We start from the raw sequence: 144,179 nt of genomic DNA on the forward strand, positions 1-144,179 counted from the left end.
CAACACCTTATATCCAAACAATGCCAGATAAACTAGGAGTCCCTTAACACACAGATAGGCAGCCAGTGAGGTGGTCCAAGGAAGGATGGAGTTCCAAATTTGGAATCAGCAAGGTCTCAATTCAAATCCAGACTCAGTTTCCTTAGGCATCTTTTGTATTAAATGGAGATTATAATAGCACCTACCTCCCAGGGTGGGTGTCCAGGATATAAAGTGAGCAATTTGTAAACGCTCTGTAAATGCTATTATCCCATACACAGACAAGGACAGTAATGTGAAAATGCCCTGAGCCCCAGGAGCTGGTTCCCATTTTGGTGAATATGGAGGCAGAAACTAGCGAGTAAGCCATAGCTTCTCACCACGCACTCCAAAGTTAACCTGCAGGTGTGTATGAGAGTGAGAGGTGGAGGTGGTGGAGAATCATCATCTCAAGTCCGAGCCCTTTTGGAATCACAGGATGTCAAGAGCTGGAAGGGAGCTTAGACAATCTGGGCTAATCCCCACATTTTCCACATGAAGCTGTGCCCAAGACAAGCCCAATGGTTTCATCAGTGCCCGACTCATAACTAGGCAAGTGCTAGTGAGTGCGTCTGGTCTGACCCAGCGGCTTTCTGCCCTCACTAATGCATCATTAAGAGCAAAACAAGGCTGGATCAATCACACAATTAAGCAACCATCAACTGTCAGGTAAACATTTTGAACCTTATCATCACAAAAAAAAGCCCGACTACTTCAGCATACTTGGCTTATTCAAACAAGCTAAACAAAACCAAAATGCAACCCTCGTCCACTAGAATCAGAAGGCATCTAGTCAGAGCTGGCCAGAGTGTGAAAATGGCAGAAATGCACCTAACCAGTGCTCTGACACAATGCATTTTCATTTTTACTAGTGAACCAAAGAACAACAGTCTCCAGTGTTAGCAACTCTTAATTAAGGTAATAATGTTTAAGTGATGGGTTTTTAAAGTGATATATTTTTTTTAAAAAATCGACTCCTTTAAGGACTGGTGATATTAACACTTTCCAGCTTTTCTGTCCGAGGCCATTTACATTTATTTCATTTTGTATGAACACTATCAAAGTTGCAAAACTATACCCTTTCCTTATTTCACAAAGCTGCTTTTAAGAGATTCTGTCGCTGAAAGTGCAAAACCATTTATTTTTGCTGGTTCTTCCATTAAGTGAGTACAGCTTGTACTAGGAATACATTTTAAATTGGGTTTGTACTGCACAAAAGGGTTCATGATCCTGGCTTCCAATTGCCCCCTGGTTCTCCTATTCTCTGGCTGGCAAGTTACATACCACATATGATAAGAGTCCAATTTTATCCTACTCCACCTTCAGAAATATTGTGGGGAAATCACTTTATAAATCTTAAAGTGTTCTAGAAATGGGAGCTCTCATTATTCCCTCCTGGCTAGCTGCATTAGTCTTCCTATTAGAAGGTAGGAGGCCATTCAGGCGGGTCGGCAATGTAGTAGACTGTGGTTTTAAATCCCAATTGGCATCACTTATAGGTAGTCTATTGACTTAAAGCTGAAATGGCCCTTAGAAGCCTTCTAGCCAGGGCCCTTCACTTTGCAGAGGAAACAAGGACCCAGAGATTGCAGCAGCATTTTCAATTATGGGAAATGATTAGTGCACATAAACCTAATCCTCTAAGAACGTGAGAGAGGTAGAAACCTAAGTACAAGTTCCAGGAGAACAGGGAAAAGGGGAGTTTTTAAAAGGGCTAGGGGAGGAATGGCTATGACCCTGAGCGGTCACACCCCCAACCACCACTTTGGTTGGCTTGGCAAACCTTTAGCCTGAAAGGAGGGTTGTCGTTTCCTTTTGAGGACTGCGTCTTACCGAGAAAAGCTGATACACTATGCTTGAAGCTTGGCTTAATTTGGTCAAATGCTGAAGCTTTCTCGGGGATCAGGTTATTCCTTTCCTCTGCCCAAAAAGGCTAACTGACTATATTGTGTTTGATAATGCAACCATTTCCTATATTTGTACCAGGGCTGCATTATGTGGGCTTTGTAATATGCTCAGAGCTGAAAGCATGATACATTTCTCTTAGAAACACTCATGTGCACGACTAACAATAGCGAAGCTAAAAATTACCATAATTTTCATACCCCCTGCAGCTACCGGTTCAACATACACTTTTGGATGTTGTTTTCACTTGCTGAATTTATGGGATTATTGGTCTGTCAGAAAGACACCAATATATAAATATGAAAACTGTAATCAGACATGAGAGAGGGTCCAACTGCCATGCATGCTTATTGTAGGCTTGAATAGGAAAGTGCAACTAAAAACGGCACACTTCCATTTTCTAAGAATTTAATGTACGAGAATCTAAGTTATGAAACTTGGTGATGGCTTTCATAGCCACCAGCCCAAATCAAGTGCTGGAAAATCAGGTGATTTCCTGAGGACACCTAACGTTTATAACGACGATGTTTACCACCATTCCTTCCAATTACTATTGCCATAATCAATCAGATCATCCCCTACTGCCCAGTGATTCTCACTGCAGTACTGGACTAAATTCAACAGCATCCTTTTTGTGACACTGGAAACCACCTGGTGTGGGTGTAATTATGTAGAAAGTCTTTTAGGACAAATTCAGGGGGGACATTTTGACCTGGCCTAAAATATAGTCTGGTCTCTAACCCTAGTCACTCTGTCAATAGAAGCCAGACCATGAGAAAAATAGCAGGGAAAAACAAATTTTCCTTGTGGGCTACCACCTCTACCTACAGATGGGTTACTTGCTCCAAGCAATTCTGTAAGGTTCCTAAATATGATCAGTGCATTGATAATGTCTCATTATTCTTTCTGATATACAGAATTATTGTTTATAATAGCTAAGAACCTCTTAATTTGTGATTAAATCATAAGATTCAACGAGTTCAAATAAATCCACATAAATCCTCAGGATTTTTATACATTACCAACACAATCCAACAGCAAGAGATACAAAGAGAAATTCCATTCAAAATAACAGTCGATAGTATAAAATATTTGGGAATATATCTACCAAAGGAGAGTCAGGAATTATATGAGCAAAATTACAAAACACTTTCCACAAAAATAAAGTCAGATTTAAATAATTGGAAAGACATTCAGTGTTCTTGGATAGGCCGAGCTAATATAATAAAGATGACAATACTCCCCAAACTAATCTATTTATTTAGTGCTATACCAATCAGACTCCCAAGAAACTATTTTAATGACCTAGAAAAAATAACAACAAAATTCATATGGAAGAATAAAAGGTCGAGAATTGCAAGGGAACTAATGAAAAAAAAGTCAGAGGAAGGTGGTCTAAGTGTACCTGATTTAAAGCTATATTATAAAGCAACAGTCACCAAAACCATTTGGTATTGGCTAAGAAATAGACTAGTTGGTCAGTGGCATAGGTTAGGTTCACAGGGCAAGATAGTGAATAAAAATAGCAATCTAATCTTTGACAAACCCAAAGATCCCAAATTTTGGGATAAGAATTCATTATTTGACAAAAACTGCTGGGAAAACTGGAAATTAGTATGGCAGAAACTAGGCATGGACCCACATTTAACACCACATACTAAGATTAGATCAAAATGGGTCCAAGATTTAGGCATAAAGAATGAAATCATAAATAAATTGGAGGAACATGGGATGGTTTACCTCTCAGACTTGTGGAGGAGGAAGGAGTTTGTGTCCAAGGGAGAACTAGAGACCATTATTGATCACAAAATAGAACATTTTGATTACACCAAATTAAAAAGTTTCTGCACAAACAAAACTAATGCAAACAAGATTAGAAGGGAAGTAACAAATTGGGAAAAAATTTTTACAATTAAAGGTTCTGATAAAGGCCTCATCTCCAAAATATACAGAGAATTGACTTTAATTTATAAGAAATCAAGCCATTCTCCAATTGATAAATGGTCAAAGGATATGAACAGACAATTTTCAGATGATGAAATTAAAACTATTTCCACTCATATGAAAGAGTGTTCCAAATCACTATTGATCAGAGAAATGCAAATTAAGACAACTCTGAGGTATCATTACACACCTGTCAGATTGGCTAAGATGACAGGAACAAATAATGATGAATGTTGGAGGGGCTGTGGGAAAACTGGGACACTGATGCATTGTTGGTGGAGCTATGAAAGAATCCAACCATTCTGGAGAGCAATCTGGAATTATGCCCAAAAAGTTATCAAAATGTGCATACCCTTTGACCCAGCCATACTAATACTGGGCTTATACCCCAAGGAACTACTAAAGAAGGGAAAGGGTCCTGTATGTGCCAAAATGTTTGTGGCAGCCCTTTTCATAGTGGCTAGAAGCTGGAAGATGAATGGATGTCCATCAATTGGAGAATGGTTGGGTAAACTATGGTATATGAATGTTATGGAATATTATGGTTCTATAAGAAATGACCAACAGGAGAAATACAGAGAGGCTTGGAGAGACTTACATCAACTGATGCTGAGTGAAACGAGCAGAACCAGAAGATCATTATACACTTCAACAATGATACTGTACGAGGATGTATGCTGATGGAAGTGGATTTCTTCAACATAGAGAAGAGCTAATCCAATTCCAATTGATTAATGATGGACAGAACCAGCTACATCCAGAAAAGGAACACTGGGGAAATGAGTGTAAACTGTTATTTTTACCTTCTGAATCCAATTCTTCCTGTGCAACAAAAAATTCGGTTCTACACACATATATTGTATCTAGAATATACTGTAATATATTTAACATATATAAGACTGCTTGCCATCTGGGGGAGGGGGTTGGGGGAGGAAGGGAAAAAATCTGAATAGAAGTGCAAGGGATAATGTTGTAAAAAATTACCCATGCATATGTACTGTCAAAAAAAATGTTATAATTATAAAATAAAATAAAAATAAAAAAATAAAAAAATAAAAAAATAATTTAAAAAAAAAAGGTGTAAGGAAAAAAAAAAAAAAAAAAAGATTCAACGAGTTCATCGTCTCCATCTTAATATAACCTGGGGAATTTTTGCTTCCTCCTCTCAAAAGAGAAGAGCAGCTGAATGCTCTGAAAGCATTTTGGTGTCCTTAAAATATAATATTTCCCTATTTGCCTCAAAATCAGCAGAAAATGAAACAAGTAGACAATACCAGTTCTTAGTGATTGTTCCAAAGAAAGCTCAGATTCTTTTGTTGATACATAAAAGGGCTCTTAGCAAATACTTCCCCCCATAATAGGTAAAAATAAAAATAAAGCTGCTCCTTGGTTTTTGATACACACTATACACAATATGAACAGTGGGAAATTTCCCTTAAGTTCCAGTATAAGAATCTGCAATTACTTTGAATGTACTCTCCTAACTGAAGCTTATTCTGACACAATGAATGCTTTCCCTAAAACTCACCTCAAAAATTCACTCTAAGATATGTTCTGTGAAGGTATTTTATATTTTTCTGGAAGCTTAAATTTCAAATATATTTCAATTGGTGAATTTATAAACTTATTATTTCTTATGACATAAAAATATTACAAGTAATTCTTCCCCACCCCCCCACAAAAACTCCAAACCCAAATCTATATAATAGCTTTGTAAATAGCTACAAAATTGAAAGGACTGGACTCCAGGGAAATATGCATCAATCACATCATTGCCAGACATTGCCTCAGGGGTATAGTCCATCCCACTTTTTATGGCTACATCTCTCAAAAGAACAATGTGAGTTTTGAATAAAAATAACAAGAATCTACAAAGGAAGATCACCAAAAGGAGTAAGTTCAAAGAGAAAATATTTTCAGCTCTTTTGCAATTAGCTTCCTACAATATAGACAATGAATTGTTTTTTATTTTATTACTGATCAAGAAAGACCTTTAACATTAAAATCCAACTAATACATAGATAGTGCTTTCTTCCTCTAAGGGGAACTACTTGAAAAGCAGGGACTGGGCAGTCATAAAACATGACTACAAAGACTGCATAGAGTGACAGTGGAGACCTAGGATTGCGCAGGAAAAGCCCTGGATGTGAAGCTTTTTTCTGCCACTGGGTCTCAGCTTCCTTATATGGAAAAGAAAGCTCAATACCTGCAGATGCATCAAACATTGTAGTGTCCCTAGATCAAAGGAAACCACAGAGGAAAATAGGTGTTGAGCTGATCCTATAAAGTACAGTTAAGGTTATTTTCTTGGTTGGCTCTCAGAACTAAACTTCTTACTTCAGTCCCAAAGCAAGATATGGAACAATTATGAGAAATGGCTATTGTTCTGAAATAAAAACCAGGAGACATGCAACTTAGAGTCAGGAAGCTTAGGCTCCAGTCCTGCTTAGGATATCTCCCAGCCTTGAGAATTTTTCTCAATCTATCAAGGCCTAAGGCATCTTTCAAGACTCCAGCTTACAACTGAGCTAACATCTCTACCAGCAGAAAGTGTCTTTACACCAAGAATGTTCAATACACATAAAATCACAGGTCCAGACTCCAAAAATACTATAATAACCAAACAAACCAAAGAATGTAGTCAAATTCTATCTTTTGTGGATGAGGCATCATCTGAGAGAGAGCTGGGCCTCAGTCAGGAATACTCCGTTCAAATCCATCCCCCAACACTTACTAGATATGTGACTCTGAGCAAATCACTTAACTGGTCTGCCTTATTTCCTCAGCTGAAAAAATGGGGATGATAATAGCACTTAGGCCTTGCAGGATTATTTTAAGGATCAAATAAGGTAATATTTGTAAAAGCACTAAATAAATGTTTATTCCCTTTTCCTTTCCCTTCTTTCTTTGACATATTCATTCTTAAGAAAAAAGTGCCATAAGAAATCTCAAAATACAAATACAAAATTCCCAGGAAACTCAGTAGATGTCTATGAACAGCTGCAAAATGAACAGATAATATTAATGATAACAATCACAAAGAAAAACACAACTTTAAAAGAGATCTACATTGTTGGAGTCTAGATGATGAAAGGAACCACTTGTCTACTTCCAGAGAGGGGATGATCTCAAAATGCAATGAGATGACCTTTTGGGGGACACGGCCGATGGGATAATATGTTTTGCTGAATTACGCAGGCTTATGATGAAAGAATTGATTTTACTGTTCATCGGGGTTGATGGGGAAATAGAAGGAACTATTTATTTTAAAAAGGGAGAGTGCAAAAAGGAGCTCAGGAAGCAGGGAAAACTACAGATTTTTCAGTTTTAGAGAAGCCTCAAAAAATGTTGGAAAATAATCATTCACTGAAGTCAATAGACAACAAAGAAAAAAAATAGAGTTAAACATATTGAATTTATTAACAATACAATCAACACATATTGAACCCTTGGTAGATTCAGTAAACAAAAGTACATAAACAAAAATTAGTTTCCCCCCCCCATTTTTTTTCCCTGACAAACACATTTTAAAACAATGTTTCTGTCACAGAATCAATAAAAGTTAAGCAATGTGCAACTCCACCACTTCATGAAGAAACTTGTCCTTCTTTCTTCAATTGCTGTATGTAGAACTTGAAGCTTTCCTGTTTGGGGGTTGGGGGGTTTAGAAGAGAAGGAAAAGATCAACATATTAAAACACCTAAAGAAGATAAAAAGTTTAAAAAACCTAAGCTTGATATATGCCAATTCAGTTGTTAAGACTCTCAAGGACACAAGTTACTACCAACTTCTAAATTTCAATATGATTTTACTATGGTTACTTGCTCTTTCAAAATCTGAATAACTTCTGATATATATATATATATATATATATGCACACACACACACACACACACACACACCATATATCAGTCCTGCCCCAATAAGAGACAGCCAGGCTAGGTGAAGGGAGAAATTCATATATAAGTCTACCAATATTCATACCAGTCTTTTTTTTACTGGTACAGGACTAAGAGTAAGTAGGTAGAAGGTAGTAGGTAGGTATTTGAGAAAGAAAAAGGAGAGGGGGGGAAACAATAAAAGAATACTAATCTTATTTAATATGTTTTTAATTTTACTGTTTAAATTACATAAGGTATGTGCACAAGTAATATTTTGTGCATGTGGGCGAGTGTGTTCAGTTCTCCAAAGAAAAAGGAAAAAAACAAGTTTTTGGTCTTTGGTCCTTATATTAGCCCCTGCTACCTCATTCACAACTCCAAAGCTTTGTGCCAATTGGAGTTTGCCCTGTCAACTGGAGCTGTGTGGAGGAAATCAATAAACATAAGTTTTGTTTACTATGTCTGTTCTATCACTCTCTCCACCTAAAGAAATTATTTTAATTTTTTAAGTAATATTTATATTTATAACCAAACAACAATATAACCTATTTGGTTGGCTACTGAAATTACATGAAATTCTATTTAAGGCAGAAATAAAGAGATAACTGCCCCAAGGACATTTGATAAACTAACACCTATAGATGCCTAATTGATAAAAATCTTGTATTTTAAACACAATAAGCCCCAAAAGATTTTCTTCTCCCATAAGTCAAATCCAATCCAAGATTATATAGTGCCTGTAACACTCAATATCTTAAATACCAGTTCCACTGAGGGCTCTTCACAGAGATCTAATCCTTATGTAATTAAGTATTGGATTTTTTTTTATTAATACAGTACATTTACAAATCTGTAGAGGTATTTTTCCTTAATTAGGAAATACTCACAGGGGGTTCAGTGAAAGGGACAGGCTCGCCAGCTTTCTTCAACAAAACAGCATAATGTTTTAAAAATATATTGTCCATTTCTATGTTCTTTGCTTTCATTTCCTCATATAGGGCTTTCGCAGAAGGTACATCATTGTCCAATCCTAAAAAAAAAATATTACTTTTATTGAAAATCTTCACAATAAATGGGATGCTTAATATCTTTCAAAAGAGTCTGAATCAAAACTACCATTTAATATACACCACACACACATACATACACATTCTCTCTCACTTTTCTTCTTTCTACCCATTTCATTTAGCACAGATCAGTCTAAAGAAGGAAAAACAAATATACTAAGAGAAAAACAGGGCATAGAGATCCTGGTTTTGAAGGGCATATCTATTCTGTAAGCTATCACATCTGTGTCTATGTTCACCATGCTTCTCTCATTAGAATGTAATCATTTTGAAAGCAGGGCCTGCCTTTGCCTTTTCTCTTTAGTGTAGAGGTTGGTCCAACTTAATAAATGTTTATTGACAGAAGCTTTGTGGTCCTTGGTAACTTCTGAGTGACCTAGGGAAACCTATACAGTGACTTTTCTGTACTGGTAGAGGAGATGTTCTCACTAGTAATTCTGTAGTAGACAGGCCTCTCTGGTACTGCCTCATTCTTTGCTCCCTCAAGAAAAACATGCAGATGTTTAATTTTAAATAAAAGGTATTAATATGGGCTAGAAAAGAGTTTAAAAACCATTTATTCAACACCTACAACAAGCTAGGTGCACATGTAATACAAACCTTTATAGTGTACTACATACCATAGAATCACAGATCTAGCTCTAGAGAGAACCTCACAGGGTTATCTACTCTAAACCCAACATTTTATAAACATGAAAGTTTCCAGAGATAAGGAAATCATCAAAGCATGAATCCAAAATAAAAACTAAATTTTTTAAAATTTAAGACATTCTTTTTTTGAACATAGTTTTGTTTGTATTTTCCTCCCCCAAATATCATATGCAGTAGAAAAAGCAATTTCAGATCCAATTATGTACAAATTCATAAGGAACCTGGAAATACCAATTCAAATATCTTATGTGCCATAGAAAAACCATTCCAGCAGTGCTTGATCAAAGCTGGGAACTTAAATGAGAGACAGGTGTACCCGCAAAACAAGAGAAGGGAATTGTAAGGGCCCTTTAAATGGGCAGCCATAGCGCAACAGGAGACTGAGTCTACCAGACTTCTTACCTCTCTCGGCTATCCATCAGCTTGGCTTGGCTACCCCAGGCTAGGGAGCCAGATTAAAGAGAGCGACTGCTGTCTGCAGTGGGTTTATAAAGGGCCTGTGAGGTCACACACAGCCAACCAGCGAGAGAAAGTCGTCACCCATTACGAAGCTATCTCAATATGGACCCACAGGGAAGTCCTATATCCACAGAGATTACATCTGGGCCACTCAATCTCCTGTTGCGCTGTGGCCGCCCATTTAAAGGGCCCTTACAGACAAGTAGAAATAGTTTTTAGAAACCCAAATATTTAAAAAAAAATTTTTTTACTGAACTTTCCTCATCTCCAAATAAGTAAATTAACCTTGTGTTTAAATGTAAAAACAGTAACAATAACCTACACAATGATGACTTATAAGCTGTCATTCAAATAGTCAGAAAAGGACACCACAGATCCCTTATGTATCTGGAGTCTATCAGTGAAAATCAAGAGAACAGCCAAGTTCTCTGCTTTGCCTTGTCTTCACTTTGCCATTCATCTCCCTCTAGTTAGTGCAAAGAAACCTTTTGCCATATAAACAATTTACTCAATCTCCTCCCTGCAAAACCTCTGGCTCTTTGGAGGTATAACAGAGGGCCAATCTTGGATCAATCTGAGCTACCCAGAATTCAGATTACTAAGATTACAGTACCTCCTCTGACTACTTGCACTCACTCATATTTGCCTCATCTGAAAGAACCCTACATCCTAGATCCTAGCCATTCCCCTTCAAAGTTTAAAGGAAGCTTTCCCTAACTGCTAGCCTTCACTGGCCTCCAGGACCTTTGGATTGGTACAGTGTTAAGAGTATGTACCAAACAATTTAGAAATTTATCCTTTGTTACATTAGATTGTTTGATGTTTCTCCTTTATTGAGTCTTTTAAACTCCTTGTGGATAGGGGCCTTCTCTGCTCCTCCTGTCTCTCTGCAAGAACATGGTAATAACGGAAGTTAAACACAGAGTAGGTATTTCATTTTGCCTATTACTTATTACCTGTATGGCTTCTCTAAGCACTAGGTTTATTCTCATCTGCAAATGAGAGTACTGAACTAGAGCTTCTCCATGGTCTCTTCCAACACAGAGTCATGATCGTAATTGCTGTCCGTCTTACAGTAAACACACACACACACACACACACACACACACACACACACACACACACACACACACACACACACCACCACCACCACCACCACCACCACCACCACCACCCACCACCCACCACCAACAACAATGGGATCATCTGTTCTGAATCACTCATAATAGCAATCTATCACCTCTGCTGAAACCTTTCTGTCCTCACAAAAAGCAAATTATATGACACCATCATATAGGACCAACTGTATGACGGGAAGTTTCTTTTACCTCTAAATCCACAATCCTAGAGATTTAGTTACAAATAGTTCTAAAATTTCAGAAGCAGAAATATAACACATTGTTTCTATGACATTTGGACAAAATGTGAAAAAAGGAAAGTTAACAGCCAGTCATTCATCCTCCATTACTAGTGTATACTAATGTATATTCTGCAATATAAAGGTGCCTCCTTGATACCTGCAATCCCTGGTAAGCAGCTCCAGAGCCAATACATATTCAAAGGTTTGCCCAAGGTTGGACAATAAAAATATTTAATTGTTTTTAAAAAGAAAAAATATGCAACACTGAAATTGTATTTGATCTTCTGTTTTGCTGGGGTTTTTTTTTCCCCCCTGAGTTTATATGATAATTTCTCATTTACAGAAAACAATCAAGTAAGAGAGGGTCTCTACCTCAAACTAAAATTTGAAAGGAAATACATAAATGTATTCCATTAGATAGATTAGCTTTCCTTCAGGACTTGGAAGAAAGATAAAGGAGTTCTGAGTTTTAGAATAGCATTAACTGAGTGATATTCAAGGTAGTATCAGGAAAATGGGTTATCTGACATAAGAGCATAAAGGCAACAATTTACTTTGATTCAAGTTTGTCCCATTTTATGCCACATTTTAGTCTGAAGGATGATGGTGAAAATAGGATTGGTATTAGGTACTGAGAACAAAATTGGACTCAGATTTGGTGAAAGCTTAGGAACCAATGAGGTCTCCTATAAATCACAGGACTTTTGAATAGTGGAAACAAATCCAAATCACAAAATAAACATCTGAAAACCAAGTGAATAACTTTGCTGATGTTTGGGATTTGATATTGGAGTCATTAACTAAAAACATTAAGGAAGAATATTTAACAAACATTTTATATACCCCAATTTTGAATCGTTAATTTTGGTACATTACCATAGCTTCTCATGAGGAAACCATATACTTCTCGATTTGCAGTTAAGTCAGGAATAATTTCCAATAAGGACTTGAGAATATGTGTCTAGAAAATAAAATACATAATAACCCATTACTATAAACTCTAAATAAAGAACAATAAAATGACAACACTGGCATCTGCACCATTATTTAGAAAGTCTTTTTGATAATAAATACAACAGAAAACAATTTAAAGGCTACTTCCTCTTTCCTATTTCTTGGTATATCATGCAATAATGGAAGGAAAAAAAGAAACCATCATTTTAAAAAAATCTGAATGCCAACTAAGTTAATTCAGCTATTACACACACACACACACACACACACACACACACACACACAATAGCTGAATTAACTTAGTATACATACTAGAATTTCATTATTTTCTAAACATTAAAACTGTTTAATAATCAGTTCAATTTTTAAAAGTGAGCGCAGTGTGCTGTGTGAAAAAGGCCTTGGGAAGGGCAGAACGTGGATCTCAATCCTCCTTTATTTATTTGATATCTACACGTATGACTTTGGCCAACTTACTCAAACTCACTGGCCTTGGATCACACATCTACAAAGTAAGGAATTAGGTGATTCAACATTTTTTCACTCATCTTTTGCTGTGAGAAAATGAGGAATGTTGAACATGCAATTTTTACTGAGTTCTTCATAATAAGTTCAAGGTCTGACACACTGTGAGGTTAAGACATAAGTAGGATAGGAAATTATCACTGAACTAGATTATATAGCATCTACCATCATTCTAGTCCAGTATCTCTACACCTATCCTGAATTTGATTCAGTAGTTATAGGGCACAAAAGGTAATGCCTAAAACACTTAGATGAAATGTAAACACCTCAGTCATATACATTTCACTGAATTTTGTTTTATTTCTGGATTGTATTATTTTACAAATTTTCAACCAAGTTTTAGCAGATAATCAAAAAATACTTCCAACAAATCATAATAGATATGTGCTTTTTAAAGCTTTGTGCACTTTCCCCATCTCTACAACAGACAGCAATAATGGCTTAAATCACAGCAGAAAATATTTTCAAGCCACTTAAAAAGATTAACTTTTATTTGGCCTACCTCTTTCTGGCCCTGTCTCTCTCCATGATTTCTTCCTATCTACACACTACTCCCTAGAAGAGAGGTGGTGAGGGGTGCTGTGCTGGGAGGATATATTAAATCTTCTGTCCCCTATCTTAGAAACAGTATAGGAGGAGTATTTTTTTTAAAGCAGCATAATGGAGAAATAATACAAGTAACTCCCACTTCTCTAGAAAAGTAGTAACAAAGATGATCAAAGTCCTACACACACTAGTTTACATTTTCATACATAGGCCACAGATTCTTTTTAGGATAATATAAGGAACCTGCTTTGTGGTAACATGAAGTAGACTTTCTTCTTTATCATATAAACAAAATGCCAAAAATTGCCAAGTCAGTTTGAAGTCACACAGCGCACTCAATCTAAGTAGGAATGGATGATGGTTTCCAATGTTCATTATATAAAAACAGGACAAAAGCTGTTGTTCTGTGTAGTTACTTTATGGCATAAAAGTAGGTGCTAGTTCTTTGGCCTGATTGAAGTGTGGGCAATTATCTAAGGCTAGACTACCTAAGGCCCTGATGTGAAACCAAAATAAACTGATGGACATGATGGCTTCCTAGGATCACAGGTCTATAAGGAGAAAAGGCCCCTGGCTCCAAGCTCTCTTTTTATAACTCAAGAGGTAAAGAGATCTGCCCAAAATTGCCAAGGTAGTTGCCAAGACAGTCCTTGTTAAGTTAGCATTTGAACAAGGATGCTCTGATAATAATAGCCAATACCAAATTTCCTAACTTACTATTTTGTACTCTTTTTGGTTCTTGTCAATAACTTCACCACAATGATGACAATCTAACTGGTAACAGACTTTTAAATTCCCACTTTCTATAGCCATAAAAGCAAAAAAATTCAAGGGGCAGAACACAGCTTTTATTCAAACAGGAAAAAAAAAAAAAAAAAAAAAAAAAAAAAAAGAAAAGAAAAATCTTCATGAATTATTGACAAGTAACAGGCTACCTTGTCCTCCTCCAACATATTAGTAATATTGATCTTTTCCTCATACTTCTTATTTCAAAGAGTTTCTTAATGTCAATTAGAAATTTCAATTTGATAGAAGCAACCGTTTTAGGCTAAAAGTACTTTTAGAAAAGGTCCTTCATCTATAATCATTTGGAACTCAACATAAGCAAACTTAATTTTAACAATCAGAATAAACACATAGAGGTGGTAACCTGTAAAGCATATTACCTGTCCTTGGATCTTAGAGGTCCTAAGAAAAAATCCCAAAAGGAATGGAGTTTGTTCCGCTATTGCACCACACCTCTTAAAAAGAGAATAGAAAAATTAAAACAGGATACAGCAAGTGTATCATCTTCATCAACAAGAGACTAAGGTGAATATTTCCAATTAAGAAAGTTCAAAATAATACAGCAATATATTATTACTACCAGTAAGGCCTAATAGCTAATCATTTATTTTTTAAAAGAAAACAAGTACAACCCATGCCAAGGTTTGGTAAATGATGTCCTTGGCACTGCAAGTATAAAGTTTGTTTAAAAAAGAACAGAAAAAAAATTAAACTAATGCTTCAACATCCACAGAATAAGGTTTAGGACTGCAAAGAAAGAGAAAAAAAGAAACACTATTCCTCTCCAATTATACTGCCAAGCATTCACAAGTGAGCTAGGGATCATAAGGTTAATTATACATTTAATAAGGTGTCAGGGAGATAACTGCTCGTTTCTTTATAAAAATTAAAATGTACAAAGCAAGTTCTCTTTAAAGTATAATTACCTACACTTATGCATACAAAAGGACTGATTTCAATCTCTCTATTTTATAAAAGGCTTTCATTGCAACAGACAGCCAGTGCTTGAGAAAGAGACAAAAGTTAAACTACAAAAAAAAAAAAAAAAAAAAAAAGTTTATGTGACAGACCAGATAAATCAAGTGTCTATCCCCTCTCAGAAGCTATAGTAAAATCAAATATGGCAAGAAAATATTTTAGTTTACACTCATCATAGATGTCATTCTTATAAGTTTTTAAAAGCATCCTGCCTTTCCCAAGCTTTATACTGTCAGTGTGAAATGGAATATATAAATAACTTTGGGGGCAGACAAAATATGGACAATCTAAAGTGGCAATTTTCAGCATCTCTGAATAAGGGATTCTCCAGTCCATGCTTTAAGAATGATCTACTGTGGGTCACCTTTTGTTTGACAAAGTGGTAAAGGGGCTTGTTGAGAAGATTTATCATTTGAACCTTCACTCTCCTGAAGAGAGTCCCAATTTAGGGGGCAATGGTGCAAGATGGGGCGGGAGGAAAGAGAATGACATAACAGTGCCATCCCCTCCCTGAGGCTGCTGTGGGTTCACAGGAGCTGGCAATGAGCTGGGGCTTATCATCCCAGAGCACTTTTCCATATGGATGGCACTTGAGACAAACAATACTCCTCCAATATTCAGGGACATAAGAGGCTTGCACAGCCTCATTTTCACAAAAGAATATCATCCCAAAATAGTTCAGAGATTAAACGAGAGCAGACGGATAGTTATACAGGCACTCATATAATATTATCAGCAGAATTAAATATATAAATTATATATATATATATATTATATATATATATATATTTAATATATGGTATATATTAAATATACCATAAATATATTATACCACCTTATAATTTATGGAGCACTTAGCATAAAAAGTAATGAGATACTTTCACTTTAAAATATATTATTTATCGATTAATATGAAAAATATAAAATAAAAATAAATCATTTCTAAGATTACTAATTTAAATTTTAAATTCACTCTCAAGCATATAGTAATGGGCCTGCCTGTTCTATTACAAAAGGAATACTGCTTGTTAACATCTAGAAAATTGTCCCTTCCTACCTTTGCTTCCACTAAACAGCAAAATGGCGTTAAAGATTCAAAAAAAGCTCCAATGGTGGGCAAGGGTTGCCTTCCTTTTTCTCTACTTAAGACACTTAGCAGCTGGCAAAAGCCTAAGTGAACAGAGTTGTATTTACTATCAGAAATTGGTAACAGGCCTCACTTTGACACCGGGAGTCTACACAAACACAGCAATCCCCGGCATCCCCGTGACTGTTTGACTGCCACCTGCTGGGAAGAGAGTCCCCATCTGTGCCTGTTTGTGTACACTGCCGGTGGCAGCTCTTATCACCCACAGTTCATTCTGCACTTGGTGCCGCTTTATATTTAGCGCTGTTAAAATGGCATGAATGCGGTTGTCTCGTTCCCTGAAGATTGCTAATTTACTGAGACTCTGGGCCACAGAGACCTGCATTTGTCATTTAATGTGTCTGTGACACACAAGTGAATAGAAAGCAAATTCAACTCTTAATAAACCTTGAATAAAGCACAGAGAATGTTTGCGGATTCAACTGAGAGGCTTTCCATGAAAAGCAAACATTTCCTACTTTTTGTTTGCAAACTGTGTTGCTATAGTGATGCACAGTATTTAGAACATTAGGAAAATTAGGTAAGAAATGAAAAAGAATTGTGATCTCATGTGAAAGGATTTTTATCAAACTGAGCAAATGCCCAAAAGCATAGATCTCACATAGGAAAAATGCTGGTCATCTTCTCTCCTCTCGGGCCATTTCAAACTGCCCAAGAGCCAACCTCTGTCCTCTCTTCATCAGGGAAGTCCCTATGACCCTCACAGTGCAAGCCAGGATGACAGGAGGCAGACAGCTTCTGACATATCCCAGCCCTTAGACTTTCTCTGCAGCTCAGCTAACCACATTCTTTCATTTCCTGAGGATAAACTACAAGCAGTGCTGCCTCACATCTGGTATGTCATTACCTGCAGTAGAGCTCTTGCATCATTCAGCCTGCCTGAGTATATGTACTCAAGAAACAGATCCGTGACAGGTCTGTAAATTGCAAACTGATTGGCCAATCTCTCTGCCATGATACTCACTGTAAAGCAGGGAAGGAAAAGTTTTCATTAGAATCATAAAACAATCATTTTACAAATTTAGCATTACACAATGTAATTAACTCACATTTCTCAATAGCTGGTTCCAACTGCTCCTCTATGACTTTTCTGAATACGTAGGTAATGCTTGACATTTCAGAGTCCAGAGACCCAGAAGTATATAAAGGCTCAAGATATTCGACTGCAGCATCTAGGTTGTTGCTGTGAATGAAAGCTTTGCTAACTTAGCTTGTAATATATAAACAATTAAAAGAGAAATTTAAAAAACACTCTGTCTCTATATTGTAGATAGTAAAAAAAGGATAGAAATACACCAGTTCTTCTTTGTGGCTGAGTGGAAAAGTAAATACAATCAGATTTCTTTTGAAAGCAAATTCTGAAGTCTACCATATATTAGTAAGCAAATGTGATGTATGTCTTAATGTAATGATGTTTTGGAAGCAGAAACAGCTATGTGAATAGAAATGCTCAAGTACATAATGTTTGTAAGTCACACATTTTAATTTTTCATATACTGTAAACTACAAAGGGTCATGCTACAACATGAAAAGAATAATTCACAATGATTCAAAGATACCTTCAAGACACAAAACACGGCATATGTTCACAAGTCAATAAAAGGTTGACTCTAAATACCATCTGGGAGAAATGAAATTTCCTTTTATATGTAAATAAAAGTGCATTATTGTGAAAACTTTTAAAAAAATTTTAGTTGTTTAAAATTCAGTTAGATCAATATACATTTTGGCATAAAGGGATTTTAAAAAATGAAAACTAATGTTAAATTGCATAAAAAGATTTAACAAATTACAGTAAAGGGAAAAAAGTTACTTGTCTAATAGTCTATTTATAAAAAATTTTTTTACTAATACTGATGAATTTAAAAACATTTAAATGTGAACACACCAGAAATGGCAATTAACCCTAATTAATATTAGGATTAAACAGTTATCCAAGTATCATTTTAAAATGATGAAACTACAGCCCCATGTAATATTTAAATTGGCTTGCACAGGAATTAGACAACTCATCTTGTTTTTTCTGATCCTAGGAACTAAATTATTCATCCTTTCTTAAGTGACTCTACAGATTATATCAGAGTTGCTTTTTGGAGTCTGGAAGAGAATTTTTCCCCAAAGCCTCCAATATAAGAGGAAAAAATACCGGTTTGGGGTAGATGTGTAAGTGTAGGAGTTTGTGCATGTTCAATTATATGTCTATAAATTTTTCTTATTATACAAATCATATTCTGATACCATGTCACATAAAAGCTAAGTATGGTATTGGAGGTAAATTAAAATTTACTTAAAGGATATTATATCTTAATTTAAAAAAAAATCACTCTAACTTTAATGATTTAATTCCAAAATAAAAGATAATTTAAAAATAAAACAAATAAACAAAGACTTAAGTATGCTTGCTATAGTTTATGAAAATCCAAATACTCAATTCTCTTCAGAGTAACTTCAAGGACTATTTGATACAGCAAAGAACTGTGCACTCAGATTATTTAAATGTTTCCATGAATAAAGTGGCTCGATGTGCTTATACATGATATACATACATATAAACATGAATGAGAGGAGCTAGCAATTATGGTCTCCAAACTTGTACAAATGTTTGTCACTGTTGATAGTTGAAGTAAAAATAAGAAAAATATACCAATTCTCATGCTTACAAAACACTGATATTTCATGTAACTTGCAAGAAAAGCCATGATGACAATAATTTCCCTCATCAATTTCCAATAAAAGCTTAATTGATATTTGAAAATACTTACTTTTTTATTTCGGCTAAAGCATTATTATTGACAAAAAGCATGTTCGAAAGATGAAGTGAATCTTGAAAGTCATGTACCATCTTTTCAATTACTTGTATATTTTCTTTATCACCTTTTAAAGCAAAAGCCTGAACAAGGCGAGTAACTGAAAGCGAAGAAGGTACCTGATGAGAAGCTAAGGCTGATGCTAATGTAGCCAAAGCATCTAAAACGGGGAAAAAAAGAACAGAAGAGAGAAGTTCATAAAGACAAATGTTTTTAAGCATCCTGCTTTACTTACATTTTGAAACTTTTTTTTTAAATTGCAAACAACTATGGACTCCTTGAAGTTTGCCTATAATATGAAAACTTTTTTTTAAAGCTTTTGAAAAACAAGGTGATTTACTTGTATATGTTATTGACATATATTGACAAGGGGGAAATTTAAGGCAGATTTTTTTCCTTTAAACTTTTAACTCTAATTAATTAGACAAAATAAAATTCAAATTCAAAGGTAAAGATTATGAATTAAATTCCAACTCTACTGTCTAAAAGAGAAACACAAATAATGTAGAAAACCTAACAATCCTGTTTTTCTTCTATACTAACTGCCATGAACGTGATATTTCCCAAAGCACCTACAAATCACAGGTTTCAGAGTCAGAAGAGCCTTTGCATATCACCTTAATTTTATCCCCTCACTTTATTGGTGAGGAAAGAGGCCCTGAGTGGTATATAATACTGGATTTAACTATAATAATATAAGCTTCTCCAGGGCAAACAATTTTTCTGTGCAGAGTATCTGAACTAAGGACTTTTGACTCCACATTCAAATTCTTCCTATCCAAGTATTTTCCCATAAACTCTCATTTCATTGAAACAATTACAACTTATTACAAACTTCTTTACAAATTAGAAATTACAAACTTCTAATAGCTATTTTTAATCAAACTTCATTAACTGTGATACCATCATTGTTAATAATAATAGCAGAAGCTAAAGGAATATAATGAAACTGTTTTCTAAATTGTGCAGATTTCCACAGTGAGAAACACAGCAAGAAAGATATGTTCAATCCTATATTTGCTAATTAATAAAAAATACTTTATGTAGAAAAGAACAAAATTATGGACAACTTATCACTAACTTGGATGACTTAAATAAAGCCTTTTCCTTTGTTTTTTTGTAACTTTGTAGGCAGTAATCTCATTTTTATTAAAGATATTATGTAACTTTATCAAAGAGAACATAAATCAAGGAAGAGGCTCCATCATTCTTATTATACCACTGCTCATTATTAAATCCCATAAACATAAATTCTTTTTTTTCCTCATTAAAATTATCATTTTCATTTGAAGTTTTAGTTATTCTCACCAAATTCACAAAAATTGCAGTTAGAAAGAAACAAGAGAAATCACTGAAATCATGCTCTGGGCAATGGTGGGCCTTACATATGAATTGAAAGCAGAAAATTATACTTTTGAGAAAATGTTTCTTACAAATATTCATCTTTTCCCTACAAACTCTCACATTAATTATAGAAAATACTTGGTATTTCAAATGACACTAGTATCAGGCAATAAAAACTTCTCTAACTAGATGATCAAACTGGTTCACCAAATTAGTTATAAGGGCCTTAATTGAAGAAGACAAAAGTGCTTTTACTTTATTTTAGCAATTAGGGAATAGATACATGGAGGTTATAAAAAGTGTTAGAAAAGAACTGACTCAAAGATCCAAAAGACTATATGGGTAGCTGATAGCCAAGAACAACAAAAGAACAATATGGCACAAGGAGGCCGAGGCTGTTAATTAATGAGTGTAGGGGAAATGTAGTGGGGGGGAGGGGAAGGATGGATCCCTAATTTGAGTCAGCTTTATGCCAATGTTTCTCTTTATGTACATCCATTTCATGAATAGTGATATAATATAAAAATGGAACAAAAATAATGTATTGAGCACCAATTATCAGCTCAACACTGTGCCATAATATTAATCAGAGGGGAAGAGAAGAGGAAAATGAAGCATAAAAAAGTACTGAGGTGAAAGACATGGTCCTGACCTCAAGGAGCTTACAGTTGATAGAGAGGGAGCAGGAAATGATCCATGATACAAGATTAAACGTAAGATAGCATATAATTAATAGTTAACAATATACTAATTATGAAGACAGGAGGCAGCTAAAACAATGTATCTAAGTTCAATTCACCAAAGCTTAGTACTCTGCCTTTTCATTTTCATACCTGAAAGAAGTTACTGTCGAGTGTGTGCCAAAAAATGAACTCGCCTGCCTGGTCTCAATTTTAGCTTTTTTGATGCTTTTTAAATATCTGATATTCTAGGCAAATTATCAGCTTTGAACAAAGTTGTACTTTATGTCCTCTACCTCAATTTTTGAGAAATAAAAAATATTCCTAAACTTGTAACAAGCAAAAAAAAAAAAAAAAAAAAAAAAAAAATGAAAGCCAGTGCTGGCATGTCCTGACTAAGGAGTAAGACTAGAATTGAGGAAAACTTAAAAGATTTATCTTTCTCAAAAGATTTGGATTTAATTAAAAGTAAAAATGAAATTCAAGAACCACCTTATGTCATATTACAAATAAAATTCAAAATAGCTAGCATACTAGGTTCTCCCTTTCAGCACTGCAGTTGAGCTACATGTGCATTTCCTATAAGAGGATGAAGCTACCTTATTAAAAATTCACAGGTAAAACATTTTGATCCTAATAAAGAAGAATACAAAAATGTAATCTAGCAGTGAATGGGGGCTTTTTTTAACCTAATCTTGGAGATCTCTAGCCTAAGAAAGGAATCATAGCTTTGTCAAGAAGAGGGAAAAAAAAGGGAGATACTTGATTTGAAGAACCTTTAACCCTGAAAAATATCCTCATCAATTCTAAATCAAAGCTACATTGCAAAAACAGAAAATAACAGTACTATAGAAAAGGACACCACCTTGATTCAATACAAGTTCAATATCCCAAGCAACACTTATGAGATCCCTTAATATAACTGATTTAAAAATCCCAAACCCTGAGACAAGCACTCTACATTTTATTACTGTTGGTATTGTGAACTATTAAAAAAGTATTAGATTAAGTTTTTTAAATCAATATTATAATCATTTAGTGCACAATCATGCACATTTAACACTCAATTTAACTCATTTGATATCTCACACAACCAACACAATATGCAAGAAACAACTGCTGAGAATTGTTTCAGATGCTCTAAAGTATGTTAATTTCCAAAGCAAAATGACTTGTGCTGTGAATTTTAACGCACTTGAAAGCCTGTACTTTCTCGTTCTGGAGTACAAATTTTGCATGTCTGAAGAGCTGTGATTCATCTTAAGAAAACCCATCTTGTGTTAAATGGAATGGAAACTGGACTAAGTGGTCAAATGACAAGTACATTCATATTCAAGCTGTATTATAAATGCATGTACAGTAATTTACGTCTCTCAGCTACCACAAAAGGCTCTTGATAAGCAGGTAATTTGCTAAATGGACTCCTTTATCCAAGTATTCGAAGGGCGTTACAAGAAAAATCTGCAGAGGCATTAATGTGACGTAAAGGTCAAGCATTGTGACATACCTTTCAAATAATCCCGCCTAACTTGCGTTATGATGAGGAGGCTGTTGGCAGCATCGTTCAGTGTGAAGCCCTTGATGTGGGTCTCAGCACTAAAAGAAGCAGACATTTAGAAAGGAATTACTGACATGCTTCTGATACGATAATAAATGGTTGAGCACCAAGGTGAAATTATAAAAACTACTGTTCGTATGTTAAAAATATTGCTGCAAAATATCGACCTGGAGACAGCTTTTGTGTTATCCTGTCAATGGTTATAGAAGGATAATTTTTTTTTGCATTCTGACAGATGACAAAGTTGGAAATGAGCAACAAAAGAAACAAAGTACAAGATTTTTTTTAAACAATCGGTTCAGATTCTTGAATGCTGACATATTAGATGACTAAAATAACTGCATGCCCTGCATTGTTCTGCTGTATCCTAAGCTGGATACTTTTTCCTCTTTTTATTTTATGTTCACCATAATTATAAAATGTAAAACTATTCTTTCTGCAATAAAATTGAAACATTTATTTTCAGAACTGTATATTTTAAATATAAACTAAAGCATATTATGAACTAACACCATATCATTTAGTTGATTAATTTTCAAATTTCTGTCATGTAGATGCATACAATTTTTAAGCTGAATACACTGTAGTACTAATGCCTTTGCCACATCAAAATGGAAATGACATATCAATTTTGCGTTATCCTTAAGGTAAAAAAAAAAAAAAAAAAAAAAAAAACTTTTCTAACTCAGAAAGCAATGTTTGATCATTAAAATCTACTTACTTTTAAAAATAGTCTAATTTTATGCTTTTAGTATACTATTTCTAATGAAATTTAGACAGTCTTAATACCCAGGGATAACTTTACAAGGTTCATTTTCAGATTAAAAAAATCTCCACAGACCTCCCCCACCCAAAAAAGAGGCAGTTGTTGCCATTTGCCATATCAAAAATCAAGATAAAACTCACTGATGGATGTTCTTGTGACTAACAATTGAGCAGCCTGTGAATTTGAACTTCTAAGCTTGAGCGGATTGTAGGGAAAGCAAGGTCATTGCTAAATTATTCTCATCAATCCCAAGAAAATCCTCCAAAGACACCACAACAAGACTATCCTCTCAGTCACTTTCAGCCTCTGAGGTTCACCAATGCAGTCAATGAATGCAGGATTTTCTTAGTCCCCCAACCAATCCTCTTAATCTCTCCCAAAGCACCCATTGCTCAGTTTGACTTTTTTCCCTTTGTCCCATCTGTCAAAGCCTTTAAGTCAAGTCAACAACTCGAGCATGGAACCATAAATTGCAAATAGTACCGGATTTACTTTCCCCAATCTTTATAGTGATTAAATAAACAGTCACTACTATAAAAGCTTTTTTATCATTCCATTACTAAAAAACTTCTTATTCTGTGTACAGTATACTTACCTAAAAGGAAGTAAGATTATAAAGAATCAGGGATTTGGTTTAGATGAGATATCATTGAGATACAAGTTTTTTTCTAGTCTCATTTTCTAGTCTTAGTAATTTTTTTTAACCCATCTTGCTCTCCTTTCCCCACTTCTCCCCTAGATTTTAAAAGATGAATCTTTGACATAAAATTCATAGTAAAGATAACACAGAATGGTCTTTGAATCACTATATTGGTTATATAGCCTAAAGAAATGTCAAATAATAGCATCCAGAGTATTTTTAAATGACAATGTGAAAAGGCACTCATATCTGGGTTTATAAAGTATTGAAAATTATTTACTTATCTAAAATTTTGGTCTTGGGAGGGGCAAGAGAATCTATTATTATATTTCATTTTTAGCAGTTAGATCAAATAAATAATCTTTCTTTAATATTCACCTATCCACAAAAATGATGAAAATATAAGCTATTCTGAGAAAGGAATATATGAAAATTTTTTTCATATCCCTACATGGAAAGATAGCTAATCTATGCACTTCAAATGATGGAAATCGGCCTACCTGATGCACTTAGATAACATACCACACTCAATGGGAGGATGTGCATTATTCTAAATAATGAAAAGTGGCCCTATCCCCAGGAATCCTAATAATGGTCAGTTTGAAGAGCAGTATTTCCTCATCATACATTTAGATCTAAAAAGTCTTCCAGGCAACACCATGAAATATAAACCCCTCTCCCCCCTTGTGTATTCTGAACAAACAATACACTTGAGAGTTGTTTTTGTTTTTTTTCATATAACATGACTAAATATTAGGATTTCATGTATGTATGTATGTATGTATACATGCACATATATGCGTGCTTGGTCACATGAGTATTTCCTATTGGGAATTTCTCAGTATCAATTTAAAAGGATGAGTAACAAAATAATTCCCTTAAACATAAACATTTCAAAATACAAGAAAGCTTGTAAAAACAGAAACAGAATAAAGTATGCAGAATCAGGAGACCTATTTACAAAGTAACTATATAATGCTTAAACCTCCCTCCACTACCTTTGAAAGAATCAAGAACTCTAGATGATCTGAGGGACTGAAGCAAGCCTTCTATCTCTTGGTAAAAAGATACAGTAGTTGTAGGTTACAAAAAGGACAAGGTTAGTGATATATTAAATTTAAAAACAAGCTGTATTTAAGAGATTTATGATTTCGTATATAAGCCCCGTTTTGACTTTTATATATTGTAAATTTTCATGTTCATAGTTGGCTTTGTAGCCACTAAACTAAAGTTTTTTTAAATGTTAAATATTTCTAAAAGAACTGGATGTGGCCTAAAAAAGAAAAAATTCAACAATTAGTAACTTTTATTTAATAAAACAAAAAATAAGAAAATTCTTTATAAAATTGTCAGGAAAATTAAATGTTATTTTAAAAATAAAAACTACTAGACTATGGTCATCTACAACTGATACTGGTATCACCATACCACCACCACCATCACCACTACTGATGCTAATAATTCATATATTTAAAAATAAAAATTGAGAGGGCTGGGAGAGGCAAGAGAAAATGCAACACTCAAAGGAAAAGGTTATACTGAACAAATATTATCACATTACAGTAAAAACTCTAAACTACAATTAGAAGAATCTTAACTTTTACCAAACTTCTAATTATATCATTTTTATTGTTCATTGCTGCCTTAATTGTATTATTATTTTCCCATGTTTAAGTTAATTTAGTCTTAAGAATTCTTATTGTGAAGCATATTTGAATAACAACTGGAACTTTGGCAAAAAGCGAAACAAAACATTTCTCTATCCTACCCATTCAGAAAGATATAACTGAGTTATAACCAGCAATTCTAACAAGGAAAAACAAAAAACTGTCTTCATTTGCATTATTGAAAGGTAAATATTTTATTATTGCTGGGGCTCTATTACTAGGCTAGAAGGGTTAAATAACCCTTGTGGAAAAAAAATTTATAAGAACTATCATGAGAGGTCAACTGTAGTTATAGCATATAAAGGATAGCAAAGGTAGAATAAAACAAAAATTGAGTTTTAATTCATAAGAAAAAAATGATTGCTCTTAAAGTTGAACAATAGACATTAAGTAGGTAATTATAGCAACAGACTGCTATTTTATGGATTGTGGTAACTGTGCCATGGATGACATTCAGCCTATAGGACAGTGGTATCTTGTCACTAGCGTGCAATAGGCCATTTTGGTCAAACAATGTCAGAATAAAGTTACTTCATCATCAAACTTTTTATGGTCTGTGATTCCTTTTTACTGATCTAACCCAACTCTTTGATTTCAGACAGAAGTTGAAAGTAAAAACTATTTGTACAACGTTGCAGAGCTCAAAAACGAAATGAAGAAAGATCGTTGATTCCTAATTCAGTAGAGAATTTGATTAAACAGAGGTCTCAAAGACCTCTACTAATTCTACTTCATCCTATTATTTCCTTTTCTAGTTCTCTAGTACAATGAAAAAACTGCAAAAGAAAAGCATTTCCTATGTAAAAGAGGCTTGCCATTAGAAAGGTCATAGTACTGACATGATTATCTTGGTGAGAAATAGCATAGTGGTCAGTCCTGGAAGCTGAGATATACTCGATAAAAATGAAGAACACCAAGGTGTAAAGTAAGAAAAAAAAACTGAAACTCAATCCTATAGATTATAGGGGCAACTACACAGAATACCAAAGAAACCAACTACTCAAGCTGTTCCTCTGTCTATAACTAATCTAGTTATGATCTATTATGGGAAACAGGGACACAGGAGCCATCATGCTTTCAAGATTAAATTGGAAAAAGATGAAGAAAAAGCTTTAAAACTCTGGGTAAGGGAAGGGAATAGTGGAATCAGTATATATAATGCCAACTATATGTGGGCTATCGTGCTTTCAACACATTTGAAGATCACTGGATCCTCCTAGAAAATATGGGCAATAGGTGCTATTATATTCTTTAATCTTGTTATATATAGTGTTATATTTAAAGAAAATGAGGCAGAGATTAAGTGGCATGCTCACATCACACAGTGTGTGATGTGATGTGTGAGTAAGTGTGTGAGACAGGATTTGAACTCATCTTCAAGATACTAGGCCTATTTTTCTATCCATGGTACCACCAATTTCCATGGGATTCAACAGAATGTTGAGATGGCATTAAAATAAGCTGGAAAAAGGACTACTGAACATTTCTCACCTCTTTTCCTTACATGCTACATTTTCCTAAAGATATCCGGTCCCTATTCCTTTTTGTCCTTTCACCTCATCATCTCATTCCCATTTCTTAAGACAAATGCATCTTTCATTATCCTCAGACTTGCAGCACTATTTTGAAGAAGTCCCAAATGAAGAGAACAGGCAAAAGAGTTTTTATTTTAATTTATTTTGGAAAAAAATGTAACTTCCTTAAAAGTACTGAAATACAATGATTTATTAAAAATACTGACCCATTGATTTTGCTTCATTCACAATATACTTAAGGTAAACATTCCAAATTTAGCTTTAAAAATTTTATTTGTTTGTCTTGACCTCAAATTCTATATAGGAGTCCAAATTTTTATAAAATCCATACATAAAACCTCTCTAGGGTGTATATAAATACTGAGACAGCATGTTGCAGGGAAATGACTTCTGGGTTTGGATTAAGGAGCTCTGATTCTGGCTCAGCTACTTGCTGTGGACTAAGCATCACTGGATATTAGTAGCTCCCTAAACCGAGGGGGTTGAGCTAACAAACCTTCTAAGATATGTTTCAATTCAAAAGCTATTATCTGTGTTAACACAGAGACACCCTTTTATCCTATCTATAGAAATAGAAAATTTTAAATGAGACAAAATGTATCATAGGAGGAAACAAAGTTTTTTTTTTTTTTTTTTTTTAATATTTAGAGTAACAAGCTTTCATTTCTTCATTTCATGCCTATGTTGCATCAACCAAATAGCACAAGTTTTTTGAGAGACTGTTTTTTATCTATATTGTCAGAGCCTAACATGGTCTGGAACAGCAATGCTGGGGATTAATAAACACTTGTCAACTACTTTAGGACAAAATAAGTATCAATAAAAGCATAATTTCTGTAAGCAGAAAAAACAAACTTTCTCCCCTTTTTTCTAGCTCAGTTTCTGACATCACATCATTCCTGTTGTGTATTAAAAGAGGAATATGGCAAAGATGATTCCTTTTTTAAAAATCTAAATTTCTGGAAATAAGCAACAGAAAATATCAAAGGCCAATTACAGAAATTTCAATCACAATTAAAAGTACTCTATTTCATACTGATCTATTAGGATTGATCTATGAGTTATTTATCATTGCAGGTAGAAAGTTTTCATTAAAAAGGTCTTTAAAAAAGTCTTAAAAAAAATAACATAAGACAGAATTAATCAACAATGGAGAGTCTTTATAAAGATTAATGCCGATTGAACACTCTGGAATTATGTGAAAAGCCAAAAAACTGTTCATATTCTTTGAAGCAAAGATCCTATATATAAGTATTAATTTCTATGTGTTAAGACAGAAAGGACTCATAAGAAATTTTCCTGAGGGGCAGCTAGATGGCGCAGTGGATAGAGCATCAGCCCTGAAGTCAGGAGGACCTGAGTTCAAATGTGAACTTAAGACACTTAATACTTCCTAGCTGTGTGTCCCTAGGCAAGTCACTTAACCCCAATTGCCCCTTGCCCCAGCCAAAATAAATAAATAAATAAATAAATTCTGTTAGCATATGTTGTGGGTTTGCAAACAAAACAAAACAAAAACAAACGAAGAAGAAGAAGAAGAAGAAGAAGAAGAAGAAGAAGAAGAAGAAGAAGAAGAAGAAGAAGAAGAAGAAGAAGAAGAAGAAGAAGAAGAAGAAGAAGAAGAAGAAGAAGAAGAAGAAGAAGAAGAAGAAGAAGAAGAAGAAGAAGAAGAAGAAGAAGAAGAAGAAGAAGAAGAAGAAGAAGAAGAAGAAGAAGAAAGAAGAAGAGGAAGAGGAGGAGGAGGAGGAGAAGAGGAGGAGGAGGAGGAGGAGGAGGAGGAGGAGGAGAAGAAGAAGAAGAAAGAGAAGAAGAAGAAAGAAGAAAGAAGAAGAAGGAAGAAGAAGAAGAAGAAGGAAGAAGAAGAAGAAGAAGAAGAAGAAGAAGAAGAAGAAGAAGAAGAAGAAGAAGAAGAAGAAGAAGAAGAAGAAGAAGAAGAAGAAGAAGAAGAAGAAGAAGAAGAAGAAGAAGAAGAAGAAGAAGAAGAAGAAAATGAAAGAAAATTTGGTTCAAAGTTGATGTCCAAAGACTAGACTTGGCAATTTTTTTGGCTTGTAGATGTAACAAAATGCAATTCTATCACAAGAAGCAATAAATATAATGATTTTTGAGTAACATGTGAAGACTTGTAGGAACCTATCCAGCAGGGAAAAGTGGTCCTTAAGCAACAATATGTTGAATAACTCAATAACATAAACAAACATAACATGAAAAGGTAGACAAATTCGTTATTTGCAATGATCACTACACCCAGAATACATGATGAAATTTGTTTTTTTCTTATTTTCAATAAACTGCTGGATGGCTATGAGTATGGAATGGTGTCTGTGCTGTTAGCTGTCAGAAATGGTCTTTGGTCAACTTTGGCCACAAAATCAAGACTCCGACCAGGAAGTTATATAAGAAAGCAAATATGAAAAAAGAAATAAGAACTGTTCTAAAACCTTTTTTTAACCTGGAATTCTTCATGTACATAAGAATAATTGTGCAGTTATCCATTATTCAGTCTGCAAGATAATGTAGAAACTAGAGATATTCTTGGGAATCAAATGATGACACTTAAAAAGTAGAATATAACAAAACAAAGAACAATCACAAATATACTTACATGTTTTTCACATTCAAGGCTTCATTAAGATTACCAGAAGCCAACAACACCTTTATGAGTGTGGAATAAATAAATGCAGAAAATATAACATTCTTCTTTTGTGCCTCCAGAAATAGAGAATATGCATCTACAAAACAAAACAAACAAACAAAATCAACAAATGCAATTTCAAAAAACTGACAAAAAAAGGTTTTCAGTTTTCACCTAAAGAAAAAAAAATTAAAAATCATTTTCATTCTCCTAAATTTCTGGAATAAAAGAACATTTTAAATTTTAATTTAAGATATTATTCTCATTGGATTTTTATTACTTAGTAAATTATATATCCATACCAGTATAAAAATAGTCCATCACTAAGATGAGCCAATGTTTCAAAAACATCGCTAATATTTATTAAACCCCAATCACAGATATATGATTTAGTCTGACTGAAGGAAAGGAACCATTTTAAAGCTATCTTTAATCTATAGGTGGGTGGTTACAATAGTCGGAATTGCAGCACAACAGTATTAATGTGAATGTAGCCTACAATTCTAGAATTGGGAGATCAAATTATTTGGCTACGACAGGACTTATACAAAAACATACAATTTTCAAATATACTGATATCTAACAAGTAAACTAAGCAACATTTGTTTGACTGATTAACAGTTTTATTTCACTCGTTCACAATAACTGTCAGTGAATGAAAAGATGTTACCCAAAGAGAAGTAACTACACTTTTCAGTCACTTACTTTTCTCAAATAAAAATGCCTAGCTGTAAACATCCAATCGAGACTATAATCCACTCTCTACTGTATACAAACATATCACAATAAAGATCAGCTATCCACATAGCTGATCTTGTCACATAGGGCCTTCAACAGACAAACAGACTCTTGTTATCAAATATAGCAGCAAGCACACACAAACTCAGAACTAACCTTTAGAGCAATTCAAGCTGATTTGGAGGATTCCTAAGAGTGTACATTTGCAAGTTCAGAAAGAGTAATACCACTAAATACATTCAAAACTAGTCATATCAAGATGAAGTTTACATCTTTAACCAAAATAAGAAAATGGGGCACACCTCCTCAAAAGTTCTTTCAGAGTCATCCTTACTGGAAAGTATAGTATAGGAGGATAATGACATTTCTAAAAACAAATGAGCAATATTACAACTTGGAAAGAGTAACAACACTGCTACATATAACTAGTAAGTTTATGAACTGAGTTTGAACAATTTACTTAAACATCTGGAAATGAATGTTAATTATCTATCTATGACTCTTTGTTAGGTTAAAATGGGTATTCATATTTCCCATGTCATTAAATGCATTAATGATCAAGAACAAATATATTATTAAATTATTATACAAAAAATTGTACTTCTGAAAAAAAATTACACATTCTGCAGTTGGCTAGAAGTGGATTATGAGGACTTACCCCTTCAACCCCAAAAAGTGAAAAAGCTGTTGTTGAACTTCTCTTATGGCACTAAGAACCAATATACCTTATACATCATAGATGAAGACCACGTTTATAAAATAGGTTTTAAACAAAATGCTACAAAACCGTATATTATATTATTTATATCAGTGTATGGTATTCCTTGGTACTGGAAAGAATTTTAATATTTCAATATCTAAAGCATTTGCTAATTCCTATAAAAATTCTGGACAACGAAAATCTATATTTATAATGGATCACTTAAGAAAACTTATTTGCTATCTTAGAAAACTTGTACAGGAGACAAAAACTGAGCCAAAAGTAATTGCCTTGTGATGAAAAAATTATAACTTTGCTAAATGTTTTTTTCAAAAGATATAAATGATTTCAAAAAGTGAAAGTCATTAATTGCCCCCCCCACACACACACACACTTCACTTTGCAAAACAGCTACATTTGGTACAAAAATTTTTGATCCTTTTGCTATGTGTGCAAGGCTGCTACTTACTGGGGAAAAAAAAAAGTTTAGGTGAATGAGTTAAAAAAAAATTAATTAACCTTTATGATGTACCACTTTACCTGTTAAAAGGAGTTTCAAATAGCACATGATTATGAAATCAGGATGGAATAACAAGGACTTAAAATTTTTTGATGTAAAATAAATTTCTCAGAATACTATACTCTATTCCAGCCATATCAAACAAAAGTTATTTACATAAATCTGACAATTTTTTTAAATTTAGTTTTAAGAACACACATTTCACAAAAGTTAAAATAATTATTATAATGATCAAGCTAATTGGTCAAAAGATATGAAGGAATAATTCTCAAAAGAACTTCAAAGTATTAGCCATCATGCGACTGCTTCAAATCAACACTAAGACAACTACATCAAAACTGAGATTTAGTGTCCAAATTGGCAAGTGAGAAAAAGTGGGGGTCAAATGTGTAAAAAACAGAATTCTGCTGTAGAATAAGAATATCCATAAATTATAGGTCATTTGGAAATTGATTAGGAGTTAGGAGTTTGGGGGATAGAGGAGAGTGAGAGACAGAACAGGTAAGAGAGTGACACTAAGATGACAATAATTTCTTATCCTAGGATTCCACTGAAAGGAACTTAAATGAAGTTGATATAAAAGATATACAAAAATAAAAAAATAAAAAAAAAGTGGGGGGATGACTTTAAATGAGCTATACACAACCTATTTATCATTTCCATATCTAATCAATGAATACATCTTTTTCACTAAATTTTTTTGTTGGCTTTTTGCTAATTCATTTCATTCACACAGCCATCAATCTAGTATAACATTTGAACTTCATGGCTTACCTAGAACACTGTAATTGTCTCCTAACTGTTTCTCCTAAAAATAGATCCTCCAATCTACAATTCCTCCTTCCTACAGCTAGAGTTAATCCTTTGCTTATATCTCCCATCATATATTTTCTAACCCTTTCTATTTTGATGGAGGTTTCCATAAGACAAGGCCTCTGGCTTTGCCTCAAGTGACTACTCAGGGGATTTAACCTGCCTCAGCTAGATAGCAATCACTTTTACTAAAGACCTGGTGGATTCATACACATCCTGGCATCCAGTTACCTCTGTTTTTCAGTTCTCTGACTGAATACTGTAATGCAGAATGCTTTCTCTTCTTTCTTTGAAAACAAATTATATTTATTCTGCAAGATTTCATATGTTTTATCTGTCTACTCTTCTCTCTTTATGAGAATTCTATAGTTCTTATGACCTGATTAACCTAAAGGCCAATCTGTAGACTTTTCTGAAATTGAATTCTAAAGTGCCAAACTAACATAGTATATTTGCAATTACATATTTCAGAGCAGCTCAAATTCAGAATATCTAAAAGTGAACCATCATCATTTGGTGCCTACAAAACAAAGTGTCCTGAAAGCCATTTTTGTTTCACCTTAAGGTTTGCTCTTCTGGTCATTTCAAAGGTAATAATAATTCACTCTCACTCTCCATAATTGCAAGCCTTGTTGAATGTTCCTTCCCAGAGCCCCTAAAGATCTGAGGGTAGATTAGATGTCAAGATTTTTATCTTTTTGTGCAACAGTGTGCACAGAAAGATTAAGGAAGCTGTAAAATTGTGCCAATTGTAACATCAAAAGTAATAAGATTTGGGGACTAATTGTTGGTATTTTATGAGAAGGTTTAAAGCACTACTATGTAGATGAATAAAAATATTTCTTTACCTTCACTATTCCTCTTCTGGCAAGCACTCATTAGCTCACTCTTTAATATTTTTTCTGTGGGTGAGGGCAATGCACTTTGCGGAGGATCATCTTCAAGTGAGTCATCATACCACAACTTAAAAACAAAGTTACTGAGTTAATTTAAAAAAAAAAAAAAAAGAACACATCTATAATAATAATCCACAAATAAAAACTGCTCTCAAGTTACCGTGGGTATATCAAATGGAACATCCTGATTGTTATTTCTGAGGATTTCACCCAACAACTTCAATGTCTTCTGACGAGGAATAATATTTTCTTCTTGTATTTTAGTCCAAACAGCATCTGCTCTCTGCCAGTCATTATTTTCCTCTGCAAAACATCATTACGTTTTGATGTCAAAATAAGTGCAAAAGCACAAATGTTCAAGTTACGTAAATAGATATAATTTTTGATAAGGATGCAGTCCTTTTAGTCAAGACTCTCATAGATAAAAAAAAAGTAATGCTGAAAATGATAGATTTAGATAGAAATCTTCAAGATTTGTTTTTAGCTGTACCATTTAATCAGAAGTTTTCTAATTTGCATTTCAAAACAAGTGACTGAGAAACCACAAACCAGGTAAGCAAGGAGGCTATAATGCACATATTACTTTAACTATTATCATGTAATTATATATACAACACCCTTATGATTACAAAACTACAAAAACCTTTACAATTTTCCTGTAGAATATAGACATTACATTGGGTCATTTAGTCCTAACAAAGGAACAGTATCTAGAGAAATTTAATTACCTGCCCAAAGTTATACAGGTTGAAGTACTAACTGCAACAATATACTTCTCTTAATTCAAAAGCCAGTGTTCTTACCATTAAGCTAAATTGTTATCCTAAGACAAAAGAATTTCACATGTAGTTAAAGAAAGCAATTAAAAAAAAAATTTCCTCCTAAACAATCTAGGATTCCTAAAAAGATGACTAAATGTATATCCTTCTAACTCAAAATACATCTCTATAATTACATCTTTCTTGGTACTGGTATATAGAATCATGCAATTGTTACACTGGGAAGGAATTTAAAAATCAACCCTTTACAATCAACTGCTGATGAGATTTATAATTAGTTATGTTTAAAGGTTTTTGAGAGGGAGAAAATTTTGATTAGTAAAACAAGGGAAATGTCTATATGTTTCAAAATCTACAGCAATCTTATTGGATATTATAAAATGAAAAAGATTGTTTCAAGTTACTTATTTTACTGAGAATTGTTTACAAAGCCTTTTCTTGTTTATGTATTTATTTTAAAAATCTGTAATAGCAATTCTTCCAGAAGTGACCATTTCTCATGTAAAACTGCTAAATAATTTTTAGTATGTTACAGATCACTATATGAAGGATATCATCGAGGGTCTAAAATGGAAAGTAGGCAAGTTGTATATTGTGTTTAAAATGACATACAGCTGCAAACCTTTTCCACTTATTTAAGTAGCTAGAATTGGTTGTGTCTTTTCTTGTTGACTGATGATCTGTATGACAGAATTTAATAAATTCTCTCTTGTATTTCTCGTCTCAGCAGACATGGCTTGTCAAACTGAGCAACTCACTGGTGGGAACTATTTGCATTGGGAAGTAGGATTCCTTCCTGTTGAAATGACATTGTTTCTTAAGGACCAGTTGCTTTAGTATGATAAAACAATTATCTAAGAAAGCAGAAATAAATTACCAATTAAAACTTATGTAATCTGTAAATCTGACAAAAAATAAATGTCTAAAAATAGCTAACATTTACATAGCACTTTACTATGTGCCAGATATGTGTACTAAGGGCTTATAATCATCATTGTATTAGATGCTCACAACATCACCAGGGAGTAGGCACTATTATCTCCATTTTGCAAACAAAAAAACTGAGGCAAACAGAGATGACTTGCCCAGTTATAAGATGGTTCTGAACGGAGGTCTTCCTGACTCCAGGCTCACTGACACCTGCTGCCATTAATAAGAAATATTCCTCTGCTTAACAATATTTCTCTCATAACAAAAGTGAATATCTATACTGGTTTTCTCAGCAGACATTATCACTCATACCTGGAATATCAGCAGAAGCTGAGTGAACCAGGGATCTTAATATGAGGAGATAAAATATGAATTCCTAGGAACCACTAATACACACAGAGACATAACTGCTAGAGATATGACAATAGAATGCTATTTTCTGTTCAAAATGAACAAAAAGAATAAATCAGCATGCATATATTAACTGCTTATTATGTGCCAGGAACACTGCTCTGTCCTGGAGAGGGTACAAAGAATAAACAAAAGAACCCCCGCCCTAAAGAAACTTTCTTATGAGTATGACAAGAAGAATATAAGTGGGTAATATAAGATACAAAGTAGATGCAAGGCAATCTTACTCTAAATATATCCTTTATATACCTAGTTATTTGCATGCAATTTCTCCCATTAGAATGTGAGTTCCCTGAGGGTAGTACAAATTTTTGCTTTTCTTTCTTTCTCCAAAGCTAATCATAATGACAAGCACACACTAAAACACATAGGTCTGATGCAACCATAGTGAAACAGGAAAAAGTCTCCAATAGAAAGTACCATCTAAACTGAGTTTTGACAAAATATATATTCAATGAAGCAGAAGTTAGGAGTGAAATGCCAGCATGGAGATGGGATTGGTGTGTTATATATAATGAATACCCAATAGTCCAGTAGTACAAAGGGAAAAAAAAAAAAAAACCCATATTCAAAAGTATTAAATAAATTTGAAGTTGCTGTAACAGCTATCAATAATCTTTAAAGAATTAGAGAGATTATTCCTATCCTTGATGCAAAAGTTGATTTTTCAAGAGGAGGAAGGAATAAGGTCAGTGAAATTAAAGGCCAAATAATTTAATGTCAATTATTGGCATGTTAAGAGATAGTTTTGGAGTTTATATTATATATTATGTTAAATATTGTATAGGATTGTATAGTACTGATGGTTACTGAGACAGTATGGATCAACAAGCATTGGTTAATTATATATTTTTTCCTATGGAGTTATAAGATTGGAAATATAGATACTGTTAATCTAACAACCATTCATATCACCTGAGTAGACAAGACATATTACTCTCAAAGATTTTGAGATCTTGAAATGCAAGATGAGTGATTAATGTACCGACAGAAAAAAAAGCCTCGCAAACAGGGCTGAAGGCTCTGCCAACCATATATACATACATACATACATACATACACATATACACACACACACATACACACACACACATCCCAGTAATTTGGAACACAATAAAAAAAATAAATCTATGAATACGATACATATAGCTAAGGCCTTGGAAGCCAGAATCAGAACACAAAGAGATCTTGACAGATTAGAACAAAGATAGTAAGCTGAAATCCAATAAGGATTTATGCAAAAAGCAATAACAGGCTTAAACAAATGGACAATATGTCTATAAGCATCAAGAAATTCAGGAGAAAATCATAAGAATATCTTAACTGATTACATGATGAGAATGGTTAATAGTGGTCATGGCACCCCCCCAAAAAAAATTTGATATGATCTTTAAGTCTGTATTAATAAAAAGAAAATATGAACTAACATACATGACTATAGTCATAATGTAACCTGCTTGGATGAAGTCATGCCTTAATTATCATAATATTAATTTGTAATCTGCACCTCTGAAACTTTGATATATTGGTCTCAGTAGATCACATCTAATCCTACTTCCATAATCTCTCAAAGAATAATTTTAGACAGTAATAATAGAATATAATCAAGTAAAAAGACTCAATTAACTTTAGCCCAACTGTAGATAGCAGCTCCAGAATTCATGCAATTCACTATTCCCAGTAACAGATTATTCTATTATGTAGTCTATGTTATATTTAATTTTGAAATTTAATTATAATTAATTTTAATAAAAGACAATGACCTTTTTTTTTTTTTGCCTGAGGCAACTGGGGTTTAGTGACTTGCCCAGGATCACACAGGTAGGAAGTGCTTAGAGTCTGAGATCAGATTTGAACTCTGACTTCAGGGGTGGTGCTCTATCCACTGCACCACCTAGCTGCCCCTAGGCAATGACTTTTAAATATTACATGTCAGAAGACTCTACTCCAATGAAACTAATCTAAGGCTTTAAATACATAAATCACTATAAAAATAAGGATTTTCCAAAACATACTTAAGATCATTGAATTACTTACTGCAGAGTGTTAGAAGATTGTAGTACATTTGGTCTCTATCACATTCAAATAGTTTCTGTGTCATTTCAACCAATTTCTCCAGGGTTTCAACCTTAAAATTATAAAATAACAGATTATTTGACCAGATGGCTATATAAAATGTCCAAAAAAATCTGAAAAAGGAATACCTGACAAATCTTCAAAAACATGCAATCAATTCTCAGTTACTTTAAAAAAAAATAATTCTTCCTTACAGGCTTTACCCAGGACCCTACATTAGGTTGATATGGCATAGGAAATAGCAAATTCTATAGGAAAATGAATCCATACCAACTTCTGAGTTGGACCAGCAGATGGGTTATATTCAAGAATGTATGGATAATTCAACTAATTACACTGAAACCCCAAAAAAAACTTTGCTTCCCGGCATAAATGTCCTTAACCACTATGCCTATACCTAGGTCTACTGTTTTCCTTGATAAGAAAGTACTCTGTATCATAAGACAATTGTAAAGATTCTACCAGATAGGAAGAACTGTTCTATCCCATAGATATTGTCCCCATTTCATAAAGGAAGAAACTTAGGTTCAGAGTTGTTCCAGAGTTTGCCAACAGTCATGTAATTAACTGAAGTAAGTGTTCAAGTCGGGATTTGTATTGCCTTTCTTGACTTCAAAGCTGGACTCTTCTTCACTCCATCAGAGACTTCCAGCTCACAGTCACATATGTGCATTTTTAGGGAATGAGAGATCAGAAATAAATCATCAATAAACACAAACCTGATTGTCCGAAATGCATTTTTCACAAAACCACTGAAGTTTTCCAGTACGAGCCCTAATTCCAGGAGTCTGGGGGGGAAAGAAAAATTGAGCAATTCCATGAAGTCTTGTTTTTCAAAGATAAACATTTAACATTCTTTACTACATTTCTCTTACTATCTTCAACCACCAAAAAACCACCAAACCAAAGAAACCCTACCTACTATCCACATTAAAAAAAAAAAAAAAAAATCCCCCCCCATATATCTCAGTACTAGGCCTTAAAAGTTTTAAAGAGCAGAAAAAAAAACCTGAAAACCTAAAATTGAGTTTATTATATTTTACAGTACAAATTATTAATTATGACATAATTTATGACAATGAAAAACATTCTCTAAGTGCAAATAATCAGGAGTAAAGTTCTGCTATCTGGGAAGAAGAGGTATCATTTTGAAAAATGAGGATAATGAATGAATATTATTAAAAATATTAAGATTTAGCTAAACATATATATATATTTAGGAAAGAAAAATTTTTTAAATTCTCTCAAATAACTGATTTGTAAATTCTGAAACATTCTTAGAATCCATAAGAGACCACCTCTTATTTATCCTTCTATTTTGACAATGGATACCACATTATTACAAATAATCTTGTAAAGTACAATGGGATAGTTGAATCTGTATATAATTTATCTTAGAACATTACAAAAGTGCCACAGCAACTATCCCTATCACTGCTGGTGCAAATGCTCAAGAGGTAAACAGTTTTAATGTTGAACAAGTACATGTAACAAAACTTTTCCAGTTTAAGACTGACTTGATGTCAGATTACGTGAATTTTGTTTTGAAGCTAAAAAAATGTTTTCACTAAAAGTCTTAGTTGTCAAAAGAATATCTTATCAGATGAACAAAATCTCCTATTTTTCCGGGACAATCCAGTATCTCCTGGAATCTTAGTGAATTTTAAAATACTGTAAGTAGAGATGTAAAATGCAAATAGACTACAATAAAAGAAACATTAAAGCAAGTTTTGAGTGAAATTTTCAACATGAGTTATCACCTCCTAATTGAAATACTAAACTTGCTACTGATCTAATAATAGTAAGTAAAAATAATTATTATAAGAAAAAGAATGTCATATTTGGTTTTAGCTGGGCCAGTTTGTTTTAAAACATTCCACATTTTTATGGGGGTTGTATGTGTGTATTGGCAAGGGAAAAACCATAAGGGACTAAAATTGGTTGTAAAATGTATTCAATCTATAAGTAAAAAATCTAAACGTATCCAATTTTTAATAATTAAGGCCTTAAATTAAAACCCCCCAAAAACAAACAAACAAAAAAAAACAACAATTCACTTTAAAATACCAGGCTTTACCATGAAATAAAACTATAATCTTAATATCCTGAAATGATGCTCATCACCTCAATTAATGCTTCACAAAAAGCAAAATAAATACTAGGAAATATATACCCAATACTCTACATTAGTTACAGCATATGTAAAAGAGTGCCATTCTTTTAGCACTTGTGAAGGGGAGGATACAAGCTCCAAAAACAGACATAAACTGATTATAGAGAATGCTAATTTCTCTCAGAAAGACCAATAGTATACCCTAATTCATTCTCATTCATAAAAGGTTTGTATCCCTACTTAGCATTTACTAGTAAGAAGGCAATGGTGGGGGGGTGGGAGTGGAGTCTTCAGAAGAGATGATTTTCATTAAGAATTCAAAGTCCCCTAAGTTTATAAGTCTCCACCTCACATATTCAAGATAATAGAAAAATATATTTAGCCCAGCAGGCTTCACAACTTTCTGAACACTCAGGAAAAACTGTCCTCCTCTACCAATTTAAATCTGAACCTGATTCTAAATCTAAACCTGAATTTAATTCCAATCCCTTTTCTCTTCCAAAGAACTTTTACATACAAACAGGATAAGTTTACAGGGACCTAATTTCATGTCCATGTGTTAATCAATGGAATTCTTCTAAGTCAAACCATTTTACTACAGAAAGGAAGGCACCAAAGGGTTGCAGATACAAACTCTTGTACAAGGTGTACAACTCTGCTTCCATCCCAAGTAGAATATAAAAAATATAAAAGAGAATATAAAATGCGAAAGGAAGGGACAAAAACTGGTGAATGATCCATGATGACAACAAAGGATATATAAAATGAGAAATACTATAAGATAAAGCTAAAAGGTAGATTGCAGTCAGACAAGTGGAAGGCCTTAGCAATGAGAAAAAGCCAAAGGCTAAACTTTATTCTGAATAGAATGAGGACCCCTGAAACAACATAATCAGAGTTATACAACAGGAGTATTTGTACAGCAGCATAAAAGGATAAATGGGGATGAAAAGAGACTGACAGACAGGAAATCATTTAGAAACTTATTAAAATGGGAGAGTAGGTCCTTTATCATAGGACTTCTTATGGGACTAAAAAATATTGAAATTTCTACCACTATTTCTGTCTAAATTCTCACTTGAAACTTTCCTCCATACCTATGGACTCTTAGTTTTCATTGATGATTTCCTCCCTGAATCACCATTTTGGACACCTCCCACTCCAACTTTTTTTTTTTGGGGGGGGGGGGAAATCTCCTCCACTTTTAAGTTTTTTATTCTATTTTTACAGTTAAAGGCCTCAATTACAAAATATATATAGAGAGAGAACTGACTCAAATTTATAAGAAATCAAGCCATTCTCCAATTGATAAGGGGCCAAAGAATATGAACAATTTTCAAATGATGAAATTGAAACTATGTCTACTCATATGAAAAAGTGCTCCAAATCACTGTTGATCAGAGAATACAAATGAAGACAACTCTAAGATACCACTACACACCTCTCTGATTGGCTAAGATGATAGGAAAAGATAATGACAAATGTTGGAGGAGATGCCAGAAAACTGGGACACTGATGCATTGTTAGTGAAACTGTGAACGGTTCCAACCATTCTGGAGACCAATTTGAAACTATGCTCAAAAAGTTATCGAACTATGCATACCCTTTGATCCAGCAGTGTTACTATAGGGCTTATATCCCAAACAGATTTTAAAGAAGGGAAAGGGACCTGTATGTGCCAAAATGTTTGTGGCAGCTCTTTTTGTAGTAGCTAGAAACTTGAAATTGAAGGGATGCCCATCAACTGGAGAACGGAAATTATGGTATATGAATGTTATGGAATATTATTGTTCTGTAAGAAATGACCAGCAGGATGATTTCAGAAAGGCTTGGAGAGATTTACATGGACTGATGCTGAGTGAAATGAGCAGAAGCAGGAGATCATTATACACTTCAACAACAATACTGTATGAGGATCAATTCTGATGGAAGTGGCTATCTTCAGCAATGAGAGGATCCAATTCAGTTCCAATTGATCAGTGATGAACAGAACCAGCTACACCCAATGAAAAAACACTGAGAAACAAGTGTGGACTGATTGCATTTCTTATTTTTCTTCCCAGATTATTTTCACTTTTCTGAATCCAATTTTTCTTGTAAGAAAAGAGAACTGTACTGATGCGTATTGTATTTAAGATGTACTTTAACATGTATGAGACTACCTCCCATCTAGGGAAGGGGGTGGAGGGAAGGAAGGGAAAAATTGTAACAGAAGTGTTTGCAAGGGACAATGTTGAAAAATTACCCACGCATATGTTCTGTCAATAAAAAGCTATTAAAAAAAAAAAAAAGTGTTTGTGTTCTGTCTTCTCCAGTTAGAATGCAAGTCCTTGAGAGCAGGGACTGTCCTTTTTGCTTGTACTTGTATTCTCAGAATTTGATACAATACCTGACACAAAGTACCTAATTGTTGCCTGTCTGCCTTCACAACTCTTTACCCATAGGCTTTCCTTTTCACTCATTAAACTGCAACAGAATTCTCATGGTCTTTTGCCTGAATCATTGTAATTATCTTCTAACTAGTCTCCCTGGTTTCTTCTCACTTCAATCCAACTTCCAAACAGCTGCTAATGGGATTTTTCTAATGAGTAAACCTAACTATGTAGTTCATAATGGGAAGCACTGGAGCTCATTGAATTACTTCAAGGATCAGATAAAACCGTCTATTCTCCCAGATTACCTTTATTACCTTTGTATATACCCTTTATGTACCCAGGCATCTCCAAAATTCAAATGTGTTTTTTATTGTATCCCCCACACTTGGACCAGGGCCTAGCATATAGGAAAAAATAATAATAAATGCCTCTTGACATCCTGGATCATGAGGACTGGACTGGGATTAAACAATCAATACAAGACAGGCCCTAAGCTAGCAATTAACTAAAAGATTGGTATAAATAATGAGTCTAACTATGGGAGAACAAAGAAATACATTAAGAGAGCAACTTGGTTCAGGCACAGTACACTGACATTTAGGAATGTGAAGAATGGCAAATTAAAGTAAAATAGTCAAAGGGGAAAACCAATACTCAAGATCTTGATCAATTAAAAATGATCATTTATGAAGTATCTTCTCTGTGAAAGATACTGCTAAGCATTGAAAATGCAAAGATGATCACTGCCATTGAAGAGTTTACATTTAAGATTATTGAGATGAAGAAGGTTTTTGATGGTTTTTTGTAACGATTACTTTTATATTGTTTTCCTAATATTAAACCACCCTTACATCAAAGATATAAGTCCAATTTGGTTACAGTGAATGATTTCTTAGACAAATTATTGTGATCTATTTAAAAATTTCCTTTGATTCATTATTCGTTAATGGTATTGATTGATAAACCTTATCATTCCCTGACGTAGGGACAGAAGAATGACAGCTAGGTGATGAAGTGGATAGAGCACTAGGCCTGATATTAAGAGGACCTGAGTTCAAATCTGGCCTCAGATTCTTAACACTTTATGGCTGTGTGACCCTGGGCAAATTATTAACCTCAACTGTCACAGGAAAAAAAAAAGGGGAGTAGGGGAAAGAGAATGTTCTTTACAAGTATGACAGAATTCTCCTGTAAATCCATCAAGAGAATAAGTTTCTTAGTCATCCTTTTTTTGATACAACTGTAACTATTTAGGATGTCTATTTAGTATTAAAATAACTGATATCTAGCTTTATATAGTATTTACTTGTTATTTTGTGACTTCTTCCTCTTGGATTCTGAACTCTTTGAAGACAGGGACTAACTTTTGCCTCTTTTTGTATTTCTAATGTTTAGCACAGTGCCTGGCACAGAGCAAGTACTTTAAAAATGTTGACTGATTAATTACAGTAAATGCAGTAAATACTTTATGAATGAGTCACCTGGTTCCCACAACAATCCTGGGAGATACTAGCTATTATTATCCCCATGTCATGGTTGAGGAAATTGAGGCAAAAGGTTAAATAAAAAAGGTCATACCTGAATATGGTCTGTTTTGTTTCACTGGTCTGCTTTTTGATTTTTTTTTTTAAGTATTAAATAAATTTGATGATTATTGCTTCATAAAAAAATTGGAATTTATATCAGAATTAGAAATGTTCCTTTCACTTCTTTTTTCCCCCATAGACTATATCTTAGTCTTCCTAAAGAATTGGTGCTATTTTGCATTATAAAATATCTCCTTGGTAGTCTGATTGGCATAGCACTAAATGTGGAAATTAATTTAGATAATGCATCAATTTTTTTTATTCTAAGTTATGAGCACTGAATATTCCTCCAGTCACTTTACCTCTAAGTCTTTTAGGCAAATGTTATCATTTATCAATACAAATGATGAGTATATCTTGATAAGTTGAATCCCAGAAACTTTAGGTATTTCAAAATTATTTAAAATAACACTATTTAAAATAATAGAAAATGACCAAAAAACAGTTCTTTTCACAAGGAAGGGGTATCACTTGGGTAAGAAAAACTATTATGAAATGGACACAAATAGAACCAAGCAACTGATAGTAAGTAATTAAGGCAGGATTTCCAGAGAGGTTTGTAAGAAAGAAATTTGAGAAGGAACAAGAGATGAAAACATCAAAGTAGGACACAGAAAAAGGATCCATACTTGTACGTGTTGGTAAGAGAGGAGTTGAGAAGACGCAACTTGGAACTCAGGCATTTCTATGGAACAAATGTATTCTTTCTCTCCAGGCTCAGAGAGATGGGAGAAGTAGAATGGATGGAGAAGGAAAATGGAGAGCTCTGTAGGGTAAAAGTACTACTTGAAAGATAAATGCTATCAATTACTCAGTTACACAACTTTGTAAGGCCACGAAAGCTTTTAGACTAAGGAATGTGGCAAAGCGTGGAGGTGTTCTCTGGAAGAGTCTCCTGATTATTTCTCACCTCAGCTTGTATTTCTAATCTCCAGGTAGGTAACCTCAGCATTTAATATCTTTCCCTCCCCCACAACCCCACCCAAACGGACACAACAGCTCTTCTTTCTCTCTATTTGTCCCATTTTGGTGAAGTGTCTCAACTTAATTGCCAAAATATCAGACAGACTAATCAGTCTTGTCATGAGCACCCCTTCCCTAATTCTAGAATTAGGGCATGTGTTGCTTGCTGCAACAACCTTTGAGAATAATATGTCTTGTCTATTGAGATCGTGTGAGTGGTTATTTCATTAGCAGTCTACATTTCCATGACCCAGCAATCTTGTAACTCCATAGAAAAAATATATAATTAATCAATGCTTGTTGATCCATGCTATTTTTCCTAGAATGAAATTTCTCATTAAATATACCTCACAATGTCCTATCCCTTTAAGACAGAACTCAGAAATGATCTACAGGAAACCTTTCCTATCCAACTGCTAGGACTCTTTCTCTCAAAATACTTAATCTTCCTATATATTTGCTTTACATGTAAGGTGTGTGTTTATATGAGTTGTATTAAGTAAAACAGCAACTATTTTACCCTTTCTTAATATACTTTACAGACAGTCTATCTCCCTTTCTCTCTGTCTCTTCCTCCCCCTCCCCCTACGTTACAGTATAAAACTCATTGATAGTAGGCACCGTTTCATACATTGTAACTGTATGCCCAGTATCTATCACAGTACCTGTCACTCCCATAACAGGGACTTAATAAATACTTGTTGATTGATTCACCAATTAGTATTTTACTGTAGGCAGTTAAAAATGAAAAAAAAAACTAACCCAAGAGAGATATAGGTAGTTTCTTTTTATAAGAGAACAAAAAACAATAATAATTTGGCAACATCCTACCACAGTCCTTTTGACTTATCAATTGCACTTAACAAAATTTCAATCAATTCAGCCTAGATAAAATACACTAATCCCAAACAGACTAAGTTTGTCACCTACCATTTCCTATAAGCTGCTTAAATTACCAAAGGAGAAAAAAAAAAAGAAATGCTAAATTAAATGCCAAACAGTTGCAAAAAGCACTTGTTTGGCTGATTAACTTGTAGACAAGCATTACAAATAAATCTGAGCCTGGTCTGCAGCAAATTAAATTCCAGTGCTTTTAAGAACAAAGAATTCCTTGGCAAAGAGGATTAGCAACTTTACACCCAGGAATGCCAGTTTAATTTAATTGTTCCACAATCCAAGATTTAATATGCAAATATCATTTTGATATATAACAGTGAAATTAAAGTAAGGAAACAAATTTAATATACAACCAGACTGTCTCTTCTGAACTGTAATTATACACAATAAAGAAACTGGCCGAGTTCTTTTTTTTCCTTCATTACTGGGATTGAATTCTATTAACATGAATCAGAACAAGTCTAATTAAAGGTTAAAATTTTTAAATGTATTCTAATTAAGAGTCTAAATAGCTGCATGATTAGACTACTATAGTTAAAACCCCACCTCAATGATCTTCTTGGCCTCTTTGTAATTTCCTGTCTGCATGAAGGCAAAAAAGAGATCATAGAGCATTGTCATTTCCCCTTGCTCTTGGCTCACAAAGTCCATAGCTGGAGAGGAAAGGAGAAAATAAAATAAATTAGTCTACTATAACATGCACATACACAATTTCATACAATAGAAGTCTTTCCTAAAACAGAAATATACAATGTGATGGGGAAATTATCATATAAACTGTTTAGAGTAACTTTAAATGTATGACAATACCCCTCCCCCCTTTTAAGTAATTTCTCAAGCAGTTTTTTTTTTTTTTCCCATGTGCGATAGACAAATTAAGCATCACATGCTCTGGAGTCAGCAAACTGATGATTTAAGTTCCTTGGAGCAAAGAAATGGCTTGAGCAAGATCTGAGAGAAAAATAATGTTCCTTATGAAGAAATGATACGAAGGAGATCATATAAACTGTAAAAAGAGTATTTTACCATAGTATCCTTTCTTAATATTTTCCTAATAAATTGTTTTTCATATCCGAAAATAGCTCTGTGTGATTTTTCCTCAAAAAATTCCAGCATAAAACACAAGAGTAGTCATTTAGGAAGTCCTTTGTTGTCTGTACTTCATTCTCAAAAGAGGACCACACAAGGAAACTGAATACTATGTCTTCATAACTTCTGAGTTTAATGTGCAAAAAGAGAACAAGAAAATTCTCTTTTCTTTTCTTTTCCTCTTTTCTTTAGAGAGGTAAGGAACTATGGATATGAACCACTAGCACCAAACACTAAGCATTCATCTACCTAACCTACCCATCCCCACAAATATTCAGTCAGACTCAGATGAGGCTCCTGACAGCTTGGAAGTGCTTTTTTACCTTTTTTAAGATTCTGTGTCCCAATCAATTAATGAACACTTATTTAGCACCTACATAATGTGCCTGGCTCTATCCTATGTAAGTTCCTGGAGATACACATACAATAAAAAATAAAAAGGCATGCTTCACTGTGTCAATTTAGAAAATGAAGGTGTTATTTAAAAAAAGATCAACATTTATTTCTAAAATATTTTTCAAAGCTTAATTTTCTTGCTCATATCTTTCCCTACTGAAAGAAGAGGGTTTATGGACAGGGAACAGATCTGTGATATATTTGATACCAGGAATTCCCAAATGAGGGACCAATTTAGATCATTTAATACATTGTGAGATTAAATGATTAACCTAGGGTCGAAGAGCCAATATGACAGAGGCAGGACTTGAATACAAATTTTTCTTGGTGCTAAGATCATCTTTATCAACTGTACTAAACTGAAATAAATTTTTAATAAGTAATATAAGTAAAGAAAACTAACCTTTTTGAATTAGATCAGTTTCTCCTTTTTCTATCAGTTTACATAAGACCTCATGGATCTTGGGCATTATGCCATATTTCTTAAAGCAGTCAAGAGTGGCTTCAAGAGCTGCTGGTATATCATCTCTTAAAAAGAAAAAGGACCAAATGAAAATTAGGAGAGAAACAAACTGAATAATGATAGTATATCTTATATCATAAATTTAGAAAAAGCCTAACTACAAATGGTCTAAACCTTAGCTATTCAAAATAGAGTAAGAAAAAAAAAAATAAAAGGTCTAATTGATAATACCTAGAAAGGACACAGACACACATGCAAAATCATCTTTTTGTGTCACTTTCAGTTTTGTTTAATAATCTGCCTTTACATATAAAAAATTGGCAATTACTGAACAAACAGATAGATCAGATGCAGAACAATCTATATTAAAATGCTACGGCATTGTCCAAAATAAAATCTTTCCCCATTACAATGTGTCATTATTTATCCCCAAAAGCAAATATTTGGGAAAAAAATCTAACAAAAGTTCAATAGCCAAAGCATCATCAAAAGTATAACTTTTATTCATCACACTGACACTTCTAAGTAAATAAATCACTATATAAATCCCAAGTTTATTATATATACCTAATAAATATTTATTTAAAAAATACCATCATTAGAACTAGCAGATTTTGGGGGGAGAGAATGCTAAATCTGTAATTTCATTGGATTAAGAGTAATTAATATAGGGTACTCTACCAAAAAAAACAACAGGACAGTCATTTAGCTTCCCAGGTTCTTTCTGACTTGGAAGAAGACTGTATAATGACAAATGACCTTAAAAACTGGCCATATTCACCTAGTAATAGGGCCTTGTTTATTAGGAAAGAAAACTGATATTCTTAAAGGTCAACCAATTTATTAGTAGCTGGGGAAAAAAAAACAAAAAACAATCTTACAACCCTATCTATCATATGTAATCTCAACTGATTTTCTTAGGAAGGACAAATATTAATCTCCTTGAAAATCCATTTCCTTGTCTAGAAACTGTAGAATAGTGAATTGTTCACCAGTCTACTGCTAATAAGTGGCAAGACTCAACATTCAGGTATTCCCTGATATCAAGTCCATTCCTCTTCCCATTAAATCGTTTTGTCTCTAAAATTTACCTTTCTCCTTGCCCTGCATACCTACTTCCTCATTCTATACCTATGGTAGATAGAATCTAGAAAATAGGAAAAAATGTAAGTTGAAGATGTTTCCAGTGAGTATGATAGCTCTTTTTAAGTATCTGAATAGCAAAATTTTTTTTTCCTGCCATAAGTCGTTAAATGTCCAGAACTTAGCAATTATAAGTGTTTAATAAAAATTTGCTGACTGGTGGGTCCCACTAAAGGCATGACCAGAAAAACTTGGGTGGAAGTTCCAAAGAGAAAATTGTAGATTAAACAAAAAACTTTTGGGGATGTCAATTAAGTATTAGAAAAGCAAGTTGGACTGCCTTTGAATAAAATGGGCAGCCAAAGCCAGAACAAGAATATTTGGTTGGCATGGCTGGGATAGGTCTTCTCCAATTCTGACATTCTGTGATAATGTTGTTCAGATGTCTCTAATTCTTTGCAAACCTGTACTTTGCCATTTCCTCCTCTAGTTGATTAAGGGTTACTTACAGAGGGGTAAGTATTTGACCAAGGACAGATCAGCTGGTGAATACCAAAGGCCAAATTCAGATCTTTCTGACAGGCCCAGTAACCTTTTGCCACCTAACTGGCCTGTTCAAAAGTAAGGCAGGCCATTTGTGGGAAAAACTTTTCTGTATAAAAAGGTTACAACTCAAAAAGTAAATGATCTCACATATGTTCAATAGTTTGGACAGAACAGCCTCCCATTTTGTTAAACCAATAATATTCTGTCCATTAATACAAATGATCTGTTGTTCCAGATTGAATGACTTATTTTTATCAAGATGAAGATCTTCAGCTGTACTTCAGAGTAAAAAACACTCAGAAGAAACCCTAATTTTGTTGCAATAACACTGACACCCCGTGAAAATGAGCCGATGGCAGAGCTCGCTCCCCCTTCTCAGCTCCTCACTGAGCCCTGTTGACAGCGCATCTTCTGGCACCCCACAGAGGCATGTGGATTTTTGTCATTTGGGGTGAAGACTAAATTACAGGTTAATTTCAAAACTGCAAGTAGATGCTGCAGGCTAGATTACTGTCATACTGGAGAAATGCAACAGTAGCTACCACAGATGATATAAAGATTTTTATGATCACTCGATAATCTTGCTTTAAATCCAAGTTTGGTTAGAATCTTTCTACATACCTATTTAATTAACAGGCATCCATTTCCCCCCGATTAGCAAAATCATGAAATAAATTTGAGAATATTAGTAACTAATACAATCTAGAAGATTCCCATACCATTAAAATAACAGTAACAAATCTGTTGGCATGATTTCTGAAAGTTATTGAAACAATAAGTGAATGGAACAAGCTATAAAATGTGATTATTACACAGTAATAAATGAGCAGCAACAGTAAAGGTAAAAAAAGGAATATGTGTGTACTTACACAAATTGAAACCAATTCACTGCAGGTCTAACTTCAGGGAACAATAATAGATTCAGAGTATAAAATCCTATCTATCAATCCTCCTATTATTAGTTATATGACACAAATATATCAAAGTCACCAAATTTCCCTTGGATAAGTTTTCTATAATTTACTCTAGACCATAAGTTCTTAATTTGTGGTGAAGGGGGTTGCATAACACAAAAAAGGCTGGGGAATTCCTGGCTCTAAACTTTCAGAAATGTTTCTTTGGGGAAAAATTGTTTTTATGTTTATATTTAGCATTATTCCTAGAGAGAAATTTTATAATTTTCTTTTAAAACATGCAAGTAAAAGATTATTTGAAGAGACCAGGTAACTATAGTCTGGTCACATAAAGATCCTAAGGAAGTATACAGATGTAGAACTGGAAAAACTTTAAAGAACACCTAGATCAACTCTTTAATAGGAAGGAAAAGGAAAGGAAAAGAAAGAATGAATGAGGAGAAGAGCAAAGGTAAGAGGACTTGCTCAGGGACAAGTTTCAGAACTAGGATTCTTCGGAGGCCATTGTTTTGCCTATGAAGACCCTACTTCTTCAAAATTAAAAAAAAAAAAAGGCACCTCATGTGATGTTTTATGTTATAAATATACACATTACATCAGGCTAGAATGTGACTTTAAAAATAAGTTAAATTTCATTTTCTATTTAGATTATGAAAGAATAACACTGTAATCAAGTTTAATTTTGTTTAAACTCCAAACTATCGATGTCAAAAATTAATATGTGATTGTTATATGTCAATTTAACCTGCAAAGGAATACCAATAGAATTTAGGAGCTAAGTAGTGGGGGGTGGGAGGGAAGAGAGAGAGAGAGAGAGAGAGAAGAAATGGAAGAAATGTGGATATTAGATTTCATCATCAAACAAGCATACCCGAGACTTAAATTCAGAGATCATTTGACTAAGTAGACTTACAACTTTGGTAACATATGCTAGCAAAAACTGAAAAGATTTGCCTTTTTTGAATTATATTTTATCCTAGATCTTATAGAATATCTCATTTTATAAATGCATATAATTTATAAAATGAATACCTATCAAATGGCATAGTTTCTATATTAAATGAAAGGAAATCTGCCAATTCTTCTAAACATACTACATGTTTCCATTATATTTTATATATTACCTATTTACTTGAAATAGCTGTTTACAAATAAAATTGATGTATGCCATAATAATCCAAATGCTTATAAAGGCTAAGCTTGACCTATGAAAGCCCAAAACTTCTTAAAGTTGATCTATTCATATTTCTCTAAAAATTAGGCCCAATTAAGTCAAATAGAACCTTAACAAGAGATCTTGAGCAACTGCATTTATAAGGACCAATGGCAAATTATCATAAACTGGTAAAGTTATGTAATTTTCTTTCTATTTTCACAGAACTTTGACCTAAATGCTTTACTTGAAATAAGTAACTTTCCAACCCAGAGAATATGCTTGATAAAAATAAGACTCTAAATATTGATTTTAATTGGAATGAAGTGCTTCAACGTTATGCATAAAGCTTCAGTGAAGTGGCAATTTACCTAAGGGGTTTACTGATTGAAAAGCTCTCAAATCTGAAACCACGAGAGAGAGAGAGAGAGAGAGAGAGAGAGAGAGAGAGAGAGAGAGAGAGAGAGAGAGAGAGAGAGAGAGAAGAGAGAGAGAGAGAGAGAGAGAGAGAGAGAGAGAGAGAGAGAGAGAGACAGAGAGAGAGAGAGAGAGAGAGAGAGAGAGAGAGAGAGAGAGAGAGAGAGAGAGAGAGAAGGAAATGAGACTCTTGGGGGATGAGGGAGTAGGTGTTAAAAAAAAAACACTTAAAAACAAATCCCACTATATAAATCATAAACAGATGTTAATGTGGAGGAAAATTAATTCTAGAAGAGGCAATCAGCTTTACAAAAAATTATTCTGTTAAGAAAACCAGCTCTTAAAAGAACTGAATGTTGTTTTTCCCCCTCCTGTTCATCAGCTATAACGAGGAATCTTCAAGGAGACTGGTGTTGCAATTACAACTAATCCTCCCCAAAAAATTAACTGTGTTGAAGGCTTTGTAATTTCCCTAGGTACAATTTAGCTGTCACTTACTTTAAAATTTACTCAAACATGCGTTCCGAACAGCACTAACTTCACATGTCAAGTGCTTTCCAGCCAATTGAGTCTAAACTGGAAGTCGGTGTTAAACAACTGAATGATTAGACAAGATAGCTCATTTCCCTGCTCTTTTGTTCAGAATAAAATGCCACATTTACATTATCAGGCTCAACAGGATTTTCTGACAGAGGGAAAAAAAACCCTAGTGAACACTGTCCGTACTAAGCACATGAAGCCTGTCATTTACCAATCATCCTTCAAAAAGCAATAGCCATGAATGTAACTTAATTACGACCCAATGATCCTTGACGAAAAATCATCTTATCACTGTCCTGTCCCTCTAGGGCAAATGAACCACTTTGTCCTTTGGCACTGATGATGCTAAATTCCTAATTGCAATAATGGAGTAAAAGAGACAAACCTCCTTAATTTCCTTTACAGCACTTATAGAATTTCAAACTAGAAAGCAAGCATTCCATAAATAAAGACAATATTCAATTAAAAACAAAAAGAGGAGAAATGAAGCTACTATTTTTTAAAATAACATTAATTGCACATGCAAAAGATTTTTAAAGTATGCCTTAAACTTACTTTATTATAGCTTTGTCTTTTTAAAATCTCTTCTGAACCACTGACACTCAGCCAAGAACTTTGTACAATGCAATGAATCAAAGGAATCCTTAATGAACAGTACAAATTAAAGCATCTTTGATCCCCTGGATCTAATATAATCCAGTCAGATGGTTTCAGTTATTTTTAAAATGCAATGAGACTGAACTAGATCAACCAACTATAAAGAAGGTAAATCAAAAATAATATGCAAGTTTTACCTACTAAATATGGTTTTCATATTATCACTTCCTTTCTCACAACAATAACTCAAAGATTTCTTTAAGATATTTTCAAACTTCTCATCAACCAAAATATAATGAATAAAAAAGTCTTGAATCATTCACTATTTCAATGAGAGAAATAGACCAGCATAATATAAGAAAAAGAAAAGAAATTTAGGTTAAATAACCTGTAGACAAAAGTTATAGAGCTGTTATTGTTTATATATCTGTTTTCTAAAATACAATCTATTAGCAGATGAAAGCAAAGCCCAGAAATGTTTTGTTCTCTGAGCTGTTTTGCTCTTCCAGGAAAAGATTATCAAAAGAGACTACAGAAGCAGCTTATTTTTACAAACCTCCTTACAGTTTTGCAAATCTGCTAATGTTTGAGATTTCCCCTTGGACTACTAACTGCAAAAAGAAAAAAAACAAAACAAAACAAAACATTACATCCATAATCACAAGGATTTTTGTAAGATTCAGGTAACATAGTCAGAGTATGAACCTCTCACCTTGTGATTCAATATCACTGGAATGACTTTTTTTTTTTTTTTTTTAAAGCTAAGAAAGATCTGAAATATCATCAAACTTCTACCCTTTTGGGAAATTGAATATCTATCGACTATTCAAAATTAAACATCCTAAATCACATCTTGTTAGGTTTTTCTGAAATGCTGTTCCATGATGCTAGTATTTCAATGAAAAAGATGAAGAGCTATAAAATGTTATGAATTTTTTCTGACAAATCTATATTAATTTTAAATGTATATTGTTCATATATTAGATGAAATTATAACTCTGCTCAACTCAACAACACAATACTACTGGTGCTTTAAACAAAAGTAATCAAATCAAATGTATGTGAGCTTTTGCTTCCAAACAGGATGTAGTAAATATTAATCCAAATAACTGAATATAAAATAAGTTTTACTAAATGATTTGGACACATAATTAGAAAACAGTTAAAAAATATAAATCTAATCTTTTCTAGCATTTCACCATTAAGTACCTCATTATGTTTAGGCCATTAATTAAAAATGCGTTCATCACTAAAAGGTACATAAAAGTCAACAAGTGGCTTGTATTGTGATATTTTTAAAATACAAAACATTTTAATAGAAATCTTTTCTTTTCTTTTAAAATTTCTCTTAAGAACTCATGGTAGGTAAATAGACTGCAAAAATCTGTGTGAGGAAAGAAGATGAGTAGCTGCTGTTTGACTGGGGAGAAGGGAAGAAGCATTGAAGAGAAGAAAAAATTATTTAAGGGCACCTTTTTAGACTCCCAAACAGTTTAAGTGAGCAAAGGTTTATTAAGAAAGCAAAATTGTAATACCACTAAATAATGGGACATCCACACATAGAAGCGAATCAGGAGGTAAGGTTATAACAGCAAACAACTACCATTATTTGAGGTTGTTTTACATTCTTTTTTCCTCTGAATTTCCAATTTATCTTGCCAAGTCCTTCTCAGTTCACGAGCCCCATCTGCAGACCTCTTTAGGAAGGAGTCTGAGATCTCTGTGCTCATCTAAGTATTTCTATTTGAGATATCTTTAACTCATCTGGCCTCACTCCTTTCACTTGTACTTATTTAATTTCTGCCTAGTAGTGAAGAAATGTTTAATACTTCTGGGCATTGGGCCCATTTTAATTAAATTCTTTTTAAAGCCCATGCGGAACCCAGTTGCTGTTTGCAGAGATGGGTGCTTTATGTAACAAAAAAAAATCTAGTAGGAAACATAATAATTATAGGATTTTCATTTGCAGTAAAGGCTGTGACTAAAAAAGCTCAATATTCCAATAGCTAGTTGTGTCAGTAGTTCTTAAAAAGGATATAAGCTTGAGAGACAATTCAATTTGAAAACTTTCTACTAGTCAATGCAAAGCAGTCAAGATCACTTTACAAATCGTAATACTCAACACACATGCCCCTAGTAAAAATGCCTTCATTTCAATATTCATTCCTAAATAGAGGCAGTTTGTCAGTTTATTTACTTTGGACAACTTAAATCATTTGGATAGCAAACAAATGTTGTTATAGTTGGCTCTTTTGGAATTGTTCAAATGTGCCCATCTGACAAAAGAAAGCACTCCTAATTCAACTTAATTCATGGAAATACACACGCATGTACTAGTATCGGTAAAACCAATTTACTGTCAACATATCGTAAGATTTTAAATTAAAGTTACAGAGTATAGAAATAAATTCAAGATCTAAAAAATAAAATGCAAATAACCAAAACAAAGAAAATGGATATGTGCAAGAAGTACTTCCATCACAAGGCCTTAAATTGATTTCTAACAGGTCAGATTCTTCTGCAATGAAGCAGGAACAAAATATTAATCTGCTCTGCAATTCTATATATGTCATTAACTCAAAGCAAAGGAAAATCTTCAAATTTCAACAATTTTTGGATTATATCAAAATTAATTTTCTTCCCAAAACAATAGTTGGAGTTCAAAGAAAACTCCTAAGCATTTACAAAGAACAACAGTATTAAAGCACATAATTACAATAAAATGCCACGTGGAAGCAAAAAGATGCCTTTACTTTATCATCCAAAGAATATAATTATGATGCTATAATAAAAAGCCTAGAAGACATTATTTCTTGCAATAATTGCAACACTTAAGACAATCCCCCAAATGGGAGCAGGGTTAGGAACAGTTTAATCTTTATCAGATATAATTCAATTTAGTTAAAAAATAATTAAATAAATATAGCTGACATTTTTGTGTTCTGCTTGATGATGCCAGTTCCATGTGCATTAGCTATCTTGCATGAACTGCAGACCTATTTTATGGGCAGGTACCTTGGATCATACTATCTCCATTTTATACAACAGAGATAGTAGGGGGGAGGGGAACTATAGATGAAGAAGATTGGTGGGACTGCCAAATCCAATCAAGATTAAGTAACTTGCCTGTGCAAGACAAATCCTGACTGTCCCAGACAGGATTTGTACCCAAGACTCACTGGGTCCAATTCAACCATGTGATTTTTGGGTATACTTGAAGAAAACTGGCATCAACAATATATTTTAGTAGTACAAGAGAAGTAGAATTGAAATAAGTATTGTTTTAAAATTCAAGTTATTTTCCACAGACGATGCAAAATAAAATTATTTATATAAGAAAACCTTCCCACCTTGCAAATAACCCACTATATCCTTAAAAACCCATCTCCAAATTTCAATTAACTTACTTTTCAAGGTGAAGAGTAACCAAAGGGGAACACAAAGTGAGGTTTGGTTTGGCTAACCCCAGGGTCATGATGGCTTCATGTAACTGCTTAACTGTTTCAACTTCTCCTAGGAGGGCAGTCTCATGGAGGATGTGGGAAAAGATTATTCTGTCTCTGAGAAGAACATCCTTCTCTTTTATCTCCTTTAGAATGTTAATAGCATCTACAATGAAATAACACAAAAGACCCTTAGGTAATTTCATGTAGGGAAAACAAACTGCTATTAAAACAGCATTTCAAACCCAGCAGGAATGCAAATTCTGGTGTATAATGCCGATTTCAAGTTAATTACTACTTGCATTTCTAAACGAGACTACAATTATAAATCCACAATAGCATGGTTTTATCATTTCCCTGCAACTTTGACTACAAATTATAGATAGAAACCGTGTGCCCACTCTGCAACACATAACCTTGTACAGTGTGCCCTATAGCTGTAAGATCCTAGTAAATGGATGCTTTTATCGTTCAATGCTAACATCTGCTAAATCACACCATTGTTTCTTCAGCAGATGGCTTGTCAGGAGGCCAGATAATAAAGATGTGTTTACACTGTATATACAGCCAGACTAATGGTCTGATACCGATAGGGCCTGTTTGCTGTGTCGATACTAATTAGCCAAGCAGAGCCAATGAAAGCTTTCCAAAAGACTGAATGTTAAAACATTAGGTTCATTAAGCTTCATTAGGAAGGCAGAAACAAACATTTTTGTATATAGAATAAGTGCATTTTTGTAACATTTTTCTTAATTATTATACAGGCAAATTGTTTTGACCACTTTATATGCAAGTAATAAAAGTAGATTAATTTTTAAAAACCATTTTCAAATGTTGTACATGCTCCTATGGGGAAAAAAGGCAACCTTTTTATCTTTCTCATAATGAAACACTGACTTTTGTAGAAATATAATGAAGAATAAATCATGTTAGCAATTCATACATGTAAATCAAGGAAACTACAAAATCAAGACTTTAATATTACCAAGTATGATTACATTATTTTTACCTCAATAAGAAACATGGGCCACAAAACGTGGGATGAGGTAAAGGGGAAAGGGAGACTGCTCGATTTTTCAAGAACAAAAGCTGGGTTCAAGTGAAGATATTTTAGTGAAAGTAAGGGTTGCATGCAGATAGGGGAACTCTCAAAGTTACGATAAAAACCACTGCTTATTCAGTTTTCTATAAGGTTATATTTCCAGGTTTTATGTTCCACCTTCAAACCTTCTTAAGCAAAAACAAAGCCATTAGTGTAGGCACATATACCATTTGTGCCATAAGTCATGAGCTTCCAACTAGATCCAAGCAGCAATGCTAATAAGAGCTAGCTGCAGAAATGCAAAAGGCACTGAGCTGTGCAAATGTAAATGACAAGCTTGCAAATCCATTAAAACTAATGGCCTGCACTGTCCAAGCATCTCTGGTTGAATTCACATGCAAATTTGTATGCAAAATGTTCAAGCACTTTGCAGGACATGATACACCATTAATATCAATTCACATTTTATTTCAGTAGCAAGATACTTTCACTGTCCATTTCTATTTCACAGTCAAAGGTAGTAGGCATACCTTGAAGTCGGCCATGTTTCATCAAGACTTTCACAAGAGATACATACTTGCCCGGGGAAAGAGTAATTGATGAATCGATTCTTTCTCTAAAAATTAAAGCACAGTGAAATTTTCATAGTCAAGAATTCCTCATTTTTCTAAGTTGTAAAAGACATTCAAGTCAAAACATAAAAACAACATGGATAGTTCTGCCTATCTGCAAGTTGCTAAGATGTTACATGGTTAGACTTTATTTTGATTTTATACTAACAAAAATAAATGACCCAAGTAAATGCTGATAGTTGTTTTGATAAAGAAACATCTGATCCCTGAAATTTTTAGTATATGGGCATTAAGTGGAGGACTACAAGTGAGATATTTGAGTGGATAAATCTGCTTTTCATAAGGGCTCAGTTGGAGGGAAATAACTATGCAAAACAAAAATCACAATTGAAATCTTTTAAAGAAAAATCAAAATTAGTAATTGACACTATCAATACTACAATGTCTTTTAATGGCCTTCATAAGCTAATAATCAGAAGTGTTGCATATACACAGAGAAACATCAACAAAAGTATCAAAGTTTACATCAGCTCATTCATCATAAACATAAACATAAAGACATACTTCTAAAGGTAATGAATGGATTTTTAGTGGGACAAAAATGTAAGGCAAGGTGATCATAAAGCTGACAATCTAGTAACCAAAATGCTGTTAATTATCTTCTATAATCTCCAATTTTGACACCATAATGAGATTTCCCCTCGAAGCTGGAAATGGGAGTGTCTGTCAACAAGCTTTATGATAGAGTCCTCAACACTGGCTGCCATCTTACTGTAGCATCTTACTGTAACAACTAAGTACAGCACCAGTTAAGAGATAAACTGGAAAATGGACAGATAAAAACCTTTTAAAAGATGTAGTCTGAAATGTTGGAATTTTGATGACATTAAATACTGCAGAAGAAGAGAATTTAAGACAATAGGGGAAGGTTATCAGTCAGCCTGCGTAATTCAGTGAGGGTTGTGTATCAGCATTAATCTCGGTGACATGTTTCAGTGCCAGTGTACTTACACTTGCTGTTTCAGGTTCATTGCTTCTTCTACATTATCATGTCGACAGCACAGACCTATTAAAGCTGCATAACCACCGACAACCATGTCAGATTCATATTTTGTTTTTATTTCAAGAGCTTTCTGCATATTCTAAGAGGAACAAAAGAAAAAGTGAATGCAAATGTTAACAATGTGCTTCCTTTTGAGCCTGCTGAGTTTTGAAATTGGTTTTATTTAACAAATTATGTTTAAACTTAAAAATCAACTTTACCTTTCTATGTAACATTTTATTTCATCATTAGCACATCATAAGGATTGAGTGTTTAACCAAAAACAAATTAATAAGATTATGTATACACACATACTACCAAGTTCTAAATTTTGTTTCATTTTTATTGTTCAAACAGTAAAAACAAAATAAGGAAATCATGAAAATAAATTTAAAAAAAATAATTAAATCAGTTGAAGCCCAGTAACTGCATATATTTTCATAAACTGTAATAATCTCATTTAAAACCATCTCATATAGTATTTTTGTACTTTATATCAAGGCAAGATAACATATTATCATGTGAAACACAGTTATGACTCTATTTTAGTACCATGGTTCTATGACTAACCCATACAGAACTAGAAATTCAACAAAAGTCTAGTGATACCCAACAAATTGCAGTCACACACTAAATGAATAAGAAGTACAGCTGGACGCCTGCCGAATGACGGCAAGAGACCCTTTATCTCAGAAAGAGCTTTCTTTCAGCAGGAAAATGGAATTTCAATCCCTGCATTAACAACCTAGTAATATTTGACTTGCAAATGACTACTGCATGTATCAGTTGCTTGACAATCTAGATATAAGAGACCGAAGCCATGGCTTAAAAGGACATTTGGCATGTATGATAAACCTATCACAGCTGTTACTATCATTCACTTTGCAGATTATTGTAAACAAACTTCAGCAACCCGAAAACATGCCATTCAAGGTGTAGCAGAAATTAATCCTTCATTTAATTATTTTTTGTACTTATATTTGATTTATAACCACGATAAAAAGAGATCATAAACATTCTACTTGGCAGTTTAATACTACTTACAAAAATTAAAATTCTTTAGGAAAAAAAGGAGTTTTTAAAAGACAGTATTATTCAAGTTACCTCTTCTGAACACAGTTTTAGTATAAGTTGCTTAAGGATATCTCCTATGGGCTGGTTTTCAGTTTTCAAATTTTCAATTTTCTGTTCTATGTCAGATAAGTTTTCCCCCAAAATCTGTGGAAATGAGAAATTTACCAAAAATGTCAATATTTCTCTAAAAACATATATGTCTGTATGTATTTATGTATAATATATAATACTTTATGTAACTTTCTCAATTCCTCCAATAGTGTTAAGAAAATAATACATTCTATAAGATGACAAAAAACTAAAAATGTGAGAAAATAGTGCTAAGTAAAAAATGTAAAAATTAAAATGATATTTTGGCAAAAAGAAAATGTTCCTTTCACAAATTCTTTTTTTTTTTTTTTTTAAACGAATGAGGACTTTTTTTTTTTTTGGAAAACAGAACCAAAAGAAACATGTTTGTTAAGTGGTCTAATCTCTCTTTACCCCCTCTTCTCTTCTACAATTCCCAAATATTAATCAAAGGGGGAAGAGAAAAAATTTACTACTGGAATAAATGGGCATTATAAATGTTTTCTGAGGCTGTATACTAAATGTGGCTATTACTACATGAAAAACAGCTAAAACATACTTACTTTTGAAAAGCTTGAATTCTGTCTGTCAACCAATGAGGCCACATCCTAAAATCCAGATATATAACCATTGAATTAAAAACTAAGTAAAGTAAATTTGAGTTATAATTATGTAAATTAAGATTTGAAACTTATATTGTCCATTCCTTTTTGACAATCTTAAAAAGTGAAGCTCAAAATCATCTCTAAAACATAGGCAGTAGGGGTATATAAAGGGACATATGAATGATGGCTGATTTTAAAAGGTTTATTCTGTATGACAGTACCTTGAAAACAAATTTAGATTATTTTGTAGGCATAGAAATTTATTTAAAATAGTTACTATTTCTCACACACACCTTAATTAATTCAGGAACGTGGTGCCTATTCAGCCGATTACGAATCCCTTTGTAGGTGTTTTCAGAAATCTCTATGTTCTGTACCAAAAGGTGGAGAAAAAATTATGAGTTTTGAAACACAACTAAACTGAAATTTGTCTAACAGAAATTATCTCAGACATAATTTAAGTCTCTAACTCTTCCATGTCATTGAGAAGTGGTCTGGTTGTACTTAAAAGCAGCAATTTCAAATCTAATAGATACATGTCAGACAGGACAGGCATTATGTTGCAAAAAATGAAATGGTACCATCTTCTTCAGCTGATGGAAGTATTGTCTCAAATGCTCCTCCTTGGCCTGTACCTCTGAGTCACTCATGCTGTCAATCAAGTTATAAAGAAAATAGCCAACAGCTTCTGTGGAAAAAAACAAGAGAAAGCATTCCACTAAAATTACTGAGACTGTCATGTTATCAAGATTAATTTATAAGAAATCATTTTGGTGTGAGATGTCACCCTGATGAGAGGCTCTGAAATGGCAACAATGATCACTGAGGCATAGAGATTATGTGGTTTGGGAGCACATATCTAACTGGTGAGTGAAAGGAATATTAATTATTTTCAGACCCAGTGACAGCTTTTCAGTACTGAATCTTACTTCAATCTATTTTTTTCACTACTGTGTGACAGCAGTGGTACTGCCCAAGGCCTCCCACTCTTCCTTGTCCACTACTGCAAACGCTGGCCACAAATACTGTGTAACACATATGTTTTGAAGGTGAATAGATCACAAGAACAATTAAATGTAATGTAAGGAATGAAGCAATATGATTTAAAGATTCCATAATCCTAACGAGAGCTGGCTTATTTGTCAATGAAAAAAAAAAAATCAAGATTAAAAAGGATGTTTCTAAGAACAGTAATTTTCCTATGCATTCAAGCAGAAAAGGACCAGTTTCTAATGTTTTAGAAAGATCTGAACTTTCAGGAAGGCTCTATTTTTCTGGAAGCATATACAATCACCATATAAACTTGCCTTAAATCTGTTTCTATATTTCATTATGTAAAATAACAAAAGTATTCGAAACAAAATAAAAAATTTTCCAATAAATTCTTCTAAAAGGGGAGATAGGACTAAAATCTCTGTCCTATATTTATAATAACGTATTCAATAGCAAAATGTTAACATTTAAGCTTATTAAGCAATATAAATTTTGTTTGTTATGTCTACACCTGGACCATAATTTAAAAAAATCATTGCTCCCATAAAACATTGTGATTATCATGGTGATTTATATACACTGTTTTCAAATTTCACTTTAAAAAAAGAAGCACTCAGCATTTACTGTTCTAATCCTTGTAGTCCATCATTACACAGAAAAACAGATTTGTGGATAAGTTACAATCACAGAAATTGAAACGCTACCATTTGGTCCTGAAGGTGCCTGGCAATAACGTCCATCCTTATACAACTGTTCTGTTATCTGTTCAGAGAGAATAATCATGAATTGCAAGCCAAGAGAAGCAAACAAGGGCAAATACAATCTGAAATTGAATTCTCAAAATAAAGCATCTCTCCAACAAGGTATTACTCTATATTGCATCATAGTAATTTAAGATAGGGGGGAAAAAAAAAAGACAAGGAACTTTCTGAAGATATAGTTTTCTTTTTTTAAAGTGCTTTTAAAAAATGTTTTCAGAGGTAAGTTAACAATAATTGAAGCCATTCTGTTTACATATCACTTCCTTATACATATAATTATAAAGAAAAAATATCTATAGCTCTTATGAATCTTGTGTTTATAAATTATTTGGGATTTCTATAAGAATAATACTGAAACATACTGACTTTACCCTTTCTATTTAAAAAAAAGTTACATGTTAAAAAAGTGCATCAACTTGCAGCATTAGTTTAAATTATGATTTGTTTTAATCACTTGGAACACACTGCTTAACTGTTTAATAAATAAAAGAATGTGTAGGAAGGAGTCATGTGAAAATTATCACTATTTTAGTATATGGGAAATTCATACGGGAAAATTTTAAATTTATTTTACTTCAAAGGGCTGAAAATGCCAAAGCTTCATTAATAAAGAATGGTCAAAAAACAGACAAAAAAAATTAGAAAGCATCCCTATTTTTATTAGCATTCCTTTCTACCAATATTATTTTAATCTTCATTAGAAAGTATAAAAATCCAAGAAATTCACACTATGAAATATGCTAACATAATGCTGAAAAAAAGAAAGCCAACTATTTTAGCTTCACTGCTACTATGGACAGACAGTCGACTGCTCTGTGCCAATACATCCATCTATCTCTTCGGAAAATGCTCTGTGATACTTTCTATTTACTTTCAAAATATCAAAGTAAACACAATAAAAATACTAAAGACAAATGGCATAATCAACTATCGTATTTGGGAAGACATATTTTTAATCTCTATAAATCTTGTCTATGTATGGCTCATAACTGCTGTTTTATCAATTTTTGCTTTATAGTTTTTGTGAATTAAGTACAAAATTGTACTTTAATGTTAATGAGCTAATTATATATTTCTAAATAATGCTATATCCAACTAGCATCATTTAAAAATATGAAAATCACATTACACTACAAAAGTTGCATATTTTACTTATAATAGTTCTGTTAATACAACTATATATTTCAAGCTATACTGATGACTGTTGATAAAATTGCATTTAAATAACATTTATTGCTGGTAAGTGAAGAATTTACATGCATCATTTCATCTGTGTATCTACCCTGTGAAGAGGGAAGTACTTCAAATATCATTGATAGTATTATCACATACTATCATTATAGTATATAGTATCATAGTTATTTTATATGAGAAAACAGAAACTGGATGACATGCTCATAATTACATAGGTGGCAGATGCCAGAGGACCCAATCCAGGGCACTTGGGCCCTTACAAGAGCAGACTTACCAGTTCTCACAGCACAGAAGTGACTGTGCTATGGACTGAGACAGCCATGGATGGGACCTGTGTGTGCGAAGCTGGCTTTTGTTTACTGGGGCCATTCTTGCACCTGCCCTGCACCAACATTCAACGCACCAGGCTGAGAGCAACATGAAGTGACTAGCTGGAAACTGAAGACCAGTTTCCCGGTTCTGACCCTCATGCCCTTGGGACTCTGGCCAAGCCATTTTCTATATCTTTGTTTGGGGCAACTCTTAGAGACTAAGCTAGAGATAGTGATGGCCTATACCTACAAAGGAAATTTCCAGCTAAGGGAATTCCCTTTGTGAATGACATCCCGCAGGTATAATCTCTCTATGCAATTGTTATTTCCATGCTCAAATTCAAATCATGCCTTGTTTCTATTAGACAGTTCCAGTTAGAAGAGGAAAGCCACCTACTGGGAGCAATCAAAGAGAAGCCTTACTTCATCATCCAGTTTGTGTTCAAAATTACTTATTTCAGAATTCAAAATTTTAAAATTTACTAAAAAAACCAAAAACATGTAATATTTGCTTTCTTCTTGATAACATATAAAAGCTTACAGAAAAATTAAGACTTACCTTACTCCAAAGATTGATATCAAAAGACCTGAAGAGGGCAGCAGAGGATAATGTATTATCAAATAACAAGTAAATAATTTAATTTCCTTTGTGAACATCAAATGTAACACCAGAAACATAAGTCACTCAAGGTAATGCACATACCAGATAAAGACTTGTTACAATATCTCTAAATAACAAATATTTTAAATCTTAGCCACAATTCCAGAACAAAAGAATTGAAAAAATTGAGAAAATCCTCTAGAAATGCTGAAACAAGATTTGATCAGCATAGCTAAGAAAGTACTAGCAAAATAGGACATTTTAAACAATTCCCTTGAAGATCTAATCTTCATGACTAATTTCCCCTAAATTTCAAATTTTTTAATTGTTAAAAAAATTTTCTTGTCTTTCAGATAAAAATCAAAGTGGCATTAAGAATGTATTCATATTTAATGCCATTAAAACAGAAGCACAGATAATATTCGCTGAGAGAGCAGGATTAGGTGCTCTGTCCAAATTTTAAATATCAAATATCAAAGAGATAACTATGAGAATTTAGCATGAGTCTATTGAAAGTATTTTCAGTCAACAAACACTTATTACATTCCTACTATGTTCCAAGCTCTATGCTAAGCCCTGTGGATACAAGAAAGGTAAAGACAAAGTGCCTGCCTTCAAAGAACTCACATTCTAGTAGGGAAATACAGTACTTCAAAGTATAAAAAGGAGGGGTGGTTTCAGGGCAAACCAAGAAAATTTTTGAGCAAGTGGAAAGCTGAGTTTAGATGATAAGGATCACTCTAAACATGCCAAATGATCAATGAAAAGACCCAAAGTAGGGAGCAGGGGAGAAGAGTCATCACTGATTGTCTCTTAGCCCTTCCAATCAAAAATTTTTTCCTTATATAGAATCCACTTGTGAAATAGTTTTCTCACTTTGAAAACAACTCATTCTACATTAACTATTTACTAAAGGCCATAAAAAACAAAAACAAAAAACCAAGGCCTTGACCTCTAGTCTATGTACTGATACTAAGTATTCTTTTTCAATACCTGGAATACTATATTCCAATAATCTTCATTATTATTTAATGGTGTGAACCCTTGATTTTTTCATTTTAATTTATACCACACCTATTTCTTTTGGCTGTGAATATTATATTTTCTGCCCTCTCTTGGCCCTACCACCAAATAAGCAATTCATAGCTTTCCTCAAGGTTCAGACCTGTCTCCAAAATTATTTTTTTACTTACTTGCAGACACTTATCTGCATAAATGTATCCCTGTTACGGGCTAGAACTTGAAACAAGGTGCTAAGTGATTTTGTACTTAGTACTTATTAGTGTTCACACCTTTAAAACAGTATATATAAGGAGGAGATTTACAAGTTAAGGGGATTCACAAGTGGGGTTAGAAATATAAGCAAGAAGCCCTCAGGGCCAGAGGACAAGCCCACAGAAACCCACAACCCCACTCTCTGGGAGGAGGAATCAGGAGTCATTCCAATTTCCACCTTTGTGCTGGTTGGAGACATTTGGGAGGACGAGAAGCTGAAGCTGGCTGGAGGCTGAAGGACAAATCTTTGGATTCGTAGACATTCGGAGGGAGCTCTTGGAACCAAGGAGATAGGCCTCTAAGAAAGCTAACTAGACCCCAGAAAAAGAGAGACAAGACTTTGAAGGAGAAAATAAAGGATCTGGACTTTAACTCCTGGCTCCATTTGGGATTATTGGAACTGAACTGAAACTAAGGCTGCGTCCAGAAGCCCTCCAAGAAATCTTTTCCCAGAGAACATTATATTTTAGAAAAGAGAATACTACATATCCCTCTACCTAAAATTATCTTCTTGAAGGGAGAAACTATTTTACTTCTGTTTTTGCTTTCTCAGCCCTCAACAATGCCTGGAATACTGTAGAAACTTAAATGCTTGTAAATCATCTATTTGACTATAATGAAGCAAAAAGAACTACTTTCTCCCTTATAAATCATCATTTTCTTAAGAAACAGATGACAATCTTATTTCCTTAGTCATTAAATAGTTAAAATTCAAAAATTTTCCAATACTTACCAATGGAAATACAATTTTTTTTTTTAGCTAAGGAAATTGGGCTGAAGTGACTTGCCCAGGGTCACACAGCTAGGAAGTGTTAAGTGTTTGAGGCCAGATTTGAACTCAGGTCCTCCTATCTTTAGGCCTGGTACTTTATCCACTCCACCAACGAGGTGCTCCTATAATTTTTTGTAACACCTTTCCCCAATTTTTCTTACATTTATATAACTCATGAGGAAATATACTGTGTTTTATAACTGATATGTGACAATATTACAAAAAAAAAAAAAAAAAAAAAAGTACAGACCATTGTATTTCCATCTTATGGCAATACTGAAGTGAATTCTTGTACAAAAAACTACACTATCAGCTATCTATAAATTATTATATAAGGAACACTGTTGAGTCCTCTATGCAAAAAACAGGAAAGCAATACTTATAATGCTCAACAAGGAAAGTTCCAGATGTTGATGGGGCAATGTTAATTAATCCTATTATTTCCTTTTCTATTCTACCAATTTTTATGTCTCAGGAAAGGAAAAGAGTACCAAAAAATTATAAAGAACAAAAGAAATGTTTGCATGTGACCAGGAAAAAAATTATTGCACTTTTAAATAGAAAAAAGCTTTTTTCCTCTATCTCTAAAAAGACTCCAAATAATTTTGTGGGTAAAAAAAAAAAAATAGTATGAAGGCAGCTAAATGGCACAGTGGATAGAATACCAGTCCTGAAATCAGGATGGCCTAAGTTCAAACCTGGCCTCGGAAACTTACTACTTCCTAGCTGTGTGGCTCTGAGCAAGTCACTTAATAATGATTTAACATAGAAAGTTATTTTACATTACAGTTTCACTCCCTTTGTTTTATGGAATGTGAATAAAATTCTCCAAAATAAACAAAAAAGACTTACCATGAAGAAAGGAGGGTAGAGAAGGCAAGAGAGAAGAAAGGAAGGACTGAAAACTATGACTGAACATGGAATGTGATCAAACATAGAATGATCGAACATGGCCTGATGATTAAATGTACTTCCTCCCCTTTCTTTGCAATGGTGGGAGATGTATAGAACAATACACCTGGTATTAGGGTCCTAACATATAATCCGCATCTTCATTAGTTTTTATTTTCTGTTACAAGGGATGGATCTCTCCATAGAAGTAGAAGAGATGTATTTGAAATTTGAGACAAAAAAATTCCAAATTACTAATAATTTAAATACAAATCAAAACGCTAAAATTTCATCCTACATCAACAATGTCGCAATTATGACAATGGATGGATGGAAATAGTGCAGGAAGGAGTCACTGTGGGAATAGAGTTACATTAATACGCTATTATTGGTAGAACTGTGAATAAGTCTAACCATTCTGGAATGCAATGAACATATCATTAAGCTTTGCCCTAGAAATCCCACTGCAAAGCAGTAGCAATCAATGGCAAAGAACCCCATAAATTCCAGATTTGTAAGCAATATTTTTTATACCTCAAAAGAATTAGAAACAAAGTAGATGTCCATTTAGTGAAGATTGGCTAAGCAACTTGTGTAATACAAATGGTTTGTATTATTACTGTGCTGAAAAAAACAACAGATATGATCAATATAGAAAAATGTAAAAAAAAATGTATTGAGGGAGTTTAGATAAGTACAATCAGGAAAATATTTACAATAACAAACCAAAAAAACCCCAAAAAAACAAAACCCACCACACCTGGAAACTATTGATTAAGTCTGGCTCCAAAAAGGTGCCTCCTAGACTTCTTTTCACAAGTAAGAAACTATGAGTATAGAATTCTATATCTATATCTATATCTATATCTATATCTATATCTATATCTATATATATATATATATATATGTACTCATCAATTTTGCTGAATTTTTTATTGTTTTATCCCATTGCAAGAAATTGATTTTAAAAAAAAATGAAAAAATTAAATATCAAAGTACCACATTATCCGCCATGTTAATAAAGCTATCTGGAAATAGTCCTCTAAAGGAATTTATAGGATCTATAAGAATGAATATAGCAATATAGTGGCAGGATCTATGTCACTGATACAAAAATTAGGAAATAACCTCTACAAATAGGCCAAAACCCTCCCAACAACTCAGAGAGAGATAGAACACTAAGTTAAATGTCTTGCCCATGACCACAGTAGGATACTTCAGAGAAAACACTTGAATCCACATCCTTACTGGCTACAATGTCAGTTCTATCCACTATGCCATATAAGCTGCTTCTCAAGGCAATAGAGAGCAAACAGTCATAAAACTTGAGTGTTTTCTTTATCCTAAAGATCCCATTGTTAACATTATTTCTTTTAAATATCAAAATCTTCTTGGGCATAGAAATATTCACAAGTATTTGCAGTATGAAGGGGAAATTTCTATCAATGAAGCAATACCTAATTAAACATCATACTATGTGTTAGGCACTATATCTAATATTGGGGATCCAAAAAAGAGGACAGTCCCTTTCCTCAAGGAACTTGTAATCTAATAGGAGAAACAATAAGCAAATATATACAGACCAGCTACATTTAATAAATACAAAATAATTAACAGATGTAAAGCATTAGAATTGAGAGGGGTTGGGAAAAAAAAAGATGGCATTTTAGTTGGAACTAAAGTAAGCTAAACTAAAGGAAGACAGGAAAGTCAGTAGGTGGAACAGAAGAAAGTTATGACCAAAAGGTGGTTCAGAGAGCTTTAGATGTGGGGGACAGTCAGAGAAATATCCAGAGCTAAGATTTTATGTTTTGGTGAAAAATCAAGATTTGGGGTAGAAGAGGGGTCCTAAAGATACACAAGACACCTGTCTGAAGTGCAAACACCTCTCGGCTAGCTCTGCAGAAACACTAAGTGAGGATCTCTAGTGCAAGCTGAGTGTGGTTGAAGCCTTGGCAGGAACCAGTGACTTTCGACTTCTGGATTGTTTGTTGAGTTGGGGTTTGAGTCCAGGAAGATGCAGGGAACCTGGGCTGGTTGTAAACACCGGGCACAAAGTAAGAAGGAACCAGGACCCAGCAACAGCAAAGGCAGCAGGGCAGGGATGGTGCTGGCTGTGGGTACTTGCAGGGGAGTTAGATCTTGTTCGGGGTTCCTGGTCAAAGAGGAGAGATGCCCCACTATTGAACCATATTATAGAAACAGAGAAGACTTCAGTTCATCTTCAGAGGGGGACCATTAAAAAAAAAAAAAAAAAAAAAAAAGTTCTACCCCAAAGAATAACATGAAACAGTTCCATGCCCAAAGAGAATTTATAGAAGAACTCAAAAAGGAATTATTAAAAGAATTTTAAAATTAAATGAGAGACCCTAAGGAAAAACTAAAATAGTAAATAAAATTTAAACCATCTAAGAAAAACAATAGGCAGCAGTTTCAAAGATGAAAATAATTGTTTGAAAATTAGAATTAGCTAAGGGGAAGCCAGTGAAGCTATAAGAGAGCAAGAAATAACATAACAGAATATAAAGAATGAAAAAATAGAACAAAATATTGAAACATAAGAAAAACAACAGCTCTAGGGAACAAATAGGGAGAAAATATACAAATAATTGGACTGCTAGAAAGTTATGACCAAAAAGAGAACCTGGACACAATAATGCAGGAAATAATCCAAAAAAATGAACATGAAGGGCAAGTAAAAAAAGAAAAAATCCACCCATGACTCTCAAAAAGATCCTTTATGGAAAACACACAGAACACTGACAAATTTTGAAATCCCCAGATCACAGAGAAAAATTTAAAAACAATTCAAATATATTGGAGCTACAATTAGAGTTGTATGAAACTTTTTAGCAACCACAATAAAGGACGGCATGTCCTGGAATCATATCTACCCACAATCCAAAGAACTAGGTCTGTGGCCAAAAATATTATATCCATAAAATTATATATAATTTTCAATGAGGGAAAAAAAAAAAAAGGAAATACAATGAACTTGCAGAATTTCAGGATTTTCTTCTATCAACCAAATATGAACTTAAGAGAAAATTTAAGACATAAGAGCCAACATCAAAGATTAGTTTGAAGGAACTCAACATGGACAACTGTTTATTTAAACATGGACAAAATGTAGGGGTTTTTTTTTGTTTTGTTTTTTTAAACATGGGAATCACATACTATATGTTTAAGATTCACATTAACAATAAGGTAGCTTAAAAGAAAGATTAGTAGGGTTATGGTAAAAAATAATAATCACATTATACAAATGAGGTGCAGAGGAAAAATAGACACAGAGGCATTAGAAAGGGGAGGATTCCTCACTCTGGGAATGGATTAAATAGGCAACATTACATATATACCATGAAGTGTATAGCATCCTCCAACATAAGGGGAAAGGCATGGAAGGATGGTGAAGCAAAGGCTGAGGGAAGAAGACAACGGAGGGATCCCTGGCAGGGGGGAAATTTAGGCATTATGGAGCAGAATTTAATTAAAGAGGCAGGAGAATTAGCAATGATAAGTGTGTATGTGTATCTACATAAATGTATATAAATATCTTTTTCTTAACTGTAACTTACTTGGGGGGGGAATGAAAGGGAAGGAAAGAATAAAATAAGGTGTGCACCAAGGAATAATTTACAAGGAAATAAAGAAAAAAATAGGCAGTCATGAATATAATATACATATGGTTTTGATTCCCTATTTCATGCCACTAAAGATAGTCTATTTCAGAAAAACTTTTAAGAGGTAAAATTTTTGATAAACTTTACAAAGCAAAATTTTATTTAATATCCCTCAAAATAGGTGACATTGTTACTAATTGTCAATAAACTGCTCTCAAAATTTGAACATCTTAAAGGAAAATGACAGACATATACTCAATTTGACTTGGGAGAATAACATTCTTAATCCAATAATAAAGGTCCATGATCAGTAAGTCATACTTGGCTTAATTTACTATTTACAGGATCCCTACTGTCATTTCTATATTCTCTTCATTGCTGCAGGTCATAAATCCCTTCTTACTTTACAAGGTTTCCTAAGCTAATGAGGCAATAACATAGTTATATAATAGCCAACTTTTTAAAAACAATCCAAAACTCAAAACCTTTCCAGCTGTGCATGGCTAATCAGATACTGGCTAGATCACGTATATAACAAAATGAGGCATTCAAAATGAATAGGGCTAAGGTATAAGCCAATAACTTGGATCAAAAACAAACAAACAAACAAATAAATAAAGGCTCCTGCACAAATGAAAACTGATTTTACTCAAGGGGATGAAAAGATTTAGGGCAAACTACATTTACCCTAAAGCTATTCAATCATTCCAAAGTCTTAAAAATGGGAAATTTTTGTATTTGACTTGTAGATGAAACAAGATACAAGATCATTTTTACAGTCAGATCATTTTTACAAATAATAACAGAAATAATAACATCCTGAAGATTAGCAAAGGACTTAAACAACTTATTTTACAAATATTGTTAAAGTATATTAGCACAGCTGTTTGGAAATATGCAAATTAGCCTTGGCAAATCTGGATGAAGCCTAGAAGTGGTCCATATATCCAAAGTGACTGAACCTATGATTTAACTTATTGTGAGGTCCTTCTTAGAAAACTCCCTTCTCTTGAAGAGACTTACATCAACTGATGCTGAATTGTTAGCACTACTGTCTATCTACCCAGGTTACTTATACCTTTGGAATCTAATACTTAATGTGCAACAAGAAAATGGTATTTACACACATATATTGTATCTAGGTTATATTGTAACACATGTAAAATGTATGGGATTGCTTGTCATCAAGGGGAGGGAGGAGAAGGAGGGAGGGGATAATTTGGAAAAATGAATACAAGAGATAATGTTATAAAAAAATTACTCATGCATATATACTGTCAAAAAATTATAAATAAAATTTAAAATAAAATAAAATATATTTCTTAAAAAAAGAAAAAAAAAACTCCCCTCTAAAGTAAGCACTTTCTTTCAGATGGATGGTAACTTAAAGCAGGTGTCTCTGCTTTACATGAGAGTAATTAAAATCAGATTAAAATGTATTAATCTAATAAAATAAGTAATGTAAAACATACAAAATTACATTTTAAAATTATGTTTAACCTGTGGTGGTCTGCAGGGATCCTCATGTACAAACTTGGCCCCTATTTCTATTTGAATCTGATTTCAATGACTTAGAGCACAACTACAAAAAGTAGGTTTTCAAGGCTTCATGGCCTGCTTTTTATCTAGAGACATATAGTCACATTAAGCTCCATAAAAGAAACATAAATATAACAAAATGCCAATACATCTAATAAGGAATAGCCCCCTTTAACTGTTTGAAAGTCTATTTTACTATAAACCATTTAAGCGGTTTTCCTATTATTTTATGGAGTCAGAGACATATGTGAAGCCTTACATAAACTGACAAAAAGGAAAGGCAAAAATAAGAAAAACAATGTAAATAAGAAAAAATAAAAAGTTGAAATTGTTGTAATAAGCCTGGCTACAAATAAGAGCTATGCCAATGGAACTCTCTTAAGGGAGGGTTGAGAATATTCCATATAACATTGGATTTGGCTGACATGCTGATCAGTTTTGCTAAAGTGTTTGCGTTCTCTCTTTTCTAATTTATAAGGGACAGAGAACTCTGGAAGAGAGCAGAAGAAAAAATATGTTGGGAAAAGTAGAAAATAGTAACTCTTACAACCCCCAAAACAATAACTTTTAAGGCTCTCATAAATGCATTGTGGTTCAAGATAGAATTCCCAAAACTTAAGCACAGTGCCTGGATACATAGCAGATGCTTAATTAAGCTTTACTTATTGACTTGGGAAAAGAATTAGTCTTCAAGCCCAAGAAGCCTGGGCTTTTTAGTGTGAATCCAAATTTTTCACCACATTGACTCCTATGAATCTTTTAAGAACATTACTCCCCTTATTTAAGGTATCCTGCCCTTACTGAAGAGAATGACTATAAATTGTAATTTCTAAGTCCTTGCTATTCTTTGCTACCCACACTGTTGGGCATCAGACCTCCAGTGACCTTCAGTTCACATGTTAAAAACTGCATTCCTTTAACCATAAGTCCTGGCAAGCTCACCAATTCTTCAAGTGGTCAAGTGGCTAAGGAAAAACATAGTAATACAGAAGTGGTCTCTGAGAAGTCCCAACAACAGCCATGAAAGTAAGACATGGAGGTATATATACTCTTGTTCACACAAGAGATCCTCAAGTCTCTGGCTCAGGATGGGGAGAGGAAGATAGCAGTAAGAAAAAGAACATTATATCAAAGAGGAGAAATGGAAATATAAGCACAAAACACTCCAGATTAGATAACCCATAATTAAAAGTTGCTGAAGCTCTTGTGACAATACAATTAACATTACTTAAAGGGAAATTTTCTTCCTCATAGCAAGCTATTAAAGCTGGAAAAATAAGAGTTACAAAACTGACTATTATATGAAGTAGATGTTCAAAGACCACTTAGAAGAATAAGACAGGATTCATAAAGACTATCAAGTGCCCAACTTACCTCCTAAAGCCTAAAATCAGACTGCCTCTAAAAGAATTCAAATCCATAGATGATTTAGATGATGCCACTGAAAAAGAAGAATTTCATTAAAATCCCAAGGGAAAAAATATAGCATACTAAATTTTAAATGTGTTTCCAAATATATTTATATTTGTTAATTATCAATGTTTACTTTTAAAATTTTGCTTCCTATTATTATTTTTTCCTTCCCAGATTATTTTTACCTTCCCAATACAATTCTTCCTTTGCAACAATAACAACAACAAAATTTGGTTCTGCACATATATATTGTACCTAGGATATACTATAAGATATTTAATATGTATGGGAATGCCTGCCATCTAGGGGAGGGGGTGGAAGGAAGGAGGGGAAAAATTCAGAACAGATGGGAGTACAAGGGATAATGTAAAAAAACAAAAAAAAAAAAAAATTACCTATGCATATGTACTGTCAAAAAAAAAGTTATAATCATAAAAATTAATTTTAAAAAATAAATAAATAAATAAAACAGGAAAAAAAATTTTGCTTCCTTCCAGAGATTAAAAAAGCATTCATGAAAAATTATTAGTAATGATGACACACGCCTTCAGTTTGTATTCTTAAATATTCACATTATGCATTCACATTATGTTTACTCTATATATATACACATCCAATGCAAATAGCAAATACCCATTGTAAACAGAATTAACAAAAGTAATAGTAAATCAAAAAACATAACTTCCTGTTCCTGTGGTAAATGCTAAACGGGTCACTAGGGAAGCACTAGCAGAGTCCCTGTCCTCAGGGAGTCTAAAATAGAAAATGCTAACAAAGTATAATGAAAACCCCAAAGCTAAAATCAAAACAAAATATAAACAAAACTCATTATCTTTTTCATTTGTTTTTTCCTGAGGCAATTGGGGTTAAGTGACTTGCCCAAGGTCATACAGCTATAAAGAATTAAGTGTCTGAGACCAGATTTAAACTCAGGTCCTCCTGACTTCAGGGCTGGTGCTCTATCCCCCCATTCCCACGCCCACCCGCCATCTAGCTGCATCAATCTTGCATGTCTTTAATTGAAATGTTACTACTGAATGATTAGAGAAGATGGAATAATTGGAGAAAGGTAGACTTCATGGAAAAAAAACTTTTGAAAAGTTACTGATAAAATATTCTGCAGAGAAATTCTGTTAGTTCTAATCCTACAACTATTATAAAATATAGTTCTTAAAATTCTTAAACTAAGGCACTTTTTAAAAATATCAGTTAATTAACAAAAATTGCAAAAACAAAATGTATAACATGACTAAAGTTTCCATGCATTGTTTCTGTGCTTCCAATGTACACAGCACATGCATGGACTAGATACCAAAGACAAAAACAATAAATTCCCTGCCTTCTTTCCTCCACTTAAATAATTTAATTCCTAATTTTTAATGGCTTCAGCCTACACTTTGGTAATCTCTTGAATACAGCATGGCATACTGTAATTTCTGTTCAACAAGTAACTCCAAAGCAAGGCTCCAAATACACCAAATATTTGTAGCATTTTTTCCTGTAAGAGCTGAGTGAAAGACACTCAATTGAAGAATGACTAAACCAATTTTGGTAAATGAATAAAATTAGAAATATTAGTATGTTCTAAAAATTGATGAATATGATCAATACCAAGAAATATGGTATGGCTTACATAAATGGAAACAAAGTAAAATAAGTAGACCAAAAAACAATATATATAACGATAATACAGTATAAATTGGTGCAGTGGATATAGCACCTACCCTGAAGTAAGGAGCACCTGAGTTCAAATCTGATCTTAGATATTTAACACTGCTATGTGATTCTGGCCAAGTCATTTAACCCCTTTGCTTCATCAAAGAAAATGATACTATAAAATTACAAAGAACATGTATGGTCCCAAAGAAGAAGTAAGCGAACCAATGGTCTTAACTGCTCTACAGAGATTAGGTTGGGAGTGGAAAAAAGGTTTCCCCAGATATAAAGAACACAGTCTACATGGTCACATTTTAAAAATGTATTGGTCCGTTTTGTTGATTTCTCTCTCACTCTTTTTATTTAAAAAAAAAAAAAAAAAAAATATATATATATAGATATATTTTAAAGGATAGTTAATCACAAAAAAAAAAAAAAAAGGAGGCACACAGGAGTCATAAAAGCAAAAGATTTCAATAAAATTTTTTAAAATAGTAAAACATAGTGAAAAGATCACTGGACTTTGAATCCTAATAGAAAGGATTAAATCATGCTTCTGCAAATAATTATAAGCTATGTGACCTCCTCAGAAAAATCTTAAGTTCTCTGTGAGATTGTCTCTTTGTAAAATGCTACCTGTTTGATGGAGTTGTGAGGAAAAGAATTCTGCAAACTTCAAAAGAAAATGAAATTACTGTAACTCTAATGTCTATTCGCTAAGATGATTACACAAGGGATAACAATAAACTTTTAAAATTAAATTTTTAAGTGTTATATCCATTCTATCAAAGAATAGGTCTCTGATATAAGACTAATATAACAAAACATCTTCCCTTAACTGATGCTCAGAACTAATATCACTATCCCCATTTGACCTATTTTATAGATACATTTATCTCCAAAGATATTTCACTATAAAACTGAATGCAATAAATTCAAATTTCTGAGGGGCCACAGACAATAAAGAATTATAACATGCAAAAATAAATAGGAACATTTAACACTCATCACTGTATCTTTTTTAAAAATCAAATTTTGCTGTGTGACCCTGGGCAAGTCACTTAACCACAATTGTCTCAGTAAAAAAGAAAAAAAGAAAAATCAAATTTCATAGCACAAAATATTTCTAAGAAAGGCTACCGTATTTCAAAATATTGATTTTTCTAGGCAGTATACAAGATACCTATTTGTAATAAAAGCTAAATTTCATATATACTGCTGAACCTAAAATCATTTCATACCACTCAACTATTTTTCTCATTTTGAGGGTTAATAATTAGCTGTCTCTAAACATTGTCAGACTATTTCAAGGAAGGTAAGATAAATTAAAAAAAAAAATCAGTTTGAAGATTTTTTACTCTTGCTTAATGAAACTGGTATTTAATAATTCATAGAAAACTGATAGGACAGGTCACCCTTTCTAGCTTTTAGATCATACAAATAACTTTGAAGGGAACACAACATTACATCTGTTTTTCTTAAATGAGGAACACTAGTGCTCAGAACAATTCAAGATACCTCAATGAGTGAAATCCACTCTTCTCTGCCTAGTATTCCTCTAAATTACTTAACATTGATGCTATAGAGTAGAATGAATTACCCTATTTACTTTGTTTGTAGAAAAATACAATACTTACATAATGATAAGACACGTTCAAGGTTTCCATTTAGTGCTTCATTCCTCAATTCAGCTACATCAAATATGTCATCATTAACTGGACAACCATTTTCCTATAGATGTAAGTATTTATAAACAAATTAATTTTCTCAGCTAACAACAAAGAAGACTTTGATATACAATCTTCACCTTGTAATTGAACTAAATATTTTATCAATTAATACAGAGTTTAACAAAAATAAGAGTTCTCTTGATACAGTATTCTTGTACTTAGGAGGTTTATTCAACACCTACTCAAAAATTATATGGATAATGCACATAGGTTTTCTTTTTATGAAGGTTACTGATGGGTTTAGAAAGTTTTCTTTATCAAAAGTGAGGAATATGCAATACAGACTTCTGTAGACAGTTGTAACTGCATTATTATTAATCTCCCATAGACCTAATACTAAAATTCTGTATTGATGGCATTCAAAAATTTTAACGAAATTCTATTGCTGAGGAAAAGGGCAAGAATAATATAACACAATTTGGTATTGAATGATTTATTTAACTTAATGATTTGGATTGTCCAATATTTCATTGAACCTTTAAATCCAATATCTGACTCTCCTACCGAAAAGAAAAATAAATTTCAATCATCGGCTCCAATGTCATCTATCCCATGAAGTTTAATCCAACCTACTTCCTTTTCCCTATGCCATCAGTACTCAACTTGCCTCTCACATTTCAACTTTGTTTTGGATTTCTATAATGTACTTATGTAGTAAGTAATAGAGCTATTATTTTTTAAATTTATTCTCTACTATGCAGTAAACTCAATGAGTGATATAAACATGGCTTCACTAATCTTGGTACTTGCTTTGACTGTTTATAGGATACCATATACTTGTAAATGTATAGCACATAGGCGTTTCCTAACATATCTTTCTTACCTGTACAATTCCTACTTCCAACCCATTAATTTCCCATCTATCATTCAATCGCTCCCCATTCCCACTTCTATGATCTAAGTTCTCTCAGTAACCTGTCTTTAAGGTTAGTTCTGTTCACTTCCATGGCCTAATCAAAATTCTGGTAGATGTCTGCAAATCTCCAGGTCATTCTCTTTTTTTAATGAATTCAATACATGTTTCTGTCTTTTCCCAAACTCATGACCTCCTATTATGGGATTTCAATATACATAATGGCTTTCCCTCAAATAGCTTTAACTATTCACTTAGTCAACTTACTCACTTCTTATGACATACTTGCCATAGCCATACACAAGCATGGTTATAACTCCTGATCTTACCTTCATCCACAAATATACTACACCTCCATGTTCAAGAATTCTGAATTATCTTTCTCTGACCATTATCTACTGATTTCAGATCTCTCCTGCTTCCCTTACCAACCTTTAATCTTCAACAACATTGTGACCTTCAATTCCTTGATCCCTCAATTCTCTCTCAGGTCATCTATCTCCCTTGCATTAACCACTTTTTCTTTCCTCATCTTGACTCCTAGGTGAACCAATTCAATTCAATACTGAACTCATCTTGAGTCTGTAGCCTCCTCATCAAACCCTGTGCCAAGCATCAATCTTGGATCACTTCCACTATTCATTAAAGTAATGAAATAAAATAAGGTAGAGCAAATTACACAACCATTCTGATTTAATTCACTACAACTTTATGTTATCCCTCAACTGGGCCCTTACTGTTGCTAGGCAATTTTATTATATCTCCCATTATCAATAAGACCATCCTCCTATACTTCCTATAATCCTATAAATTTGTCCAAATCTTTTCATACTAACTAAAATCTTTTGTGGATCTACCTCTTCCCATCTTATCAATTAAGTCACCTCTTTCTTCTCTTTTTTATTTCATATCACTCATATGCTTTTGTCACTACTCTTTAATCCTTTTTTTATATGAGTTTTGACTTATTACCAAGACTCTTCCTCTCACTAGAACAATGCCATTCCTTCTCATCTCCTCCAACAGAATGCTCCATACTGTCATCTCTATAACCTATTTTCAATCTCTTTTTATCTAATGGCTCCTTCCCTGCTGCCTATAAACATGGCTTCATCTTCCTGATTCTAAAAATCATGTCATTTCATCCCTACTAACTATCACCAGTTATCTTTTCTATCCTTCATGACTAAATTCCTTAAAAATAACATCCACAATAGGTACATACCCTTTTTCTCCTCTCACTTTCACCCCTTGACAATCTGGCTTCTGACTCATCATTCCACTGAAACAATTCTCTCCAAAGTTACCAACAATCTCTTAATTGTCACACTCAATACCTTTCTCAATCCTTATTTTCTTCTCTGAAGCCTCTGATCCTGCAAATCACTTTTTTGGGACAACACTCTTTCCTGGTTCTCCTACTACTGCTCAAGCACTCCTTCTCAAGTTTATTTTGCTGGATCCTCAATGAGATCATGTCCCCTAATTCTAGATGGCCATTGGAGCTCTGTCCTGAGCCCTTTCCTCTTCTCTATACTACTTTTCTTGGTCTCATCATCTCCTGAGAACTTAAAATGTCATCTCTAGGCTGATGAGGCACAGGTTAAGAGAGGACGAGCACATCTGGTGTGGGCTTGCTGAGCCTTCTTCAGGGCTGCTCTTCTCTTTGGGATCCAGTTGGTCACCCAACTCCCACCTGGGGCTCCAAGAACCTGAGGCTCATGCAAGAGTCACACCCTGGTAAAACTAATTTGGCAGATGGATCAAACCAGGTTGCACATAACCAACAGATCTTAAACTTGTAAGTGAATTAAGGGGATGTCCACTGTAAGTATGAGAAGACTTCCCTCTAGGTAGAATGGGTGGATGTGAATAATTTCTTCCAAGAGCCATCAAGGCAGTGAAAGCAGTGCTATGATCAAACATCACAGCTACCATGGTCATCTGCCATACTCTGGGTCATCCCTAGTCATCCTGACCTTTTTCTTGCATTGGAGTTGGAGACTTAGAAAGAAAAAAATGAGGCTGAAGATACTTTTGTGACTCTGCCTCATTTAAATCCTACTGATGCTTTTGGTTCTCTTCAAAAATAAAGAACAAACAACTATACCAATATGCTTCAAATCTATTTTCTTACCTTCTCCTCTGTCTAAGCCTGAATCTTTTATCTTCAACTGTCTTTTATACATCCTGAGTTCAACCCAACTAAAATTTTCTACAGGTTGCCTTTCCCAACTACTTTTAATTCTAGTACCATTTCTCTTTTAGTTGATAAAAAGGAAATAATATACAACTTATTCATTGTTTCTGTTTGCTTCTTGTTTCCCCTATTAGGTTGTTAGAAGTTTGAGAGACTGTCATTTCCATCTTTTTGTATTGCCAGTACTTGGCACAGTGCCTGATACATACTATGTGCTTAATATGAAATGTTTATTGGGATGGTTGGCTGATAGTATTACCAGGTCAATATTTCTTGTGGAATACATCTAACAATCTCTCCACTGCTCAAAAGTTTTGGTGGTCTTCCACTTTTCACCTCTATGTGACCCACGATGCATGTTTCACCAAGTATATGATTACATCCAATGTTTAGAGAAATACTTCATACCCACTAGATTATAAATATAAATTTGTTGAATTATTGAAGGAAGCAAGTACATATGGGGAAAGCAAGTACTTACTATATACTCTATGCAAAAGGTAATGTACCCTTGGCACTAGGTGAATAAATACAAACTATAGAAGTTCTTGCCTACACAGTAGTTATGACTGTGCTTCAGAAAAAGATATGATTTTAAAAGTTCAGTACACCAATAGATGAAATAATGCAATAATAGCAATCTGAATTCAAATTATGGTATAAAGAGATTAAAATGCAAACTTTTGGATTAATTATACTATCTCATCATGAGGAATTTTCTAAGGAAAAAGTAGATTAATCTAGAACATGGAAAATGCTCAATGAATGAATGCCCTGATTTCACCAAATGTGACCTGATCTACGCAACTCAATTTGACTTCAACTTTAAGTGAACATCTCATCTAAGCAGAGGTTTCTATATAGACAAAGTTTAGGCAAGGCACTCCCCTATAGCACTAACAGAACTTTCAGAGAAGGAAAAGAATATTGAAAAACACACAAATAAAAAGAATCCAACAAAAGGCAAAAGATGATGAGTATAACATCAAGTATAAAGCTGTTTATATCATGGAGGAGGTAGTACTTGGGATTTAAACAATCCATATAAAGGATAGCAAAATCTGGAGACCATCCATGCATAAGTTACAACATGAGCAAAGGCACAGTGGTGGGAACGTACAGCATTTATAGGAAATGTTAAGCAGGAGATATTGGTTGAATACTTTCTATGAAATATCATGAAATATAGCTGGTTAAGTTCAGCACCAAGAACATGTTAGAAAAACCAAGGAAGAAAATCTTTTTAGACAGAGGGAAAGGTCACGATCAAATAAAGTAAAGATAAAACAAAATTTCAATTACATAAAATCCAATTTTTGTCCAAAGAAAATCAATGCTGCTACAATTAGAAAACACTTTCTTGAGGGGGAAAAAAAAAATCTAAATATCAATATCCTCTAAGAAAACACAAAGTTAAAAGGTATAGAAGAAACTAGTTCTAAATTTTAAGAAGAGGCATTTCCCAATAGGTAAACTGTCCAAATATATGAACAATTTTAAAAGGAAAGCTATCGACAGTCATAGAAATGGATGCACAGTAAAATTAAGTAGCGCCAGGAAAAAAATTTATTCAATTAACAATAACCCTATTCAAAAAAAAAAAAAAAAAAAAAAAAAAAAAAAAAACTTGGGAAGACTTATGATTCTAATCAATACGATGACCAAACATGATTCCAGGAAATCTATGATGAAACATGCTATCCAGAGAAGTAATAGACATAAGCATAATAAGATATGCCTTTTTAGATATCTAATTGAGCAATTGTTTTACTTGACTATATGTGTGTGTGTGTGTGTGTGTGTGTGTGTTTTCTTTTCTTCTCCCCAAAAGGTTTGTAAAGAAAAACACTTCTTAATTTTTTTTTTGGAGGGGGGGGAGGTGAAAAAGGAGGAAGAAAGTGAGCTAATAAAGGTAAGGGGACTAAGGACTGAGGAAAAAAGAAGGAAAAAGATACAGATGGCACCAGAAGGAAAAATGCTCATCATTGTGGCTTTTATCATAAATTTCAAGTTAATAGTTATAATTATGTCAAAATAATTTTAAAAGCTTTTTAAACACATTATAAATATCTAGAAGAAGCACAGCTGTGGAGTTAGAAAACCTGATCTGCCTTGTGTCATCCTTAGACAAATCAGTTATTTGATGATTTGGTTCACTCTCCAAACATGAGTGTACGAAAGGTGTGATCTAAGTGCTCCCTCTACTAATGAAACCCAAAAGCAGTCCCTCCTTCACCCTACATATAGAATTGGCATGTCAGACTGGTTCCTAAATCTTTTTCATTTTTTTCTGGAAGAATATAGAATGGACTGGAAAAATGATTGATAGTCTCAAGCTCAAGTATTTGGATTTGTTTATCAAAATAAAAAGCCATATTTGACTCACCTGTAATACCTCACGTGCCGACTGTATACTATTAAAAGAGGGGAAGACATAATTTCCATATGTTTCAGCATCAGGATTTACTCCTAACTCATGCATTCTTTTGACAATTTCAATTATGCCTAAAAAGGAAAAATGCAAAGCACAGGGATAAGGCAAGCACAATAAAACAGAAAAGAGAGAATTAAAAAAAACAACTTAAATCCCCAATGTAATTTTTTAAAAAGACAATTAAAGATTGGCAATATCTTGATAAAAAGAGAGGGAAAAAGGAAAATAAGGTAGAAAAAAATAAGGCCTTCCTTTCATTCTTACAACAAACTTAATACTGGCTACTCCTGAACTAGAGGAAGCAGAGCACTGGAGTTATCTCAAGCATCCCAATACCTTTCAATTACAAAACATGTTTAATGACTCAAGTACAACAGTATAATAGTACCACATGAAAGAAAACTTATAAAGCTTAAAAAATGAAAAATCCTACATGTGTTGCTGGGTATAGAATACACACGTCCTTTATATTCAAGTCAAGAAAACTGCATTCCACAAGATATATATATAGTATAACAAAACACCAACCCTGACTACAGGAAATCTGTGTTTATCAGGGTATGGGTTATATACAAGACAGTGGAAGGATTTTTCTTCTCAACAATATGCAAACTTCAATATAGGATTATCATTTGGGAAAATTTACTAGCTTCTAATTTTTTATTTTTTAAAAGTTTTAAAACATCAAAAGTTAAGCATATAGCCATTTTGCATTCAAAGATACATTGTTTCACTGCATTTAAATCTGCTTTGTCTTAGTGTTCATATGTCTTGATGTCACTTTTTTCTTGAAATAGTACACACAAATAACAGAGATATTTCAATTTTTTATGAACAAAATTTATCTTCTAAATGCAAAGGTCTACTTCCTCTTACTAGAACTATTTAATCATTCTTAGATTACTGTCCAAAACTGGTCAGGCATAAGAATTTATTTTTCAACAACAACAACAAAAAAAAAGTCAACTGGCAAAAGTCAGGGTCCTATTTTTGCCCTCGCAAGTGGAAGGACACAATTTCTCAAGAAAGAAAAGATACTTATTTTTACTATTTACAAAACAAATTTCTTCCTCAAAAATATATGCCTTTTCTCCCAGGTCTTGCCCACAAGAAAAGTATCATCTAGATGAATGTTATATGAAGTATTACAATGTGCTTTCGCTTTGAGCACTTAATGATAAATGAAGGATTAAATTCTGCACCTCTGCAGAAGATGCTTTGAATAACATTTTTCTTTTGGTTCATAATATCAAAACAAACAAACAAAAAAAAAACCACATTCATTTTTTCTACCACTTTTAAAATCTTAACCATGAAATTGTATGTTAGGAGGAAACAAAATTATTTTGAAAATCTAGCATTGTAAAAAAAAACAACTAATTTTCATATTAGGAAACAATTTAGATGAGCAGAACCATTATAGCTCAACACAAGCACAGAATTCTATAGCTGAAAAACAGAAGAAAACTATCTTCAGAAGACCTGTGTTTATTCTAACTTGGATAGCCCATGAATACAACAGCACAATTTATATCTATTACATATTATGACTTTGTTTACAATCAGTATCTTAAAATAAAAGAAAATTCAAAATATATCAGTCTCTTGTATACACAGTAACTAGCATTTAATTTATGAATAAAATGTATGTTCCTAGATACTGCTGAATACTTTCAAGTTCAAATCTATACACAGAAATGAATTAACTCTAGAAAACCATGAGAAATAACTATCACAAACATTTAATAAGAAGAAACAAGATTTAAAAGAAAAAACAAAAAATAACAATGACAATTCCCTGTTCCAAGGAGCTCACATTTCTACTACCTATATCTAAATCTTCTTCAACCAGTTATTTCTGATACAAAGGGTGGAGAAGAACAAAAGTATGTCTATTGCAATCCTTTAGCAGTGTGGAGAAAATATCTTCTTTAGTACTATTAATTAATAAAAAATATCTCTCTTAAAAAAGGGTTACTAAAAGTGACTTATAGATATAGAAAATATAATTAGTTTTCATTGTCTATTAAAAGCAAATTTTGAAAAAGATTTGGTATGTTTAGGAATTTTGCCAACTACTTTCAGATGAATCAAATGATGTTATTTTGATCTCATGCTCACTTTTTTTGATGAGATTGGAACAAGTAACTGTCCTATTATTCTTGTATACTTAATGTCCAATGGACTACCAAAAAGGTAGATGAAATAACTATTTTTTTATTCATGGGCATGTGAACTTATCCTTTATAGAATAACTTAAAGCATCTTTGATATTCCAGGAGCAGGCTGGATTACTAATGATGTGTTCATCTTTTTCATATGGGACATTCTTCTCTCTTCCCCACTCCATGTAGAAATGAGTATAAGTTAATATTAAAAGCACTTTTCTTAAGACTTAAGACTCAATAATATCAAAGCAATCACTGTCAACAACATAGTTAGATACTGCTATGACTTCAGTACAGCTACTGGTTGAGATCTTAGCTATTTTTGGATATTTTTATATCTATATTTTTAGTAGGGAAATTTATAAGTCCATGAAAGGGAGTGAACTTCTGATGTAAAATTCTAGCTATCAGGTCATTTATTGCTGGGTGATGAATTTTTACAGGCTGTAGTGTTAAGATTCAGAGTTTCTAATCATTTCTTTTCACTAATCTTACACAGATTGTTAAATCTGAAGTTTTGAATATTCTGAAATCTGAAGTTCTGAATATTCTATGAAGATCAATTCCCTAGGTTTCAAAAAAATCTGAATCTTCAAGTGTGTAATAATATTCTTTGTGTTAAGCTCTTACCTTTCATATTCATTTTATAATTCCTTTAAGCATCCTGACCCAAAATTACTTTTGTTTTTAGTTTCTATCCATTCCCAAAAACTTGATATTTAAAATTCCCAACTATGAAACAAGTAGATTTAAAGGAATTTCTATATTTGTGCTACGGAGGACAAAATTACTAAGAAAAACCACTATGATCTATCTGAAGTTGACAATTAAAAAAACACCATTGCCCAAATTAGCTTCAGTTGGATATATATATATATATATAGTCAGATTATTTGCTAACCTTGATCTCATTTGGCTATTCAAAGTAACTTTTCAACAATATCTATTTTTTGTAGTTTTCTATTCAAATATATACCTTTCCCTCAACCAAAGTGGAATCTTATTTTGTACTTCTGATACACAGAGATATATGCATGAGCACACATGCACATGCACACACAGAGTTTAACATGGCAAAAAACAATAGTTATTTACCTCCCAAAGAACAATTCTGTTTACTATGTAAAAATTAAGATGAATTTTCTCTTAATATTAAATGGTTAAAAAAAAAAAACGCAAGAAAATACAGGAACTCTAAAAATGGAAATCTATAATTCTAAAGACTCATATTACTGACAATCATATGAATTACTTAATATGGGGAGAGAAGGGCTGTTACATGTGAGAAGAGGAGAGGATTAAATTTTTTCTCATACTCTTATTGCCAGGGAATATTACAACAGTATTATTTAATACAATTGGATGATATGATAGGAAAAGAAGAAAAACCAGAACATTGCTCTGTTATGAGGCAGCATGAGAGAACTCCCATATCCATCCCATTGAAGTTGGGAGTGTCACACTCTTCTCAGCCAAGAATTGAAGCACTTGAATTAGATGATTTCTAGAGTCCTTTGCAAATACACGATTCTATGGTTTTATACTTAAGACTGGGAGATATGGGTTCAAATTTTACCTTTGACATTCCTGTGGAATCACATGCAAGCCACTTAGTCTCACTGAACTTAGAAAAAGTCTTAAAGAGTTTAATTCTCCAATGAGTAATCACTGAGAGTTCTCTAAGCAGTAAATGGGTTTATTGCCAAGGTCAGATTTTTTATTTTGTTAGGCCTGGAGACAACTAAAATCTCTGTCAGAGATACTAGCATAAACTACAAATGAAGCTGAATGATCTCTGGCAAAAAAAAAGGTTTCTGCACATTTTAACCAGTCCCTTACCAACGGTGAAATTAGTAACTTATCTCTGATTTAAACCAAAGGTACTGTTCAGAAAAGCAAAGATTTCATTGATAAACTAAACATTTCAACAACAGCTATCAATTATATTTCAGGATTTAATAATCATAAAAATAAATAAATATATGTATGTATATATATATATATGTATATATATACACACACACAGACACACACACACTTAGAGGTTGTTTTTAAAAGATAAAATCAAGTGAGATAATATGTGAACCAAACTTTTCAAAGAATAACTTTGTTTCAGAAACATGAGGTTATAGGTGACCTTGGAGTTTCAGAACAAGAAGATATGCAAAGAGTTAATAAAACTGCATATTGTTTTCACAAAGATCTTTCTAAAAAGGATTTAGAGACTTTTATAGTCAGAAACAATTAGGGAATACTTGTTTCAGCATTTCTTCTAAACCTGAATACAACTGTATATTTAAAATAAAATTGCAATATGAACAGTCTGCTAAAAGCACTTTTTTTGTGTTTGTGCATTTTGTTTGTCACCCAATGTCACACTAACAACTCTGCATCTCATTCTAGAACACATTATACTGTGAGATAAGAGGGAAAAGACCATTTTTTGTTTCCCCAAGGGGAAAGTACTTCTGTTAAAAGCATCTTTTTATGAGACTACTCTTTCTGAATTACCAATAACGCAAACCAAAGAATTAGACACTGTACTCTAAAATTTTAATATTTGTACTATTCTTATTCATAGCCCATAGACATCCCATGTGTGCTAAATGCTCAATACAGGGAAAAGTGTGCTAAATGCTCAATCGTACTTAAGGACCCGAAAGATTGCATTTCTGCCCTTCAATCAGCATGCTGTCAGGTCATGATCACTCATCCAGCAATAGGAGTTTCCCTGCCTTTTCTATTACTATAACTAAGCTGAAATTTAGCTCATCAGTTAAAAGAGGTTGGGGGGGTGGGGGGTGGGAGAGAAGATGTTTCACAAAGAAAACTATTAAGCTTCTCAATTGTTTTAGTGAAACCTAAACTTAGCATGTGGCTTTACTTTGAAAGCATCTATAAATATTTTATATAGACTAAGAACCAAAGACTTAAAGTATATATAGTATAAAGTTAAAATGTAAAAGTGTATTATTAGGATTTTGTCATGTTTTCATTATGAATCTGAATTCAAAATTTAAAGACTATAAGTAAAACAAATGAAATTTAAAACTAATGTTATTTTAAAAAGTGATTTAGAGAAATCTGTATGAAAGAAAACATTTCCACATGTCCAAAAAAATTCTTCTACTCAAATTTTCAAAGAATTTTGGTGCTCCAGATTACAGACTGCTCCAAGCAGTGATAAATCTTTCAAAATGGGTCTCTAAATTATTATGCTTTTAGTAAACAAAAAAATAAAACAGCTAACCTTGGATATCTTTGTTCTTTTGATGTTTTGTTAATAATGGCCAAAAATAGTGTGGTCTGATAGGAGCTTTCTGTTGCTTCAATGCCTTCATAAGGTCAGTTGCCAAATCTGGAAAAAGACAGGGAATATTAGAAAGACTATTTCATGATAAAAATCTATATATTTTTTTAAATTTAAGAATAAAATACCAGTTTTTTTGGCTCTCAGAGCGCAGAGCAGAGTGAATTCTAAAGGGGCAACATGTAGCTTCTCTTCTTTTAATTTTTCACAAAATTCTTCCAACTTGTTAAAGGGCTAAAAGAAAATAAATAAGTGTCAGCCTTTTCCAATCTTCTGCAAATATGCCAATAGTTTTTCAATTAACAGTATGAAGGAAAAAGTCTGTATTTGCAATATCACACTCTCATACAAAATCCTTAGACTTTCACAACTTTCTATTTTGTTTGAAATAGCAAATTTCAGGAAGAATGAAATGAATACCGTATTCATGGTGACGCAATGTTGTAAAAAAAAATTGCCAAAGTTTGAAGCACTTTCGTTTGTTTTTTCGATAAATGATTTTGGACATGATACTAAAATTTGCATTGCTACATCTTCCAATCTTTCCGTCACTAAATTCAGACAGAGGTTCATCACATCTAGAAAATAAACACATATAATGTACTTAATATAAATTAAATAACATTATACTTCAGCTACTACTCAAGTTATCTTACTCTGAACCACATTCAAGAGCAGCACTAGAAAATTGACCAAAGACCATAACAATTCAAAGATGAAGGTCATACAATCTGCCTTTTAAAAAACTGCTTTTAGATGTTAGAAATAAAATATTTCTAAATTAAAATATACACTAAAAATTTATGTGAATAAAAATTTATTTAAAATTGAAGCTACTTTTATATACTGACTTCAAAGGATTTATAGATTTCAAAATGCCATCAACTACAGTTTAGATTCAGATACTTTTAGGAAAATGTTTTTCCGTAATATTAAGAGATATGGTTCATATTGTTATCAACTATTTTAAAAAAAATATCAACCTGGAATATATCTTCTTTCATATTTCATGCGTTCCAAAATTTCAGAGACATACTGAGGATATCCAGCTTTGCTGAAGCTAAAGATAATTTGCATTAAATCTCGGTCCATAATGTGGTTATCAGTCTTCTCCATCATTTCCAAAGTCTGTAAACAACCCCAAAGCAATAAAAGTTAAGGAATTTAATTTAAAAGAAAATGTTTGTTTTTTTTTTTAAATTAAAATATCCACCATTTTTAAAGATAAAAATTGTGGTTGTTATACTTTAAAAAAATATATAAATTTCAGGAATATAGCCCATCTGTAACTGTTAAAATAATGTTGCTAAACACTTCTAAATAATATTGAACACTAGAAAATGTTTCAAATGATAAAATGATGAATACATTCCACTTCTTTCTTGCTTTGTTAAACAATCAATTTAATGTTACATATGTTTGAAAAAATTTTTTTCGATATATACTGCATAAATTTTACCTGTGTAACATGATCAATGTCACCTTTCTCAGCATACGCATTCAATAATGCTAAATAAGTATCTGGACCAGGCTCAATTCCTGCTTCTCTCATCACTGAAAGAATATTTTCTGCATTTTGCATATCCCTGTAAATTATTTGAAAAATATTTTAAAAGACATCCCTTTTTTAAAACGTCTTCTTATACTGATCTAAAACTTTTATTTTCTAAGATAAAACATGAAATTCAAAAAAATTTTCAAAATTTTATACAAATTTTAAATGTATGTAATCACAGTTTGGTTTTTGAAATATCAAAACATCATTATTTTAATCAACTTTTTGCAAATGATCAAATAATTGGGGGGAGGTATTCAAGTAAGACTGAATAAATTAATGATAAATTATTCTTAGGATCAAATTAATATTTTCTAAAGATGAGATTACCACTTTTTTAACATTACTTTTTTTTTTTTTTTTTTTTTTTTTTTTTTACATTTTCAGGAACAAACTAACTACCTTACGTAGATAAATTAGGTAAATCTTAATACTTAAAAAATTAATTCTGGATTAAGTCCAATTTATTGGAAGTAGACTAAATGGAATAGAAATGATATATGAATTCTTTATCATCTGGTAATTCAAGTAGATAGAGTCATGACTCAGGATTTTTATGTCATTAAACAATTAAAATAGCTTATTTTATATTACCCAGTTCTGGAATGCCCTGTAACAAGGGTACTGAATACTATTTCTGTGACTGGAAGATTCTTTGTCTTCATAAATCCGAGAATCTTGCTGAAAGATATAAGAAATAACATTAATCATAAAAATCACATTGGTGGCCTTTGCTATAGTTAGAACCAATTCTTTTTTCTTTCTTTCTTTTTTTTTTGCTGAGGCAATTGGGGTTAAGTGACTTTCCCAGGGTCACACAGCTAAGAAGTATTAAGTGTCTGAGGCCACATTTGAACTCAGATCCTCCTGACTTCAGGTTTGGTGCTTTATTCATTGAACCACCTAGCTGCCCCTAGAACTAATTCTTTAAAAACTTCTTAAATGCTAATATAATTTCCAAAGCAATTATTTGTTATTAATCAATAATAGAAGACTGATTTGATGAAATAGAGGAGAAGGCAAAGGCTTTTTGTGTTAGCAAAAAGCTAGTTCCCAAAAAGGACTCTCACAGTACTAAATCCTTTATTCTACTGATCCCAAAGAAGTGAAGTAACCAGTCCTTGGCCCAATACATAAGGATAAGACGTAGTACTTATCCTCAAATTGCAGAGCTACTTTTTGCTTGACAGATGAATTACTGTAACCAGACCTCTCCCACCTTGTTTCAAATAGCAAAGAGGCAAAACCGAGAAGCAACAATAGTAAAAAGAAATACAATGAAAACTGAACAGTGTAATCATTCTGAAAAATGGGAAAAGGTGAGAAAGTAAAAGTTGAGAGGTAAAGACCTAGAGGTGAAAAACCCAAGGGACAATGTGTTGGTAGTGTTTCACATTTCTTTTAATTCACAAACAAATGATGGATCTTTGGGCACCAGTGTAGGAGTGACTTATTTGGAACTAAAGGTAAAAACAAAGCAAAGTAAGAATTAAAAAAAAATAAAATAAAATAAAAATACAATTGGCTTGCATGGGATGGCATTAAAAAAATATAATCCATAGACAAATGGCATCTCCCAACTGGCTAAGTTTTATTCCTAAACAAATCAAAATAGGCCATAGAGGAATGGGTGATCCTAAACACTAGCCTCAAAAATGAATAATAACTTTGGTCCAAATTGCCTATTAGAGATTACTACATGGTTTTTGCTCTGGTGTCAAAATTATGTTGAATGACATGTTACCAAAGAGTAAAATATTCTTGGACTTGCTCTCCAAATCAATCTGGATAGTTTAAATAGTAATTTTACATTCCTGCCCCTTTTCCCTTAAAAATAAATTTTATCACATCATGAATGAATATGTAAAGACATACCTGGCACCTTCAATGTCTCCTTTATTACAATAAGCAGCTATCAGTCTCTGGTATGTAACCTGTCAAGAAAATGAAAAAAAAAATTAACTTTATTTAATTTCGGGGGGAAAGTGGGAAGAGGTCTCATATGCTTCCTCATAAAAGAGACTACTTACACGATTAGGCTGAATATTTGCTTCCTCCATTTTTGCCAAAAAATCAGTTGGTGAGAATTCATGCTCATTCTGAAGATATACTTTAAGTAAAGCATTGTAGTGGCTTATATCATATGTCACTCCTGAAAAATAAAAAAAGTTTAAATTATCTGAATCATGTCATTCTCATAAACTGTAATAACATAAGAACATATATTTCACAAAAATACAAAAACACCATAGATGGGCAACAATATTACTTGTGAATCTGAATTTAGAATTATCACCTAAACATATAAAGTAGATTTGAGCCTGCCTATACAAAGTATCTTCTAGACGAAGAATACCTAACCATTTCAGAAGCAATTACTAATAAGTAAATAGTACTGATTTTTTTTATAATTATTCTGCAAATTTTTGTTGCCTTCTCCATTAGAATGTAAGCTCTCTACTAAGAAGAGATTGCTTCACTTACTGCATTAGCATTCCAACATCTAGTATGGTAGGTACTCAATTGATACTTATTAGTGGCTGATAAAAGTGATTAGCCTTCTCAAATGCTTAGGTATTCAAGAAGAGGACTTCTAATAATCCTTTCTAATAAAAAAAAAAAAAAAAAAGCTACTAAAATTATCATTAAGAACATAAGTAAAAGGGGGTAAGGAAATATATGGGAGAACTTAATCCACAAGACACTGACCAAAAAATGCTCATTAGTTTGGTCAAAAGTACAATTTGTAGGACTTATTTTGCAGTTCTTCACACATTCATGATATCCCAGAATTAAAAAAAAAAAAAAAAAAAAAAAAAAAAAAAAAAAAAACTATTACCAGAATCACAAGATCTGAGACCTCAATCCTGAAGGCCAGTATTCCCCTGAATATGAACATGACAGGAAATGACTATCTTCTGAGACAGGATGTTCTAAAAATGGCCTTAAAAAAACCTTAAATTGGCTTCTGCAACATTTTATCCATGGCTCTCAAACAGAAAAAGTAATCTTTCTTATAAATATAATAGGATTATTATTGCTTTGTAAGAAATTATAAAAATGCTGGATTCAGAGAAAATTTGGGGTAATCTACATGAACTGATGAGGAAGGAAGTGAGACAAACAGAATAACATATATAACTATAACATAAAAGAAAATGATTATAAAAGACTTAAGAAGTATAATCACAATACTTTTTTCCTTTGGTGTAAGGATTATATTGACTCCAAGACTGATGATGATCTAGGCAGAAGAGGCAATAAACTAGAGGTTAAGAATGAGAAATATTTTCTTAAGCATAGCAAATATGGAGATCTGTTGATCATCATTATGCCTAGTAGGGTATTTATTGATCAAAGTGATAGATAGAAAAGTGATGCCAAAAAACAAAAACAAAATCAAAATATGACCCATTTTTTGAGTATTTTTTAAAAGATACAAATGACTGAGAGCAGAAAGAAAAATGACAAGCAGGTGAATTGTGTTGCTATCATCTTAAATTTTAACATATTCTTTTAAATATTATCTATAAAGATCAATTTTTCATACAATCCATTTTTCTTTTCTTCCTATATTAAAATGGTTAAGTTAAGAACAAATCTCTTCTCCCTCTATACTACTTTACTTGGTGATCTCAATAAATTCCATGATTTTATTATTAACTCTATGCCAATGATCAAAAACATCTTGCCCCAATCTCAGCTGACCCACTAACTTCATACTGAAATTCCAATTAAGAATTTAAAATAAGTATTCTTAAGGATTCATGAGCTTTCTACCAAAAGGAACCATTACACAAAAAGTTAAAAACCCTGCTCTAAACCCCCTGAAATCTATGATTCAAAAATTTATTTTCTTTATTACAAATTCTAAGATTAAATGGTCACTTCTCAAGGCTCACATTATTTCTACCCCAACAACCAGTTCTTTACTGGTGAAAAAAAATCCAACTTAGAACAAAAGTTCATTTTGGTCACATCAAATTTTGAAGGATTAAAATCATCATTAAGTTAATTCTCCAGCCACAATAGAGAAGAGAAGTCTACACCATGGACAAAGGTGAAGGATATTAACTAGCTCTTGCCATGTACATTTTATAGCCTTGACTTTTCCCTCTTGTTTTTCCTGCTCATCCTTCTCCTCATCTCCCTATGGCCTTCACCTGAATCCTTTCAAAAACCTAAAATGTCATAAGGCTGGTGGTCACAGGTGTTGATCCAATATATTAAAATAAAATTTTACACTTTGTAAGTATAACATGGTACCATCATACCGAGACAGCAGTCATCCAAGTAAAAATCTAGGATTCTAATTGATTCTTAGCAAGATCAATTTGCTTGGGAGCTATATTCCAAGAAGAAGGTAGAGTTTATGTTGAGAGAGCTGATAATCCCTGCTATGTTCTATCCTGCTCAGTCAATATTTTGTAGTGTGTGTTTGGGTTTTTGTAGAAAATCCAAAGAAAGGTTATCTGGAAAGTGAAGAGACTCCAGATTATCTCATGTGAAGTAGAAGAAGGAAATGGGGATATTTCCTGTGATGACTGAGGAAACATTACACCTGTATTCAAATATTTGAAGGGCTTTTATGTGGAAGAAGGTGAAACACAAAACACATTTAATCTAAGTCTGATGAACTCTTCCTAGAAATTAAAGAGTATTCGAAGAGTGGAATAGGCCACCTTATGAGATAGTGGGTCCTCCCAACTGGGAAATATTTAAGCAAAGGTTGGATGATCCTTTTTGGTTACATGAGAGTAAAGGTTCTTATTCATTTATGGATTGGAATAGAAGACCTCTGAAGTCTCTTTTATGAAAATTTGTGATTACACTATCAATGTCTAACACATTTTTCAAATAATAATAGATGTGAAAAAAATTTCATTTAAGCATGTTACTGAATTCCTAGTATTTTTTTTTCATTGTGAATTCCCTCAATCAATGGAAATTAATATTAATAACATAACTACTGTCTTGTGGAGGGGGGGGGAATATGAATTTTTTTTTTCAAATTAGAGAATTTTTCACCTTCAAATAAAGTTAAGACTCACTACCTTAAGGTACTTCAACAGACCTAAATATTTATCACACTAGAATTATATAGCTGCTGATATAGATAGGTATGTTAATTACGAACTTCTGTAAGTTTGTGTTGAAGGAGGCAGTCCTCCTTTTACTGAATTAGTATAGTACTAGTCTTAAAATTTCATTCAGAAGACATCTCTCCAAACAGCAATATTTTCAATTCATCCAGGTTATTCCAAAACCTAATGTTTCCAAGGAGATTTCACTAGATTAGTTTATTCATATTCATTATTCATAAGCAATATGATGCAAAAGTGATTTTAACATCTAAGTTTCTTTCTATTTTATTATAAATGCCCCTAGATGTCACTATAACTCTCTAAATGAAAAATAAGATTCAGATAATGGTAAAAGGAATATCCTGTCATAAAATCTAAGTATGTCATTTAATAAACCCTTCCTTTTTAAGCAAAAAGAAAAAGGGAAAATGCATTACAATAGCTGTTAAGATTCCATGTGTGAATTATATGTTAAAATAATCATACCCAACTCTTGTAGTTTGTCCCATATCTTGTGGACAAATTCTGTTCGTTCTGAAGATTTTAATTCAGGTAATAGAGAGCCACAGCTACGCAGTAAAAGCAAAGCCAGGTTACTACTTGGATTTCCTGTAATGAATGTCATATTTAGCAAAATTAATAAAATGGTGAGAACTAGAAAAAATTCAGTTACATACTATTTCAATTTAAAAACCAATAACAACATAAAAATTAGACACCAACTTGAAAATTCTCCCAAACCTTCTGATCTACCAAATTATTTATTAATGGTATGGTAATATTCAAAAAAGCAAAAATATGCCATGTAAAGTTCTTTGCTAAATGTCATAGATTACATTTGTATTTTTTTACAAATTTTTATTTTATCACTAAAAAAATTCTCATTTCAACTGGCCCTTAAAATTTGTGCCTCCATTAAAAATATCTCAAATAAAATAAAAATCTCATTTTCAGTGTTTCTGACTTTCCTTAAGAAGAGATTTTATAATCATAAGATTTCTTAATGTTGAAGAAATCTTAAGATTTCTGTTAAGAAGAGATATTACAATCCACACAAGCAAAACTAAAGAAAAAAAAACAAGCTGATTAGCAATTTAGGATTTTCCAATGTGTTTCAAGTTCTTTAACTTTTCCTTTCATCCTGGTTCCCAGACAGTCAGAAGAGGCATAGGGGCCTGTTCCTAGAATCAGGAAGGCTCACTTGAATGAATTCATTAATCTCCTTCAGCCTCTGTTTCTGTTATGAGAACTTTGTAAATCTTAAAGCATTAATGCTAGTTATTACACTTCCATGATCTTTACTTAAAATTTTATAATGGCCAGTTTCCATGCAGTTAAAAAAGCTACAAAATAAAAAAATTTTAAAGGTAAATAAAAGTCTAGTTAAGGCCAGGAGAAAAAAAAAAAGGCAATTTTTTAGAAGAGATTAAGTAAAAGTAATAAGGAGTATGTAAATACAAGACAGACATATATGCTTAGAGGTTTAAGGAATTACTTTACCTTTAATCCCTAAACTACATCATAACTTTCTAATAGATAGAAGTCACCTTTTAAGTAGGTTTGTTTACAGGTACGAAGAATTTTCTTTAAAATGCCCAGTTACAGGCTTTTACTATTCATGCTTTCTCTTTTAGTAAGTATCTTTTGTAAAAAGAAGTCCTACACCTATGGGTATATCTCATAAGATTTATAAATACAAATTTCAAGCCAAAACAATACTATGGATCATAGATGTTATCCTGTGCAGAAGTTTATTTGCTATGTACTCTCTCTTCCAGAATGCAGATAAATTTATTATGTCATCCAGCACCTATGTTATAGTGCTCTAGAAATTGGAGATGTTACTATTGTGTTCTGCCATCAATACTCAACTTCTTGCGTTCTGGTTCTCCACCAACTCAATCTACCTCTCCTCAATCTACTCTGTAACACAATCATTCAAGTCCTACTCCCTAATTTTAAGTGTCTCTTTTACCTTCTTTTTGCAGGAAGCTGCTCATCATCCACTGGTCCCATGAAACCTAGCCCTAGCTCTCCTCAGAGCCAATACACATAACAGATTGCTTGACAAGACATTTGCAACTACAGAGTAGGCATTTAATAAATGCTTGTTGAAAACATCTCTTATAAAAGGCCTCATTTCTCAAATAGAGACAATTTTCAAAGAAATCAAAACCATCTATAATCACATGAAAAAAATGCTCTAAATTATTCTTCATTAGAGAAATGCAATTATAACAACTGATATACCACTCCATACTCATGAGATTAGCTAATATGACAAAAAAGGGGGGCAGCTAGGTGGCTCAGTGGATAGAGCACCAGCTCTGAAGTCAAGAGAACCTGAGTACAAATCTGGTCTCAGACACTTAACACTTCCTAGGTGTGTGTGACCCAGGACAAGTCTTAACCCCAACTGCCTAACACTTAACCCCAAATGCCCCCCAAAAAGAATAAGAACAAGAAAAAAATAAAATGATAAATGTTGAGAGAAGATGTGGGAAAACTGGGACATCAATGCACTATTGGTGCAATTATGAAGTGATGCAACCATTCTGGGGAACAATTTGGAGTTATGCTCCAAGACTATAAAATTGTGCATACCTTTTGATCCAACAATGCCACTGCTACATGTACATTCCAAAGATATCCCAAAAAAAAAAAAAAAAAAAAAAAAAAGGAAAAAGGACCTCTTTGTACAAAAATATTTACAGAAGCTATTTTTGTCGTGGCTAAAAACTGGAAATCAAAATGATGCCTATTGATTGAGAACTGGCTAAACAAGATGTGATGGATTATTGTGCCATAAGAAATAACAAACTGGATATTTTCACAAAAATCTGAAAAAACCCCTACATGAACTCATGCAAATTGAAGTGAGCAGAGCCTGAATGTTGTTGTACACAGTAACACTAATACTGTATAATGTAGAACTGTGAATGACTTAACTGTTTTTAGCAATGTAATGATTCAAGACAATTCCAAGGAACTAATGATGAAGCATATCATCAACCTCCAGAGAAAGAACTGTTATTGTTTGAATATAGACAGCATGTTATTTTTCACTTTCTTTCATTATTTTATTTATTTATAATCTTTTCTAGTACAAAGTGATGTAATGTTTTATAGGATAGCATATATAACCTATTATCTGACTGCTTACCATTTTGGGAGAGAGGGAAGATTTTGAAATTCAAACTTAAAAAAAAAAATAAAAGGGAAAAAAATTCCCATCTAAATTTTAAAAAGTTGTTTTAACATGTAACTGGGGGATACACACGCATTAAATATATATACACACAAATAAATGCTTATTGGATTAGGTGAAGATTAAAAATTCTCTATTTAGAAAATCATTTGATTTTTTTTCAAGATGACAAAACATGGTATTAAATGACATAGCCTTAAGAAGAAAGGTAAGAAATAACATTTTCTCCCCCCATTCTTTGCATAGTATTGAGTATTCCCTAGTTATTTTTGGTGAACTGTCCTACCCCTCCCCCCTAAAATTCTTTGGAATAAGGGATTTTGAGGTAGGTGAGGAAAAGAATTTATTCAGAAATATAGATGATAAAAAAATATATATATATTATATATATATATATATATATGATAAGATAATCATACATTTAGAAAATTAAAAAGCTATACTAAAATTTTCATCAAAATTTTTTTTTTACAATATAAGGATATAGCTAGGTAGCACAGTGGATGGGACTTGATTAAGTAAAACTGGAGCTCAAATGTGGTCTCAGATACTTACAGCAAGGTATTAACCCTGGATAGTCACTTACTTCTGTCTGCCTTAAAGACAATAAAGACAGTAATAACTCCTATTTCCCAGGGTTAATATGAGGATCAACTGAAGCACTCAGCAGAATGACTTGCATGTACTTAGTATTTGTTGAAACATAAAATGTGTCAGAACATTTATCTTTCATTAACAAAGGCTACATATAATACTTTATTTCAACTGATTTTGCAACTTGAGGAATTCAGAGTGTAATTTCAAATAAACAGAAAATGGCAACATAAAAACAAAACCACAACCTGATATCATGAAAAATAGGATGAGTATGTGGTGTTACTATTTTCCAAAATTATTCATAGGATGCTATTACGAATTCTAGCCCAATAGGAAAAGTCCAATGTATACTAAATTTCAAAATATTTTTTAACAAATGGTTACACACATTTACTATGTATGGGATTGTCTGTCATTTAGAGGAGGGAGTAGAGGGAGGGAGGGGAAAATTTGGAAAAATGAATACAAGGGATAATGTTGTAAAAAAAAAAAATTACTCATGCATATGTACTGTCAAAAAATTTATAATTATAAAATTAATTTTAAAACTGTCAAAAAATAAATAAAAATAAATAAATGGTTACAAATATTTTAAAAATCTGAAAAGAAAATTCAAACCACCATTACATGCATTACAATAAGCTTTACCCCCCAAAAAAACTCTCCACCCATGGCAAAAATTAACTTAAAGGATAGAAATTCTCATTACCTGATCTGCAGATATCACGATAAATGCTCTCTAAAAGTGTTTTAGTGATACGGCCGGTTCTTCTAACAGAATTATCTAGCCTTCCCAATGCCCAATCAAACTGGTTCATCTGTTTTTTATAAGTGGAAATTGATTCTTCTTGATGATCATTCTTTTTCTGAGCTACAGTTGAATAAGAGTTAGCTTCACTGATCAGAGTTCTGTTAAATAAAAAACAGCAATTAACTAGCATCTTTAAAAAAAAAAACCAAACCAGAAATACGAGAAAGTTTACATTAGCATTTAAACTATAAAATTTACTAAGGTATCCAAAGTATCCAAATGCAAATGGTTCAAATGACTTGCTCTAAAAATATTTAATTTGTAACTTTAAAAAAGGGTAAAAGTAAATGTTTTTTAATATTTATGGAACTACTGAATGAGTCTGAAAAACTACATATGCCCAAGTTTCTAATTCCTCAGTGAGTCAAAACCCATCTACTTGTTTTAAGTAGCGAACAATTGTGGTGTGAGGTGTGTTCCTTTAATAGGAACCTAATATAGACAGTTGCTAAAGCAATCCCCCCCAAAAAAATCAGTAAAGATGAGACAGCATGAAAACCAAAATTCTTTCAAATCAGTTTTCCTACTAAATAAGATCTTTAAAATAATTCATAATCATCACAGTGTAGAATATTGGGCTGCTCTGAAGACAAATGAAAGAATGATAGCTAAACAGGCAGAATGATTTATAAAAACACAGCAACATTCTATGCACAGACTGCCAAGAGTACTTGGGTTTTTGTATCCTCCCTATTCTCCTAGGTGAGAGATAGAGAATGGACCCTTCTCCCTGTTTCAGAGGTAAAAGGAGTGAAGGAATAGAATTCTGGCTTCTGAAATGCTAATTCTATAAAGGAATTTTACTTTTAAGTAGTTTTATTGTTGCCCTTTGTTTCTTCACCATATTTTCCCTTTAACCTCTCTTCCCTAATGCAAAAGACAAGAATGGTCTAATTAAAAGAGTACAGGCTCTGGAATTGGGAGTCAGAATTTGGATTCACTCTTTGTAGGCCTCAGCTTGTCTGTATTATTTGATGTTCAGAAGAAAGCCTCTGAGATCTCTTCCAGCTCTAAGCATAGAATGTTCTTATCTTGCAGCTTAGCTTCTTCATTTCACAGAAGACACTAGGGGCCAAGAGTGGGGAAAGACACAAAAAGGGCAGACCAAGAACTCAAACGAAGGGCTCCTGCCTTTACCACTGTTACTGACCTCACTCCACAAATTTTTCATGTTTTCCTTTTCATATCTAATCAGCTGCTAAGTAATAGCAATTCACATAGTGCAATATTTTCCATATCTGTACCCCTCCTTTTTATTTTTATTAGACCCTAGTCATCTGTCACCTGACCTATTAAAACAGCCTAACTAGCATCCATACTACTACTGGTTTGCTCCACCAACTTGCTTCCAGAGTAATCTTCTCAATGCCTAGCCTGCATCTTTTTCTAGCTCAAAAAATTTAAATGCCTGCCCATATTATAAAGCCTTAGCACTTTTTGCCTTCCACAACCTGGCTCCAATTTTCTTCAGCCTCATCTCATGTATTCCCCTTAATAGATACTATAATCTTAATAACTATTCATCTTCCTTGAAGTCTTCTGGTACTTTCCTGTTTCTATCAACCTGCCCACACCATGGCCAGCACTAGAGTTTACCCATTCCTTCAATCATACACCCTCCATCCTCATATACACAGACATAGCACTTAACCTTTTAGGAGACCAACTCTTCCATAAAGCTTTCCTTTATTTCCTAGTCATAAGGAATCTCCAAATCTCTTGGACACCTCCTAGAACCTCATTTGTACCTGAATATTCTAGAATATTCTATTCTATTCTATTAGTGTGAGTAAGAACTTAACATATCTATTATTAAATAATAAATTACTTGGGAACAGGAATTGGACTCTTAAGTCATCTTTTGCCCCAGGGCAAATACAGTAAAAGCCAAGTAGTCAGTAAATGAGAGTTGATTAGCCTCACATATGTACAAATCACTCAAGTCTTTCCCCCCAAGTAGGGCTAAGTTGTTTGTTACTTACTGGACTGCCTTTCAAGCACAGTATAAATGTGAACGCTTTATGCATGGCCCACATAGAATCTTATGTCAACCTCTCCAATGCCACTTTCAAGGGGGGGAAAAAAATCTATAAGCTTTAAAAGCTTTAAAATTTGCACGAAGACATTAACAGTATTTGCAAAGACGGTCCACTTTGACACTAGCTTTTAAAGCATCTGGACACTTACTATTTCTCTTAACAGGTTAAATTTAATAATTATGAGATATCTGTCCCACACGAGTTACATAGGGAATCTAAAGACAAAACAAGTAAAGACTTCTTGTCCTCAAAGAAGTTGACAATCCACTTCTATTTCCTTTGTAGAGAAGGCAATTAGGGTTAAGTGACTTGCCCAAGATCACACTACTAGTGTCAAGTGGGCTCAGGCCAAATTTGAATTCAGATCCTCTAGACTCCAGGGCCAATGTTCTATCCACTGCAGCACTAGCTACCTTCTATGCCACTTTCAACAAGTTTTCCTTTAAAAATAGATACACTGATGCATTATTGGTGGAATAGTGAATTGGTAAAACTATTCTGGAAAACAATTAAGAACTGTGTTCAAAGAGCTAAAAAACTGCATATGCCCTTTGGCTCAGAATACTACTTCTTGGTCTGTGTTTCAAAAAGATTAAAATAATCTCTGTTCTTTTGTATTAAAAAAAGAAAAAATGAAGCAAATGGTTTCTGAAAAGCCTGGGAAGACTTATATGAACATATATAAAATGAACTGAGCAAAATCAGAACACTGCAATAATAAAAATAATGATGGTGATTAACTGTGAAAAGACTTAGCTCTTCTGTTCTGGACAATTCTAAAGGACCCGTGATGAAAAATGCTATCTATATTCAAAGAAAGACTGATGAACCTTGGAATACAGTCTGAAGCACATTTTCTTCATTTTATTTTTCTTGTTTGTGCATGTGAGCATTTTATTCTTCAACATGCAATATTTTGCATGATTTCACATTCAGTGGCAATACTACTTTCTGAAGGGGTAGAGAAGGGATGGGAGAGAATTTCAAACTCAAAAATTTTTTAAATAAATATTTAAACTTTTTAATGTAATCAGGAAATAAATGACAAAAATTTTTTGACAAATTTAAAAGATGCTTTACTTCTACAAGTATGTGGCAAATTGATATTCTTAAATATCCAAAAAGGCAAAAGGTCAAATCATTAAATATTTATCTCCAACAAGCTGAATAAAGTAAGGCCTGATTTTAAAAAGTTAGGTAGAATTGATACAAAGGAAAAAACAGCAAGGGTAAACTTGTTTATTCAACTTTACAATGCAAATTAATGATTGTTCCAAAAGTAATTAAAACAAAATATCTTAAGGAATGAGAGCAGAGTTTGAATCCTAATATCAGATACCAGCAACTTTTCACCTCAGAGAGAGTAGTATAATGGAGATAATCTTATCTCTAATAAGACTAAAGTATTATGAGGATCTAATGAAATACTGTATGTAAAGTGCATTGGAAACCTTAAAGTGCTATATAAATTTCAGTTACAAATTTTTAAAAAGGCAACTTTTAATTGTGGTATAAACAGAATCCAAAGTGAGTCAAGAAACACACCTCCTTAAAGTAAAAGGAAGGCATGTTAATTCCTGAGCGAACTTTCTTTGTAAAGCTGCACTTCAATGGGCTTTCTTTTAAAGTACTACAACTAGGTCAACATCTAACCAAAGTGAAGATAAATCATGTGGGAGCCTCAAGTTATTCATTATGGTACCCAGATAAGTATCCAAAACCAAAAAGTACTGCTAGAGGAAGGCAAAAAAAAATAATAATAATAATTAAAAAAATAATAATAATAATAACAATAATTCATAGTCTTGAGACTTAAAAAGATTGAAAAAGAGAAAGAATGCAAAAATTGTCCAAACATTTTGGTGACAAAATACTTAATAACTTTAAAGGGAAAAAAAAAGTAAGTCCATAAAATTTAGAGATCAAAAAGACGAATTCTATTAAGCTTGCGCTCTCATATGCTGTGTGTGTGTGTGTGTGTGTGTGTGTGTGTGTGTGTGTGTGTGTGTGTGTGTAAGATTAGACAGGCTTCAACAAGCTAACATATTCTTGATTCTCTTTCCTCATATATAATAATGAAAATAATGGATACTATATTCCCTGATTTCACAGAAGTATTAAGGACTACAAAGATATTTTAAAGGAATAAGCTTTCTCAGAATAAAAGAAGGTATAATAAATAAGTGACATAACTCTCTATGAAGCACGACAGTGCATAAAAATGTATTTCTAGGGGTGAAGAAGAAGGATGAGTTATGGTACAATTAGAGATGCAATCAATGGTCTTCTTTAAAGGCAATGGGTTTCTCCCTAACTGGAGGTCTTCAAGCACAAGCTGCATGACACCTAACTGAGGATTTAAAGGAGAGAATGTACAAAGCCATTAGCACAAAACTGTAACTTCAAGCATTTGCATTTTATCTCTAATTTTAGGGGAAAAAGGCTTAGAAGAAACTTGGGAGGAGAAAAGCTTCAGAAGATCTTGCCCTGCTCGAGCTTTTTAATGATTGCCCTGCTCAAGCTTTTCAATGACCTAAGACGGGAGAAATTCCGCTCCCCAACTCCCTCTAAAACACATTCTCCTGAGAAGGAAAGGTTCTGGTCAATCAGATATGGTTGTATTAAATAGGAGGCTATGGATTTTGTTATCCTCTCCTGATCCAGAGATCCACCTACTCACCATATTAGTGTTTCATTAAACTTTCACATTTCCAAAAGTCCCTCAATACTACACACCTCAACTTATCTCACTTATCCCACCTATCCTGCCTAGTCTTATTGGTAACATCCTAATTCCTCCCAGTACTCACTTCCTTCCCAACTTCAGTTAGCACTTAATTACTTTTTCAGTAACCCTCTTTTGAATTGGGGTGCCTTTAAATCCAACTGTAATGCCACAGGAGCAGCATAAAGGATATCAGAAAGAGTAATGATAATAAAAGAAGTGGACCAATCTAGTAATCTATTCATACAACATATCTAAAGAAAAGACCCTAGCATGTTGGGTGCCTAGAATTTAGGCTAGATCTTGATTCATCTTTAATATTGCCTTTAATTCTCCTAGATTTATTAAAAATAAGTTTCATCTGTTGAAATTAATTTCCTTTAGCAAACTAGAAACTTACTTCTTTCTCTCTTTATATTATCTAACAAAGCAACATGCTATTGAATTGTATTTTTTAATTTGTTACTGTACAAACTCAAACTGTTACTGTACAAATGTGGATTTACAATACTATACTATACTGTATTCTCTATTGGCCAAACCCCACTCAAGCAACAAGATTTAGAATCCTAATTTAAACTTTTTCCTACTACATAGTATTACTAGTTCTCCAGATTATTTCCCTTATTTTCAATGTAAATTTCTTAAAGTGAAATCCTATTCACACTAACCCTATACCTAAATACTATAGTTTGCAAAAACCAACCTCCTGCTGCCCCTATTTCTGTCATGTATAACTACCCCTAAAAGTAGTTTTTCCTTTTTTTCCTCAACATTATCTATTTAATCTCTAACCTTGCTTCACCTAGCTCCTATTTTCTATTATTTACCTAATAATCACACCTTAGATCACAACATACTTTTAACTTCACCAGAAACCCACCACTCCACAGCTACCAGATCCAAGATCTGAAATTCTCTCACTGATTTACAATTTGTCTTTCCTAACTTTTCCTCCTAGATTTGCTCTTTGCCTTCAATGTAAAGTTTAGTCATTCAGTCCCTACCTTTTCCAGAGTTGGGCACCAAAATGCTAAGTGCTCCACCTTTGTATCCCTGGCTCCTTCTGTTCTTCTAATTCCCCACCTTCTTTCTTTTCATGTTCTCCCTTCTAATACTCCAAAATGAGTCCCCTGGACATCTATTTTCCCAGTTTCTATTCTCAAATAACTTAGAAATTCTACTAGTCCCAGCTTTAGTCCCTTCCTATGCTCAGTCACACTTCAGACATTTCTATAATTCAATGTCCTGAAGATTCAATATGTCCACGTGATGAGAGTTAGGTAAGGGGTACCTAGATGGAATTAGGGTTAATTGAGGTCTAGTGGCAGGTTCAGGGTACAGGGAGTCAAATGGAGCTCTCCTGCAACCCCTTTGGATTTGGTGCAGGGATACAGAGTTAAATGCAGTCTAATAGCAGCATAAGAGTCCCCTGTAAAGGAATTTACAAATCTGAAAACCTAGATTGATAAAAGGTTTATTTTGGAGTTTGGAAGTAAGGTTAAAGGTAGAAAGACGCCAGGGCTGGCACCGGGCAGACAGGAACACTTGGCATACCCGGCATATGCTATGTTTGGGGCTCCTGAAAAGAGTGGACTCCAGATTCCCTCTTTTTATAATGGGGGGTTTTTGTTGAAGGGACCCATGGATGGAGTCCCATATGCTGGTTTCAGCCATGGTTAGAATTTAAATAGAATTCAACTGTTTGTGCTGGGGAGTGGGGGGTGGGGAAATCTGAGCAGATCATTAGAGTTGGGGACAGCCCAAATTAGCTCAGATCTGGTATGGGCTGGGAAAGCCTGATATCTCTCATGGGGGCTGGAAATTAGAAAGGAATCTTAAACCCACATCACAAACATAGCCCAACATATACACTCTCAACACATATACCCTTACTAAAACTTGTTTCTGCAAAGTGCATTACTGTCCTATTCATTCCGGCTGATTTCTTTGGGGTCATTTTAAATCTCCTATTCAAGTAAAAGTCAAATCTTATTTCTCCCTTTACCACAAGCTATCTAACCTCAACTGTGTCTTCAGAGCCTGGAAGTCCCTACCAAATTGTCCAGTACTATTTCAAGATTATTCTCTTCCCTCAAGAACATGCATGACCAGAAAAGGAGATAAGCATGTTAAGTAGAAGAGTGAATGGAAGAACACTCAAGTGCTGCTCGGGCATCCAAAAAACATTAGGAAGGAAAACAGGACCCTGAAACAGGTACAGGAAAGAGATCCTCACCAGTTATCACTGAAGGCTCTAGGCCAGGGGTTCTCAAACTACGGACCGAGGGCCAGATGTGGCCTGCTGAGGACATTTACGGAGCCTGCCATGTTATGGCAAATGGGCTGAGGGACGGAGAAAGAGTGTGAGTTTTTGTTTTTATTATTTTTCGGCCCTCCAACAATCTGAGGGACAGTGAACTGCCCCCTATTTAAAAAGTTTGAGGACCACTGTTCTAGGCCAAAAAGAGAAGCAGTGAGGAGCCATAGTTGTTTTCCAGCAGAAGCTGCTGATTCTACATAAGAAAAGTCTTTTTACAATCCTTAGATTTATAAGTACAGTCTCGATGACAACTTGTTGGGCAGCCTTGTCCAAATAAGGATTGGACCTTGAGTGCCCTTTCAACAAAATTTGTGACTGACTCATAGGCTCTGAAGTCAGAGGACATACTTTAGAATTAAAATGTGGTTCAGATAATAAATGAAGCACCTTTTCATTCATTAAAGCTAGATAAGACTCAATCATGTTGTCATCTGTTGTCTTCTAAAATATGAAAATGGACTTCAGAAACTAAGTAGCACATTAAAAAAAAATCCTTCATTATAGCCATTTATAAATGTTACTAAAGCAACTATTACTTTCATAAGAAATTATATAGTGGGGAAGCTAGGTGGCACAGTGGATAGCGCACCAGCCCTCAAGTTAGGATGTGAGTTCAAATCTGATATCAGACACTTAACACTTCCTAGCTGTGTGACCCTAGGTAACTCACTTAAATCTAACTCACTTAAATCCAACTGTCTCAGGAAAAATGAAAGGAGGAAAGCAAAAGGGAAAAAGGAAAGGAGGAAAAGAAAGGAGAGGAGAGGGGAAGAGGAGAGAGGAGAGGGGAAGAGGAGAAAGAAGAGGGGAGGGAAAAGAAAGAAAACGGAAGGAAGGAAGGAAGGAAGGAAGGAAGGAAGGAAGGAAGGAAGGAAGGAAGGAAGGAAGGAAGGAAGGAAGGAAGGAAGGAAGGAAGGAAGGAAGGAAGGAAGGAAGGAAGGAAGGAAGGAAGGAAGGAAGGAAGGAAGGAAGGAAGGAAGGAAGGAAGGAAGGAAGGAAGGGAGAGAGAAAGGAAGAAAAATTATATAGTCAAAATCTGTACTATTGGTTCATTGCTCTTTCTTCTATTAGTGTTAAATGAAGGACTTTCTAAAAGGCAAAAACATATTAGAAAAGTCAATATCGAAATGCTTATTTCTAATTTTTAGACATTTATTCTCTGTGCAAGCTAGTAACAAAATTTACTGACAAGAATTTATTAAGTTCCTAGTATGTGCCAGACACAGTGCTAAGAACTGGGGATACAAAGGAAAGCAAAGCTTAACAGCCTAATGAGGAAGACAAAAGGGGAATGACAGAAAAAGAATAAACTGGAGATAATCAAGAGTAAAGTGCACTGGCATGAAGGGGGATGAGAAGATTTGAGAAGGAAGCCAGGAGGCAGGAAGAACTCCAGGCATGGCATTCAGCCAATGACAGGTGACAGATTATTTGGGGCAGGAAACATTAAAAAGACTAGTGTCATACAACAGGATATTTGGCAGGTATAAGAAGACTGGAAAGACAGAAAAATGGCCAAATTCTAAAGGGTCAAGTAGATGATTTTTATATTTGATTTTAGAGCCACTAGGGCTTATAAATGAGGTAAAGTGGTCAGACCAGGAAATTAGGAAGATCACTTTGGTAGCTGAGTGGTGGATGGACTGGGCTGAGGAAAGGCTTCTTGAAACAGGTCTAATGTCCCCATTAAACACAGATGAAATATAAATTCAAGAAGCTATAGTAAGAGTCCTACATGTGAGGTAATAGAGACTTGCATCAGGGTAGTGGCTATGTCAGAGGAGACATATACCAATTAGATATGTGGGGTGAGAGAATAAGGAGTTAAGGATGACAACTAGATTTTAAACGTGGCTAAGTGGAGAATTGATGGTACTCTTTATAATAACAAGAAGATTGGAAAAGGGAAGAGGGGGTGTTGAAGAGGGAAAGAATAAGTTTAATTTTAGCCATGTTGAGTTTAAGATGAAGGAGATCAGTTTGAGAAGCCCAATGGGCAAATGCAGATGTGAACCTAAAGATAGAACTGGAAAAGCACTCACCTTGAGAGTCATCATCAGCAGTACTAACACTGCTATTCCTCTGGCACTGATTATTGCTCACTAGTTATTTAGAAAACTGAGCTGAAAAATGCAAACCTTCAGGGCATGTTAGTCATGCTGAATGCTGGAGTAATACATATTGGGCTAACATGTATTAGTAATACATAGAATACTTCTAATGTTCTATGACTTAGACTATACAGTTATAGTAGAGACTGAAAACAGAAGAGTTTTAAAGAATGACCCCAAACCTACCAACTGCCTAGGGAACTCCTAGTGCTGAGCTCCCCCACACTTCCCTGGCTTGATCTGGGGCCATGAAAAGCCTTTCCAACTCAGTAGTAGTTGCCAGAGTTGTCACTCCAATGATACCACTGGATTTTCTTCCCAAAGCAAGATGGCCTGGGCTGTAGTTCCACTTCTCACACTCCAAGCAACTTGTTTATTAACCTTTTGTTGCTCTACACCAGAGAGCCATTTCCCAGAACAACCAGAACCAGATTAAAAATGGAAGTGGGAAATGTTTAACAAAATAAATAAAAATACAATAGATTATTATTGTGCGGATTTCTAATCAATATGGGGCGAGCAGGAACCTATTTTGAGATTGATGATACCATTGCTCTTAGATCAGTGAAGTCATGCCCTGCCAGCATCATAACATCTTTTAAAATGTAATGTTATCTATGTAACTGTATATTATTCATTTTGTTAAATATTTCCTAATTACATTTGTGCTCTGACACCTCTACTCTAGACAACTAAGTGGCAGAGAAGGACCTACTTGTATTGGTAAAATTTCCACACCTGGGAGGTTCCTATACCTATGAAATCCCTGGCTAAGTCCTCTATCTCATGTTTCTTAAAATTGAGACAAGATCTTTATAGATGGGGCAGATTCTACTACAGAGCAGCTCTACTTCTGGCTTGGGACAACTAATCCCTCATATTTCCAGGGGCTTTCCATCGCGACGGACACCGTCTAGAACTCTTGCTAGAGATCTGCCAGCCTCGGCCTTCCCTGTAGCTGTAATTATCAGGCTATATAACCACCACAAAAGCACATAGAATGTGGTTCAATGAAATGAGCATGGGATTTTGGAGAGAACCTGGAGCTGAATAAAGAAACGACCAGTGTATGTTTTTGGACAAGTGACCTCACTCATCTTTCTATTCTCAGTCCTTCATATGTAATATGGGAGGATTATCTCTATCATTTCATCAATGTCTATCTCTATACCTTGCTGCCTAATTACCTTCCCAACAAATTTTGGACTTTTCCTCTAAGAAGCCAGACTCAAACATCACTTGGCCCAAGTCAATTCCATCCACCGTGATGCAACTGCCTTACTCCACTGCTCCTTCTTTCAACATTTTTCTACAGGTAGTCTTCTCCCATTAGAAGGTAAGCACCCTGAGGGAATGGACTGTCTTGCTTGCTGTATGTTTATCCCCAGAGTTTTACACTGTTCTGGCATACAGTATGAACTTACTAAATGTTTATCTGTCCTCCGTCCTATGATCTTAAGAACTGAAAGAGATCTATTCTTTTGTAAAAAGCGCTTGATGGTGGCAAAAAATTGAAAAGTGAAGGGATGCCATTAATTGAGTAATGGCTAAACAAGTTATGTTATATGATTATACTAGAATACTATTATGCTATAATGAATTTCAGAAAAATCAGAAAAACTTATATGAACTCATGCAAAGTGAAGCAGAACCAAAACATGTACATAGTATTATGTGAAAGACTTAGCTTCTCTGATCAAGGCAATTCCAAAGGACCCATTATGAAAACTGCTATCCACCTTGAGAAAACTGATGAACTGTGAATGGGGATTGATGCATGCTTTTAAATTTTATTTACTTTTAAATTTTAATTTTTATTATTTTGTTTTCTTTTGCAATGTGGAAATAAGCTCTTCATGTCCTCATATGTATAACTGAAATCAAATTGTTTGCCTTCTCAAGGAGGGAGAAGGGGGAGCATTTGTAACTCAAAATTTTCAAAAATTACGTGTTAAATTTTTACATGTAGTTGGGAAATATTTAATGAAATTAGAATAAATTTTGACATCTTTTAAACCACCTGCCTGGAAAGAGATCAGATTAGCTCAAGATCTGACACTTAATGGAGTAGCACTTTTAATTTTGAATTAATCTGTATAGTGGAGATGCTAATCAAGTATCTATCCTTTTCCTTTCCTTATAATTGCATGGGTTTACCAGGGAGAACATTAAACAACGAGGTAACGGACACACAGCAGGTCTCTATAGACGCCGGCCAACATTAGTAGAATCACGAGAGGTTAAAGGAGATGAGGGACAAGGGCTCATGCCAGGGCCTGGCCCAGAGGCGCCACAAAGAGGTCCCTAGACAGTCCCAGACCTCCCCGGGTGTGGAGAGGACCCGACGAGGTGTTTACACTGATAATCGCACTAGTCTTGTTAATTACCACTATTACAGCCTGGATGCTGTATTTGGACCCTCCCACTACGCTGACCCAGGTGACTTCGGTCCGGTCGGGGAATCTATACGTTCTAGGAGCCCTCCGGCTCTTAGAGGAGCTGTCCGAGACCGGGCCAGCCCAGAGCTCGGAGCGCCCTACTCCAACCTCATGCCCCCGACCATACCCACGTGTGGAGAGTTTCCTGTAATATTTAAAGAGACAGCGCGCTCTCCCGGAAGCTCCCCAGCGTCCGCGCGCAAGCACGTGGTTGCGCGCCCGGCGCTGCGACCCCGAAAGGTAACCCGCACCAGCCCCGCTTTGGAGTTCCCCCATAATCCCCCGAAGCCAAGAACCCCGCACGAGCCCCGCACCCGGGGGCCTTCGGGAGTCTCCGCACTTCCTAAGAAGGTGCAAGAAGTCCGAGAGCTGCGTGGCCCGGCACTGCGGGAAAGCAAGGGAGGCGGGGAGGGGGCGTGGCCAAGCGGCACCGGAGGGAAACCATGTGGAGATTTGACCTTCCAGGTGGCGCAGAGGCCCTAGCCGGGATAAGTGCTTGCGGAAGTCCCGGAGGCTGAAGACGCAGACATGAGTCTAGGCCTCACCCTCAGCTCGAGCCCGGCGTCCCAATGGGAGATAACGAGAACCCGGCTGGAGAGGACTCCCCCCGCACTCACCTAGCAAGGGGTGTAGGGCGCACGAGGCTGGCGGCGGCAGCTCGCGGGACGCCCGCCCTGCCCGTGAGGTGGCGCAGGGGGAGCGGGAAGAGCGGGGCGAACCTGGCCCCCTCACGGAGGAGCCAGCGAGCGGGTCTCAGTAGAGCTGCCATGTCTCCGTCCCCCGGTAATTCACTCCCGCAGGTTCGCAGAGGACAGGAGGAGCACGTGACCAAACGGGAGCCGGCGCGGTCGAGACCAATAGTTCATAGCCGGGGGTGGGGTGGAGTGGGGAGGACGAAGAGGCGAGCCGAGGGATAAATGGCGTGGAGACTAGGGGAGGGGGGTGAAGAAATACTTTTTTTAGCTGACTCTGCCAGCTCCCGTTGTGTGTCAGGGATTGTCGCAGAAATGTTTTTGGTCGTAGCTGTGACCTCCGTCTCCCCCAGGGGCATGTAGATGGTACAGTCGGAAGGGGTTGGCTCTTTCGAAGTGGCTGCTGGGGCCAAACGGCCTCCAAACGCTGGGAAAGCCGGGATTGCCCTCCTGTGAGGGTCCCCAGAGGGGGAAACTTCCTGTCTCCCCTTCTCAGCCAGGCTAATTAAAAGGCTTGTAAACTTTTGAGGGTGCCTCGTCACGTGTCTGCCACTTTGGTTCCCAATCAGCCGCAACCGCACGTTTCCACGGGTGAAGAGAAGCCTGACGGTAACCCTGAAGGGGGTGTCAAATGACCTTGTGCAAGCCCCTGGACCCCTCTCTGAGCCTCAGGCGTCATCCAACACAAAAGTCCTATCGGGGAAACTGAGGCAGGGGGAGGTTCAGGAACTTAAACTCATACACGCAGCCTGAGCTAGAGTGTGACCCCCAACGGCATCCCTTTGCACTGTTCTGTCAAATCTTTATACAGCGCTCTGTGCTAGGGCACAGAACTAGGCCCGGGCGATGGGGGCCTTGAGCCTGCACTGCAGTCTGAGGCAAGTGTGGAGGAGACTGAAGTGGTTATTTTACTTTAGGCGAACCTTTCGATTAGGTGTTTACTTCTCCTAACTAGGCCCTGGTTGAATCCTTTCTTCGCTTGATAAACCCTATAAATGACTATCCAAGCAGAAAGCCAAATTTTGTTATCAACCCCAGAGATTATATCTCTCCTGTGAAAGAGTCTACTAAACCTCAATGACATAATCTCCCGTATGTTCATTAAGAACCAGACTTTATGTCAGAAAGTTTATTAGGAATTAGTCTGCCCAACGCATCTTCCCCCTTAATGCTGGATTCTAGGGAAGCTGGGGGATTCAGCTTGTGTCTTTCATCTTGTTAATAGCTAACTCCCCTTTAGAACTTAGAACTTCAGTTAATGGTGTGGTTCTTTGCCTCTTGATTTGGAGATGGTCTAAGCCTTCAAATTCTTTTGAGACACCTCATGACAAGAGCCCCAAATCCTAATATACTTTTGGGGTGAACCCCTTCTCCCCAATATTTGGTAGACCATGTGGGAGACTTCTGTGTTATGGGCCAGAACTGTGAACTTGAAACAGAGGATTCTTACAAGCCACTAGTCAGTGGAATTGATAGAGACAATAATTATCTAATTTAGCATGGTTCAGTATGATTGATCTGACCCTACAAGGAGATGTTATGGGCCAGAAACAAGGTACTGAGTGGAATTGAGACAATGGTTACATCTAGTTTAGCACTGATTTAATCCTGCAACAAATAATGGTTTCCTAGTGATAGAATAATTGGTGTATACTCAGTGTGGGACATGTAAGCTAGAAGCCTCAGCCAGGGAGATTCAGAGACATCGGAGAAAAGGCAAAGGACTGGCGGCAGGGCTCCAGGAACTAGGGAGAGAGGTGGGCTTCTAAGAAAGCTAATCCGGCCCCAGGAAAGGGGACAAGACTTTGAAAGAGACAATAAAGGATTTGGACTTTAATGTCTGACTATACTTGTGATCACTGAACTGAATTACAAGGGACTCACTAAGGATAAACATTTTATGTTTTATACATGGAAATATAACTCATATGTTTAAAATAGTCAATAATTGTAGGGCAGCTAGGTGGAGCAGTGGATAGAGCACCAGCCTTGAATTCAGGAGTTCAAATCTGGCCTCAGATACTTAACACTTCCTAGCTGTGTGACCCTGGGCAAGTCACTTAACCCTGATTGCCTCAGCAAAAAAAACAAAACAAAACAAAACCCAATAGTCAATAATTGGGTAGTTCAAAAGAAAGATCGGGATAGAGCTGGATGTAATGTGATTCTAAAGAGCAAAATTGTAGAAAGCACAGAGGAATTAAATGGCAGGGGAGGATTACTCTCCCATTTACTCTCATCAAGAATGGGTTAAAGAGGGAACATCTCACACACACACACATATATATATATATATATATATATATATATATATATATATATATATATATATATATATATTTAGAAGGATATAAACATCTAATTTCAGATAGAGAATAGAGAAGGGAAAGAATGTAGATTAAATGGAATGGGATAAAGAGGGAGGGAAATGGTGAGGATAAAGGATTCTTTTAGGAAGGGTAACTTAAATAATAGCAAAGCAAGATAGTAGCTACTCTTGTATCCGTATTTGGGGAGATAAGGTGGAAAAAAAGAATAAAGTGTACAATCGAGAAAAAATCTACAAGAGACAGCATGAAGATAATGTGTAGTAGTTATCATATTTTGAATCCTCTCATGCTCTGTTGTGCACATGGCAATTTTTTTTGGTTTTTTGTTCTTTTGTATTTTGTTTAAAATAAATTTTTCAAAAAGTGAAAATGATGCGAAAGCCAAATGATATTAACAAAAATTTATCCTAAAACCAAAAGTGTTAGTAATTGCATTTTTTTTTTAAATGGAAGAATATGAATAGGGAACCATGTATTTGAGATGAGAGGAAATTCAGTTAAATTTTCAGGATTACCTTCTTTAATAACTACCTGGATTCTCCCAGAGTGTTTAGTGTATCATTTATCTTTTCTTTCCTCCCCTCTCTTATCTCCCCACCTCTCACAGTATCTTGGAATATTCATTCAGGGTAGAGAATAGAACCCTACCTAGAGCATAATTCACACTCTCCCTTTGTATCCTTTTTATGAGCAAATTTTAATGAATACTTTTAATCGCAGTAGTGTCTCTTAAGTGGACAGAGAACTGATTCTCAGTGACAGAATAACCTTTTTTATGCCCTGGACCCCACTTGTATGTAGAGGGCCATTGGGCATAGATAAGTTATGAGTTCACCAGAGCATCCTGGTTACCATGGGGTATTTTGGGAGACAGAACTGAAGGAAAAGGCATTTTCACCTCCTAGAAGTTGAAAATAATATGAACATTTATTTATGTCCACCTCTGTTATTGTGTGTAGGGCCAAATGGAAACTCTTGGCCTTGTTTTCCTGTGAATTTATCACCAAAATATACCAGTCTGGGAGAGGTACAGCTATTTATAGTAATAAAAATTAAAAAGCTGAAATAGTTTTCTATACCAGCTTCCCTTACAATAATCCTCCGAGGAGGATTTGGCAGCTTTAAAGAAAGCTACCGTCCCAATTGTTGATACGGTGGAGCAGAGTAGGGTTGTCAACCTTGTTAATGCCCTTTTTTTTTTTTTTTTTTTCCCCCATGTGGCTGACACTAATTAAAAATTTGCTTTCACTTGAAAAGGAATCCAGTATGACTTCACCATCCTTTTCCTAGGCTGCTTACTTCAACTCTCCCTTGCTGTTTAGGCAGGAACCCGAAAGAAGCCTTACTTTCTGAGGGCATTTAAGTCCACTACTATATCAGAGATGTTGACCAGACCAGACAGAGCTAAAGGGCAGAAACCCCAGACCAGAAAGGGGTCTACATGAAGGCCAAAGGACAGGAGATCAACCCTAAGAAAGTCTGGGATGCAGCCTGTTCAGTCAAGTTTTAGGGAACATAGTAGATGGAGAGGTGATTCCCATGACAGTCCATAACAAGCCAGTTATGCTCAGCACTGCAGTAGACGCTTACAAGGGACAGCAGCTGCAGAGGTTCTGTAGGATGGGCAGTGCTGCAGGCAGGAATTGGCATCCGCAATGGGAACTGCGGGAAGTGTCGTGGGCATTGCTGCCATATTCATGAATAGGTAATGACTTCCTCTGGGTATCACTAGTTCTAGCTCTGTCACTCCTTTTGCTAGTCTTGGGAAAAGGCTCCTCTTTTTTCTTTACAGAGATCATGTGATTCAATAACAGCACATGTTGCAATAAAAGTGTACATAGTTGGAACTGTGAGCAGCTACGTGGTACAGTGGACAGAGCACTGGCCATGGGGTCAGGAGGATCAGAGTTCAAATATAGCCTTAGATACTAGTATGACCTTGGGCCAGAGATTGATTGCCTAAAAAAATTGCTCAGCAGGCATCTATCTGGCAAAAGGTTGTATAATAGAGTGGACTCCATGAATAGTTCTTGGAGGCAGGAAGACCTGACTTCATATCCTACCTTAGACACTTATTAGCTATTGGAAAACGTGGTGAAGTTGTTTCTTGGTCACCTGAAGACAAAAACAAGATCCATCTAGGTGATAATATCCCTTCACAGAGAGATTATAATCACCAATATTCAAGAAAAGCTATTGAAACAGAATTCTGAGTTAATGGTACTTAGAGTCCATGGCCCCCTCTAATGAAGTGAATTTCAGATCTTCCTCACAATTTGATATGCCCCTGGTACCCAGGACTTTGTTTTTTATAGGGTTTGATACCCAAATGCTGAGGTCCTGAATGGTGTGTTGGATAAAAAGAAACTAAGGAACTGCCGGAAGCAAACAAGGAGAAGGCTCTGATAGAGATCAGTATAGCTCTATGGTCCTAACTTCTGGGGAGATTGTCCAGTCTGAAATACAAGTTATGTCAAACCCCTAAGACCCACCCTGTGTAGATGTCTCCTGCAGTCTCACCTTGCTGTGCCCTGTCAGAAGTCCTAATCATATTCCTGAGGTTAAATTTCCCCTATAAAATCTACTTATGGGCTACAAAATCTACTTATGGGCCATCATCCCAAGGCTACTACCTTCCTTTGGGTCAGTCTGCCATAGCAATCTACCTCATGGTGTCTTGTCTCCTTTCCTCTCCCTCATGCCACATATTTCCACTATGTTTCCCAACCCCATTTCTCCTTACAGCTAACTAAGGGTGCTGAGTCCTTTCCAGAATTAAGCCTGCCAGCTAAGAACATGCCCCAATCTCATGTTTCCTTTCCATTGAGTAACTGTGATTTCCACTGAGGAATTTGTCTTTCATACACTCTCCTACTCTGTTTCATATTTATCATTCCTAGTGTCTATTGTATCCCTTCATTTTGTCTGTAAATTATTTCCCTAAATAAATCTACCTTTTGCCAAAGAAAATGGCCATTGTGATTTCTTCATATGACCGAACCCCAGCTTTTGATACCTACATCACCCACATCATAAATATGCAAAAGAGGATGGTATAATACAGGCTCTCATTGGTTTCTAGGCCTTGCTCTTGAAGACCCCCTCCCCCCAAAAAAAATCAGCAGGGTCACAAGTTGGATGAAACACAGTATATCTCCACTGATTAAGTTATCATAAGATGGGGGGCAGCTAGGTGGCCCAGTGGATAGAGCACCAGCCTTGAATCAGGAGGACCCGAGTTCAAATCTGGTCTCAGACACTTAACACTTCCTAATTGTGTGACCCTGGGCTTAACCCCAGCCACAGAAAAAGGAAAAAAAAAGTTATCATAAGATGGAATCTGTTTATATTAATTAAGAGAGAATGGTCCAAAGTACAAAAATAAGTTAGAGGACTTTCCAAAGAATCAAGGCATTCCCCCCTCCCCCCCGCAAGTGAATTTTAAGTGAAACAGGATGGAGATTTCTTGGAGATTAAATTTTTGTGGTTGAGCAAGGGAACTTCATATAACTGATAAATATAGTAAACACTACATTAAAATTTGAAACTCATTATAAGAACCTTCTTTAATTATCCTTATAGGATTTATGTAAAATATCAAGCTGATTAACACTGATTGGAATAGAGTAGAGGTCCAATGAATCATTTCTCACACTTATCTTTCCAAGTCTCAGTTTCCTCATCTGTAAAATGAGAGGATTGCACTTGATTGCCAGATTTCTTCTAACTCTAACACAAGGCCTGATTCAGTAAATTCAGCAATTTAATTCAGATAGTAGAAAAAAATGAAATATTTTTAGGTCATTCAACACTCACTGAAAGCAACAGCTTGGAAATGATATCCCCTTCAGCTCCATAAGCAAATCTATCCGGTCAGAAGGACTGGTGACTCTCAATGAAGGGATAGTTTCACCTAGGTGGATCTTTTTTATGTCTTCAAGTGACCAACTTCACCATGCTTTCCAACTACTACAAGGCTTAAGCCATAACCCTTTGAACCAATAAAGTCTTAGAGGCAGAGAAAGAACAAGTCTAGCCTATGGGGAGGAGAGAATCTAGATAGATAGATGGATAGACAGAGATATATTAATACTATCACTTATTCCATACACAACTGTTCATGGACCTTTCAGTACTCTTCAGAAATGTCAAGAGCCTTTTGATGTACTAAACCACAAGGCTGATATGTTCACAAGAGTGGAAGTTTAGAGAATGATTCTATTACCTCTCAATATATGGGAGGCCCTGCTGCCATGTTGTGGTGGACAAATCCCCCTAACTCTGGGCAAAGTAGTTACCTTTGCTCAATGAGACTCCTAATACCAATAAGAAAGACCACCAACCTCTGAAAGACCAGGAGGATATAATACTGAAATAACTTTTGTCATATACCTGCTTACTAGTGTCCTACCTCACAGAAAACCATGTTGATACCAACCCTAATAAGGAAAGGGATGACCAGTTCAGTAGTTTTTAATACAGATTCCAGGAAGATATCTATCTGATACATAATACCAGCTAACCCTTTTGAGCTTTCTCTTAGTCCAGCTCCTGCATGGGAGGATTCCCAAAGTTCCTGCTCCCTCAAATGGCTCCACAGATACTAGGGAAAAAATCAAGGTTCCCCTCACCTAGATAATCTCCTTTCCTGTGAGATCTATCAGATAGCTACTCTGAAAGAGGAGCTTCCATCAAATTAAAAAAGACCTCAAATCCATATGGAAGATTTATGGAAGGACAAAAGCTCAGGAGAAGAAGACTTGAATTGCTAGCAGTCTCCTCCAGGAGAGGATGCCCACATTCATGTTTTACAAAAGTATTAATTCATACCATGATATGACTTCTATCATGAATCCCAGCTTAAGAATAAGACATTTTGTTTTATTACCTTTTGGCCTATATGTTGGCCTCTACATAAAATAAAATTTAGCACTTGATGAAAATTTTATAACTTCAAACTTTAGGAAACCTTCCTTGGTCAAATATACTTGGATTACAATATTATACTTTGCCAGTAGGTGCTGCTATCTAACATATGATAAATTTCAACTTGGAAATCCCTGTGGGTAGCAGGAAATGAGTTCTCTCTTTTAATTAGTTCTTTATGTTTTCAAACCCACTGATCAGATTTTACTTAGAATCAAAAGTCTATAACAATTTATATTTTTTCTGAAATAGATAATACAAATTTTCTCTAGATTTCTTCCTGGCTTCTATCTTCCACACTGTTAAAAATCCCCTTTCTGGCTCTCCTTTGGTTTCCCCCTCTAAATTCTCTACATTCATAAATGGTTAGAAGATTCTCACAAACTTTGACCAATGGGGAAGATAATTATGTTATGCAATAATGTCATTGTTTGTGGCACTTATTTTTGTGTGCTATTGAATTTATTCACAATGAGCAAGTTTTTTGTGGAGTTATCTTGTATGGATATCCCTGTATGGGATGCTTAATAATTGACAGAAAATTGATAATCTAGAATAGTGAAACTTGGAGCTAGGAATTTCACTTCCTTGGACCCTCAGAGTCAAAGTCAGAGACTTAATTTAATTTAATTTTTAAAGCTTTTTATTTTTAACCTTCACCCTTACAAAAACCTGTGTTTCAATTGTTTTCTCCCTTCCTCCCACCCCACTCTCTTTAGACAGCAAGTAATCCAATGAATATTAAACATGAGCAATTCTTCTATACTTATTTCCACAATTATCATGCTGTCCGAGAAAAATCAGAACCAAAAGGGGAAAAATGAGAAAGAAAACAAAAAGCAAGCAAACAACAAAAGTGAAAATGCTATGTTGTGATCCACACTCAGTCCCTGTAGTCCTAAAGAGTTCATTTTAGAAATAAACAGTCTTACTTTCTGCCATTTGATTTTTTTGACTGCTTTCTGAGATCTCTAAATTGTAACTGGTTGCTTTTTTTTAAGGTTGGAAAATTGAGGGCATTGAGGTTTCACCTTCTTGCAATCTCATTCTGTGTTTTCTAAAGGACTAAGTAAAAGGACCAGTCATTTGCTCTTATGAGGACAGAATCCCTCTAGAAGATTTTTGTATATGATATGTCCTCTGAGATTCCCCATGTCTCTAAGGAACAACACTATAAAGACAATGGATCTTTCTATCCAAGACCAATCCAAACATCCCAATTAGCTTATGTTGTCATTACTAACATTTTACAGAAAAGGATCTTGCCTTCATTCTGAGACAATCATAGTTGCCATCATTTTACACAAAGGACATTCTCTTTTAAATCAGAGTTTTTAACAAGATTATCAAAAATTTATGTTTAACTTCAAGATTACTGAGTGAAAGATTTCTAGCATATATTTCAAGGAAATCAGTGGAAATTAATATTACTTCAGTTTTTCTCAAGAACTCCTCTTTTCCCTGAGAACAAGTTATGTCCCATCCCAAGAAATCAAAGATAACAGCTGAGAATCCACAACAGTTTTTCTGTTTTTCCATATTCTCTTTGAAGCCCTCTCCATCAAAACCATAGGAACAAGGGGGAATAGTTGTCTTAGATGTCAATGTTCTACTTTCTTGTGTTTTGCATCAAAGCTTTAGTAGATTTTAAACACTGAACTGAATGTGTCTGCAGTTTATGGAGGAAACCTATATGAAGAATCAGTATATTGTTCCATCTGTGATTTTTTCTTGTCCAGTTAGTTCATTTATATAATTGCAAGTTATTCAGAAAAATGCTATTTAGGCAGTTTAAATTCTTTCTTTTTAAAAATTTGTACATATATTTCCATGATTCTCATGGCAAAGAAAGGGCCAATTTATTTTAATGTGATTGATATTGTAGCACTCTACATAATGTCTATTAAACAAGTTACTTTTTTTTCATAAGCTTGCAAACTCAAAAAAAAAAAAAACCTCATGTTTTTTTTAATGAAAGAAAAATAAGTGCCAGAATTGAGAGCTTGATCCAATATTTTCCCAATGTTTCAGTGAACACTGGAAGTTTAAGTGTTTCCCATAGGGCAGATAATGTCTGGATAAATCGATTGAATAGCATTTGCATATTATTGACATTTTGGTATGTAGTACAAGGAAGGAAACTGAGGCAAGCAGAGTTAAGCTATTTGCCTAAGGTCATATAACTAAGTGTCTGAGGTCATATTTGAACTCAGGAAGATGAGTCTTCCTGACTCCAGGCCTGGCATTCTATCCACTGTGCCACTTAGCTGCCACACTGTCTCCTTAGTAACTTACACATGGCTTTTCTACTCTTAGTTAAAGAAACTCTCCATGCACACAAAAATCACTTATCCCATTGTAGTGTAATTTTACACAACTCAACCCAGTGACTCTTCTATAATTTCACTTTTTTTTTTTTTTTTTTGGAAGAAAATTTTAGTAAGTTCTATTTGAACTTTGAAAAGATACATCAGGGGCAGCTAGGTGGTGCAGGGGATAGAGCACCAGCCGGGAAATCAGGAGGACCTGAGTTCAAATCTGAGCTCAGGCACTTAACACTTCCTAGCTGTGTGACCCTGGCCTGAGTCACTTAACCCCAACTGCTTCAACAAAAAAGAAAGAAAGAAAGAAAAGATACATGAAAAAAATGTGTTGTAATAAATCTTAAAGATATGTTTTGAATAGAGGTAAGATTTTCAGTCTTTTGAGGTATAATGCTTTAAGGATATGCTTTCTCTAAATGTTAATGGGTAGTAATTATTATATTATTTACAGTTTAAACTCCTGCATATATAATTTTCTTTTGTTTTGTCATTTAACTACTATACTTATCCTTTGAATTTTAAAAGGACCTTAGAAATCACCTGATTCAATCCCTACCTGATTATGACCTCTGCCATAGTCAACATGTTTAACTGACTTCATATTCTTCAATCTCCCCAACTCCAGTGACTTCCTCCCCAGTTTCCATTATGCCTCAATTTGACCAAAGCTTGTAGCTATCATTCCTTAGAACTGCTCTGCCTTCTCCATCTTGAAGTTTAAAAACCTTTCTCACAGTCTCCTTTCCTTTCATTTCTTTTATTTCCTGACTTCTTCCTAACTAACCCTTCCCTACCATGGGCTTAAGTCCCCTCTCCCCATCTTCTAAAATAATGCTTATGGTCAGTTCCTAAGCTCAGCACTGCAGAATAGTGACAAAGTAAAATTTCATCAGTGAGATTGAAGACTCTAAAGTAAGTTTCCAAAGTATCAACCAAGAGAAAAAAAAAAAATTTGTTAAACCACTCATTTTAAGCCTTCCTCCACCCTTCTGCCTCTAATAACAATCATTTGTTTGAGAGTATTGACTGTATGTCAAGGTCATTTGCCTGACAAATCAATTATGAGTTCAGGAAAGACTCTTCTGCAGCTCAGTCACATATAACTGAATAATCAGCAATTCCAAACTAGGCTAATCTTGAAGCGAAACTTTGTTAGAAGCTATCAGAACATCCACTTTTTTCTAACTTTACGCACACAAAAAAATCAATTTCACATTTCATCCCTGCTACAGCACTGTCCTGATGCTGTCATATGGACATTGGTGCATATATTATTGTGTAGCTGTTGTAGAGTCAGAAAATCTATAATTCAAGTGAGTGAAGGATGCAGATCTAGATGAAGCCCAGAAATTCCTAGGGAAGGACTCCTGGCAGCTTTCATATTCCCTGTACTTTGTACAATCCTGGAAGCCACTGGCTGTCATAGTCGTCAATAAACCCCATGATTTTCATATTGGGCTTTGTTTTCACCTTTTAACTATGCAGAGATAACATTTAACACATACCTATTGTTAGTAAGAATAACTATGCTGTGGATAGTTCAGATCCTGGAGGCAGAAAGATTCATTTTTTCTAAGTTCAGATCTGGTCTCAGACACTGGCTGTGTGACCCTGGTCAAGTTACTTAACTGTGTTTCTTCAGGAAACATGGAGAAGGAAATGGCAAAGTACTTCAGTGTCTTGATTATGATCTTGATATGATTGAAAAAATGGCTAAACAACTAAACACCTGGATCTGGATCCCTCTATGAAAACAAATGCGTATCAAAAATTGTTCCATAAAAGACTTACATCAACTGATGCTGAATGAAATGAGCAGAACTAGGAGATCATTATACACTTCAACAACACTATATGAAGATATATTCTGATGGAAGTGGATATCTTCAACATAGAGAAGAGCTAATCCAATTCCAATTGATCAATGATGGACAGAATCAGCTACACCCAGAGAAGAAACACTGGGAAATGAATGTAAACTGTTAGCATTTTTTTTCCTCCCCAGGTTATTTTTACCTTCCGAATCCAATTCTTCCTTTGCAACAACAATAACAACAACAAAATTCGGTTCTGCACATATACATTGTACCTAGGATATACTAAAACATATTTAATATGTATGGGAATGCCTGCCATCTAGGGGAAGGGGTGAAGAGAAGGAGAGGAAAATTTGGAACAGAAAGGAGTACAAAGAATAATGTAAAAAAAAATTACCTATGCATATAATTATAATTATAAAATAATTTTAAAAATTAAAAAAAAGAAAGAAAATTGTTCCATAAATTTTATAATCAGCGGTAGATTCTGCTTTTCCTCTTCCTTAAATACCCCATTACTCATTATCAACAAATGTCTGTAAGAATACAAAGAAACTATGAACAGCTACTTGGCGCTGTTCTTGTTGTAGTGCTGATTAAGTTCTGCTACATAGGGAAGTGAATAGAGGACTGGGAGCTTAAAATTCACAAGACCTAAACTCATGGATGGTCTCAGACTCTTATCAACTAGTGACCTTTGGCAACTTCTGTCTGCCTCATTTTTCTCATTTGTAAAATGAAGATACCTCTGGGGATTGTTGTGAGGATTAAGGAAATAATATTTATAAAGGACTTAGTACAATGCCCAATATCTCAGTTTTACTGCTTCTTCAAACAATTTTTTTCTTCCTTTTCCAAGCTGTTGACTCTCTCATGTATATCATTCATTTCTTTTCTCACTTTTTCTTCTCTCTCTCTTATTTGCCTTTTAAAGTCTTTTTTGAGCTTTTCCAAGAAGCCTCTTTTGACTTGAGATCAATTCATATCCCTCTGAAATTTCTTCTGTGGACATTCTGTCCTTGTCTGAGTTGGTGTTTTGGTCATCCCTGTCACCATAATAGCTTTTTATGGTCAAGGTTCTTTTCTATTTCTTGCTCATTTTCTTTCCTTTTGGTATTTCCTTTTTTTTTTTTTTTAAACTTTTCTTGTTGAGCTCTGTTCCTGTGGTAAAGGGCCCTCTCAGCTCTGAGCCTTGGCTTTGAGCACAGCAACCCCTTGTGTTTGCAGGGGGTAGCTTTGCCTGCTCTTTTCAGGAAACAGCCTGGTTTCCCAGAGTTTGCCTTGTGAGCTGGCACTGGAAGCTGCCCCACTGCTGTGCTCCTTTACTAAGTCAGGACTGGGAATCTTAGTTGATGATTTGCTGTGATTCAGACCCTCTCACCAGCTTTCCCAGAGTTCTGTACCTATAATTTGTTTATCCATTTGCTTCACATATTATGGGTGTGTCAATATTTTTAAAATATCTATCTTCATCTATCTTGAAATTATATTGAAAGCCACACTATATTTTCAAATATTTAGCATTAACACACCTCTCATTTAATTTAATTAACAAACTTCATTATTTCAGCCAGAGCCTGGGAAACTAAAATGGAGAGGACCAAATTTTGTGGATTAATGAGAATAAGAATCTAGACAATTAAGTCAAAGGTTAAGAAGTACACACTCATTAAATATTTAAAAATGATGGTACACATAAAACCTATATCAGATTACTTGCTGTTTTGGGGAGGGAGAAGAGAAGGGAGAGAAGAATAAAAAAATTATAACACAAAATTTTACAAAAATGAATGTTGAAAGCTATATTTACATTTAATTGGAAAATATAATAATATTAAGTTTAAAAAGTATATCCATTTTATGACCTATTTTCCTGTAAAAGAGAAAAAAGATTTGAAATGTGACTTGAATGAGATTAAACAATGTAAGCATATGATAATGTGCCCATTCAAGTCTCTCTGCTTACTTACCCTATCTAGTAAGGTATTCCTTAACTCTTCAATTCCACAACTCTTTAATACACAAAAAGTTTATGCATCCTTCAAAAAACAGTCTACATTTCCTCTCCATTAAATCTTTCCCGATTACATGCAAATGGCACGTCACATTTCCTTTAATTGTCTCATGTATATTTGTCAGCTTACTTATTAATTAATGTAGAGAGTAGCATATTAGAAACACATTAGAAACTAATTTGTACTAGGGTTAAAGTACCACTTTACAGAGAATTTTCAAGTTTGAGATTCACAAGAATATGAAATGGTGAAGTTCTTCCCTTATCACCTTTGCTATTTTCAATATTTAACAAGATACTTTCTTTTTTAGGAAACATCAAAATTATCATTATTGCCATGATGTGTTCTTGTTATATCATATTGTTGATCTGCTTGATTAAAACCCCTTCCTCATTTACTAATAAGAAATTGGCCTAAGAGCATTCTATACCTGGAGCTTATAGCTTTTAAAAAATATTTTGCTTCATAAAAACAGCCAGCAGGCTCTTGCTTCCTCCCCAACTCTCACTTCTCATCTCTTATTCATTTTCTAGGAATGTCCATTTTGGGACAACATTACTTATCCAGAGTCAAAACATTTTCTAATGGTCTATCATTGGAAAATTACAAAACTTGTTTGGAAACCAATTGGTTTGAGTTTGTTCCCTTTCCAGAAAAAATATGAGGTGCCATTACCAGGGCTCCTAAGATCTGCTGCCTGCTTAGAAACTGTTTAGGTTTCATTGCATTGCATTATTGGACACACCATTACTAGCTTAACCTCTCAAAGGTTTTTAGCTGCTGTTTTATTTAGCTTTACTGATTTCACTTGCCTGCAGCGGCTCCAAGCAATGATTCCCCCAGTGGCATGAATGAGCTGCCCAGCATCACTGCAGAAATACATTATGGCTGAATTTACCCAGAGAGTTTGGAAAGATCTAAGGTCTTTGGAGATAGAGAATGTGTTTTTTCTTTGTTTTAGCTGGCAGTCGGAGCCTCTGGCATTTTAAAGTGTGAGTCATTAGTGTCCATGGGGCTGACGTTAATATGTCTGAGTTTCAATCTCAGGACACTTTCCAGTTGTTTCTGCCACAACAATCTCTGCCATCTCACTGCTTTCTAAGTCCCTTGTGAATACAGGAAGCTTTGCAGTGCCAGCAGGAATCACCACAGACTTCAAACAAACCAGCTGCTACCTGATTTTCTTTCTGTGCAGTAGAGGTTCAAAGTCATCCCTAATGAAGCCTTCAAGCAGATTAAAAGGTGGAGCTTCTGTTGGTATGTCCAAAATCAAGCTGAGAGAAATGAGATTTTTTTTTTAAGGGAAAGTTTCACCTCAAAAATGAGTTGCTGAACTCCTTATAGATGTGATTGTGGTAGTAATAGAGGGGCAGGAGCAGTCCAAAGAACTGCCATTAAATATTGCATAATATATCAGATTTTTTTTAATGTAGTGATCAGTTTTTCTGAATTTTTTTCTTTTTTTATTTTAATCTTTGTCACAAGAAATGATTTTTTGGGAGAGAAAGGAAGGAGGAACATGGGAAATCTAGGTTTTGTAAAAACAAATGATAATAAAAATCTATCTTGAAGAAACAAGTCAGTGAAATGGTTTGAAACACAGTGTCAAAATACAAATGTTAGAAAATTTTGACATGCTTATAGGATTTTTCCCTCATTTCAAAATTTGGAGATTGATTCAAACTGATAAACTTTGGGTGAGGATATAAGTTATATTCAACAATAAAAGCTAATGTTACAGGGTAGAGGGAAGAGGAGAAAGAACAAATCAAGAGCAGCCAGAATGCAAATTAAAACAAAGCTCTTGATCATTTGGAAATGGTCCAAGAGAGCTAGATGACACTAGGAATGAATGGATGTGAGAATGGGAATGTTTCAGAGCAACAATGGAACGAGACCAGGATTTCTGGCTTTCCCTCATTCATCCAAGAACTGCTCAAATGAGCTTCCTTCAAGGATGTCCCTAACATCTGCCTAGCTTTTTTTTTTTTTTTTAATTAATGAATTATCCCTGACTGCCCCAGTTCCAAATGCCACACAGCATCCTTCCCCCCAGCAATTCAACAGTGACAGCTTCACTAGAAACAGAAAAATATTGTATTGCCCCAAACCAAATCAAAAATCAAAGCGGTTTGGTGGTTCTGGCCAAGTTAGACCTTTTGTTTAGTCATCAGGAAAACCAGGACACTTAGGGACTGGTATTGTGCCAAGTTAATTATTTTTTAAAAAATGCTTGGGATTGAACTAAGTGTTTTCTCATCAACATTCAAGACCCATGTTGAAGGTTAGCTGAGAAAATAGCCCAGAGCAGAAGAGGCAAAGATGGAAAAGAAACCCAGAATAAAATGGAAAGTGTTTCCTTGGTTGTTCAGTTCAGTCCTTGCTAGTCAATCTTCACCACTGTTAGCATATAAATACCATATTATTATGTAAATAATAACGTATTATTTACATTATTATCTATGTAAATAATATATGGATATTATAATCCATGTAAAAAGGAATGACTAGTGAAGCCCTTTTGATCTTCTGAAATGGGGCACTTTCCATGAATATCAAGATATGTCCACATTATACTATATATATAAAATACATATAATTTTTTTCAGTAGGACTAACATCTCTGGTATGTTTTCCCTTTTCAGAGCTGCTCATTCACCATGGCCAACTGATTCATTCAACTCCCATCTGCGACTCCAAGAAGCTGTACCACGAGCAGCAGCCACATCCCAGTAAAACTATCTCAGCAGGTGATCTAAACTAGGTTGAAGATAACCAAAAGGCTTCATAACTGTGAGTGAGATTGGGAAATGTCTATCCCAAGCACATGAAGATTTTCATGAATAGGAACTATTTGTTCACAAAGGATAGCACATCTCTCAGAAATGTGGAGAAGGAAGAAATTTGTAGCCAAAGACGAACTGGAGTTATTGAAACTGGACAAAATAACAGGAGTTACTTTGTTATTGAAAACAAAATGGTTAATTTTGATTATATTAAGTTTAAAAATTTTGTACAAACAAAACCAATGCAGACAAGATTAGAAGGGAAGTGATAACTGAGAGGAAATTTTACATTTAAAGGTTCTGATAAAATCCTCATTTTTAAAATATATAGATAATTGACTCAAATTTATAAGAATTCAAACCATTCTCCAATTAATAAATGGTCAAAGGATAAAAACAAACAATTTTCAGATGAAAAAATTGAAACTATTTCTAGTCATATGAAAAGATGCTCCAAATCACTATTGATAGAGAAATGCAAATTAAGACAACTTTGAGGTACCACTACACATCTGCCAGATTGGCTAAGATGACAGGAAAAGAAAATGACAGGAGCAGCTAGGTGGTGCAGTAGATTGAGCACCAACCCTGAAATCAAGAGGAACTGAATTCAAATTTGGCCTCAGATACTTAACACTTCCTTAGCTATGTGACCCTGAGCAAATCACTTACCCCCAATATATATATATATATATATATATATAGTAGCTATTAAAAAATAGAAAAGAAAAGATAATGACAAAAAAATACATTGTTGTGGTGGAGTTGTGAAGGGATTAAACTATTCTGGAAAGCAATTTGGAGCTATGGCCAAAGGGCTATCAAAATGTGTATACCCTTTGATCCAGAAGTGTTTCTATTGGGCTTGTATCTTAGAAATATATAAACAATGGAAAGAGACCCACATGGGCAAAAATGTTTGTGGCAGTCCTCTTTGTAGTGGCAAGGAACTGGAAACTGAATGGATGCCCTTCAATTGGCTGAATAAGTTATGGTATATGAATGTTATGGAATATTATTATTCTATAAGAAAAGATCAGCAGGATGATTTCAGAAATGCCAGAGAGACTTACATGAACGTTGTTTAGTGAAGGGAGTTGAAGCACAAGAGAACATTGTACAAAACAACAAGATTATACCCATGATCAATTCTGATGAACATGATTCTTTTAAACAATGTGGTGATTCAGGCCAATTCCAATAGACTTGTGATGAAGAAAACCATTTGCACCCAGAGAGAGGACTATGGAACTGAGTATAGATCACAACAAAGTATTTTCACTCTCATTTTTTTCCTTTTTGATCTAATTTTTCTTGTGCAGCATGATAAATGTGGCAATATATATAGAAGAATTGCACATGTTTAACCTATATTAGATTACTTGCCATCTGGGGAGGGGGTGAGAGGAAGGAAGGGAAAAATTTTGGAACACAAGGTTTTGTAAGGATGAATGTTGAAAATTATTTATGTATATGTTTTGAAAATAAAAAACTTTAATAATAAAAAAATTCCCTGGGGGAAAAAAAGGAATAATTTGTTAATGACTATAGAAAAAAGAGTGAGAAAAAAAAAAACAACAACTTTTTAAATTAAAAACAAAAAAGAATGAAGCTGCTGACTTTACATATCCCTGCCTCACCTAAAACCATGTCAATACATTACCTGTGTTGTTATTGTCCTCATTTTAAAAATGAAGGACAAAACTCATCCCACAAGTTATTTAGCATTATGCTAGGCACTATATGTCTATATGTGTCATTGGGAAGAAGGGGAGGAAATAAGCAACAATGAACTATAAAAAATTATGCTGACTAGTTCTACTATAAATTTATATTTTCTACTCTGAAAGGATCTTTGGAAATAACCCTAGAGATCATCTACCAACTCCTTAATTTTAATAAGACATTGAGAACAATTCTACTCATATGAAAAGGTGCTTTAAACCACTATTGATTAGAGAAATGCAAATTATGACAACTCTGAGATACCACTGCACACCCAGATTGGCTAAAATGACAGGAAAAAATAATGATGAATGTTGGAGGGGATGTGGGAAAACTGGGACACTGATACATTGTTGGTGGAATTGTGAATACATCCAGCCATTCTGGAGAACAATTTAGAACTATGCTCAAAGCAGTGTTTCTACTGGGCCTGTATCCCAAAGATCTCTTAAAGGAGGGAAAGGGACCCACATGTGCAAAAATGTTTGTGGCAGCCCTCTTTGTAGTGGCCAGAAAGTAGAAACTGGCTAAGTAAATTGTGGTATATGAATGTTATCGAATATCATTGTTCTATAAGAAATGATCAGCAAGATGATTTCACAGAGGCCTGGAGAGACTTATAGGAACTGATCATTATTCACAGGAACAACAAGATCAAGTCTAATGGAAGTGGCTTTCTTCAATAATGAGATGATTCAGGGCAGTTCCAATGATCTAATGAAGAAAGCCATCTACACCCCAGAGAAAGGTCTGTGGAAACTGAGTGGTTCACAACATAACATTCTCACTCTTTTTGTCGTTGCTTGCTTACATTTTATTGTGTTTCCCATTTTGTTCCTGTTTGATTTGATTTTTCTTGTGCAGCAAGATAATTTTATAAATATGTGTGTGTATTGGATTTAACATATAATTTTACCGCGTTTAACATATATTGGATTACTTGTCATCTAAGGGGAAGGAGTGAAGGAAGAAGGGGGAATTAGAATGACAAAGTTCAATGTTGAAAAATTTCAAATTCATATGTTTTGAAAATAAAAAAGCTTTAATTAAAAAAGAAAAGAAAAGAAAAGAAATTGAGGACAAGAGAGATTATGGGATTTGGCCAATGTCAAATGAGTAGTAAATGGCAGAGCTTAGATTTGAATCCAAGTCCTCTGAGTATAAACTCACTCTTTCTACTGCACCAAGTTGTTTCCTTAACAACTGGATTATAGGATAATCTTTTTCTACTATCAATTGTTCCACCTCTTGCACACATCTAGCTTTGTAAATCTGGGTAAATCATTTAATCTCTAAATGCTTTACAAAACTAAGACTATAAATTGCAGAAAAGGTTCTATCCAGCTTTGGCAGGGGTATCTTCAACAATGAAATCACAGATCTAGTTTGTCCCTATAGCCTATTCCAATGGTCCTCAAACTTTTTATTTTTTAATTTTTTTTAATTTTTATTTTATTTTATTATTTTATTTTATAATTATAACTTTTTTTTGACAGTACATATGCATGGGTAATTTTTTACAACATTATCCCTTGCACTTACTTCTGTTCAGATTTTTTCCCTTCCTCCCCCAACCCCCTCCCCCAGATGGCAGGCAGTCTTATACATGTTAAATATATTACAATATATTCTAGATACAATATATGTGTGTAGAACCGAATTTCTTGTTGCACAGGAAGAATTGGATTCAGAAGGTAAAAATAACAGTTTACACTCATTTCCCAGTGTTCCTTTTCTGGATGTAGCTGATTCTGTCCATCATTAATCAATTGGAATTGGATTAGCTCTTCTCTATGTTGAAGAAATCTACTTCCATAAACTTTTTAAATAGAGGGCCAGTTCACTGTCCCTCAAACTACTGGAGTGCTGGACTATAGTAAAAACAAAAACTCACACTCTGTCTCTGCCCCCAGCCCATTTGCCATAACCCTGCAGGCTGCATAAACATCCTCAGCTGGCCATATTTGGCCCTTGGGCCATAGTTTGAGAACCTCTGGTCTATTCCTACTGACTTCCACCTTTTCTAAAATTGCTACTAAAATTTTCTTCCTTTCCCAAGACTCCCACTCATTTGCCCTCCTCCCTTAGTGGGTACAGATTATCTGCTTCACACCTTTCTGAGAAGTGGCCATCTAATAAGAACTCCAGTTTGCCCACTTTAATCCTACAATCTTGCCAGTGTCTTCACTCATCCTCTCCTTTTCTCTAATCTCACAGAAAGACGTGCCTGCCCTCTTCCCCCATTTCTTGCCAATGCTAACTACTTCACCTGGACCTTTGAGCCCATCTTATTTAGTTTTGCTGATAAGTTTACTCTTGCAATAATTTCCTTTTATTTATGCATCTTTAATCTCTCTGTGTCTACAAATTCCTACAAATATGTTATTGTCTTCTTTATCAAGGAAAAAAAAAAAACCTTCCTTTGATCCTCCTAGTCTTTCATTCTATCATACTATTTCTTTCCCTTTGTTGTCAAACTTCTAGAAATAGTCATCTAGACTTGGTTCTTCTGTTTCTTTACAATCCATTTACTCCTCAACTCTCCACAGCCTGGCTTAAATGACCACTATTACATTGAAATTGTTCTTGCCCAGTAACCTCCTATAACCTTCTTGTTACCAAAATCTTATTGTTGTTTTTTTTTCCTTCATCTTCTTTAATTACCAGAACATTTGACAATGCTGACTATTCCTGCCTTCTTGATACCCTCCCAGTCTTTTGTTTCCATGACACTACACTGTCGCAGTGATCCTCTACCTCTGATCATTATATGTCTCTTTTGCTATTTCTTCAATTTCCTGTCCCTTAAATGTGAGTGGTCCTAAAGGTTTATTCGATAGTTCTCTTTTCTTCATTTTGTCCCTTTATTATCTCATCAATCCTCACTGCCTCAAATATTACCTCAGTATGACTTTGTATCTCCATCTTGAACTTCTCCCCAGAAATGGTGTGATATTTCCAACTATCTGCTGGATATCTCCATCTCCATGTACCCCAGCATCTCAAAATCAACCTACCCAAAACTGAACATGTTATCTTGCCTCAAAAATCTGCCCCATTCCCTTAACTTCTCTTTGTATAGTATTATGGATAGGAACTTGGATGCGGATCCTTTTGACATTTGTGTCATACATTATCATCAACCTATCACATACCTATTATAATATACTTAAAACATATAATTTAAGATCTAGGTAACTCAGTTTAATTATTTGTATATAACCCATTAAATGATGAGGAGCTTCAGTCCCTATTACTCTCAGGCTCAGTTTACTTTTTTGTCTCATTTTCATTCCTATTCATTGTCACCTTTTTATTCATTAAAATCTAGAAAGTTATTCACAAACCTCTTCAACTTCTTTTTTTTTTTTTTTTTTTTTTTTTTTTTAATTTATTTATTTATTTATTTATTTTTTTTTTTAAATTTTTTATTTTATTTTATAATTATAACATTTTTTGACAGTACATATGCATGGGTAATTTTTTACAACATTATCCCTTGCACTTACTTCTATTCAGATTTTTTCCCTTCCTCCCCCAACCCCCTCCCCCAGATGGCAAGCAGTCTTATATATGTTAAATATATTACAGTATATTCTAGATACAATATATGTGTGTAGAAGCGAATTTTTTGTTGCACAGGAAGAATTGGATTCAGAAGGTAAAAATAACAGTTTACGTTCATTTCCCAGTGTTCCTTTTCTGGATGTAGCTGGTTCTGTCCATCATTAATCAATTGGAATTGGATTAGCTCTTCTCTATGTTGAAGAAATCCACTTCCATCAGCATACATCCTCGTACAGTATCATTGTTGAAGTGTATAATGATCTTCTGGTTCTGCTCGTTTCACTCAGCATCAGCTGATGTAAGTCTCTCCAAGCCTCTCTGTATTTCTCCTGTTGGTCATTTCTTACAGAACAATAATATTCCATAACATTCATATACCATAGTTTACCCAACCATTCTCCAATTGATGGACATCCATTCATCTTCCAGCTTCTAGCCACGATGAAAAGGGCTGCCACAAACATTTTGGCACATACAGGACCCTTTCCCTTCTCTAGTAGTTCCTTGGGGTATAAGCCCAGTAGTAGTATGGCTGGGTCAAAGGGTATGCACATTTTGATAACTTTTTGGGCATAATTCCAGATTGCTCTCCAGAATGGTTGGATTCTTTCACAACTCCACCAACAATGCATCAGTGTCCCAGTTTTCCCACAGCCCCTCCAACATTCATCGTTATTTGTTCCTGTCATCTTAGCCAATCTGACAGGTGTGTAATGATACCTCAGAGTTGTCTTAATTTGCATTTCTCTGATCAATAGTGATTTGGAACACTCTTTCATATGAGTGGAAATAGTTTTAATTTCATCATCTGAAAATTGTCTGTTCATATCCTTTGACCATTTATCAATTGGAGAATGGCTTGATTTCTTATAAATTAAAGTCAATTCTCTGTATATTTTGGAGATGAGGCCTTTATCAGAACCTTTAACTGTAAAAATTTTTTCCCAATTTGTTACTTCCCTTCTAATCTTGTTTGCATTAGTTTTGTTTGTGCAGAAACTTTTTAATTTGGTGTAATCAAAATGTTCTATTTTGTGATCAATAATGGTCTCTAGTTCTCCCTTGGACACAAACTCCTTCCTCCTCCACAAGTCTGAGAGGTAAACCATCCCATGTTCCTCCAATTTATTTATGATTTCGTTCTTTATGCCTAAATCTTGGACCCATTTTGATCTTATCTTAGTATGTGGTGTTAAATGTGGGTCCATGCCTAGTTTCTGCCATACTAATTTCCAGTTTTCCCAGCAGTTTTTGTCAAATAATGAATTCTTATCCCAAAATTTGGGATCTTTGGGTTTGTCAAAGATTAGATTGCTATTTTTATTCACTATCTTGTCCTGTGAACCTAACCTATGCCACTGATCAACTAGTCTATTTCTTAGCCAATACCAAATGGTTTTGGTGACTGTTGCTTTATAATATAGCTTTAAATCAGGTACACTTAGACCACCTTCCTCTGACTTTTTTTTCATTAGTTCCCTTGCAATTCTCGACCTTTTATTCTTCCATATGAATTTTGTTGTTATTTTTTCTAGGTCATTAAAATAGTTTCTTGGGAGTCTGATTGGTATAGCACTAAATAAATAGATTAGTTTGGGGAGTATTGTCATCTTTATTATATTCGCTCGGCCTATCCAAGAACACTGAATGTCTTTCCAATTATTTAAATCTGACTTTATTTTTGTGGCAAGTGTTTTGTAATTTTGCTCATATAATTCCTGACTCTCCTTTGGTAGATATATTCCCAAATATTTGATACTATCGACTGTTATTTTGAATGGAATTTCTCTTTGTATCTCTTGCTGTTGGATTGTGTTGGTAATGTATAAAAATCCTGAGGATTTATGTGGATTTATTTTGTATCCTGCGACTTTGCTAAAATTCTGAATTATTTCTAATAGCTTTTTAGCAGAGTCTTTGGGGTTCTCTAAGTATACCATCATGTCATCTGCGAAAAGTGACAATTTGATTTCTTCATTTCCTACTCTAATTCCTTGGATCTCTTTCTCGGCTCTTATTGCCAAGGCTAGAGTTTCTAGTACTATATTGAATAGTAATGGTGATAGTGGGCAACCTTGTTTCACTCCTGATCTTACAGGGAAAGGTTCTAGTTTATCACCATTACATATGATGTTTACTGAAGGTTTTAAATATATGCTCCTTATTATTTTAAGGAATAGTCCATTTATTCCTATACTCTCAAGCGTTTTTAGTAGGAATGGATGTTGGATTTTATCAAATGCCTTTTCTGCATCTATTGAGATGATCATATGGTTTTTATTAATTTGATTATTAATATGGTCAGTTATACTAATAGTTTTCCTAATATTAAACCAGCCCTGCATTCCTGGTATAAATCCCACTTGGTCATAGTGTATTATCTTGGGGATGATTTTCTGAAGTCTATTTGCTAATATCTTATTTAAGATTTTAGCATCAATATTCATTAAGGAAATTGGTCTATAGTTTTCTTTCTCAGTTTTCGATCTACCTGGTTTAGGTATCAGTACCATGTCTGTGTCATAGAAGGAATTTGGTAGGACTCCTTCAATCCCTATTTTTTCAAATAGTTTATATAGCATTGGAGTTAGTTGTTCTTTAAATGTTTGGTAGAATTCACCTGTAAATCCATCTGGTCCTGGGGACTTTTTCTTAGGAAGTTGGTTAATAGCTTGGTCTATTTCTTTTTCTGAGATGGGACTATTTAGACTACTTACTTCTTCCTCTGTTAATCTGGGCAAGCTATATTTTTGAAGGTATTCTTCCATTTCATTTAAGTTATCGAATTTATCGGCATAAAGTTGAGCAAAGTAGCTCCTAACTATTGTTCTAATTTCCTCTTCATTAGTGGTGAGTTCACCCTTTTCATTTTCAAGACTATCAATTTGCTTTTTCTCTTTCCTTTTTTTAATCAGGTTTACTAAGGGTTTGTCTATTTTGTTGGTTTTTTCATAAAACCAACTCTTAGTTTTATTAATTAATTCAATAGTTTTTTTACTTTCAATTTTATTAATCTCACCTTTTATTTTTTGAATTTCAAGTTTTGTGTTTGTCTGGGGGTTTTTAATTTGTTCCTTTTCTAGCAATTTTAGTTGTAAACCCAATTCGTTGGCCCTCTCTTTCTCTATTTTATGCAGGTAGGCCTGTAGAGATATAAAACTTCCCCTAATTACTGCTTTGGCTGTATCCCACACATTTTGGTATGATGTCTCATTATTGTCATTTTCTTGGGTGAAGTTATTAATTATGTCTATGATTTGCTGTTTTACCCAATCATTCTTTAGTATAAGATTATTTAGTTTCCAATTATTTTTTGGTCTATTTTCCCCTGGCTTTTTATTAAATGTTATTTTGATTGCATTATGGTCTGAAAAGGATGCATTTACTATTTCTGCCTTACTGCATTTGATTTTGAGGTTTTTATGCCCTAGTATATGATCAATTTTTGTATAGGTTCCATGAACTGCTGAGAAGAAAGTATATTCCTTTCTGTCTCCATTTAGCTTTCGCCAAAGATCTATCATATCAAACTTTTCTAGTATTCTATTTACCTCTTTGACTTCTTTCTTATTTATTTTGTGGTTTGATTTATCTAATTCTGAGAGTGCAAGGTTGAGATCTCCCGCTATATAGTTTTGCTATCTATTTCCTCTTGCAGCTCTCTTAATTTCTCTTTTAAGAATTTAGATGCTGCACCACTTGGTGCATACATGTTTATATTGATACTGCTTCACTATTGATGCTTCCCTTTAGCAGGATATAATGCCCTTCCTTATCTCTTTTAATTAGATCAATTTTTGTTTTTGCTTGATCTGAGATGAGGATGGCTACTCCTGCTTTTTTGGTTTTGCCTGAAGCATAATAGATTCTGCTCCACCCTTTTACTTTTAGTTTGAATGTCTCATCCTGTTTCAGGTGTGTTTCCTGTAAACAACATATAGTAGGACCTCTTCAACTTCTTAAGGAAATGAATGTACTATATTCTATTAGCAAAGGCACGATCAGATATAGGAACTATACCAGCAGTGGACACTTAGAGCATGAGGGCATAAAAAAACCACTTGCTCTTTTCCAAACCTCCTCAAGGATAAAAAGCCAACTTGACTTGTTCCCCTTCTTCTCCAGGTCCATCTAGAGAAGCTGGAAATGTCTGAATATTAACTTGACCATCAACACATGAACATCCAGATAAGCCCCAGTTTGTTGACCAATTACTTGATTCAACCCAAGAACATAGAACTAGAGCTGGAAGGGCCTTTTAGTTCAATCCTTTCATTTCTGCTCTCAATACTGAAGGTATGGCTATCCCCAGAGTCCTGAAGAGTTTGGACTGCATGGACTCTGCAATTCTTAGCAGGATCAATGAAATCATACAGTGCTATAATGAAATCAAGCCAACAAGCATTTATTAAACATCTCCTATGTGTCTGACACCGGACACAAAGAGAGAGAAACCCCCAAATAGTCTCTGCTCGGAAGGACCCAATGGCTCTTGACCCAATTGTCAAGAAAGAAGGAAAATTTCACTGTCTATAAAACCCTGGTAACACATAAAGCCACTGATGTCTTTTTTCTCCCTTTCCCAGTATTTCTTTGAAGGATCCATCCATGAACTTATCAGTTTGCAATAACTATAAACAGGTCAAGAGGAAAGGACAAACCAGGCTAAATGGAAGCATTGACATATTGGCAAGGGACTCAAACACAAATCTTCAGAAAAAGTGATGGTGACATCTTTACTACCTACCTCATATAGCAGTTGTGAGGCTCAGTGAGGTACTTAGTAAAGAATACTATGCATATAAAACTATTTTTAATAGCTTTTGACATTGAAGTGGAAAGAACAACCACCATGGAGATTCATCACACCAATACAAAATGAGCAATGTCTACTTCAAAAATGTCATTAGTAACACGAAGAATTATCCATGAGAACAAGTATGTGAGGATGCAGAGGACCTGGATCATCACCTCCAGTTTTATTTTTTATTTATTATTAATTTTTTTTTTTGCTGAGGGTTTTGGGGTTAAGTGACTTCCCAGGGTCACACAGCTAGAAGTGTTAAGTGTCTGAGGCCATATTTGAACTCAGGTCCTCCCGACTTCAGAGCTGATGCTCTGTCCACTGCGCCACCTACCTGCCCTTAGACCAGAAATCCTTCACCTTTTGGGGGCTATGGACTTCTGTGGCAGTCTAATATAATTTATGAATAGGTACCTTCTTAGAATAATATTTCTAAATGCATAACATAAAATATATAGAATTAAAAAGGAAATAAATAAAAATGAAAATGCAATTTTTCCCCATTAAAACATATGAACCCCCAGAAAATATCTCCACAATCTCCTGGGGTCCATGAACTCCAAGTTGAATGTATCTGGTATAGAATTACACAGTAACATGCTCTGGGAAGTCTGCTTGATTTTCATATTCCTTCAATATGATTTCTCTTAGACTCAATTCAATTCCTTTCAGGCCTCTTGAGCTGACCTGAAAGCTCAGAGAAAATGCTGAACAAACGAATCCAGTTTGTAAACTCCTCTGGGATCCCTTGAAAAGAAGAAATGCTCCTTGGATTTGATCACCTCCCAGCTGGAGCCTGCAGGATTGGGGGGGAAAACAAGCCTCTGGGTAATGGCTGGGTGATGATGAATGCTCTTTTGTCTTTAGATACTAATAGTTCTAGATTCAAAAATCTTTTCTCTCTTTGACTGGACCCAGATATAATAAAACAAAAAACTTACAGCATATAATTTGGCATTTTACTGTTATGTGAGGCTTACAAAAATTTTGCTCTCCCTGACAAGGCTCTGAGAATTCTATCAAAATAAATCTCCAAAGGAAAAAAGCCCTCTTTTTAAGTCTATGAGAAGCCTTTTCAAGAACAAAAATAACACTTAAAACTGATATTTTGTATATATTCTTTTTCATCTTTTCTTTAAAAGAAATTCTGTCCTTTCTGAAAAAAATAAAATAAAATAAATGGGGAAAAAATGTCAGGGAAAAAATGTCAAATTTTCACCTGCTATAAAGAAAATGGAAATTTTCTTCAACACTTTACACTGAATTTCAAAGGTCTTTAGGTACAGTTTAAGCCATAATCAAAGTTCCAGAATTCAGACCCATCATTTTGCTTGTCCATCTGTCTCCCTAGCACAATAGAATTCTCTTACCTTATTCTTTTAAAAGTCTCTACTACCATTTTTCTATAAGACCTTACAGATACTCCAATGTCCTTATGACTTGAGTCAGATAGGCACTTTTTTTTTAAAGTAGTGACAGATCGGGGGCAGCTAAGTGGCGCAGTGGGATAGAGCACCAGCCCTGAATTCAGGAGGACCAGAGTTCAAATCTGGTCTCAGACACTTAATACTTCCTAGCTGTGTGACCCTGGGCAAGTCACTTAACCCTAGCCTTAGGAAAAAAAAAAAAAAAAAGTAGTGACAGATGGTATTGTCCTTTGTACCTGAAGAGAGGACCAAAATGACATCACTGTACCAGGACCAAGGTATAAGGTGCCCAACTATGGTTGATCGGACCAATACAAACTTGGAAGGCTCAACCACAGGTTGGGCACAGATTAGTCCATATGAACATCTGAAGTGGAGATGTCTCTAAATTTGCATACCTTATGCTTTTTTTTGAGCTACTACAATTCTGCTTTGCTCATAAAGCACAGTGCCTTCTTTGATATGGTCACTCCATGCTGCACAGTCTCATGCCAGTCTCCTCCATGTCTCATAGTTGATTCCATAGTTCTTCAGGCAGACCCTGAGCATGCCCTTGTATTATTTCTTCTGAGCATTTGATTTCTATGAGTTGTCTGTAAAATAGTCCTTCAGGAAAATGTACATATAATATTTGAACAATGTGGCCAGACTATTGGAGTAGAGTTTGAATGTTTAGCAGTTCAGCTCAAGAAAGGACCTCAGTGTCCGGTATCTTATTTTGCCAGGTGATCTTAATATATTTGAACAGAAGTGATTTACTTTCCTGGCATGGCACTGATTTCACAGACATACAACAATGACATCAGCAAAATGGCTCTATAGACTTTCAGTTTGATAGGTAACGTAATATTTCTTCTCTCCCACACTTTTCCCTCAGAGTCCACTGAGCTAGCTTTTGCAATTCTTGCCTCAAACTCAGACAAATGCAAGTTAAATAACATCAAGCACAATGTCCATTTATAATTGAGTGCTAAATTGGTCTGTGATATAGAGCATAAGAGTTGCTGAAATTTGAAAGAGAGGAAAATCTCTGAGGGGTAGAATAATTAGGAAAGGCTTCATGGAGAAGTTGGGCCATGAAACAAAGGTAGGATTTGAATAAGAGGACACTAAAGAGAACAATTTTTTTTAAATATAGTTTTTTTATTTTCAAAATATGTACATGGATAATTTTTGACATTCATCCCTACAAATCTCTGTGTTTTGATTTTTTTTCCTCTTCCTTCTCCTCACTCCCAGTTGGCAAGGGATCCCATATATGTGCAAATTCTCTATATATATTTCCACAAATATCATGTTGCACAAGAAAAATCAGATCCAAAAAGGAAAAAAAATAAGAAAACAAAATGCCAGCAAACAATAAAAAGACTGAAAATACTATGTTGTGGTTCACGTTCAGATCCCACTGTCCTCTCTCTGGGTGCAGATGGCTTTCTCCATCACAAGACCATTGGAACTGACCTGAATCATCTCATTGTTGATGAGAGCCACTTCCATCAGAATTGATCATCATATAGTATTGTTGTTGCCATGTATAATGATCTCCTGGTTCTGCTCATTTCACTCAGCATCAGTTGATGTAAGTCTGTCCAAGCCTCTCTGTATTCCTCCTGCTGTTCATTTCTTACAGAACAATAATATTCCATAACATTCATAGACCATAACTTATTTTCTAACTGATGGGCATCCACTCAGTACAAATTATTTTTCTTATTAGCATGTAAACTTTTTTTAAAGTGAAAATTGTTAGTCTTTATATTTTTTCCTCAGTGCTTAGCTCTTCATCTGGCACAAAGTAGTACAAAATAAAGACTCAATGAAAGATTGATAAACCTGTTTCCCTGGTTTGCTGGATTTCTCAGAGGAGGAGAGAATCTTTCCTTCTCCTTTTCTACCTAATATATATGTAGATATATATTTAAATATATATATATGTATATATATATATACATATATATATATATATATATATATATATATATATATATATATATATATATATATACCTTCTTCCTTGAAGATCTCAAAGTATTGAGTACACTTGTAGTGGGCGATAGGAAAACATCTTAAGTTCTCCTATAGACCTCTTCCCCTTCTCAATATCTTTAGAAAGGGAAGAAAGAGGAACAAGTCTATCCCAGGGGATAGAAGCCCAGTCTTTAGAAGGCCCATTGGCATCAGACCAATAAGGTCATCTCAATTCACCAGCTGAAAATTCCAGCTGAACTTTCTGGGGGCGAGCCAGCTCTCCTCGGGCCAAAGCCCCCAGCTTTCTCCCCGTTAGCAATTGAGTTGGCAAACAGGAACTTGTCTCAGGGGCTCGTTAGGGACCATTTCTGTGGTTTTTATTTGGTTTCTCAATCCTCATTTGCAAGGCTAATGACTGTGCTCCGTTTGAGCCTTCGGGTGGGCAGCTTCTCAATATAGGAACCAGAGTGGAAGAAGCAAACTTTCTTTGCTGGAGGGGGAAGAGGGAAAGGAAAAGGGGAGGGTGAAGGGATGAATACAATTATTCATAACAATAATAGCAACAATAACAATAATACAAAGATGTAGTTTTTCTATTCCTTAGCCTTTCAAATGAAGGCAGTGTCGTGCTACAGTTGTGAACTGTGTCAAATATCCCCCACTCTGGACTCACTGTACCTTACACCCAGCAGATGAGGAATACCTATTTGTTGTTGAATGTGATCAAATCGATTGGATGGAAATGGAAAAAATACCGGTTTCCTTATCCGCTAAATGGGGAGGTTGAACCAGAATATCCATACTGTCCCTTCCAGCTCTCCGTTGGATTGATCCCAAGTGTTGACACTCTCTCCTGAAGGAAAAAAGGAACCAAAAATCAAGCAAACAAACCTCAGACTGGGGCTTTCCTGGGGCAGCTAGAAGAGCAGCTCTTTGCGAGGCTTTGTAGATGGAAGATAAATATAATATAAATGTGCTGGCGCTGCAGCTGCTCTCCTAAGCTGGTAAACCCCGGCTCCTCCAGGAATGACTGACTTGTCATTGTGTAATGAACCTCCTAATTTCCAGGTAGTTTCCTATTATCTGTAGCACTTCAATCTCAAAGGGGGCTGCCCTACTTAAAAGGACTATGACCCTCTCCTTTATTCTTTAGGGGAAAAAAAAAAAAAAAAAAGATGTGTATAGCAGGCTATTTCAGCACAAGGCTGCCATTAGCCTTTAGACAACTGGACTGGGAGGCCCGAGAATACCCTAGGAATGAATCAGGCAGAGAGGAATGGACCCTGGGCCTGGACTCTCTCCAATTTAGCAGGAGCCAGGAAAGCCTTGCTGGCATTTTAATGTCAGCATCGTGGCAGTTTTTGAGGCTTTTAAGAAATTAACTTTACCCTTTGTGTCTTGGTAAGGAGTCACTTGACAACAGCATTACAAGCACTTTACATAACTGCTGTATACCAGAGGTGTCTTCAATAGAATAGAGTGATCAAAGTCTGTATCATAATTATATCCCGTCAGTGTTTCCATTGGAAGCACTTCTTTGGAAAGGTTTGTTCCTTAGTTGTTTAATTTGCATCAGGCTTCACTCAGAATGACATGCGGGTTCTAAGCTCTGCTGTGATGGGGGTGGGTGATGTGGTGCCACGAAACTTGCATTTAGATCAGGGCAGAGAATTGGTTTGTGGCACAAAGTATATAGCTTAGGAGATGGTTCAGTGCGGTGCCTGGTACCCCGGGCACTTAAGAAATGTTTACTGGAACACTACCAGGTCTCTTTCCTAAAGAGCTCACCAAAAAGACCCACAGGTACAAAAATACTTATAGCAGCACTTTTTTGTGGGAGAGCAAAGCATTAGAAATTGAGTAGACGCCCATCAGTTGGAGAATGGCTGGATAAAGTTGTGTTATAGGAATGTAATGGATATTATTGTTCTATAAGCAATGATGAGCAGGCTGGAAAAGCCTGGAGAGACATGCTGATGCTGAGGGAAGTGAGCAGAACCAGGAGAACACTGTACACAGTCACAGCAACGCCGTGCAATGATCAATAATGATAGATTTAGCTCTCTAAAGCTATGCAATGGTAAAAGACAATTCCACAAGACCCATGATGGAAAATGCTATCCAAATCCAGAGAAAGAACTACAGAGTCTGACTGAAGATAAAAGCATACTATTATCACTTTTTTCCCCCTTTCTTGTGTTTTTTTTTCCCCTTTTGTTCTGTTTCTTCTTTCACAACATGACTAATGTAGGAATAAGTTTAATATGATTGGATAAGTACAAACTAAAAAAAAAAAAAAGAAGTTTATTGACTGACTGTAGCAGTAAGAGCACTAAATTTGGAACCAGAGGACTGGTGTCAGACTCCATTCCTGCCATTTGTAACTTCTTTGACCCTGGGGAGGAGAAAGGGAAGAAAATAAGCATTTATATAGCATCTACTAAGTGCTTTTACAAATGGCGCATTTGATCTTCATAATAACCCTCTA

General features: G+C 34.5%; 1 protein-coding gene across 1 annotated transcript; it reads right to left on the reverse strand.

Moving 5' to 3' along the window:
• Window positions 1-7,263: 7,263 nt before the first annotated feature.
• On the reverse strand, window positions 7,264-112,326 carry LRPPRC (leucine rich pentatricopeptide repeat containing). The gene is made up of 38 exons (XM_074286704.1): window positions 111,928-112,326; window positions 99,573-99,772; window positions 95,545-95,667; window positions 92,005-92,126; window positions 91,850-91,908; window positions 90,569-90,655; window positions 89,879-90,005; window positions 89,403-89,547; window positions 88,840-88,997; window positions 88,548-88,653; window positions 88,360-88,467; window positions 82,894-83,012; window positions 77,362-77,455; window positions 74,030-74,096; window positions 64,514-64,541; window positions 62,393-62,450; window positions 61,277-61,383; window positions 60,989-61,066; window positions 60,654-60,698; window positions 60,052-60,165; window positions 58,917-59,047; window positions 57,864-57,949; window positions 56,256-56,457; window positions 47,539-47,663; window positions 46,197-46,303; window positions 38,436-38,504; window positions 37,678-37,768; window positions 33,681-33,823; window positions 33,473-33,587; window positions 29,824-29,950; window positions 22,560-22,648; window positions 18,984-19,188; window positions 17,271-17,404; window positions 17,069-17,184; window positions 14,477-14,551; window positions 12,162-12,246; window positions 8,636-8,778; window positions 7,264-7,511 (listed from the first exon to the last, which is right to left on the reverse strand). Exons 1-38 carry the CDS (start codon window positions 112,077-112,079, stop codon window positions 7,455-7,457), a joined length of 4,197 nt encoding a protein of 1,398 aa, XP_074142805.1. The 5' UTR covers window positions 112,080-112,326; the 3' UTR covers window positions 7,264-7,454.
• Window positions 112,327-144,179: the final 31,853 nt, after the last annotated feature.

This window comes from Sminthopsis crassicaudata, chromosome 2 (assembly GCF_048593235.1).
Source record: "Sminthopsis crassicaudata isolate SCR6 chromosome 2, ASM4859323v1, whole genome shotgun sequence".
Taxonomy (NCBI): domain Eukaryota; kingdom Metazoa; phylum Chordata; class Mammalia; order Dasyuromorphia; family Dasyuridae; genus Sminthopsis; species Sminthopsis crassicaudata.

Excerpts from the sequence above, each read along its gene's own strand:
- LRPPRC (XM_074286704.1), bottom strand. The coding sequence starts at position 112,079 with ATGGCAGCTCTACTGAGACCCGCTCGCTGGCTCCTCCGTGAGGGGGCC. Across the intron at positions 38,505-46,196 it reads AGGCCAAGAAGATCATTGAG|ACTCCTGGAATTAGGGCTCG; the intron begins GTGGGGTTTTAA and ends TTTCCCCCCCAG. Across the intron at positions 22,649-29,823 it reads GCCTTGAATGTGAAAAACAT|TGCTGAGACCCACATCAAGG; the intron begins GTAAGTATATTT and ends TGCTTCTTTTAG.